The 144,179-nt window shown below is 39.4% G+C and overlaps 6 protein-coding genes and 2 non-coding genes across 9 annotated transcripts; 7 read left to right on the top strand and 1 right to left on the bottom strand.

The window, feature by feature from the left end:
• Nucleotides 1-16,476: 16,476 nt before the first annotated feature.
• LOC129106278 (protein TMEPAI-like) lies at nucleotides 16,477-20,069 on the top strand. Its single transcript, XM_054617661.1, is given in 5 exon segments — nucleotides 16,477-16,596; nucleotides 18,876-18,929; nucleotides 19,030-19,227; nucleotides 19,230-19,414; nucleotides 19,775-20,069. Coding segments are annotated over 5 exon segments (846 nt in total). The 5' UTR covers nucleotides 16,477-16,482.
• A 26,877-nt stretch (nucleotides 20,070-46,946) lies between these two features.
• pck1 (phosphoenolpyruvate carboxykinase 1 (soluble)) lies at nucleotides 46,947-52,860 on the bottom strand. Its single transcript, XM_054616922.1, has 10 exons — nucleotides 52,768-52,860; nucleotides 52,014-52,313; nucleotides 51,321-51,505; nucleotides 50,090-50,293; nucleotides 49,505-49,692; nucleotides 49,259-49,421; nucleotides 48,929-49,153; nucleotides 48,516-48,647; nucleotides 48,285-48,380; nucleotides 46,947-48,073 (listed from the first exon to the last, which is right to left on the bottom strand). Exons 2-10 carry the CDS (start codon nucleotides 52,235-52,237, stop codon nucleotides 47,619-47,621), a joined length of 1,872 nt encoding a protein of 623 aa, XP_054472897.1. The 5' UTR covers nucleotides 52,238-52,313; nucleotides 52,768-52,860; the 3' UTR covers nucleotides 46,947-47,618.
• An 8,715-nt stretch (nucleotides 52,861-61,575) lies between these two features.
• Nucleotides 61,576-66,665, top strand: LOC129105569 (boLa class II histocompatibility antigen, DQB*0101 beta chain-like). Of its 2 annotated transcripts, none has more exons than XM_054616660.1 (4): nucleotides 61,576-61,641; nucleotides 64,561-64,851; nucleotides 66,038-66,313; nucleotides 66,454-66,665. In XM_054616660.1, exons 1-4 carry the CDS (start codon nucleotides 61,587-61,589, stop codon nucleotides 66,576-66,578), a joined length of 747 nt encoding a protein of 248 aa, XP_054472635.1. In that variant the 5' UTR covers nucleotides 61,576-61,586; the 3' UTR covers nucleotides 66,579-66,665. The 2 variants fall into 2 exon arrangements, with proteins under 2 accessions (XP_054472635.1, XP_054472636.1); XM_054616661.1 differs by having other exon boundaries at nucleotides 66,038-66,258.
• A 550-nt stretch (nucleotides 66,666-67,215) lies between these two features.
• Nucleotides 67,216-69,947, top strand: LOC129105570 (uncharacterized protein C20orf85 homolog). Its single transcript, XM_054616662.1, has 4 exons — nucleotides 67,216-67,646; nucleotides 68,561-68,642; nucleotides 68,959-69,060; nucleotides 69,258-69,947. The coding sequence occupies exons 1-4, from the start codon at nucleotides 67,588-67,590 to the stop codon at nucleotides 69,411-69,413; spliced, it is 399 nt and encodes a 132-aa protein (XP_054472637.1). The 5' UTR covers nucleotides 67,216-67,587; the 3' UTR covers nucleotides 69,414-69,947.
• A 2,298-nt stretch (nucleotides 69,948-72,245) lies between these two features.
• On the top strand, nucleotides 72,246-82,730 carry chmp4ba (charged multivesicular body protein 4Ba). The gene is made up of 5 exons (XM_054616860.1): nucleotides 72,246-72,579; nucleotides 78,748-78,925; nucleotides 79,128-79,242; nucleotides 80,298-80,424; nucleotides 80,571-82,730. Exons 1-5 carry the CDS (start codon nucleotides 72,396-72,398, stop codon nucleotides 80,627-80,629), a joined length of 663 nt encoding a protein of 220 aa, XP_054472835.1. The 5' UTR covers nucleotides 72,246-72,395; the 3' UTR covers nucleotides 80,630-82,730.
• A 4,134-nt stretch (nucleotides 82,731-86,864) lies between these two features.
• Nucleotides 86,865-100,625, top strand: ahcy (adenosylhomocysteinase). The gene is made up of 11 exons (XM_054617242.1): nucleotides 86,865-86,984; nucleotides 89,837-90,027; nucleotides 91,856-91,931; nucleotides 92,408-92,560; nucleotides 93,884-93,996; nucleotides 94,300-94,507; nucleotides 95,526-95,613; nucleotides 95,728-95,845; nucleotides 96,020-96,142; nucleotides 96,888-96,959; nucleotides 99,322-100,625. The coding sequence occupies exons 1-11, from the start codon at nucleotides 86,957-86,959 to the stop codon at nucleotides 99,451-99,453; spliced, it is 1,302 nt and encodes a 433-aa protein (XP_054473217.1). The 5' UTR covers nucleotides 86,865-86,956; the 3' UTR covers nucleotides 99,454-100,625.
• Nucleotides 92,194-92,329, top strand: LOC129106509 (small nucleolar RNA SNORA17). Its single transcript, XR_008531844.1, has one exon. It is a non-coding gene; the product is annotated as a small nucleolar RNA SNORA17 (small nucleolar RNA).
• On the top strand, nucleotides 93,231-93,366 carry LOC129106510 (small nucleolar RNA SNORA17). The gene has a single exon (XR_008531845.1). It is a non-coding gene; the product is annotated as a small nucleolar RNA SNORA17 (small nucleolar RNA).
• Nucleotides 100,626-144,179: the final 43,554 nt, after the last annotated feature.

Below are 144,179 nucleotides of genomic sequence, written 5' to 3' on the forward strand. Positions count from 1 at the left end.
TTAAATCTTGGAGGAGGACGAAACAGAACTAAAAGGAGAACGAAAAATTGGACTTTGAGCACCTGTGAAGTCCTACAAATGTATTTACTTCATCTCAACATATCAATTATGATCCATTAAAGTCATTGTGAAGACATTCAACGTACAGTCAAGTAGGTGTCAGAACTAATGCCAAAAAAAGAGAAAATGTAAAAGAACAAAAACATAATTCATTCAGGTCTCGGCTCAAGGTTTGTACTTTGAATATTGTTTCTGTTGCACCATTGTCGCGTCAGACTCCGCCGAGTCTTGATCCAGTTCAACCACAAGGCCTTAAAAAAACCAGAAAGGCTTTTCATTGCAGAAAATATGAAGAAGAGGAAGATACGGAGGACATAATTCACTTTGAAAAGTTTAAGGAGCTTCTTAAAAAGTCGTTTTTTTTTCATGCCTCCTACGAACGGGACACGTATGGATGGAGTCTTGTTGCAGGAAGTGATCTCTAAGCCGACAAGTTAAAAAGAAAAAATATATGAAAAAAAACGCTCCCATCACACCTGAGCTGACAGATTCCTGGCATCATCCGAAACCCAATCGTTGCCCGCATTGTGTCCAACAGCCTCGCACTCCCATTCCAGTGAAGAGACGGTGGGCCTTGCCAGCTGGCACACACACACACACACACACACACACATATATATACATGAGGCCCATATCGTTTTGTGCTCCAGCATGGCACGAAGCCAGTTTCCCAGCTTGTTTGCCGTCCATGCATTAAGGCCTTCATTACTCAACCTACGGATCCACTCATGGTAAACATTTCTGACACCGATGCTGGAAAGAAATGTCCACGACTCTAAGTCACCGTCGGCCGGGATGTTGAGTTCATGGGAATGTCATCCGCGGCAGAGACTGAACGAGAAACAGACTTTCCAGGTGCGCGTTGTTTTTTAGGTGTTTTTTTTTTTCGCCCAGACGTCACATGTGATAAACGTTGACTTGAGAATGCCTTTTTTTTTTTCTGGACCAGCAGGAATTCTGTTTTTGCTTTGTAAACCGCAAAAAATTCCAACATGAAATACCCAGACGGTTAAATATTCTTTGCTTCACCGCACCTCCCTTTTTGCTCAGTCTTTTCTTTTTTTTTTTTTTTTGTGTGTGTGAAACTCTCCTCGCTGCGCTTCGTTTGAACGGCTTTGTCACAGTGATCTGGTTTTGTGTGTTTGCAGAGATTTGTTTTGTCTAAAGCGGTGGTTATCTTCCTCACACACACAAGAGAGGGCGAGTTGATTCACGCGGCGGATCTGAGCTGATTTGAGCCGAGTCTTTTTAGCAGAAAGAAAAGATCTATTCAAAGCCAGGTGTTTCTCCTGTCTGCCGCTCTGCTGAGGCTTGTGAGGCCTCAGTGTGTTGCTCAACTGTAATTGAACGGTGAAAACAGGAAGTATTAAAGGATTCACCTGTTTGTGTCGTTGGAAAGAGATTCGACTGAACAAAAGAAATCCTAAAATGAATGCAATATTGATAATATTGTGTGCCGAAGAAATCTTAAATGTAGATGTGACTGTTATCTATTGAAATGGCTCGCAAACTATTTGGCTTGTGTCCTTTTAAAACAAAGCAATATGCACTTGTGACACGCATAGACTGTATAAGACGTGGACGTAGTCTCCGTGACATCACCCATATGTGTCTAAAGATCCACTATGAAGCACATAATAATAGCCAAACAGGGGAATTACAATTTCCAGGTACATCACATGATGCCATGAGGCCCCAAAACACGTTTTCCCACAGACTTACATACGGAAATAGACCTCTGTGACTCAGCAGATATTATCTTTTTAAGTCATTTTTTCTAATTTTCATACTTTTTATACCACTTTATTTGCTTCATGTGCAACTGAACAACTTTCATAGGAATGAACAGAGCCCCGCCTCCAACACTGTACAGTTCTCTTTATACATTCACGCTGTAACGCAGCCAAAACAGGTAGCTAGCAGCTAGCCACCTGAGACTCAAAGCGGCCACGCCCTCAAATAAGCCTTAACATAATCGATAATGTAACTCATTGATAGTTCTGTTGGATTTTAGACCCTGTCAGGAGTTAGATTGACTCGCATTGTCAGCCAATATTTGAATCAATATTTTGAAGTGATAAAGATAAACAAGACTCAACTTACGTCTAACCAAAATCAACCTAACATTTTGAGCATTACGAGTCATTTAGAGATGCTGAAAGTCATTATGAGCAAACAGTTGCATATTTACACATCCATCTGACACAGATCAACAATATAATCCCATTGTTGCCATACTTGTGTCCACCTGATGCATTTAAATCCCATAGTCCCTCTTGTTTTTGCTCTTGTTTGGTCTCCACCAAGTCTTAACCAGCTAGTCTCAAACCTTTGGTGCTGGTCTGGTGGTGTACAGTGAGTTAATCAGAGCTGGTTTTCTGAAAACGTCTGACTGCTGCAGCTCGATACGAGGTGGTCAATGAGAGCACCGAGACCACAGCCTGTTGAGTCACACACACACACACACACACACACACACACACACACACACACACACACACACACACACACACACACACACACACACACACGCAGATTGAACTCTAGATGTCCGTGTAATACATTAGCATTATTCATAATATTGACCCGTTTTTCCACACGCATTCACATAAACTGTAGCCACAGCGAGGCGTGCTTTCAATTCATTACCATTGTTTATTAATGTAGAATTGATTTTCCCAGACACACACACACACACACACAAACACACACAGGGTCAGACATTCAAAGCATTCAGACATTGTTGTGTCTAGCCAGGTGTGTGTGTGTGTGTGTGTGTGTGTGTGTGTGTGTGTTTGTGTGTGTAAGGACCGGCTGAGCTGGTTTTATAGAAAAGCTCTGTTTGGACTGGGTCATCATGTCTGGCACACACACACACACACACACACACACACACACACACACACACACACACACACACACACACACACACACACACACACACACACACACACACACACACACACACACCAATATCCTCTTCCTCTGCAGGTTTCGATCTCACACTTCATCTAACACACAGATTTGTCCTTGAATGTGTTTTAGACTGGATTCTTGTCGTCTCAGTGATCGTAACCACTGAAGCACCTTTAACGCTCCCCTGAAGAAGATAAAAAAACCCAACAAAGTAATCCAACTTTTAGAAAAATGACTGCTTGCGTGTGATTAATGTCTGGTTTGTTGCGAAAGTCATGAGTCATCTTAAAAAAACCTTCAACTATCAAGTGAGCTTTGGGTTCGAGTTCTTGAGAAATTCTACGGATGCAACGTGACATTTGATGATGTCACCTTAGAAAAGTGTTCCGATTTCCACGGTAACCTCTTGACTTATAGACCAAATGATTAATTGAGGAAATGATCAGCAGATTAATCAGGAAGAGAAAAAGAAGAAATCCTTTGTTGCAGCACTAAATGAAGTGTCATACAGTTTTTTTTATCATGATGAATCAAAAAATCTTGATGTATCTTTTATATAGATTATTGTTATACTGATTTTAGATGTAAACACTTTGGCTCAAGGGCACTTTGGCAGTGTCTGACTACTGATTGCAGGGATTTAACCAATTACTTCTGTGGTGCCCTGTGTGTGTGCATGTGTGCTCATATACACCCACCACTGCAGTCTGTTAATGATTATTGTTATGTCTGGTATCACATTGGATCAGAGCCATCACACACACACACACACACACACACACACACACACACACACACACACACACACACACACACACACACACACACACACACAGCCCTCCGCATGTGACCTGCCCTGCGCGACTCCGTCTGACTTTCCTCTTTCTTTCACATTCAAATGAACAGTGTGCGTTTGTGTGCGGAGGACTGTGTGTGTGTGTGTGTGTGTGTGTGTGTGTGTGTGTGTGTGTGTGTGTGTGTGTGTGTGTGTGTGTGTGGGGTGCGAGACGACAGGGGTAGTCTAGCTCCTTCTGGCTAGAATTCTAATGAGCATCGCACACACACACACACACACACACACACACACACACACACACACACACACACACACACACACACACACACACACACACACACACACACACACACACACACACAGAGAGCCAGACAAGCACCTGATAATGAGGTTTGATTTTCATATGTTTCAGACAGAATGATCTGCAGGTCAGCTAGTACACAGAGGATCCGTGAGTGTGTGTGTGTGTGTGTGTGTGTGTGTGTGTGTGTGTGTGTGTGTGTGTGTGTGTGTGTGTGTGTGTGTGTGTGTGTGTGTGTGTGTGACTCTGAGTGATTTCTGTTGGACTTTACACACTCTCACTTTTTCCATTGTTAACATTAATGACCGTGCGTGTCCATTACAGCTCTAGATGTGTCGCTTGCCCTCGTCTGTGTTTGGTCTCCATGATACCAGTGTTTGGGATGTCAGCACCACCAGACCTCTATTTCACTTTTATTTGTTTTATTCCAACAGCCAGACTGCTGTTTGTGGTTACAATTAAAACACAGGAATAACACAAGCATTTAAACACTCTCTTTGTGTATATCCATGTGCCATTCCATGCAGTCGTCTGCTTTATGCATTTTTTTATCTTGTTTTGTTATTTTAATTTATTATTTTATACATCATTTTAGGAGAAGTATATTTGAAGATGTTAAATCACCACCGCGAGGAAATGAAATCAAAATAATGTAAGCCAAAATAAGAGATTAGAAAGATACAGCATATATAAGAAGAGTGACAGAATTTTCGCTAACAATTTGCACCAACCAATCAGGCAGACGTTGAGTCATTCATCTTAAGTCTAAATTCTTTCTATGTCCCTGTAGTTAAGATGGAAAAGTTTACGTCAGGTTGTTATCGTCTAGATGCTGCAGAAGAGCAGCCGACATAAACAGTGTGGAGACATTCTGTATTTATTTTCAGCTTCAAACAAACCGCAGTCCACCTCAATAAATCAAGAAGGAGCCCTGGAACACTACAAATAATATGCGTCTTTTTCATAACGTTGCATCTTTCTGATGAGTTAGCAGAGCAAGGTAGACGGTGCTGATGCAACAGTGCTCTTTTAATTCACTTAGAAACAACAATAAAACATCTTGCTAGTGATGCATGCAGCTGTTCGTCAAGCTTTAAATTATTCCTAATCAGCTGTTCATCCGTGTTGCTCTTTCCAGCCCAATATGGTGTACTGACAAAACTCAAAATGGAGAAACCTCCACAGTAACATCATGTAACGTCTCAGTACGATAGTACTCTACCCAGTAGTGACCCTCTATGACGGGGGTATCCAATTACAGGTCATAGAGGTCCAGTTACTAAAATGTTCTCCCCTCAACCCTCTTAACGTCTTAACTTGCGTTTCATAGCCTAACCCTACATCTATCAAATAAAATCCCACACCATTTCAACAATATTGTCAATTTTCATAGTGTGATACTTTAAACATAGACATATTTAACTTGTATGGCTCATATGGAAAACAAAGCTAACATTACCATAAATAGAATTAGTCCTAGCACAATGAACTTAAGGCCCATCGTCATATATTCTCTTTAATTTACACACACATTTGGCAAATCATGCTCTATGAAGTTTAAGCCACTTTAATTCATCATTATCTATTTTTGTCATTGTCTATGATCTACCATCATGCATTGCGCTGAAGGAAAAATGGCAGACAGGCGAGAGAAGAGAAAGCATGAGATCTCGTGTGAAAATGATACATTTAATGTGAGCAGAGCTTGTTCGGCTTTTTTTTAACCTTTCACAATAAAAGCCCTAGGCATACAGCTTACCAGGGGAACATAAATTCCCTCAGAGCGTTTAACATGGGAGTTCCCTGGATTAGCACGCTATATTTAGACTAATGCTCCACTCTCTTCCCTTCAACACCAATCTACTCATCCAGTACTCTGTTACTGCACCTCTTATACTTCTATCTAATACTTCTACTATATTTTATAGTGTTTTTAGAATATATCCTTGTTGTATCTTTGACATACAGAAGGGCCTTGTAATCCAAAGTGAAATGGGTCATGATATTTGTCTTTAAATGATGTCATTAGCGATTTCTAACTGGGCTGTAATGGGTGAAACAATGTCCCAGTCTGCTGTGTATAGGCTCGGTTGATGGGACTAAATACACCATGAGATTATTGTCGTATGTGAGAAAATCAACAAATTTATGGCGATACAGTTTCTTTTTCCATGAATTTTAAATCTGTGAGAGAGAACGTTAAGTTGTCACATGTAGACAGAAGATAGAGTTCTGAAAAAGGAGACGGATAGAAACATGAGGAAGGGATGATAATTGACCCCCTCAACTACACACAAGCACGCACACACACACACACACACACACACACACACACACACACACACACACACACACACACACACACACACACACACACACACACACACACACATGCCTCCGTCTCCGTTTTCCCACTGCTGAAACCAATAGTGGGAGTTTTGTGGACTAAAGTTCCCACACTTGTTGGCTGCACCATGACCGTGGCTTCCAAAGTCAATGGAGTGTGTGTGTGTGTGTGTGTGTGTGTGTGTGTGTGTGTGTGTGTGTGTGTGTGTGTTGTGTGTCTGCCCCCCCCCTCCCTTTCCACCCCCTATAGCCTTTCTCATGGAAATTGGCAAGCAAGCAAATTGTGTGCACCTATGACCTATAACTCTCTCACACACACACACACACACACACACACACACACACACACACACACACACACACACACACACACACACACACACACACACACACACACACACACAGCTGTCTGTGCTATTTCTGACTACCCAGACTGTCGAGTCATCCCAGGACTGAGAAAGCAGAAGGAGGGGGGATTAGCAAGCCTCTCTCTCCCTTCCTGCCCTTTTCTCCTTCCTTTCCTCCCTTTCTTCTCTTTCCGTCATTCATTTTTCAGTTCCTTCTCTTTCCTCGCCTCCTCTTCTCCTTTAATTCTCTCCTTTCTGTCTACTTCTTTCCTTCTATCCTTTTCGAGAGCTATTTCTTTTCTTTCTCCTTTAGTTTGTCTTCCTCCCTTCCTTCCATTGATGCAGGAAGGAGGGAGTGCTGAGAGGGCTGCAGCACTCCCTAAAATCAGACATAATAAAAAGCACATTTAATTAATTTAAACTTATATTTTTCCACCCTGTTTTGCTGAGATATACACCAGCATTTACTCTTTTCTATCCATTAATTATCAACATGCAGGCTGTTTTCACACACTGTTCATAGCTACGAAAAGTAATGCACTGTACTTCGTATGCATCCCACAAAAATCTACGTAATGGTGAAACAGGAAGTGTGAAGAGCAACAAACGCTGCGGAGGGAGGAGGTTGGGAACCAGAAGTCAACTTTTGATTTATTTTTTACAAAACTTCCATACTTAATAACTAAAGATGTGGAGTTTATTGTCAAACCACAATCTTTTACTAAACCTTATTTTTGTAGTTTTGTTGCCTAAACCTTCATGTGAAGACAGAAGTTTATTTTGAAAAGTCTGTGTTCATGTGACGAGCGGTAGATTGACACGCATTCCTAGACATTCGTAGGAGAATGCACAAAAAAAATGAGGAATAACTTTGGGGTAAAATATCATATGCACCGTTGCACAAGGACACGTTGCAACAGTATATTTATAATACTTCCTACAAAGTGGTGCAAGTCGGAGCTTTTCTATGGACCGCAGACACATTATAGTGAATTAAAATAACCAAAGACAGACAGACTTGTGGAGAGAGTTCCGTCCATGTCTGCTTTACAGACTCTGTGATTTAACTGTAATTACCGCCGCCGTGCAGCGACACAGTACGACACACAGTTCATTATACGTGGAAATAGATCTGCTAAGTCTGTGAACGCTCACTGGTATCTGCGTATACACTTGTTTCCTGGCTGTATCCTCATTATTATAAACTATACTCTATGATGATCTGCTTATGGGCCACATCTTTCCCGTCTCAATTTTGGATTCCAAAATAAATGCCAAAAACCGTGAACGTTTTGCAGCATTTAGCATAATTATACACCCAGACTCTCTCTCAGCCGCCGTAATTCTGATTGACTTCCAGCATCCCTCCTTCCTGCTTCCTTCTCCTGCCTCCTACATGCATCCTCCCTTACTTCTTTCCATCCTTTTCCTCCACTCCCTCCTCTCTTCTCTTCTCCCCCCATCATATTTTCTTCCCCCGTTCTCCTGACCCCCTGCAACCCCCCTCTCTCTTTCTGTCTGTCTGCTCTCCCCCAGCCATCTGACTCGGCAATGACCGCCTGTGACCTTTAGCTGAATGCAGGAGGAGGAGGAGGAGGAGGAGAAGGAGGAGGAGGCAGATAGACGGAGAGCAGGCAGCGGATGACAAATGAGCTAATTGCTTTAGATTAACCGTGGAGTGTCTGCCTGCTTTGCCAGGCTCACTGCCTCGTCCTGTCTAGACACCACCGCAGAGGGAGGGAGCAGATCAGCGCTCTCTCTCATGCAACATGGCCGACAAGTGAAAATGTTTTAATGTTTTTTTATTTTTAAGTCGCACCAGGCAAGTAAAAATAACTGTAAATCCTGTCAGATGAGGTCAGTAATCTACCCATAGCAGGATCATGTGTATTAAAGGGGTACTCCTGACATTTAATATTATACTTCCATTAAGTTAAGGGACTCACAAGAGACAGATTAAAAAAAAAAAGGTCAAATTTGATGCAGCGGAGGCCGAGATATTCTTTAGTTCCTATCAGGCTCCAGAACTCCTGCATTTCCCATAATGCAACATTTCGGTGTTTTCTTAAAGTCCAGACCTCCCATTAGTTACTCTCTTATAAAGAACATTTCCCAGATGTAAACATAAATATTCCAAGTGTCCTAATTGATTTCCTGTTGCAGTGCATGTGAATGATGTCAGCTAACAGGAAGTGAATAATACCCCAAGTTGTTGCCTAGCAATACAAATTCTCTTTTAACTGTCTATAATTGTAGTCTCCAAGCCCAGGCTGAGCTGAACTCCTTCAATAAATACTCAGTTACCCTGAGACACACGAGACCGTCCTCTCCATTAATACGACATGTCGTGTTGCTTTGCGGAAATTTAAAACAAAGCAGAAAAAATGTCCCTGGCTTTATACACACCACTAAAAACACCACATGACACGCATCAGAAGCAGAATATCAAAGTTAGTTAGTTAGTTTGAAAAACATGGATGCTTCATGGCCACAGAGGTCATGTCTCCCTCTGCTTTTCTTTTTCGGAGAATATCCGCACAGGAATAAATGTTAGAATAATAAAAAAAAAATATATATATATATATATATATATTTTTTTTTTTTTAAAGACAGACAGCTTTTTCTTACACTTCTTAAAGTTTTAAGCCAAAAACATGAATACATAAAGGGGAGAAAATCCTTTGAAAAAACTTTTAGACCTTCACGTAGAGAAACTCTGGAACATGCAGCTCTTTTTAAATGAATACAATGTTTTCAGAAAAAGATTTCCAAAAATTGAAGTAATCTGTTCAAATAAAGACCTTGTCACCTCAGTATGAACTCATAAAGAAGCATTTTTAAAAAATGGAGCAGGTGCAAAATTTGAATTTTGATAGGAGCTTCATGCATTCAGTATTTGACTTTTATTTGGCGCAGAATAATCTGACAGATGAAACCCTGAGTGCAGTTTGGCTCGGTGCTAAAGAAACAGTGTTATTGTGTTCCTCCACTGAGGCATGTTTTGGCCTAAAGGATGTTTTTCACCGCTGCATCTGCACAACACATTTGCTTTAAAAAAAAATGTTCATGCCAAAAAAACGTCCAGAATTGAAAGGACGAGAAGAGAGTCAAGAGTATGAGAAAGAGAGAAATAAAAGATTCCTTTTAATGTTTATTCTGAGTTGAAAACGTTTCTTGATATTGAACAATAACACTTTTTTTAGAAATGTATTTTCTGCTTTGCTTAAGTTGAAAAAAGGTCCTGTACCGATAATATTATTATGTAATCTCGTTGCACATTCTTTTGGAATTTCACTTCCAATGTGCAGAACATCTGGACGGAAACATAACATAAAAAGATGACGCCTGTTAGTGTGCAGAATGGAAGGAGTGAGGTAAGGGAGGAAGGGGGAGACGGCAGGAAATGAAAGAAGGAAGAAGCATTAGAGAGAAAAAGGGAGAGCATGAAAAATAGGACAGGACAGGAAAAAAGGAGGGAGGAGGTCTGCTGACTGACCCGCTGACCTCTCCATTTGGGAGCTGACGAGTTTTACTGCAGGCTGGAACACACACAAACACACACACACACACACACACACACACACACACACACACACACACACACACACACACACACACACAGTATTTTTCTATGAATTATGACTCATCAAATGAGAGGGGCTGAATGTAAGTAGCAACAGTTTCTTATTCAATTTCCTCAATATGACGACAAACCTGTCAAACTCTTAATTAATGATCCAATAACTAATGAAATAATAATTAAATAGAAGAATAAACTGGAAGGAAAATGGAATATAAAAGGGGTTAATGTTGTAACTTATTATGAAATAACATCTTCATGCAAATGGGATGGAATTACACTAAAGTGGAATAGACGTTTCTGAAGACATTAACGGTTGTAATGATTGTTGGAACAGAGCCGCCCTAAAGCATCCCCTGCTTTATGGTCTGTTTGACTCTAAATGGAGCATCATTTACTAAATGAACATCATGCTGTATTGAAGAAGACTTGAAACTAGAGATTGAGACCATAAACTCATGTTTACAATGTTTACTGAGGGAATAAATCAAGAGAGAAGTAGAGTCATTTTCTCATAGACTTCTATACAACCAGAGGAGTCGCCCCCTGATGGACAGAAGAGAGAATGCAAGTTTTAAGAAACGGAGGATGCCGCCTGACTCTGAAAAAAAAAAAACTAATGGGGAAACAAAACAACCAAAATATGAAATAAATAGGTAAATGGTTGCATTGTTGATGACAACGAGGTTCTGTTGGGTTTGAGTCTTAAAAGGAAAGACAGACGAGACAGAGAGGAGGGAAGGAAAGGAGAGGAGAGTTGTGGGAGTGTTTTGGCTGAAAGACCAAGTTCAGCACCAGCTGACGGAACAGAGAGACAGACAAGCTGTCAGCAGGCAGTGTGCCCACACACACACACACACACACACACACACACACACACACACACACACACACACATAGAGGAGGTCTGGGTGGCTTTCACACAGATGGCGTGGCTGGCATCACAGTGTGTTTAAGTGTCTGTTCCCTTTTGCCTTTTACAATAACACTTTTCCATACGAGCAGAGGAATGTGATCTGTTTACGTTTGATTATTTCACTCTGTTTATGTTTCCTAATGTGTGTGTGTGTGTGTGTGTGTGTGTGTGTGTGTGTGTGTGTGTGTGTGTGTGTGTGTGTTTGTGTTATTTTCCTCCCATCTCTCCCGTCGCTCGGCGTCTCTCCTTGCTTCCTTCACTTCAACCTTTCCCTCTGTTTCCATTTTCTTTGATTACTCGATGCAATATTCAAAAAGTGGAAGTGAAAAAGTGGAAGTGGAACCTTGTGACTGTATGATGTCAGTTATGAGCTCAGTAACCAGTTACTGAGTACTCAGTAAAATGTATGTGTTTCTGTGTGTGTGTGTGTGTGTGTGTGTGTGTGTGTGTGTGTGTGTGTGTGTGTGTGTGTGTGTGTGTGCTGTAGCTGGTGTCATGCTAACTTAGCAGCAGTTCACAAATTACCCGTCACGCATTACAGCTCCACAGACGGACTCGTCCTTCTGAAAATGAATCCTCTATTTCCGTCCAATCCCTCATGATTGATCTGACCGAATATTTGGGTTCATTTGCTTCACAGCCTTCTTCATATTTAGACACTGTATGCATTTCTACACCATATTAAAAACATATATACTGCCTTGAGGCCTAAGACAGAACAGTTTTTTATTTTAAATGAATACTTCTTTCACACAGAACACTAAATATTACTTTTTTATCAGGACAAAGTTGATTTTTCTGAGCCTTCACACAGCGAATACATGCGTCAACCAATCCCGTTGTGCAGAACGAGTTGAGTTATTATATTTTTATTTATAAGGAACAGAGACTCCGCTCATAGAAAAGCTCTGCTGCAGATCAAATCAAGCGCTTCCTGAACTGACAGCCGGCCATCAGAGGGTGATGGAGATGTGTTTGGCTTCACTTTTAGGGAGCTGTCGGAATGCAAAGAAATCTGGTGAAGAAGAACTTCATCTCAAGTCTTATTTTGATGCAAAAACGTGTTAATCAGCAGGAATGTAAACACAACTTGAAAGTGAAAGCAAGTTCTCTTTTTAATTCATTTTGAGTCAAAAGTTTTGCTTCCATTTTATTTATATTTTGCCTCGGTGCGCTTTGATTAAGCACCAGTCTTATTCTGGTGCAAAGATTTTGGGAATTGGCAGAAATGTAGCACAATATGAAAGTAAATGCGTATTTAAGCGTGAGAGTGTAATACAATATTATGCAAAAATAGATATTATATTTTCCTCCTTAAATCAATGAATAATCGTCATCTTAATATTGATCAAAATAATCGTGATTATCATTTTTACCAAATATTCCAGTTTCCTCCCAATATGTATTCTGATTATACATCTAAAGCGAGGTTTGTTAATTTATTATTCATTTCCTAATTTGTAGAACATTTTATTAACATTTTATCGTTGTTGACAGTATTTTCTGATTCTAAATGTGAACCCACATTTACACTTTGGAAAAATATGCATCTTATAAACCAGAAGTTAAAGTTTGAAGCAACCAGTTGCAAAATTAACAAACATAAAGTATATAAATCTGTTTTATGCAATATGCTTTTCTTATGTTTTTGCATTTACATGTTCAATTAAGTATTGATTTACTTTTTTCACACCCATTTCTGGTCGGATATGGACGAGCAGTGTGGATAAATAAACATCTGGATACATTATCAGTTTTACAAAAGTTTATTTCCTAAATTCCTTGATATTTCATTTGCTCCAACATGTAGAGAGGTTCCAGCGTCAGACTCTGACCCCCTCTCTTTACTCCCCCGTCTCCCTTTCTCTCCCTCATCATTATTCCGTCAGTCCCTTTGACCCATCTGTGTCTCCCAGACGCTCCCACCACTCCCCCTCTTCTTCTCTCCCCTCTTTCTCTCTCTGCCTCCCCCTCCTCCCTCACATTGACCCCTTTTGTTCACAGCTATAGGGAGGAGGTGGTGGTGTTTTAATTGGGGGGTGGGGGGGTTCGGTCAGCTGTTTCCTCAATATGTGTGTGTGTGTGTCTGGACAGTGTGGGAATGTGTGTGAGAAAAAGTAGCAGACAAAGCTGTGTCGGACCTCAGAGTGTGTGTGTCACCCGGTGAGGACACACGGCGTGTCGGAGCGTCAGAGGGACATGTAGCTTGGAGTTTGGTTTTTTTTTTTTTAGTTTATTTTTATTTTTTGGGTTGCTTGTTTGGGGAGAAAAAATAAAAAAAACCATCTTCAGGTTGTTATCATCAGAGGATTACAAACATCTAAACGGGAGAAGGTGTGAGCAGAGGGACTATGCAGCCGTCATCAGGCAGTCACAACCATGACAACTGTGTTCAGACGCAGCTTTGTGGTGAGTTCCTCATCTGAACAGAAACTAGATCTGTGATCAGCTGTGGTTTCATATTCTAAGGACTGATATTGGTGCTGATATATATATGATGCTCCTCGTGTTTTCCTTTTAAATGCATGTTGTTGTAGGAGAGTAGGGTTGTCTGGAACAATTCAATGATTCGTTTATTGACAGAAAACAAGCTGTAAGTTGTTAATCAAGCAAAGAAAAAGCCAAATATTCATCTTCTCACGTGATGATTTGCTGCTTCTGCACGTTTCTTTATGTCTATGAATTGAATATATGTGAGGTTTGGACATTTGTTCAGACAAAAAAAACAGTTTGAAGACTTTGTCGTAGGCTTTGAGGAAGTTGAGATGAGTAAAAAGAACATGTTTTGGGTTGCCAGGTAGTGATAATCCATTTTACTTCATAATAACGGAGTCATAAATGTTGGTAATCCATTGATAAACGCTCCTGTAAATGTTTAGGAAGTTGTCAATGAATGGATTCTGAAGTTCTCTGCAACTTTTCCAAAATTGAACTGGAAAAAAAAATCAATTAGAGCGAGATGCAAGTGTCCTGTTGAAGGAGGATGAAGATGTTTCATTACCTCCCTACTAACCTAGATGTTATATTGAATAGCTTATAACTGATAGACAGTACCAGTCAAAGGTTTGGACACACCTTCTCATTCAATGGTTTTTCTTTATTTTTATTTTTTTCTACATTGTAGATTAATATTGAAGACATCCAAACTATGAAGGAACACATATGGAATTATGTGGTAAACAAACAAATGCTCAACAAACCAGAATATGTTTTAGATTTTTAGATTAGAAATAGTTGAATGAGAAGGTTTGTCCAAACTTTGGACTGGTACTGTAAGTAAAGGACTTATTAACTGTTTATTATGAAATTAACTTTATAAACTTATAAATTTGAGACTGCCTCATTAGAAAAGTGCCATTGTTCCCGACTTTCCAGTAAATTTACTACAGTTTATTTCCAAGTCAAGGATCGAGCTGATATGTGGAGTTATGCTATCTGCTCTGGTTTCAACCTATTTGTGTCATACAGACTCATAAATGATCATGTGCTGGAAGCTCAAGTTTGAGAATCACTTATGAATAGTTGGATTCATAAAAAGGTTATGAAAGAGTAACACGGGGTCACCTGACTGTCTGCATGTCCCTTCATGTTGTGTAATGGTTAGCTGGTCAGGAGAACATAACGAGACTGTGAGAACTGGTGTGAACCGTCTGAAAACCAGTCTGCAGTGTGTGTGTGTGTGTGTGTGTGTGTGTGTGTGTGTGTGTGTGTGTGTGTGTGTGTGTGTGTGTGTGTGTGTGTGTGTGTGTGTGTGTGTGTGTGTGGTGTCTGCAGGCTACTTTATGTTCTTCTGTCTGACATGGCCCTGACCTCCGCCTGCTCCATGTGAAAAAAAGTGTGAGAAAGTGCTCTGTTTCTGTGTGTGTGTGTGTGTGTGTGTGTGTGTGTGTGTGTGTGTGTGTGTGGGTGTGTGGGTGTGGGTGTGTGTGTGTGGGGGTGGTGGATGCAGGAGGAGGGGGTTTGAGCAGACTGCCTCTAAACAAAGCTAGCCCTGTGTGTCTGTCTGGTCTGGTCTGTGTGTGTGTGTGTGTGTGTGTGTGTGTGTGTGTGTGTGTGTGTGTGTGTGTGTGTGTGTGTGTGTGTGTGTGTGTGTGTGTGTGTGTGTGTGTGACCTCTACATAAGGACTACATCTCTGTCTGGACTGTGTCTGAAAACCTTTTTTTTCCTCCCTCACAACATAGAAACCTTGTTGTTGTCACCTCACAGTCACAGCATTGAGAATCAGACACTGACAGAAGTCACAGCAGGGCTTGTGTGTGTGTTTTATATTTATTCATTATATATTTTATATAAATTTTCTATCCAATGAAGAAACCCAAACTTGCAATAAAAGTATAAAATACTGAATACGATTAAATAGATAAATAATTAACGAAATTGTCAATCATTGTCTTATTCTATAAAAAAGAGGGTTCACAGCTGTGGATGGTTGTGTATGATTTCTAATTTAATATCTTTGAAATTAGTACATAGCACATATAAGTACATGTGTTTTTATTTGTCTTAAATTATCTGAAATTGCTTATTTCTATCCCTTTTATTTTTTATTAATTATCAATCTAAAACAGTTATATTGTTCATGTTTGTTATGTTAACTTTTAATAGAATATTTTGGATATTTGTATTGAATATTTTCTTTTCTGTAATTAAGTTATTTTGCAGTACTTTGCGTATATTTTTATTTCCTCTTTATTTGTTTACACCAAGGCACATTCCTCTAAAAATCTTATTAAACCCTATTCTGATTATGAAGAAGCATTTTGTTAAACACATATAATGAGATTATTGTTTATGGGTAAGAAAGACAAGTTACATTCAAGTATGTTACTGACATTTATATTTTAAGCATTGCGCTATTAAATAAAGTGTTTTTCTTTGCGTTGTTTAAGATATCCTGTTTTAAAGTCCATAGCATGAGTCAAGATCCCAAAACACTTCATCCTACACTTCCCATAATGCAACTGGATAGAGTCTTTTCATTAGACTGCAAACTCATTGTTCCAGCTTGTAAAACAGGCCTCTGTTGACTAATACGCAGTTTCATGGCCCAAGGGACTTTAACACTGATGACATCACTGTGACATCATCAGGGCCCTTTTCTTTTCAGACTTGACAAAACTCCACATCAGAGTAGGACTAACCTAACCCAACCTAACCTGTGTCTCTGTGTCGCTGCAGCCCAGCTGGAGTTCGTCCAGATCCTGGTGATCGTGGTGGTGATGATGGTGATGGTGGTGGTCATCACCTGTCTGCTGAACCACTACCGCCTATCAGCACGCTCCCTCCTCTCCAGACACGCCCCCGCACGCAGCAGACACCTGCCATTGGCCAACGTAAGTCCAACGTTTACATTCAGTGTGTCCTGACGCTTGTGGATGTAGATTGTATCCAGATGTTTATTTATCCACACTGCTCGTCCATATCCGACCAGAAATGGGTGTGAAAAAAGTAAATCAATACTTAATTGAACATGTAAATGCAAAAACATAAGAAAAGCATATTGCATAAAACAGATTTATATACTTTATGTTTGTTAATTTTGCAACTGGTTGCTTCAAACTTTAACTTCTGGTTTATAAGATGCATATTTTTCCAAAGTGTAAATGTGGGTTCACATTTAGAATCAGAAAATACTGTCAACAACGATAAAATGTTAATAAAATGTTCTACAAATTAGGAAATGAATAATAAATTAACAAACCTCGCTTTAGATGTATAATCAGAATACATATTGGGAGGAAACTGGAATATTTGGTAAATATAAGACAAGATTTGAGTCTGAGAAAAAATTCTCATTTAGAGAAAAAGCCCTTTAAAGATATGTTTTGTAAAATGACATATATTTTGAAGACACTACAGGTGAATAGGGTGAAATAATTACCTGATAGCTATCACCATGAAACTTCATCAGTTCATTACTGACATTGAGGGAAAATTATGTTAATACATGCAAATTAGGCTTTATCTAATGGTGAATTTGGTGATTTTAGGAGAAATCTATGGACACAAATAGACAAAATATTAGAATAAATCCCCAATTGTGTATTTTGGGTGTTCTTTCCACTAATTGGACCAAAGACAAAAGCAGCAAAATCTCTAAATTGACCAGTGCATGAAAAAACACAACAGTGTCTCCGTTTGATGAAAAAACAGAATCAGAAGAAACATCAGAGTTTGAGGAGCGCCGAGTGACACCATGTGACCACAGTGATGAAACGCTGCCGCAGGCCAACGCTAACACACTGACTCATTTCTTCATTAAGGGGCTGCAGCGGCTCGCAACGAATATTTATAAAAAGAAACCAAAAAAAACACACTTACACTTTAGGCTTCTACAAACATACGACTTCACTTGTGCTGCTGCTGAATCACTGATGTGTGTGTGGCTCCAGTCTTCAAGTAAGACATGAGTAAAGGATGAGGCATAGACACACACACTCTCTCACACACACACACACACACACACACACACACACACACACACACACACACACACACACACACACACACACACACACACTCAGCTCCTGATAGGCTCAGGGGAGTCATTGTCCTAGTTAATGTGGATTAGCAGACGGACACACTGACACACAAGCAGACAGGCAGGAAAAACTCGCCATAGAACAAAGTGGGAAAAGTTCCTTCCAGACATTGTTAAAGAAGCAAAGAAGAACATTATTTCCACAACAGTGTGTTTTCATTTCTGAGACTTCATTCATCTAAGAGGGGAAATGGGGTCATTACATCAGCCCAAAGAAAGTCAGAAGATCTGCGGCGATGCAGAGACAATAACGTGCGCATGACTCAACACTGTGATGAATTAAACAGAAACGATTCGGCAGTTAGAGCTTCACGGTTCACTGAGACAACACTGTGAAAATATGAGAATGTTTTAAAAAGTGTTTGTTGTGCTCCACTGGAGCCCTCTAGTGGTCATAATGGTAATCAAACAATAAAAAAAGACATTTCGTTTTTCCCTCTGAATAAATGACTCAAAGAAGTTTGCTTAAAAATGCCAACATTAAACTAAAGTTTAATCAATAATCTGTATGCATCAGGGATCATTCTTCTAAGTGAAAGACAACATCAGGCCTTACTTAAACTTGCTTTACTAATTTTGAAAAATAAAATGTAAAAAAAAATCGTATTAAAGTCACGGCTTGTCTAAATATCTTGGGACATACTTTCTGTCATCATAAAAAAATATATAAAAACAAAAAGATGCAATAAATATATTTAAAATATTAACTGCAATACTAAAATAAGTATCATCAGAAGACTAATTAGCATAAAAGATGCTGTATAATATGATGTTGGAATATTTTGGACTGAGTCCTTAAATATTGTACATATACTCATCATGTATTCTCTGTTTCTCTTTATCAGTTTTAAATAAATCAGCTTTAGTTTTTGACATGAAATAAAATACAATATTTGCATGACAGGTGTAAACAGCACTAAATGCACATTTGATTATTTTTGTAAATGGGTTTAATTCAAAGTGAAATGACTGAATAGATCAACTCAAAGATGCTCTCTCTCTCTCTCTCTCTCTCTCTCTCTCTCTCTCTCTCTCTCTCTCTCTCTCTCTCTCTCTCTCTCTCTCTCTCAGGAGGGGAGTCTGTGGTCTTCTGAGGCTCCGGGGACAAACAGCGGTCTAAACGAGGTGAGCGGAAAAAACATTTAGATCATTTAAACAGAAATCAGATCAATCAGTGTATTAGAACCCAGTTTATTATTTATTCTGATGTTTCTCCTCACAACAGCACCAGGTGTACAACCCTCGCCCTCCAGACAGAGTCTACCTGCAGAGGGAGCCTCAGCACACCCACTCTCAGACCCAGTCCCAGTCCCAGACCCAGTCCCAGTCCCTGCCTCCGCTGCAGTCCCAGCGCTTCCAGCACACCTACGCTCCGAGTCGCTTCCAGCCGACGTACCCCTACCTGCCCCAGAGCCTCATCGACCTCTCCCCCCCACCATCTGCCTCTCGGACGGGGAGGAGCCTCCGCCCTACCAGGGACCCTGCACCCTGCAGCTCCGAGACCCAGAGCAACAGATGGAGCTGAACCGCGAGTCGGTCCGAGCGCCGCCCAACAGAACAGTGTTCGACTCCCATCCCATCACCCCGTCCAGCTCCTGTCTGCAGGCCAGGTAACAAGAGCAGCAGCGAAACTTAAACCTTGGTTCCTTTGGTCTAAACGCAAATAAAGCCCCTGTTAGTGAGCAGGAACTTCCTCTGGGGACTAGGAACCTTTTGAGGAACTCAACCACAGGGACCAGGGTCTTTAATTAGGTTCCAGGGCCTTTTAACCCACCTAAAAGGCCCTGGTCAAGTGGGTGGTACTTTCTAAAAATACAAGAACGGGGTCTATTGTTGTTGGTAAAGAGTTCCTCCATCTTTGACCCTACTTTTCTTTATGTAGTCTCATTTTTCTACTCCTACATTTGTTTTGGTCCTTGTTGCTCCGCTCCCATCTGTCTCATTTATGTCCCTTGTCGTTTTGCTTCCAGTCTGCAGGCTCCTCCTCCGAGCGTCCATTCGGGGGTCAGTGTTCTAGAAGCCCAGGAGGCCTCGTCCCGGCATCAGAAGCAGGGCTCTCGAGTGGAGGGAGCTCCTCCGACCTACAGCGAGGTGATCGGACACTACTACCACCCGACCTCCCACAACCACCGGACTGTGTCGTCCCCGCCCCCGTCCTCGCTCATACACGGCCTGCTCCGACCGCCGCCACAGCAGCGGGGAAACGTGGACAACAGGAACGCGAGGAATACGAAGGAGAAATCCCAGAAGCCCCAGCAGGTGTGACAGTACCGCCTCCTTCTCCCTCGCCTGCAGGGGGAAAACCAGGATTTTGGGATGTGGTCCGTTAGCCGATGAGGAACTACCTGAATGGTTTAATGGTTTTAAGGGCTGGTTGGCGTTAGTTGTAGTCGTAGCTGACGTGGGGTCAGTTTCACAGTTTCTTAAAGAACTCCTGGAAAACCACATCACTCCCGCAGAGCACAGACGCAGGAGACAATCTGGCACTTCCTGTTCCACGGCTTCTTATTTCCTGTGTGAGGAGGCGCTTCAGATGATGTCAGAGAGGAAGGGCCGAGGGTGCAACTCCACCTCATCCCTCCTCCGTCAGACTGATCTAACTTCATTCATTATAAATATTTACTCGTTCTGTTTGTTTCTATAGAACTGTTTTGTTTGTTTGTTCGTTTTTGTTTTTTTTGGCGCTTACGAGAAAAATCTTTCTATCCAGGCAAACGGCGAAACGTTGCAATCTTCTTGGTTCTTCCAGGTTTTTTTTTCATTTCTAGTGATATAACCCCCCCCTCCCTCCACCTCGCTGCTTTGACTCCATCTAGTAACCAACGCTGGCAGTGACTCCTGCACCGTGCTTCAGCTGCATCACGGTGAAAGAGTTTCGATTTAGTTAGCGCCATCTCGAACTAGCTTAGCAGTCGTAGCACAGAGCTAATAGCCCTCGAGCTAAAAGTTCTGCCTTACAACGACCAACTGATTCAGGAGTTTTCGCTTACATCCTTTTCACTTTTTTTATTATTTTATGTTTCCTAAAGAAGGTTTGCACAAAGTTCAAGACCGCAATATGATTGACATGAGAGAAAACAGAGAAAGTAAGGGGTATTTTTCTAAACTAGATAGATTTGAAGAGTAAAGATGTTTTTGTTTTTTGTTCTTCTTCTGTTTATATATGTTGTCTAGTTTTAGAGAAAGAAAACATAATTAATCTGTTGGGGTGCCAACTTTCACGTTGAACATTTCGCTGCATACGCGTTGGTATGTGTTACATTTTGAGCATACACACACACACACACACACACACACACGTATGTGAACTGAGAGCGAAACTCAAAAGCACGAATTCACGAGTTATTTATATAATTGCTGAAAAGAATTGCACTATTTTTTTAGTATGCGCAGATGGAACGTGTGTGAGAGAGACTTTTATTGTGAAGGAGCTCTGTCCATTGAGGCGTAAAGAGAGCGGGAGGCATGAAACCACAGGGGGCGGGGCTTACCGGAGGGTCGGTCCGGCGCCGTGCACAGCCGGTCAGTGTCACCATCACATATCATGGGGAGAGTCTGACTTGGGTTTCGACGGACTCGGATCCACCGTTTACTGAACCATTGATACGAAAATGAATAAATCCCTCGTTTATGCAAAAGTCCGAGTCCTGCGAGCCAACCGCAAGTCAGCATCCAACCTGTGGGGCCCAATCAGAAGCTCTGCTTGTAGCTCTCTCTTTCTCTCTTTCTCTCATCCCATTGGCCGAGTCGTTAGCCAATCCCAAAGCTGGCTGTCGCTACCTCAAGCCAAGCACATACGAGTCCATCAGACTTTGCCCCATCGAACGAAAGTCTGAGCTAATCACGACAAAGTGTAATGTAAACAGTAGAAAGTTAGCTTTTAATTCTGCTGTGTGTTATTTTATTTAAATGTCAGATTATTTTTGTTCATTGGGTGAGAAGAGAGAGAGAGAAACGATGCAGATCCAGTGAGGCCTACTGTAACGAAGCACGGTCGCCCCACAGGCCCTCAATGAGTGATACGCTGACTGTGCACCGCCGTGGCCGCACACACACACACACACACACACACACACACACACACACACACACACACACACACACACACACACACACACACACACACACACACACACACTTCGCCCCTGTCGCAGGCATCTCTGAGCACTTTACTGCACCAGGAACGAGACAACAATCGTCCGTCAGCCAGCAGCAGACGATAAAACTTGCGGTAGAACCCTTTAATATTTTAGCTCAGAGTAGTTCAAACCTTTAGAGCCACACTTTAAAAAAAAGATGCAAAGAGTTATGCTCCAGAATTCTAAACATCCTTAAACGGGAAAACAAAATATAATCCCACCACCTGGAATCACCGGATGGATGTCGCTTTAAAGTTTCAGCACCAACATTTGCTCAACTTACTTTGAGAAATGTGTTTATTTTTACAAAACTATTTTCATTTCTTAAGTGTTATATTTTCTTTATACAAGCAGAACTTTGGCTCAATAAAAAAACAGTCCAAAAATATGTATTTACATCAGGAACTATCTTATCAAAGAATAAGAAATAAGTTCTCGATTGTGACCAAACAGTTTTGGATATTCAGTTTTTTTGTTTTTTCTTCCCGTGGTGGATATTTCACTTTTGGAGCAGAACTCTTTGTGCGTTGAACGCAGCATGAGGCGAGTTGTCTCAAATAAAGACACACCGAAGTGTTGAAAAGTGACACGAGTGTTGACGGCAACTCGTCCTCTGTCGTCTCTTTTGAGAGTTCGGGGCTAAAGGTCAAAGTTTAGCTCGCTAACGTAGAAGATTAGATCGTTTATAGGTTGTTTTTTGTCTTTTTTTTTTCTTGTGTGAAAAGTTGTTGGAACCTCTTTTGAAACCGGCTGGTTTGAGGTTCGACAGTTGAATTTATGTTGATGTTTCCTTTCGTGTCCGGCCTTTATGCAACAGCGCCCTCCACAGGGAGCGAACCAAACCACCGCCAAAACCTCCCGAACTTTGTAGCCTGAGGAGAAGAGAGCCCCCCAAAAAAAGACATTTTATAATCAGATACTATGAATCCTTAAATCCTTAAATCCTTAAATCATTTTCTTTCTCATGTTTCAGTGTTACATCAGAGTCACAGAGCCGGTAGTCTTCAGTCAGACAGATAAATTCCTGGTGATCTTTGAAAAGACAAGACGTCCTTTAACAGGGATTTCCACCGGTTAGAAGTCATATCCAGAATCCTAAAAGATTCTAGATTAAGGAATCTTTGAGGATTCTGGAAATACATAAATATCTTTAAAACACAGGAAGGACATTCTGGTAATCAGTAATTACGCTTTCAGAATAACAGATTGACTCAACAGACTATAACTCTTTCTAAACAGCATCAAAGCCTCTTGAATTGGATTTTTGTCCCTGTTTAAAAAAACATGGGATTAAATTTAGACAAACAGGCTCTTCCTCAGATTATCAGTGGATGTGCAATCATACAAATCCTGCCTTAAACTTCTGTTACAGAACAAAAAGACAAATGATCAGAAGTCATTTCTTTGTCATTCTGTCTTGTTTACCGTCTCTCCTCCTCCCTTTGTTTCCCGGTGCTGATCTGCCGTGTCAGCACATTGTATTTAATGACGATCACTTTAAGAAAAACACACAAAAAAAGAAAATCACGATATAAAGAAATGAATCATTGACCCAAAGCAGCTAAAGGAGAGACGAGTGAATCAATCAAAGTGTGAATCACCTTTGACCTTGAGATGAGATTATCAGCCCCGTGTCCCAGTACAAGTTTAGATCTTTTCTTTTCTTTTCTTTTCCTCCACTAGTGTTATATTTGTGTTTGAACTGGGCCGTTTCCTTTTTTTAAAGTGGTTTGGTTCCCTGGAGGGTTCGCAGCGGGTATCAGAAGGCTGGACAGGCTCCGATCGGGGCGTTGCCGTAGAAACAAAAGATAGTTTCTAATAATTTAAAAAGTGTTATGAGAAGTGAAACAGCGGAGGATTAATCTCTCGCTTCAGGGAATCCTGCGCTGGCTGACGATACAAAAAAAACAAAAATTAAAAAAAAGACAGGAGGAGGAAGAGAGAGGAGGAGGGGGAACTCCCTCAGAGGCTCAGTGGAAGCACAAATTACACACTACACACACACACACACACACACACACACACACACACACACACACACACACACACACACACACACACACACACACACACACACACAGTGGTTTGTTTACATGCAGAAAGGAGAGAACAGCTCAGTTTTCTGTTCTTTTATGAAGCAGTAAAGCACAATAACTGAGAGAAGTTCACCTTAAAGGGACAGTTCACCCCGAAATCGAAAAATACATATTTTGTTTTTGTTACGCTATTTATCAGTTTATAAAGTTTTGGTGCGAGTTGCAGAGTTTCGGAGATATCAGCCGTAGAAATGGGCTTGTGGTGATCAAAGTGCAAACAAAAAAATACAGGAACTTTTGTAGGAACTATTTTCTTTCTACCGTAGTTTTCTTTTTTGATATATTTTTTGGGCGCTTTGAGCTCCACAAGCCAAGTGTCATAGTCCCATTACTTACTGATAAAGACTTCTACAAGTCAGAGACAAAATATGTTGTTTTTTTGTGGAGTGAACTGTCCCTTTAAATGTAATCCACATGAACTAGTGTTCACATATGAAACCAATCAGGTTTCAGACTCCTGAAATGTGTCCAAGCCAAAAACAATCTGTTTGAACTGGTCACACATTTCTCTTTGCTATAATCCAGAGTGAGTGTTTTTGTTAAATCAGCGGACTATGTCTTTTCCCAGAGCAAAGAGTGTGTATGTGTGTGTGTGTGTGTGTGTGTGTGTGTGTGTGTGTGTGTGTGTGTGTGTGTGTGTGTGTGTGTGTGTGTTAATGTACACTGACTTGCCCTGGGAAACACTCCAGCCGTCTAGACAAAAACTAAACACACACACACACAGAGCAGACTAAACAAACTAACCTAAGAACCAGAGCTTACACACACACACACACACACACACACACACACACACACACACACACACACACACACACACACACACACACACACACACACACACACACACACGGGTACACTTTCATACATCCACATGCATTTTTGTTCTTATTGTGGACCACACAAGATAGCGAAAACATTTATCCAACACACACACACACACACACACACACACACACACACACACACACACACACCTGGATCACTTCCACATTGCCTCCCCCCCCCACATCCACCTCCTCTTCCTGTCTGAACGAGCTCTTCCTGTTCCCTAGAGATGCCTGCCGTCCAATGACAGAGCTCCTCTCGGACCGGCCCCTTCGCTGCCATTGGCTGGCTGTCAGTCCGTTCGGTCTCCGTGGAAACGTTCGGCGTTATTGTTATTGTTGCTATGTCGTACAAGTGTGCCTGCCTGCGCTGAGACGGGCAAAACGTGAGTGGCTAGTTTGGGCTGTCAATCATCCCGAGCCACGCCTCCTTACTGTCTCAGACGATGATGATGATTGGATGATGATGATGAAGATTGAGGATGATGAAGATTGATGTTTTTTGATAGTGATGCCGCAGAGAGCGTTGCAATACACCTACTATTTGCCTTTTTGATAATATTAGTCCTCTTTTAACGTAGTGTGCTTAATGTACGTTTTTTTATTGTTGTTGTTGTTTATTATTGTTGTTTATTCACTTGAAAACAAAATGTTATTATACTTCAATCCATCGATCACACTATTTTTGTCTTTTCTTTTGTTGTAAACCAACTTTGAGAGTGTAAAACTACCTAACACACACAACAGCTGCAGATCACTGGGAGGATGTGTAAATACCAGAAAATGTTCTTCTGCGTTTTAAGTGCCGATTCTGGTTTTAAAGGGCAAACGGTGTGTCAGAGGATGAAAGCGATTAATCTCAAATTTGTGCAAACCGATGCTTGTGCACATCATTAGTCCTCCATGCAGTTACAAGTTCAAGTACACGTCGTTGTGCATGTAAACGTTCGATTCCCTAATCATCGCCGCTCCGCGTCCCGGCCCAGCGTCTACATGTGTGCCTTCTGGTGTCCGGGATCAACGGCGACTTCGTCCATCCCATAAATAATTTTGCCTTTTGACACTTCAGACATCAGAACAGCTCCAACATATTCAGAAAATACTTCTCATTATGTGGCCATGAGGTATGGAAGTCCATTAACGCCAAGAAAAAAATAAAAAGATTAAAGGTGTATAATCAATAACCTGTACGCCTTCCTGTATGGAAGTGACTGGGATCATTATTTTTTGAGTAAGACAACGTCAGGCCTGACTTTGCTTTAACTTTGTAAAACAAAATACAACAAATATATACATTATATAAATTTACTGAATTTGTATTAATTAAGATAGTTAATTTGTTCACCACCAACTTGTTAAAAAAAATAAAAAAAATGTTTTAAAGCAGCAACAAATTTGTCAAATTCCAGAATATAATGTATATAGTATATACATTATAGAATTAAATTATATAGATCACCCCCATTGTCACCAATACCTGATCCAGCTATTCATTATCGGCCTGATTTGGGTTTATTTATAAGATTTATTGGTCTATTTTCAACCCATAATATTGATTTTCAGAGTCACTTTTTTGGCTTAGTGGCTAATGCTTTTAAGTATTTTTTAATTCAAATTTTTTATCTTTTCCTGGCAAATATGGGCTTCCATAATAATAAAATAAAAAAAAGATGCCGAATTTTGAAAGTTCAGCTGACGTGTTACTTAATGCTGCGTTCCAGAGATGTCGGAAAATCAAAACATTTTGTTCACAACGTGAGCTTAAATACATCGTATTATCAGAGCGCTCACGGATAACAAAGCTCAGTCAGTTAAGTTCGGTTGCTCACTTCCTTACGGTGTTTGAAGTTAAAGAAAGTCTTCCTGGCGGCCGTGTTTCTTTTACCTGTTCATGTTAAGGTCAAACGTTGTGAAGGAACTCCGACCTGCCAGGTGGAATTGTTGTTTTACTTCCGACATTTAATGGAACGCAACATAAGAAACGACATTCAAGATGGCCACCACGAAAATAAATAAAACAAAGTTCCTAGCCTCCAATAAAAACACACACACACTACAGTGCTTTTTTCTGTCCACGATTATCATTAAAGACATTTCCAAAGAAGAAATCGACCTAAACGAGACTCTTATCTGAGAAAAAAAAACTTGACTTGAACTTTTATTATTTTCTTTTGGGGCAAAACCTTTTTCTTTAACAACGCCTTTTTACTCCACTTCCTGTAACTCTGCTGACCTGTCGGCAAGTATTAAACCAAAATCACATATTGGTTCTTGTTACAAACAAAGTATAGCGTCAACACTCGTAGCAGACCGGAGAAAGTCGGAATGTTAAAGAATCAGTTTTTGCCCTTTTGTGTTTTTGCTCATTCTGCGTCGTTGTGTTCCTTTCCCGCTCGCTCTGCTTTTTGAAATCAGCGTTTCACGGCGCCTTTTCCTCTGACAATGTTAAAGAAAAAAAGATGTACCATAAAATACACTCTCTTTTGGTTGCAGTACGTATGTGTGCATATTTAAACAAGCCTCGCTATCTCATCACCGCAGTGACTATTGTAGAAGTCTTCCACCTGTTGTTGAGTTTTATCCCGCACACGCATCTGATAAATGTGTGACTTGTACAATAGATCTGTTCGTTCTGGTCAGGATTCCTACACATGGCATGTCAGATTAAAATGTGAAGGAACTCTGATCTGTTTTATGTAGAAAAACGTCGGGTTTTCTCCCTGAATTCATCTTCAGCAGCAGCTTCATGGTTCTTCCGTTGATGTGGAAGGAAGATTAAGACGAAGCTGTTCTCTTTGTTCACAGCATGGCTCACATACTTATATAGAGGCCTACTTATCCTCAATGATAATGATAATAATTGCTTATTTGTGTATTAAAAGAAAACGTTAATTTTAATTTATAATGGATGGTCTATGTGTTGAAAGGTTTGTTGGTATTTTTCTTCCGTTTGTTACGAAACCGAAGACAACGGTTTATCGTTGTTGTCACAGAACACGGTATGAATCGGACACATTTCAGTTAGCCTACGAATTTAAAAAATGAATAAAAAAGTTTTATAAATATGTCTGCGTCTCCTCTGGTTATTTTAATTAATTATTATATCATTTTTGCACATTGACTTCCTTTCCTTTAATCACAAAATGATAAACGTTTTCAAAGTTTTCATGTTGCATTTTTGGATTTATGAACTCATACAACAAGTTGAGAGAAATTGAAAACCTCTGGAACGACTGCAGTTATTCTTCCAGATGTAATTCAGATTATCATTTTTTTTTGTTACGGCATGAAAGGGCTTTTATAGGTAAAGAAAAGTAATAATTGTGGAGCCGGGAAGGTGGTAATATCCTAAGTAAAATTCACGACTGTCTTCTAGTAAACTTTCTACTTTAATATCATCGAACAACTGTATTTTTTAAAGTATATTTATGACTTAAAATCTGCAAATTTGTGAGGTTTTTCTCGTATATTTGCCACATTAATCTCAAACTTTAACATCTGAGTGTCGTCTTGTAAAATAACCTCTCGTCCGACTCCATAATTATTATTTTTTTACCCAAAATGGTTCAAATATGCTGCCGTACGTTTCCATATCAGACTTGAACTATAAATTCTATAAAAATCAGTCGATTTGATCCTTCTTGTAAATAAACGAGTAAGACAACCTTGAACCTTGATCAATACTTTTAAAGTATGTTAACTTTATATCTTTTGTTAACTTTATACATTGTATTTACTTCATTTAAAGTGCTAAATTGAACTTGTTCTTTTCAAGTGTACACATACACTTTCATCTCAAATCCGTACAGCCTATAGCCACTCTTGTAGCAGTTTGCTAGAAAGCATCAAAGCTTCACTGCGGGAAACCTAGTTGAACGCTGTTCTTTGATAATGTTCACTAGATTCAGAACGCTCAAAATCACCATCAATCAGAAAAGTTTCGACAGCAAAGAAGAGTCAAAAGACCAGAGTTTTCTGGATGAATCTGCAAAAACAAATCTGCATTCAGACGAGGAAGGATCAGAAAGCCCTGCATGTGCAGTTCCTCACGTCTCTTAAGCCCTAAAGAGAAGAGGCATCGTCACATTCTGACCGGCCAAAAGGGGAAACGCACCGGGCTGCTTTTAGCTGTTAATTAGGAGAAACAGGTGATCTGAATGATCCTCCAATCAATTCAGAGGAACTGTGACATTCAGATCAAATGAACTGGGAACAGGGAAATAAATGAAGGACTGTTTTTCCTTTTTAATAATGTTAATATTTTAGTAATTATTTTAGGTTTGGATTGTTTGTTGGACGAAAACTCACAAATTTCACTATTTTTACAAACAAAACAATCAATTAATTAGCAGATTAATCCACAATGAATATGATTATTAGTTTATAGTTCAAAATGAGCTCCTCCTCGATCAAATGCAACAGTAAAATCTTACTTTTGTATTAATTTATTAGTAATATAATATAATAATAATATAGTGTAGTGGGACATTTTTCTGCATTGAGTACTTTTACTTTTAGTTCTTAAAGTACATGTCCTAAATATGTTGTGTGGTATTAGTACTTTTACTAGAGGACTACTTCCTCCACCACGGCTGATGAACAACCTGTACTTGGCGATAATCCAGCAGGTGGCGCACTTCACTTATATTTATGTTTAAGCTGAATAAAATCCATCCATCACTCCTTTTATTATTTACAATTGTGTTTTTCCTGCTGTGGCTTCCTGTTCGATGACTCTTTTCTACCCATAATGCATTGTGTTTAGAGGCTCTTTCCTGCTTTCAATAAACAAACTTCATTTGATTATTTTTACATTATATTATCATGACAATGACAAGTCAGGTTTTATATTTATTAACTGCACCAAAGAACATTTAATCAACTACAAGTAAGTACAATTTAAAGTTTTCTTGAGTATTTCCTTTTTTTGCTACTTCAAACTGAGATGTTGTACTTTTTACTCATAATTTAAAAACTGGTGACTTTACAAATTCCCTATTTTTTGAAATAATACAAACAATCAGATTTTCTATAAATTAAAAAATATTAAAAATAAAAGTGTTTAGAAAGTTGTAAAAATTTAGTGAACCAGATTTAGCATTAATAATAATAATAATAATAATAAAATAATATTATATAACACTGACAGTAGCCATGCTGTTTGCATAATAAGTACTTCTAAAGTGTACTGAAGTAACATTTTGAATTTTGACTCTGCTTTCAGCTGTTTTCTGCACATTATGACATTATTACTTTATTTAATGAGTTTATTTTAGTTAATCAGAACACAAACAGTGCATGTGTGCTTAAAGGATGATGATTTTCAAATTGTTGACATGAACTGAACAAACCTGTCTGACTTGAAGATCATAAGCTGTAATAGAGAGAGACACGATCACGAGTGCATTCCTCTTAGGCATTGGTGTTCCTGCTATTGTTCCTGCAGACATTTAAACTGAAGTGAGTCATTGTTGTTGTTGTTATTATTATTATTATTTACACCTGTGTTCATCCTGATACGGCAAGAAAAGTTTATGCTCCTCGAACAGACGTCATGATGTGACTCTAACTCACATAAAATACATCAATGATTCAAACCTCCACAAATGATGTACAATACATACAAACAAAAAGGTGACATTTCTATTTATTATTAACACATTCTGTCTTATTTAAAGATAATCATTCTTATGTCTAAAACAATCTTTAAACAAGTTGAAATAATCCAACAAATGAAAGATTGTTTTCACTTATTTCAAGGAAAGAAAATCGTCTCCAGCGACATTAAAATGCTGAAAACATGTTCCAGAATTAAATAAATTATAGTTATAAAACACTCTGAAGAGGGAAATTAACTGATGCTACTTGAATGTCATTTTGCTGATAACGCATTGTGTAATTCTACTTAAAGTTACAACAGGAAACTTTCATTTTGTGTTGATTTTGGTGGTTTACTAATGTAGCTTATAGAGGCATCAGTTTGAAATGGAGACTGTTTCATAAATAGTTCCTCACAGTAACTTTAACTAAAACCTCAAATGCAGGACTTTTATTTTGGTAGCAAAGTTTTTCCACACTGTGGTTTTGATACTTTTTCCTAAGTAGAGGATCTGAATATGTCCTGTTTACAAAAATCTCCTTGCTAAAAGAAATTGAGAGAGACAACGATGAAGAAAAAGAGCTGTTAATAATAATTAAACAGCTTTGAGAGGGAAAAGACGTATAAGGAAAAAGGGAGGAAAGGAAATGAGAAGAGATTTTGAATAAAAGGTTGACTGGAAGGAATCAAGGGAGGAAGGAAGAGAGACAGATTACAAGGATGTAAAAAAGTAAAAAGAGAGATAAAGCCTCACCTGTCCTCTCACTGAGGACTGAATGAACACATGTGTACATGTCAGTAGGTATCAGCAGATAAAGATGCTGTGGTTTAAATATAGTTTCACTTTGATCAAGAACCTTCATCTAACTCGATCACACAGACAATCAGTGTAAGTCACTTTAAAGAACAATTCTGATCCATGTGTGTCATTCAATGTTTCTCGCTTCTTCAGAGCCAAACATGTAGAAATATCAAATACATTAAAAGATATAAAGATTTAAAGATTATATTAAAACACAGAGGTGGGAAAATAAGACTTGATTTAACAATAAATAAAAGACAACACAGCACTAAAGAGAGAGGAACATTTCCAGATGCTGTGTCATGGTCTGTATTCAAAAGCCTGACAAACTTGAAATTTGACTTGATCTGAAAGACTTTATCTGGAATTACTTTAGACCTGGAATGACTTGTACTTATAATGATTTGAGACATGACTTGGACTTGTCTTGAAAGACTTGATCTTGTTCTAAAATAAACAGAGTTTTGTGATTCAGAAGACTTGATTTGGATTATCTCGAACTTCCCCTCAATGACTTGAGACTTGACCTATAATACTTTCCTTGCACTTGAATAGCTTGAGACCTGACTTAGACTTTGAATAATGACTTGATCAGAAAAATGATGACTGTGACTTGTGTATAAAGACTTGAGGTTGAATGAGAACTAGTCTGGATTGGACTTGCACTCACCTGGAACGACTTCAGACATGATTAAAGACTTCATCTGATGGACTTAACTGTTTCTAAAAAAGAAAGAAAGACTTGAATTGGACATAGAAAACACTTGAAAACAGACTTGTACTTGTCAGGAATGACTCGAGACTTAATTTTAGATTTTATAAGACAGACTTGAGACCTGACACTTGACCTGGACTCATCCAAAATGACTTGGTCTCGCCTGGATCGACTCGTACTCAAACTCAGCTCTGCTCTCAGCAGGTGAGGTTCAGGTGTGACCAGCAGGTCAGAGTACAGCCGTCAGCTGCCTGATCACTGGATGATTGATCCACAGCCAACTGTTGATCAGATTCCGATGACTCAACCTCTTTAAATTGAATCACTCTGTTCTGTTCCTGCCTAGCTACTACGTCAGCTGTCACCTCATTCAGAGATAAGCCTCTCTGCTGCCTGTCTGTCTGTCTACTATCTACCTGTCTGTCTGTCTGTCTGTCTGTCTGTCTCTCTCTACTATCTACCTGTCTTTGTCTCCAATATCTATCTGTCTCTCTGCTATCTATGTTTTTCTCTCTTTCTATCTGTTCTTTCGTAGTAACTTGCCTCTCTATCTGCTTTCTTGTTTAAGAAAGGAGATGCACTTATGACTTCTGGTCTAGTCTCTTGAATACTATATACCTGTCTTTGTCTCTAATATCTACCTGTTTTTCTCTCTACTATCTATCTGTCTCTCTCTGCTATCTATGTCTCTCTTTCTCTCTCTTCACTCTCTATCTGTCTCTCTACTATCTACCTGTCTTTCTCTGTACTAACAATCTGTCTCACTACTATCTACCTGTCTCTCTCTCTCTCTCTCTTTTTGCAATCTACCTGTCTTTCTCTACTATCTATCTGTCTCTCTCTTTCTGCTATCGACTTCTCTCTCTCTCTCTCTCTCTCTCTCTCTCTCTCTCTCTCTCTCTCTCTCTCTCTTTCTGCAATCTATGTCTCCCCTCTACCCTCTACCTGTTGTGGTGGAAGTTTTTCCAATACAATTTACTATACTAATACCCAATTTGTACTAGTACTATCTATGTCCCGAGATGAGTCCCAATGAGCGTTGAAATAATGATCAAATGACAAATGAAATGTCCTTGCGGTATTTTATTTCTTTGCATGAAAGAGCCAGAAGTTTACAGAGTCACCGGGAGCCTGCAAAGTACTGAACTCCCGAGTCAGGCTGCTCACCCCTGTATATATGGGTGAGCATCTCCTGACAATGAATGTGTGATGGAGGGGGTATGAAGAACAAAAGGGGTGCATGAATATCAAAGAAGAAACAAAGGAGAGGAAGAAGACCAAAAGGTGGGTATGAGTCTCAGGTAGGGAGGAAGGACCAAGGTGTGAGAGGGCCAGGGGGTGGGGGCACGAATGACAAAGGTGAAGGGACATAAGGAGCGTCTCCACACAGTGTAACTTAACATACAGAGAGACGGGTTCTCGACTGAAGGGTGGGGGGAGGATTTTAGAGTAATTTCAAATCATGCTAGCTCTCTCAAATCGTACAGTATAGCTTTAACATCATAGTACATCATTACATTTCATTCAGTAAAACATCATAGTACATTTCATTCACTATATACTTCCAACATACACTGATATAATTTTCCATTACACTGTCTCTCTCTTTGCTATATACCTTTATCTCTCTTCACTCTCTATCTGTCTCTCTTCTATCTAACTGTCTCTTTGCGATCTATGTCTTTCTTTCTCTCTTTCTACTGTCTACCTCTCAATCTATCTACTATGTACCTGTCTCTCTCTAACTTGCCCCACAGTTGGCAGGCTGTCTGCTGGCTTCAGGTGGTTTTAATGGGTCACTTGGCAAAGGACGGAGGTTTCATGAGTTCGGCTACTGATGTGTCGTAAAACGGAGATCTGAAGATGAATGAGGTGATGAAATAATGTTGGCTGATAACTGAAAATGATTCCAAAGATCATTCGAGTGATTATAGAAACCCGTTATCTCATTTCATTCCTTATTTCCTTCATCCCAAAGAAAATCCCTTTTGTTAAATTCTAATTATTAGACCTTGTTGAGATCTGAAATCAGTCACAGTTTCTGTCTCAAAACTCTCTTTGGTGGTGCTTTCAAAGACACAAGGCATGTTTTGTACAACTTGTGTTGTAAAAGACAAACATTGGGGGTGCACACAAGGACAAACTTTCAGGATTGTAGAGAGTCTAGATATTAAAAAAAGGGTTTGTCAATGTGGACGGATTTTATCGCTGGAAAAACTTTTTCTTTCACTCGCTCACTTTCCCCGATTAGGAAACACTCAATAGTTTGCTCCACATAGTGAGATATAAACCGAGACAATTATCATCATCAACTAGTGTCTTTGCCTTTTTTTTGTCTATTGATGAAATTTTCAAGGGCACTAATAAATGTCAAAACTCAAAAATAGTGTAATTGGCACAACATATTAAATAAGGATTGATTTCAGACACAGATGATGATTCAGTGATGTGTGGAGGCTTCTGCAGGATATTCCTCTACACCACACGGACTCCCGACCAATCAATGCCCAGCTCCGGTCAGCATCACTGCTGACGTGAAGCGGCGGGTGAGTGACCCTCTGTGATGTCACTGTGTCACCTCTAGCAGCCGTGAAGCCCACCACACAAGAACACACAAGAACACACACACAACACACACACACACACACACACACACACACACACACACACACACACACACACACACACACACACACACACACACACAGGTGATAAGCCCTCAACTTTGATTCTACTGCCCGTCCACCTTTCGTTGCACAACTTCCCTTCATGCAGCTAATCTCTTTGGATCGATTCACGCTGCAGCTGATGTGTTTTCCTTTTTCCAAGTGACGCATTTCTGACATTTTCTTATCAGTGCAAACAGAACAAAAACTGCATGTTTTCACATTTTTTAACTAATGTAATTTCTAAACTCCACTAAGAAATATTTCCAGTATGAAAGTTCAAGACTGTTCACAAATATCATGAAAAAGACCAAAACCAAAAAAGTAAAAGAGTTTAGTAATTTTCTATAACAGCTGGTCACTGTAGTTTTTATCAAACGATACTCAAACAGGAGGAAATAATGCCTTTGTTGGGGAAGGTTTTCAGCAGCGCATAAATCCACATTTGGTGCTCTAGTGAGTCTTTGAGGCAGCAGGACAGTGTTTGTGGGAATGAGTCAAAATAATGTAATAAATAAACCTCAATTAAAATGAATAACAGTGTGTATGTTAGTGGCTATAAAAGACCTGACCTTAAAGTCAAATCCTGAGTCCTCTTTGTTTGAGACCAAGACAAGACCGATATAACATGCGGTCGATTCAGAGACAACACCTAGACCTTCAAAAAGTGTTCTTGAGACAAAGACTGTTCTCGAGTACTACAAACACTGCCTTATTTGACGGGGTGTTTAACATGACCTTTACTGCAAGAGTTACTATGCAAAGTACAGAAAGGGAAAATAACAAAAGGCCTGAAAATACATCACAACTGAACAATGTACCCAGGGACTCGAGGTTAGGTCTGGGTGAATTATTTTGTGTCACTCAGCATGAAAACAATTCCAATGGAAAGTCAATAAGGTTTTTTTTTTGTAGTGGCACACAAATGAAATGCATCCACAGGACATTTAATTTGTGCAACGGTGAGAGCTAGTGTCTTAGTATTACATATCAAGAAAGACCTCTCATGGATGGGTCCAACAAACCAACCAAACACAGGAAACAAGACCGATATTCAACACAGCATGTCCGTGATGGACGGATGACTTCCCGTCACCACCAAGAAGCTAAAGACGGACTAATTGGCATGATGAGGTTTTGTAGCTTCATTTGTTAGCCATCGGCGCATTTTGAAAGAAAAAAACTTTTCTTTTCATACTAAAATGTCAAAGTGTCCTGTGAGATAAGGTTTGGAGGACACAGGTCAGGAAACAGTATTGTTAATCCAAATCTTTTGAGAAAGATGCAAAAGCAAAAATAAAATTTCAACGATCCGAAACTAACATCTCAGATATTTGCAGCAGTTTAAAGTGAGAGTGAAGTGTTCTGCAGTGTGAAAGAATTATGATCTCTCCATTGTCGGTCGGTCTCTGTCTGGCCGTCAGCCTGCTGGACAAACATCAGTCTGGGTGTTTTATGATTCAGTTGGCAGACGAGACGAAAAGATTTTAAATTCTAATAAAGTTCAAATCTGACGTTTGAATGAGGCGATTAAAGAATGAAGGCGGATCACCTGAACAATGAGATGACTCCAAAGGTCAGTAAAGGTTATTAGAGATTAAAGAAGCAATGGCAGGAGGGAAGGGAGCGAGGAGGTAAGGAAGGAAGAAAGAAAGGAAGGGTCAGAGATAAGAGGGAAAGATTAGAGAAAAAGAAGAGACAAAGAAGATGTAAAAAACTAACTGCAGTGCTTTTTCTGAGACTTTGACCCTTCTTTGTTATCAGTTATGTATTTTAATGTTTAGTTGACAGCCATTTAAACAGAACAGCACACTAACACCTAAACACTGATAACAGCGGTATTTTATCAATACAGCTGATAAATAGTTGGCATAGTTACAGAAGTCAGTGCTTGTTTTTCCTTCTGAAGATGAAGTCGAACATGTTGTTCCTGTTCAGGGTGACAAACACGTGAGATAATGTTGTTGTTGTTGTTTTACCTCTGTTCATTGTGCTAAGCTGAGCGTTTTCATATCACAAAGTCATGGAGGTTGAAGAGCAGGCTGAACAGGAAAAAGTTCAGGAACAAGGTATATGAATTACGGAAAGAGAACTGGATACGGCGTTTAAAGATGGCCACCCTGTTTATTCCAGTTAAAGTTGCATCACTGGCATCAGAGAGTAGGGAGGCTTATGTTGCACACTCGGACAAAAAGGGACTTCCAGGCGTGCATAAGTTTTTAAATAATAGTTTTACTGAAAGTACAGAAACACATTCACTTCAGCGCTGACTGCACCCTGCAGGTGGCTTTGGTCATCTTACGCAAGCGTCACGTTGCTCTCTTTTCACCCGAAGGACCCCCAATGAGCTCCACTCACTGCAACCCAACATTAACCCATTAATCACTAGTTGCCATGCAGGTGAACACATGCCAGGTGATGACCAACAAATCAATCAGCAAACAAAAGCAAAAATAATAAATACATCAGAATATGGGGGTGTCATGTCCAACATTACTGTGGGCCCCACACTCTCCCCTCCAAAATGAATGTCAACCCGACATTACAGATTTCCCAGAGTACTTGTCTCTTCAACTGGTGAGTTATGGCAGTAAGCTCTATGGGAGTCAGTCTTTCAAGGTACTTCTGCATAATAACAGTCTTTGACGTGACGTCCATCTCCCTCTTTACGTCACGTGTTAGCAGCAGACACCACTGGCCAGGTGATATCTGATGTGCTATACCGCTACTCATGCGGCTATGTATCCTGGACTGAAAGGTTTTGACCTTATTTCTACCCCACAACCAACCACACAGACCCAGATTCAATACTGTATGTGTCACATATGTCCAAGTATTATTCTTTGTGTAAGTGATCTGAGTTCTGGTACTCTCTTTGTTGAAACTTATGGACTAAGGTACTCTGATGCATTAACCTCCCCATTTTCAAACTCTAGGTGAAACACTCTGAACTCTTGGCTCCCGTTAAACTATCACAGCCAATAAACTAAACATGTAACTACGAACTGGTGTCTTTTTACTTTTAGCAGTAACTTTACTTGTGTCTGTTTGTGACTGATGGTTGACCTAATCTGTCGTATGTGAGTGTTTTTGGTGGATTTCTTTGTCGAAAAGGATATTTTCTGGTTGAAGCTGATGGCGACTCCGGATCCCTCTCGTCTTCTTCATCAGATGACGACACCTGTCCAGAGTTGACCTCATCTGTTCCATCCGATAACTCCTCTTGCTCAGCTCCCTCTGTTTCTCTGTGCTCCACCTCTGGTTCCATCCTGCCTTCATCCTCTTCTGAACACTCATCTGTCTTGCCGTCTTGCTCCAGTTCTCTGACAGCTGACTGTGGTTGGAATTCCTCTGCCTCTGTTCTTAGCTGGCTCCTAACCTGTTCAAGTGGTTCCGCCGGCTGTGTGGTGATGAATCTCCAGGTACCTTCATCCTCTGAACTACTGTCATGGTCTCTGTCCTTAGGCCTCTGCTGCCTTTTCATACCCGTTTTTGACTTCCTCTTTTCCATTTTCTTTCCTTCCTGTTTATCCTCTTCCACCGGCAGAAAGTCACAGGGCAGTAACAAGTTTCTGTGCAGTACTCGGGTCTTTCCTGGGCCTCTTTCAGGCTGTACAACATAGACAGGACTGTCCTTGTGTTTCCTCTCAGTGATCACATGGATTCTCTCCTCCCAATATGATCTGAGCTTCCCGGGTCCCCCTCTGTCCCTGAAGTTCCGCACCAGCACTCTACTCCCTGGCTGGAGCTCCACTCCATAAGCCTTTTGGTCATAATGCTTCTTAGCTCTATTTTGCTCTCTCTGGACTGTCTGTGATGCTAGCCTGTATGCCTCCTGCATTCGCCTTCTCCACTTACTTGCATATTCACTGTGAGAAGTGCTCTGGTCAGTTGGTTTAAGGCCGAACATCATGTCCACAGGAAGTCGTGGGTTCCTACCATAGAGAAGGTAGTATGGAGCATATCCCGTTGCTTCACTGCGCGTACAGTTATACGCATGCACAACTTTAGCTAAGGAGTTCTTCCAATCTGACTTCGCTTCTTCTGTCAGGTTTCTGAGCATGGAAAGCAGTGTTCGATTAAACCGCTCAACTTGACCGTTTCCAGCTGGATGGTAAGGTGTCGTACGTGAACCTTGGATGCCACAGTATTCTTCGAGCTTGGAAAACAGTTTATTCTCAAATTCCCTGCCCTGGTCATGATGCAACTTGGCAGGAAATCCAAACTTGAGCACAAAGTCACCAAATATCTTTTCCGCTGCAGTTTTTGCTGACTTGTTGGTGCATGCGTATGCCTGCGCGAAGCGCGTGAAGTGATCCATAACAACTAGGATATACTCATATCCCCCTTTACAGCTTTCCAGATGCAGGTAGTCTATTGAGACCATTTCAAAAGGATATGTGGTCACTACATTCACCAGCGGTGCTCTGGTTGGCTTGTTCGGACGCTTCCGTTTGAGGCAGCTACACACATTGCTAACATAGTGCTCCACGTGCCTTTGCATATGAGGCCAATAGAAGCGATCTCGGATCAGGCTGAGTGTCCGCTCCACTCCGAGATGCCCCATTTCATCATGTAGCTCTCTATAAATCAGCTGATGGAATGCTGCAGGTAACAATAGTTGAGCTCGAGTCACTGACTTCCTGTACAGGATACCATCTTCGTTGACGTACAGCTTGTTTTTCTCCCTCACTAGAACAGAGATGTCATTACACCTATCTCTTCCTCCCAGATGAGGCCACTGTCCTGAAATGACATACTCTCTCACCTTGCCAATGACTGGATCATCCTCTTGTGCTTTCTTCAGCTTCTCAATGGAGATCTCTGCCACTGGAGATGTTACTCGCTCCCTTTCTACGTCCTTGCATGCTGCAGTGATGGTGACTGGACACATCCAGGGCTCATGCTCGTGGGATTCCAATTGCAGTGCTTGTGTGACAGTTGCTATCACCTCAGGCTCCATTTCCTGTGTGCATGTGTGGATGTAGTGCTCCATGTCAAGCGGCATCCGCGACAAGCCGTCAGCGTCTCCATTTGCTTTTCCAGGCCGATATTTGATTGAGAACCTAAAGTCCGCTAGTTCTGCAATCCACCTGTGTGTTGTGGCGTTCAGCTTTGCTGATGTCAAGACGTAGGTTAATGGATTATTGTCAGTGTAGACAACGAATGAAGGTGCATAGTACAAGTACTCCCTAAACCTTTCACAGATTGCCCACTTCATGGCCAAAAACTCTAACTTTCCAGAGTGGAGGTGGTAGTTAGTTTCTGGAGCAGTTAGTGTTCTTGACCCATAACCAATGACAACCAGCTTGCCTTGCTGCCTCTGGTACAATACAGCACCAAGCCCCTCCTGAGATGCATCACAGTGCAACACAAAAGGCTTCTCAAAGTCTGGGTAACCTAAGAGTGGTGGACGAAGCAGGTGCTCTAGAAGCTGGCAGAGCACTTCCTGATGTTGTTCTGTCCAAGTGATAGGCTGGCTTGAGGGTAGCTGGTCTGACTTCTTATGTTTCCCCTTGCTCCTATTTGCATTTGGTCTTTGAACTCCGCCACCTGGCGTCTTTTCAGTGGACAGCAGACTGTACAGCGGCTTGGCTATGCGTGAAAAGTTTGGGATGTATGGGCGGTAATAGGACAGAAATCCTACCATTTTCCTCAAGTCACCTACGGTCTCAGGTGTTCGGTCTTTAAGTGCCTGTACTGGTGCTATTTCTGCTGGATCCATACAATAGCCATCTTTTGACACAATCTTCCCTAAGAATCTCACTTTGTCTTTAAATACTTCACATTTCTTAGCTGTCAGTTTTACTCCATGTGCTTGATAACGACGCAGCACCTCTCTCAAATCTCGAAGATGGTCCTCGAAGGATTTGCTGTGGATCAGATTGTCATCCAAGTATGGCTGAGATGTTTCATCCCTGAGACCAGCAAGGCATTCCTCCATACTGCGCTGAAATTCTGCTGGAGCCGAGGACAGGCCGAAGGGGATCCTTACCCACTCATATAAGCCCCAAGGTGTAATAAAGGCTGTGAGCGGTCGGCTACTCTCCTCCAGGAAACCCTGATGGTAAGCCTTGCCCTGGTCCAGCACAGAGAACCATGCACTCCCACTCAGGCTGTTTAGCATGTCTTGCACTCGGGGGATGGGGCGGTCAGGAATGGATTTTTGGTTCAGCTCCCTGTAATCCACACACAGACGCAAACTCCCATCCTTCTTACGCACACAGACTATTGGTGAAGAGTATGGGGACCGGGATTTTTGAATCCATCCTCTATTCAGCAGGTCCTCTAAGTACTCCTTTACCTCCTTGTGAAGCGGTTTGGGTACAGAGATGTAGGTGCGCCTTACAGGAGTTGTATCACTCAGTCTGATTTTCAACTGCAATGATGGGATACATCCTACATCATTCCCGTCCTTTGAAAATGCAGCACATTCTTCCCGTAACAATTGTCTCACTTTTTCCTGCTGGTCTTCAGTCAGGTGATCTACTGACACTGGAGGGTCCCATAAATCCTGTTTGACTGTGTCCTCCTGTCTGTGATGTTCTTGGTGATTTTCAGGATTGTTGGCTGTTTTGGCTGTGTAATCACTAGCATGAGCGGTGTTTTCACTAGCGCTAGCTGGTCTTACATCCACTGGATATATAGCTTTGACTTGTTGCAGCTGTCCCAGCACTGTGCGAGGGGTGAGAGTAATGTCATGGTTGCTTTCATTAGTGACAGGGATAGCCACTCTAGACCAATTTCCCTTCTGCAGGCAGATGGCAGTGTCAGTAACATTCAACCCCTCTGGCCACTTTGGGATCTCCTCAGGTTCAAAAAGGACTTCCTGTTTTGTGGAGAGGGGACCTGTCCTAACACAACATTTCACCTCTCTGGTCTGGCCTGCTGGAATCACTGTCTTTAGCCTCCCGACTTTCACCACTCCTTCCCTGTCATTCCGGTCACGGCTCTGCACTAGATGGATCAACACGTCTGCTTTTTTACAGTCTATGGAGAAAGCTTCTTTTACTACATCAGGTGTAATTTCTGGATGCTGCTCCATTCCACTCATGACCAGATGCTCAATCACATTGTAGCCAATAATCGGTGGGTCTGCTACTCCTGGCTCGTTAGAAACAAGCACTGGCACAAGTAGCTCTGGCTGTGGACCTTTACTTGATGCCAACTTGAACTTCAGCTCCACCCAGCCAGCAAAAGGTATAGGTGTTTGATTTGCTGCCTTGCCCACGAGGGTCTGGTCGTCATCCAGGAGTTCACTCATGCTCCGTAGCCGGATATGTGGGAGACAGCACTTTCTCCAATTTTCGTTGATAATTGTGACCTGTGAACCTGTGTCCCACAATGCATGTGTTGCTACTCCCTCAAAGAAACAGTCCACCATGCACTTTTTCCCAATAAGGGCCTTTAGCTTGGCTTGGCGATGTAATGAAAGATGGCTTGCATAAGTAGCACCAACCGTCCGTTCAGTCTTCCCACTTTCCTCCAGCTCCGCCTCCAGCTGCCTGATTCGGTCACACAGAAGCTCGTGCACTTTCTCATCTGGGTCAGTTTGACCTGGAGCTAAGCATTCTGGAGGTGCAACTGTTTGGATGGTCACATTCAAGCCGTCAGATTTCCTTTGTGCTCTACAGCCTCTTGAAAGGTGCCCTGTCTGACCACACTTAAAGCAGTGTTCACACTGATCACCCTTCCCCTGCTCCTGACACACTCTACATCCTCTCTTAGTACTCACTCTTACTTGGCGTCCAGGCCCTTGGATGTTAGTTATGCTTTTCTTGATTTCTGCCATTTCTTCTCTCAGCAACCTGACTGTTTCATAAAGCTCTGAGTCTCTTGAACCGGTGACAGCCGGTGCTCTGTGACTCTTGGGTTTTACAACTTCTGCTGAATGCTCCTGAACCCCAATTTTGGCTTTGGCTGCATCCTGTTGCTGCTGACTGATCTGCATTTCTGTCTGTAGTTCATTCACTTTTGTTACTTTGTTGCTAATGTTCCTCCTTTGTTTAGACTGTCTCTCTGATTCTACACTAGCTGCTTCGTTCATCCTGTCGATGAGTATTTCATCTGTTACACCCTGTTCATCAAGATATGGCTTAAGCTGGAACTTAATGTGGTCGCTTAACAACCCAGTGCTTACTGACCTCAAGAATTTCTTCTGGATTAGCTCAGGACTGTATTGTTCATCTGACTCTCCCTCTCTTGAAGCAAGCAAAAGCCTTTCTTTCAACTCAATGGCTCTAAAGAGGAAGTTTTGAGGTGACTCACGGCTCTCTTGTGTGATGTTTAATAACCTGTGATATAGGTCTGTAGAGCTGTCCTCTTTAAAGTGCCCCTTTAAAATAGCTTTCAACTGTGGCAAGGTGAGATCACTTTTAATCTCAAGCATATCTCGAATACTCAAACCTGGGCTGATTGACTTGATCACAGCTTCCATGACTTCAGCCTCACTGTGTCCTTTATTCAGGCCTCTCTCAATCTGGTGCATCAGGTTTGTGAATGAGAGTCTGTCCTTCTGTCCCTTTTCCCCAATCTGGCCACAGATCTTGAATTCTCTCCTGATTGTCACTTCCGGGGGTCTGTTCACAGGTGTAAATAGCACATTTGGCGAAGCTGGAGCTTGCCTTGAAGATGCAATGCTCACTCTTTCACTCAGTCTCTTCACCTCATCCTGCAGAACTTGACTATTTAGCTGGAGCTGTGAGTATTTTTCAGCTAAACTAACTTCTTCAGTTGTTTTCTGGCTGTCTTGTGCTGTACTTTCTGTATTTCCTTCATTTTCAGTGTTTCCAGTATTGTCTGCTATTTGCTCAACTGTTTCCAACATTGTCCTTAGGAAATGCATTGCAATTTCCTCATCTTCATCATTAATGACATTGTCCATAGATTCTGTTATTAGTTTGATTAACGCTCGTCTTGTTATGACATTTCCACTTGGGATTTTAGCTCCATGGCATACCTCTTTGAGCTGGTTCAGTTGCAACCACCACAGTCTCTGAGACACGGTCTCTGCCAGCTCCTTCAACATTGAGCCTTAATCAAGAAACATAAGGCACGATTACAGTAAAGTTATCAAGTTTCAAGTTATAATTTCCCTGCAGATATCCATAAAGATTCATTGTGTTTAATGCACGTTACATTTTTATAATAAATATGCCTCACATGTAACAAAACAAAGTTCTAAAATCAAAATCTGAAAAACATACAAAGGAAGATAAGGGATAAGGTGCAACACTGTAATGTCTTTATGGAGCAACAAATAACCTGTTAAACAAGTTAGATAAGAAATGTGCAGTTTGAGACACGCAGTAAAAGTGTGGCTGTGCATGGTCGCGGGGTAATTATTTCCTCAGAAGAGGCCCCTGAAAAACAAGCCACTGGCAGAACACGGAGAGTAAATCATTGTCCAAAGAAGAAGAATTTCTATCAACACAGTCGGACAAACAATCCTGAGCTGTGGAGCTTTTTTCTCGGTACTGTTGAAGATACATGAGAGGTTAACAGAGTTGCAGCGTTCGTACAGACGCATGTTACACAAGGTCAAACGCAGCACAACATGTAGGGGACAGGTTGTTCTCTGCACAACATGTAGGGGACAGGTTGTTCTCTGCATAACATGTAGGGGACAGGTTGTTCTCTGCATAACATGTAGGGGACAGGTTGTTCTCTGCATAACATGTAGGGGACAGGTTGTTCTCTGCATAACATGTAGGGGACAGGTTGTTCTCTGCATAACATGTAGGGGACAGGTTGTTCTCTGCATAACATGTAGGGGACAGGTTGTTCTCTGCATAACATGTAGGGGACATGTTGTTCTCTGCATAACATTCTGTTTATTGTATATTTACATAGTTTTAATTCTAAGGAGTTCACCTCCCATGATTCATGCATCATCACTATAGGAGACAGATTCTTATTATAGTGTTGCAGGCGAATTAAGTTATATATAAAAACATACTTAAACGTAGAATATTATCAGGAATATTACACACACATTTTTATAAAATATGAAATAAATTCTTGGAGTTTTCTAAAAGTAATTTTGCGGTTATAAAACCTTTCCCAGATGACATGTTTTTATTATTATGGTGCAGCGGCCTTTATTGTTCTTTCCATGTTTTAAAGATATAGATTCCCATTTCTAGACAACAGGTTGCAATATTCTTTCTACAATAGCACTTTTTTTTATTTGAAAGACTTGTAAAAGATTACATTTCAGGCAAAAATCAACTTAATAGGATGGAGATATTTTCGACGTATAAGGTCTTTTCTCAATCTGCGTTCTCGTGGGACACAATTGTGCAGTTTAATTAAGTTGCATCTTCAATAAATGCATCAATGCAATTTGTCTGCATGCTGAATAAAAGTTTCTTTCCACAATCTGACATATCTACTGTGATGATTTTTTTTTATTTATTGATGGGTAAAAATTGGTAAGCAAAGACTTTATAACGAGTTAAAATTGAGATCAGCTCCCTGTGTCGTTTGTGTTTTGTTGTTTCTGCCGTGTTCTCAGAAGCCTTCAATAAAAAAACTTTACAACTGCAACATGGTACATGATATACTACGAACGCACAGGATGCAGTTCACAGATTGTGTCAAAAACAATTAAGTGATGATTAACTTCATTCATCGTCATTATCTCCACGTCTGACATAACAGCTGCAGTGAACTACTGGAGTCGTTTTTCTTTTTACGTAACATATGTGAAAGTCTTGTTAGGGCAGTTGTTATTAATCCACAGTAGTTATGTTTTGTTGTCATGTTATTACCTTGTTACTTGCTTTCAAATTTGTGGGACAAACATCCTCTAACGTCAACCAACCAATCTTCTGTTTCGAGGGTGTGGTGGAAGTTTTCCAATACAATTTACTATACTAATACCCAATTTGTACTAGTACTATCTATGTCCCGAGATGAGTCCCAATGAGCGTTGAAATAATGATCCAATGACAAATGAAATGTCCTTGCGGTATTTTATTTCTTTGCATGAAAGAGCCAGAAGTTTACAGAGTCACCGGGAGCCTGCAAAGTACTGAACTCCCGAGTCAGGCTGCTCACCCCTGTATATATGGGAGCCGGGGTGGCCAGGCTCAGTTCTGAGTTAGCATCTCCTGACAATGAATGGGTGAAGGAGGGGGGGTATGAAGAACAAAAGGGGTGCATGAATATCAAAGAAGAAACAAAGGAGAGGAAGAAGACCAAAAGGTGGGTATGAGTCTCAGGTAGGGAGGAAGGACCAAGGTGTGAGAGGGCCAGGGGGTGGGGGCATGAATGACAAAGAGGTGAAGGGACATAAGGAGCGTCTCCACACAGTGTAACTTAACATACAGAGAGACGAGGTTCTCGACCTTTAGAATACACATCATAGTACATTTCATTCAAAACCTTTACACTATATACTTCCAACATACACCAATATAATTTTCCATTACAAGGGTAATTGAAATGCTTGCTTGTGCTTCAGCTCATAAACTTTGCCTTTAGCCGCCACCATTTTTTGCGATGCCCGATTGGTAGTGAACATGTGCAACTCCCAAAATGAGAAAAAAGCCAAGATGGTTCACTCCTTAGCTACTCTCATCATTAGCTCTGAAAAAACGGTGTTTAAATCTTTTTGAGTTGAGAGATTTACTAGCCCGACGTGGCATTCCACTTGTTTTGGGCAAGCCGGCAATCCTTATTGTTGAATCCTGGTTTGCAGAAAAGTACACTGGCAACATTTTGTTCTGGCAACTGGGTTGGTTCCCCACAAAGACTGTATATAAGAAGTGTGGTCATTGTGCCATTGTGAAGTTACCCATTGGTTTTGAACTGCTGTTTTGAAACCTGGAGTTCGTCATTTTGATAGTCACTATCTTAAATTTTGGCCGTCGCCATCTTAGTTTTTTGCAATATTGAACGGAAGTGACAATATTTGGTCTGCGGAGGAGTGCCCATGTGGTAGAGACGCCATATATATGGTCTTTTTAACTCTAAATGGACCATAATTTGCTAAATGAACATCATGCTGTATTGAAGAAGACTTGAAACTAGAGATTGAGACCATAAACTCATGTTTACAATGTTTACTGAGGGAATAAACCAAGAGAGAAGTAGGAACATTTTCTCATAGACTTCTATACGATAATTTGAAACCAGAAGAGTCGCCCCCTGATGGCCAGTAGAAAGAATGCAAGTGTAAGACGCTTCAGCGTTAGCTTCACTTTTCAGAACCAGAGGTTGCAGCTTGGTTCCACACTAATAAAACAACAACAAGACTGGATCCATGGAAATACTTTTATTGTTCTCTCCCATCAAAACAGAACCAAGAGGTACGGGCAGTGTATAAAAATAAATTAAGACAAAAAATAAAGACAGGAACAGAAACATTTCCCCCATGTTCAGGGGGCTCAAACAACACAGGAACTAACATGGACTCATTTACTCAGTGATGTGCGCTCATAATAAGTTACTATTAAATAGTAGAATTCAGACATTCAGTAAGACAATACATTGGAACAACGGTTTAAAACATAACGCTGATACAACATCATGTGAATGGATGGAAAGGAAACATTTCCCATTCAGATCAGCAGTCTTGATTTGGTACCACGTGGCTCATATTCATATTAACGACGAGCACAGCGAGGAATGTTTGTTAAGTCTACAATTTCTACATGTTCACAAATATCATCTCAACATCTCCAGCCCAATTTTAACAGAATCGTTTTCAGATTAATAATCTGACAAAAATAGGAGGATTTCTAGCCAGTGAGAAAAAACGTAGAGTTAAAGAATGTGTAGCAGTTGAAAGAATTATCAGAGGAGAATTTGTCCTTATTCATTTCAGTTTTAAGGCTCAACCTCAAAGGAAGGAATTATCTGCATAACGATGACAATATTCTAGAATTACTCAAATTCTGATATGTCGTTCTAGAATCAAAGCTCCTTCAGATTTGCCAACATGCTTTGTTTTTTCCAGCTCTCTTTACATCTGCTTCACTCTCTGCTGCAGGAGCTCCAGCTCCTGGGCCACCTCGATGGGCAGATCGTCGTTCACCTGCGTGGTGAAGTACTTCCTCACCTCCTCCACCTCCCTCTGCCAGAACTCCTGATCCAAGGAGAACAGCTCGTTCAGGTCCACATCCTGGAGGCCCTGGAGGTTCAGTGAGTCCTTGCCGGGCAGGTAACCCACGGCAGACGGCATGGCGCAGTCCTCGCCGTTCACCCGCCGGAACATCCAGTCCAGAACGCGGATGTTGTCGCCGAAGCCGGGCCAGAGGAATCCGGCGGTGGGGCTCTTGCGGAACCAGTTGACGTGAAAGATCTTGGGGAGCTTGGCGCCGGGGCGGTCGGCCATGCTCAGCCAGTGAGAGAGGTACTGGCCGAAGTTGTAGCCGAAGAAGGGGCGCATGGCGAAGGGGTCGTTCATGATCATCTTGCCTGCAGAAAATAAGGGAGACAAAGAGGGTAGAATGGTTAAGTACCTCTTTTTTTTTTTTATCTTCTGGGACATAAATCCATAAACACTTTATAGATAGACTAAAAAACGTCCAAGAAAGTAGTCCTTCAAATCCTCAGGGTGAAGAAACCCCTTAAAATCCATTGAATGGTGATCACATCAAAGACGTCATTGGAAAGATTAGACACTGACCTTTGTGTTCAGCTGCAGCGGTGGCCTCTGACCTCATGGCTGCTCCAACAAACACGCCGTGCTGCCAGTTGAAAGCCTCGTACACCAGAGGGACGCCTGAATGGAAGCAGAGTCAGGAGTTTAATTAGTATCATCCCGTCATTTTCTCACATGCCATTGCATCTTTTTCCCTTCTCTAGTTTTACTTATTTGATCCAATCTCTATCCTCCCCTCTCCAGTTTCTTGCTCACCTTCTGGCCTGCGCCCTCCAAAGATGATGGCCTCAATGGGGACTCCCTCCGGGGATTCCCACAGTGGATCGATGATGGGACATTGCCCAGCCGGAGTGCAGAAACGAGAGTTGGGGTGAGCGCAAGGTTCACCTGAAGAGAGACAGACAGACAGTTTTTAACTTTAATGAAGTTGACAAATGAATCAGTTATAATTCAGTAAAAGTGCTCCATTCCTGTATACATTGACAAAAAGAGAGATCAGTTCTCTCGAGGGATGATAATTAAGTTTTTGGTTGAGGTTTTGGAAACTTAAACGTCTACAATTTGAAAAACGCTGACTGAAAACCTTCATCTATAATTGGCACTAACTTCAGAACATAATCTATGTAATCCTATTAATCAGATGTTTAAACAAATTCACAAACTCTTACCATCCTCTGAGCTCCAGGGCTTGTTCTTCCAGGAAGTGATGGTGACTCCCTCGGGCAGACACTGGTCCATGCCCTCCCAGTACACACCGCCGTCGCTGGTCTCTGCAACATTGGTGAAGACGGTGTTCTTGATGATGGTCTCCATGGCGTTGGGGTTGGTCTTGGCGGAGGTGCCAGGCGCGACTCCGAAAAAGCCATTCTCAGGGTTGATTGCACGCAGATTGCCTAGCGAGGAACAATATACATAATGAATATTGGAAGAGTTTTTATTGTTACTATTATCTTTGTCATTTTAACGTCAGTGATCCCAAAGTCTTTGGGATTTCTCACCTTGGTCGTCAAACTTCATCCAGGCGATGTCGTCTCCCACACACTCGACCTTCCAGCCGGGCAGCGTTGGGCAGAGCATGGCCAGGTTTGTCTTTCCGCAAGCGCTGGGGAAGGCCGCCGCCATGTACTTCTTCTCTCCAGCAGGGTTGGTGACGCCCAAGATCTGAGCAGGAGAGACATTCGGTTTAGTCACATTCTCGTGGGAAAGGTTACTATATGTTAAATGTTTTCATTGTCATTCCTTACCAGCATGTGCTCAGCCAGCCAGCCTTCCTCCTTGGCGATACGCGAGGCGATGCGCAGAGCAAAGCACTTTTTCCCCAGCAGGGAGTTTCCTCCGTAACCGCTACCGAACGAGACGATCTGCCTGCGATTGGGGATGTGGGCGATTAACGTCTGCTCGGGGTTACACGGCCAGTTGTTCACCAAGGGCTCTGGAAGACAAATCGGTTTATCAGAATCAGTGGAAAGTTCGAAGGACGGACACAGGTTTTACTACATATAACTGGTAATCATTGGTAGTAGTTGTATAGGTTGTAATACCTAAAGTAGCAACAGTTGTAGCATTGGTTGTGGCAATGTTCGTTATAGCAGCTAGGTAACATTCGTGGTAGCAGTAATGACAGCACTGTAATCAGTACTTGTTGTTGAAGTACTTCAGGTAGAAGTAGTAATATAAGTTACTACTACGTTTTTAAGCAAATATAACAAAAGTTGTATCAGTGGCAGTAGTATTAAGGGTATGAAACAACTAAATGATGTATCAGCAGTAACAGTGGTTGTAAGTGCCACAGAAGTCATTTTCAGTTATAGCTGATGTTGTTGACGTACTTTTAATGGGCAGAGGACAGCCGACGGAGTGCAGACAGCGGACGAACTCGCCCGTCCCCAGAGCGGACAGCACGGCCTTCCCCATACGGGTCATCACCCTCATACTGGCCACAACGTAGGGGGAGTCCGTCAGCTCCACTCCGATCTTAGAGAGCGGAGAACCAACCGGACCCATGCTGAAGGGAATCACGTACATGGTGCGACCTGAGGAGAGAGAAAGATCATCAATATTTAATGTTTTTACCTAAGGAAGGCTTAACCAGTGGGCAACCTCCAGTTCTGAACTATGCAACCAATGCCGAAGTGCCTTTAACTTGCATTCTTACAAATGGCCAGCAGGGGGCGACTACTATTGTTGCAAAAGGAAGTCTGATTATATAGAAGTCTATGAGAAATGACCCTATTTCTCACTTGATTTATTCCCTCAGTAAACATTGTAAACATGAGTTTATGGTCTCAATCTCTAGTTTCAAGTCTTCTTCAATACAGCATGATGTTCATTGAGTAAATGATGCTCCATTTAGACTAAAACAGACCATAAAGCAGAGTATGCTTTGTAGAACTGACATTAAACTGTTTTCCGTGGTCATCTGACTAGTACAGAAGAAAATGGTGATTGTTTGTTGTTATTAGGGAAAAGGAGCATAATAGTTGCCGATGGTAGATACATATGTAGTTATAACTGCATGAAAAGATGAGATCTATTTCTTTAGTTATACTAGAGATCAAATTTTGCTAATCAGAGTCAAACACACCTCTACCAGCAAAGAAGAGCGCTTACAGGATTGAACTCTACTCCAACAATAGCACAATTATTGCGAAATCCAGTAAAATTTGAGTCATTTACTAATGCTCTCCACTGCGTCACGGTTGGTCATCGTTCTGCTAAATGTCTCAGAAGAACATCATTTCTTGGCAGGAGAATTTGTCATCGATGAACCATTGCATATTTATGTTTGTTTCTGTGTGTAATGAAACCATGCCAGGTATATGTAGTAACTGTGTTAGAAAAGCAATACGCCACTTGAGCTCGAGCTTCTGGAAAATCACTGGAAATCACGGCCTCTTATGGTTCATTGCTTACATAAGATCTAGAGAATAATGCTGTATAATAACTCATAATTGCCGAGACAATAACTCCAACTTCTTATCCAGAAAAGTAGATTTTTTTCCATTTGTTCTGGATTAAAGTTGAGGGTTAAATTGGGTCCTATGTTGTTCTCCTTGGTACCTTTCATGCAGCCGGGGAACCGCTGAGCCATCGCTTTGTCGAACTCTTCCGGGGACATCCAGCGGCCCAGTTGGCTGACTCCGCCCTCCAGCGGCGTGGGCACCGTGTCCCTCTGGTCCGGGGTCACGATCACAGTCTTACTCTCCACACGAGCCACATCTCTCGGGTCGGTCCGGGCCAACCAGCTGCAGGAGGAGGAAGGTTGCGGGGAGGGATATTTGATTACATTTTAGCATTTCTTTCATTTGCAAATCAGAGGGACAAGTTTCACATGTTTTCTTGCAGGATGAATATTCAAGAATGGAGCAAAAACACCTGGAGCAATAGTGTGCCTGTTGCTAATCCAGTGATGTGACTAAACAAACTGGATGTACTGGTTTGTCAGAATGTTGACCTTAGGCACTTATGTTGTTCATTTCAACAGCTGCTGACGACTTAGTGATGCACTGATGGGGAAATTGGCCAACTGGGTTACCACTGTCATGTTCTTCTTTTCTTTTTAAACACACAGCTGATAGTCAAAAATCCATTTAGGACGTGTTGTTGTTTCACAGAGCAGATGGGGAATGTCGTCAGTAAACCTTTCTTTCACCTCACCATGGTCAAACTCGTTTCCAACCCTCTGATAAATTACCACATTTCAGACTGTTTCCACTGAAGAAACCACCTTAAATCAAACCCCGGCCCACCTACCAGTTCTCATATTTGTTGAGCTTCTTGATCATCCCCTGCTCCTGCAGCTGGGTCAGGATGGCGTTGTTCTCCTCTTCGGAGCCGTCGCAGATGTGGAGGAAGTCCGGCTGGCACAGGCTCACGTTGGCGTCCACAAACTCCTTGAGGGCCGGGCTGAGGGTGCTGGGGTCGCCCTGCAGGATCCTGGGGCCGTTCTGGTTCTGGGATGGAAGCTGAGGAGGCATGGTGGCAGGAGGAGTCTGGAGAGCGAGGTGGTAGACGGAGGAAGGAAAGACTGGAGGAAGTCTAGGAGTGGATGAGCTTGAGAGAGGGTAAAAGGTTTAGGTGAGGGTGGGAAAGAAAGGAGAGAGGAAGATGGGTAAAAATGAGGAGCGGATAGGTAAACAAAAAGAGAGTGAGAAGAAGAACAGCATAATAAGGGTGAGGAGAAAAGGTTGCAAGAGTGTGACAAGGGAAATAAAAGAGATGAGGGATGAAGGAGGGGTAAAAGAGAAAACAAGTAGAAGAAAGTTTAGCACATACGTTTAAAAATAAAAAAAAATCCATTTTCCATCTTTCTTCACTCATCTTGTCCTTTTTGAGCTGTTGGATTTATAATATTCTGCATATAAAACACAACATCAAATTTCTAAGAAGTCCTGCAGCCTCCAGGTGGGACAAACTCGGAGTGATGCAACAGATCCCCCTTCACTCAGCACATCCCTCCTCACCTTACACACAAAAGTAGCGCTGAAAAGAAAGAGCATCAAGTTACCTTTGGTAGTTCGTTTGGAGCAGGGAGCCTTTAGCTTGGCCTCATCAGCTGAGGAGTCTCTGACGGCTGGTTATTCAGGAGAGATGAGGACGGTTTCTTGGTCGGTTGTATCTGCTGTGGAGAGGGTTTGTTCTCTTTATACCCTGGGATGTCCCACAAGAGGGGGGAGGAGGAGGAGGGGGGAGGAGGAGTAACCGGTTTCCTCTGCCTCCCAGTTCAGCACTGATAGCTGGGCTCAGATCCCAACGACAGACTGACAGACTGCTGTCACTATCTGTGTCTATGAAAGGGAAAGTCTGGATGTTTGTATAGTTTGTTGGTTTTTCCCCTCTCAAAGCATGCAAGTTTAAATTGTACATGCAACCCAGATAAAGTCAGAACTGTAATAAAAAAAATCCCAAAAATATATTTAAAAACAATAAGAGACACTGAAGTAAACACGTGTGTTCATAACTATCCCTGTATTATATGTTTTATAATAAATTGTTTTGTCTGTAAAAAGCACTTTGTAAATTCTGTTTTTAGAAATGCTTTATAAATAAAGTTATTATTAATAATAATATTAGAAGTAGTAGAAGTAGTATTACTATTAGTATAATTATTTTCTCAGGAGTAAAAAAAAGTGTTTGAAAATAGCATGTTTTTTTTCTGCTGAGTCAGCAAATTCTTGACACCAAATTGATTGTCTCTCATCGATTCCTTCACTTTTAAAAATGTATTTAATTGTTTTGTTCTTTCATGTCCGATAACAGGATTAAATCTAACAAACCATTGTGTAATATTAAGTATTTCCATCTCTCTCTCTCTGCCTGTCGTCTCGGTGTGGAAACTCTCTTCCTCTTTGCAGCAGCTGCTGTTGAACTTTGACCCACATCACGAAAATGATGTAAGTTCAGGGTTCCACATTGTCAGGCCGGGGTGTGACGGTGGCAGTGCCTTGACTCGGCTTGTTTCTATTGGCTGACAGGCGGAGGCTCGACCTGTGTGGTCAAAGGTTGGAATGAGTCTAAGGAATGAGTGTGTGTGTGTGTGTGTGTGTGTGCGTGTGTGTGTGTGTGTGTGTGTGTGTGTGTGTGTGTGTGCGTGTGTGTGTGTGTGTGTGTGTGTGTGTGTGTGTGTGTGTGTGTGTGTGCGTGCATGTAGCAGTCAAAAGACACATTTAGCCTTTAAAGGTAAAATCACTGATAGTTGATCCGGAGTAAGGTTAGAAGTATTAATAGATTTATTTTAAAGTAGCAGTATTAGTTACAGTAGTTATTGTAGTATTATTAGTTCTAATGATCCGACTAAATTAACACAGTTCTCGATGAGCTTCTAATTTAGTCTGAAGAATAATGGTAAGAAAATGTCTAATATATTTGCATATTAAACTAAATTATGGCTCTGAGTCATGATGCATCTCACTTATACAGAAGCCAAACATTCAGGAGGAGAACGGATTGTTTGAACTGTACGACTGTATTTCTTAGAGGAAAGGAAAGCGAGTCCCATTTTCTTTTGTAGTGCACAGACTCTGATGATTAAAGAAACTAAGCTGATGTATTACATATTTCTTTCTGATTTAACTATATTATAATTTTGCAGTTCATGTTCAGTTAGTAAATTAAAAATCCTGTAGTAGACATGAAGGTCTGAAAATCTGATTATTAATATTATTATTATTATTATCATCATTATAACTAACTTTACATTATTGATTATTATTGGTTTATCTTTTTATTTATTATTAATCTTCATAGTGGTTTGAAATTAGTTTATAAACTGGCGACTGGTGAAAGAATCCGTCAGTACATGTCAACGAGCAGCACACGGAACTCATTATTAGAAGCTCATATAGCAACAGACTCAGTATTACGAGCAGGAATGTCCACCTTCAGCAGCAGGGTCAAACAAACACAGGACTCATCATGTCTCATCAAATTAGAGATTTGAATACATCTCAGCCTCTTTGTGTTCTTACAATCTGTTGATGACATTATGCATCCAGATTAGAGGATCTGAATACAGTGGAAACAGTGTCAGCGTACCTGAGTGTGTTTTTGTACTCAGAATGTAGTACTTTTATTTCACCTGATTGTACTTGAGTCAATCAGGAAGAGACAAACTTTTCTTTAGGAATGCATTTTTTCATTTATTAGGTACAACTAGCTAAAACTAATTTAGCCCTATTTATATACCAGCCCTTCAATAATTAAAAGAAAATAGAGCAACAGAAAACGTACCCCTCCACTCATTAGATGTAAATTAGCAATAGAGACCTTGATGACTTCAACAGAGTTTAGTTTAAAGCCATTTATAAGCATCTAGCAGCCACCAGTGCTACTCACATCATGCATTGTTCATGAAGAATGGATAGATATGGTATTGTTATATTTATAATATTAATTTATTATAAAAGTTTACATTTTTCATAATCAGAAAATAATAACCCTAACAATATTAATAACAACAAAATTAAAATGTAAGTAAAAACAAAAGTAAAAATTAAAATTAAAATTAAAATTAAAATTTAAGTAAAAATAAAAAAAAAAGTAAAATAAAATAAAAACAAAAATTAAAATTAAAATTAAAACTTAAGTAAAAATAAAAATAAAAATAAAAATAAAATAAAAATAAAAATAAAAAAAAAATAAATAAAGATAAGATAAAAATAAAAAAAAAGTAAAAGTAAAAAAAAAGAGGATGAACGGTAACATGAAGTAGGATTTTTTTTAACATTTTCCTAACTCGAAACTTGATTTCCATTTAAATTTAGTGTGGTTGCGAGAAAAAGTCAAATAGAAAATCTTGTGTGATATTATGACATAATTTTCCTATTTTCCAATTGACTACTAGCCTATATGTCAGAGCTCCCAAAAACAGAAAACATTCCCACCTGAAAAGGGAAGAAGTTAAGTTCAGGGTCATATTAACGCTAACATGGAGGTTTATAGACGAGAGTGTTTTGAACGCTGCTCTTACTTATGTTGTGAAAACTCTGTGAACATCCACCCGAGTCACGTAACGAGGTAGACCATGCAGGTTGGATGACATTCTGAGTTAAGTGGACAAAACTCAGAATAATAATAATGATGTAACTTTACACTAACCATAAAATGTACATGATTTTATAGATAAGTTATAGCCAGAGCGTACACATCTTTTACATTTAAAGAAAATTCCAGCAAAGAGTGGGAACCCTGTTATCTAATATAACACCTTCCATAGAAAAAGATCATAAAGTCTTTCACAAGAATAGAAAAAATATTCAAAATAAGATCATAAAAACAGAAAAAGTGTGTGTGTGTGTGTGTGTGTGTGTGTGTGTGTGTGTGTGTGTGTGTGTGTGTGTGTGTGTGTGTGTGTGTGTGTGTGTGTGTGTGTGTGTCTCAGCCTGCTTACGACCTTTCTGGCTCAAAAACACCTGTAGAGAAATGCTGACTGAGCAAATTACACCAACTGATAATGTTATTTTGTGAGCCGTGTTTGTGTGTAAGTGAGTGTGTGTGTGTGTGTGTGTGTGTGTGTGTGTGTGTGTGTGTTGCTGTCTGAACAGTGCAACCACAACATATTAAATAAAGGGGTCACACACCTAATTTTCAAGTTCTAGCTTCATATTTCATACTATCGTCTATTCGATCACTGCAACAAACTGAAAAGTCAAAATTCCATGAAAACCGCTGCAGTGCATTTTCTCGTAACATAATCAGAAACATAAGAATAATTCTGTCTCAATCAACGTGACCCGATGAGAGCCGACATCGTGGGACAAAATGTCTCCAAACGATTACGACACACTTGCTGATATGTCCGCACGGTTTAGGCGTAACGTGAGCTTATTTATTGGAACGTTGAACAGCATGACGGAGTCAAACATAAGCCAAGGATTTTATGTTAAACTGGCTCAGAGAGACCTGATGTTTCAGGACTTTGGCTGTTTTGTCAGTATGCAGCTGGTGAAGCAACATCTGTATCCTAGAAAAAGAAAAAAAGACCAATATTTGTATCATGTGAATCAACTTAATGCTCAGTGTTCTACCGTGAGATTGTGAGTCAACATTTCAACCGTCAAAACTACAAGATGTCAGTCATGTTTTCTATCAACAAAACACATGTCGTTTATGAAGATAAGATAAGATAAGATAAGATAATCCTTTATTAGTCCCGCAACATGAAAGAGCTCCTCTTGGTGAAACCTGAACTTGTTTATCAGCAGGGCCTCTGCAGTCAGAGATGACGGACGGCTGTCAAGGTTCTGAGTTTTGGTTTGTATAGTCTAATGTGAGCTGTGCAGCGTATTTACAGAAAATCCTCTCAAACTTTGCTTCACTGAAACTCTGATCAGGTAGATTTGTTTCAGAATGTTACGCTGAAAACTTCACCTTCTGGCGTCTGATCTGTTAGACAGTTAACCAACTAGCATCCACATTTAAAAAAGCAGTCAGTGTAGCGTCAGTAAAGCCATTTACTTTATTTAGTTATACTTTAGGTAAAAAGTCACGAGTGGCTAGTGACTTACATTTTTCAGTGGCAGTCTCATCTATACTATTGGTTTGACTGTCGTGACATTTGGCATGAAAAACATTTATGGTGCCTTGAAGATGTATCCCGATGACTTTGAAGATTCTTTTCCTGTAGCATTGACTTTTCTGGTTTTGAGTGAAAGAGCTCAAAACACCCGTTGGATCGATTGCCATAACATTTGATGCAGACATTCATGAACTACTCAGGATGAATAATAACACTTTGGTGCTATCTTTAAATTTTCATCTAGCAGGTGAAAATTTGAACACAATATGTATGTAGGTAACAAGAGTCATCAAACATTTTTACAAGCAATGTCACAGTCACGATATTGATTTAAAAACTAGAAGTCAAATGTTAAATCTGTCCCGCATGGCCCATGACTGCCGGAGCAACTCGTTCTCTCGTTTAACTAAGTACTTTTGTTGCTTCAGTATAAATAAAATCTAAGTAGACCTTTGTTGGAAGTTTATTTTGAAAAGACACCTTGCTATGTAACAGGCTGGAAGTGACACGCCGAAAGTGACACGCCGTTCCTGCCACGTCCAAAATTGACACTAGAGGAGAAACTAGAGTGTCATAGTTTGAAGCTTAGGGCATCTGAGAGAGCGTTGTTATTACAGAGTTGAGAGGGAGGATGTGTTGGCAAGGACGATTCATTTAAATGCCAAGGACCAAAATAAACTCCCAATAGTATAGAGCACATTAAAATGCTTTATATTATTTGTGCAATTTGAGATGTTACAAATACACCTCGTTTAAAATGTGTAAAAAATAAAAGGCTCAGAGTTTCAAAATTAGTTTACCATTACAAACCAAATATCATATTTGAGAATTTATTGATTTTCAGCTGATATGACAGTATTTAAAGTTAAGACAACTTCTGATTGACATTGAGGATTTCATAATACTTAGAAAAACTGGATAGACTCATAGTGTTGTTTGTTCTAATAAGGTGGGTAAAAGTGGGTGTATATACAATGTTTATCATATCCAGAGATAATCTTCTATCTCTGTTTTTTTGACCAGTTGTATCTGTAAAGAGAGATAACACTGTGAGGGTATAAAAAAGTACAGACAGGCAATTAACTGAAAACACAGATTGCCGCATGTTGATAAAACTCCTTGAAGTAATGTTTGCAGTTTCTGCAGCAGGACAAGAACAGGAAAAAGAATAAACTCTACTTTTAACCAATGATAGATAGCAAATATCGTCATATTTCAATCCTTGTACTAATCTTTATAGTTTTACAAAAAGAGGAACGTCAGGTGTGTGATTTGTTCACAAGAATGGACCGGACTTAAAACAAAAAAACATAATCAAACATAGATCATTTCAATTGAAAAGAGCAAATTGCATTCAGCTGCAAGATGCTATTTGCTTGTTTGCGATGTTATATCATCAGTGCAATATCTTTTTGTGAACAGTGCAAACCATTCTTTGTGAATTTTGCCCCAAATCTGTGCTTTCTGACAGCAGCTGAGGAGAAATGCGTCAGTGCATAGCAGGACATCAAATCAAACAGTTTAAAATCCTGGTCTGGTTCAGTCTGGTTTATGAACTCTGATGCTCTTCATCAGCGTGTTCTCTGGAGTGACGACAGCAGCAGATAGAAAAGAAAGTATAACGTGTAAACCAGCGTCAGTCAGAATGTTGCAACGTGTGATTCAAACAGCAGCTGCAGTGGAAGAGGTCAAAGTGCACCGACGCAGAACAACAAGGGAAGCTGAAAAACAATGAAGCGTCTTTTTCATAATGCTTTACACAACGCAATCTGTGGTAACTCTGGACAATGCTGACGTCTGTAAAGATATCAAAAGTGGGAAAAACACAGTTTAAGCCATCAGTAGAGATCATGGAAGATTTATGAAAATGTAATAATTCATCCCTCTGGGCCTTGAAATTAAAAAAAACACTGTAAAAAGATCTCTAAACATTTGGAAAAATAATATTAGCTTAATTTTGAAAGCCCAAGAGTAATTTGAGCAAATGTGACTTTGATCAGGCCACACTGATTAAAGAAGAAGACGTTTCTATAATAATCATAGTATATTATTAATATCTCTTTTCCTTGACTTTAAGATCTTTTGAGTGAGGTGTTTTTTTTAACAAATGGATGTATATTATTTTACTTTTTTCAGGAGCGCATACATGACCTTTTAGCATAAAGGTACAGCAATAATGATAATAAAAAATACGAATCAAGTTATGGAAAACGTTTTGGATGGATGGAAATTGTGAAAAGGGAAAAAACAAATACAACTTTTCTCTATCATGTCATTTGTGTTATACACTATATTGTATTCAGGGAATTTGTGCCAAAATAATAATACCTGAATGAACAACATAAGAGTGATTTCATTCTGTGAGGTTAGTTTGCTAAGAAGAGCTGAACAGAATAAGACGTAGTGATGTGTGTGAGGGAGAATAATTATTTGATTTAACTGCACAACTACGTGTATTCAACTGTATTCAACCACTAGCCGGTGGTAAAACTGAGAAGTCACAATTATGTTTTATAGAAACACTGAAAAACCTTCATTGTGACAGAGCAGAGCAAGTAAAAACCCCTGATGTAGAACAACAAGAACAGATGTCTTTGATTAGAGCGCCACCTTGTGTGTCTTTAATAAAATGCACATAAAACAAAGTGGATGGAAGCATATTGGAAAGAGTTTCATTTGTGATCAGCTGTGATTTGTCAACTTTCTTTTTCTGGAGACTCACTTTTAAAAATCGTGAACCAATTCACAACAGGCCTTATATATAAATTGTGAGCAGAAACAATTTGTGCATAAATCTATGTTTCTTACCATTTTTAGTACTGTCTCGAATAGTTAAACCAGCCAAAGAGATATACGTTTGATAAATCACAACTTCATTTTATGCATGTGTTATGGAAAACAAATTCATGTTAAATACTTAATAAATGAGACCAAATCAATTCTCTTCAACAGATATAAAAGGCTCTTTTATTCAGTTTCAATTATCAGAACAACACCAACATTCAGGCGCCCTCGTGTGGCATGCACAAATACAAAAGAAAGTTAAGATTATTTATTTAATTGGCTACTTTTTCATTTATTTAGAATTATAGTTTAATTCTAATAAACATACACTTTCGTAATCCCTACTCACTATTTGTTTAATATATTTTTTAAACATTGACAGGTGTACTTTTTTATGTTATTGTAAACAAAATAGCAGGTGCTAACTAAGTGAGACTTTATGAAACTGAGAAGGTTCCTCTCTTAAATAAGGCACAGACTCTAACACACTACTCCTCCACTGTGTGGTTTTTGGTGGTTCTTCAGTAACACACTTTAATAAAATAGATCTACTAAAGATTGGATCTCAGTAGAATTTTGCAGAACTTCTTCCATTTACTTTTATTCAACATTTATATTTGCAGTACAACTTTTAGCCAATCATGATTACTCTGTGTTTAAATATGCAAATGAGACATTATCTAATGGTAACGTTTGGGGGACTTAGAAATCTACAGACGGAAAAAGAAGTAAAAAAACACCTGAATGTGTATTTTGGATGTTTTCTTTCCACTTATCTGAAAAAATGACATGTTATGGAAGCAAAACAGAACAAAATGTCAAAACTGAGCACTGCATGAAAAACACATTTTTTTTTGCTGTTGTGTCTCCCCTCAAAATTTACTGATTTCTTTATTTATGAGTTGACATTGACCTCCATTTAAGAATGAAATTCTACTCTGTGCAACTAAAAAAAAGGAAGAAGCTATAGAAACACCGTTGGAGTGGAACTGTGAGGGCTTTGATAAAGTAACAGAGGAGTGAGTTTTTACTTTCGTTCCCTCCTTGGTGTTTAGTTTCAGCTTCCTGTGTGAAAGCTGACATTATTTTTAGGATCCAAACTTTTTGAACTTCTTCTTGAAAGTTATTATTCATGATAAAATGACCAAAGTTTGACACTCTGAACTCAACAACAGAATCCATAAATATCCACCTTCCATGCTTTACATAATAAAAATGCTTTAGTGGCTACGAGCGGTTGGCAAACAAATGAAACACATTGACAGTTTTTTTTCAAATGCATTCATGAAAATGTTTCGTAATGATGTTTTTGTTTTTGTTGGTAATGCTCTTCCAAAATGCACTAACTGTTGAAAATTGTTTGTAAATGTAATATTTGGTTGGAAAAGGTTGGATTAAACAGATACATTTTTTTAAGCATCAGGGTCAAAGGTTTCAGTGACTGAAGTCAAAAGGAAAGAATCATTCATGAACTGCACAGCAGCGGCTGAGAAGACACAACACTCTGGTCTAACTTCCTCTTCAACATGAAGAGCTCCACATACCTGCTGGTCCTGGGTCTTTCCTCCTGGTCTGCGGTGGGTGAGTAGTTCTACTTTGGTCCGTTTGTTTTGTATCTCTTATTTGTTATTTGTAGTTATCAGGGTAACACAACAAGTTGGGAGATTGACATCTCAGGAAGTGAAATGTTAAGAAGCTGCATATCCAGTTACCTCATGTCCTTTTTATGCACAATGTGATTTACAGGAGTAAATGGAATACTACTTTAAATGCAATGAAGGTCAGACTTTAAAGGTGGAAGGTCAGACTTTAAAGGTGCAAGGTCAGACTTTTGGGATCTCTCATTAGCAACACTGTCTCATGGCAGTTTGTGAAATTTTCACGAAATGCTATTCTTTGTTTTCATGTCCAGGGACACGAATTGTCATTTTTTTCATTGGGACATTGGGCAACATAACGACTTAGTTAGGGTTAAGGAAAAAACATCATGGGTTGGCTTAAAATAACTACATACAGTGAGGTTTAGGCAAAAAACGTACCTTAGTTATGAACGTTAGTTTTAGGCAACAGAACCATGACGCAGTATTGAACACCGGTCTCATGGTTGTAAGTCTTGTGTTTGTTGCTTTGTTAGAACCATAAACCTCCCCTCCATTCACCGACTCCCTTAACAGGCGGGTAACCTCCGGTTCTGCTGCGTGAAGCCGACGCAGAAGTGTCTTAAAACCTGCATTCTCTCTACTGTCCATCAGGGGGCGACTCCTCTGGTTGTATAGAAGTCTATGAGAAAATGACTCTACTTCTCTCTTGATTTATTCCCTCAGTAAACATTGTAAACATGAGTTTATGGTCTCAATCTCTAGTTTCAAGTCTTCTTCAATACAGCATGATGTTCATTTAGTAAATGATGCTCCATTTAGAGTCAAACAGACCATAAAGCAGGGTATGATTTAGGGCGGGGCTACTGTGATTGACAGGTCACTGCCACTACTCAGCAGTCCAAATATGGTAACTTCTTTTTATTGGTTGCCAGCAGTGCAGCGCTGTGGCAGTGAGCTAACCAGTGTGGCACGCTGTCATGTTAAAATCAATGCTCGGCCCGGATATGTGAGAAACTCAAAGAAAGAGGAACTGAAACCAACAGAGAAAAGACAGGAGTATAAATACACAAGAAAGTAATCAGATAACAAGACACAGCAGAATGAAAGGTGATAGGTGGAAGAAGTAACTAAGGAAACAAATAAAGTTATGAGTTTCCTTAGTGATTGGTATGATGCATTAATATACATTTAACTACCAAGAGTCTATAATGCATTTTAAAGCATTTAAATGCTCTATATTCTTAAAAAAATACCTTTCTGATTTCAATTAAGCACTTTTACATTCGATACTTTTATATAGTATATTTTGCTGCTAATACCTTTTGTTTTTAACACAGTATTTTTAAAGTGTTTTTTTTTTTACTCTTGCCACCATTTATTTCCCCATTTATGCAGCATAAGCGTTAAACAACCTCACACGTTGTATGTACCGGGCAGAACATCTGTAGATCTGCAGATTCAGGGCATCTTTTTCTCCTTTTTTTGGTTTTTGTAAACACTCCAGTGATTTTAAATGAGGAAGTTGAACTCCGCTCTGTGCTGACAGTAGAAGTGTGCTTGTAACAGAGTCACAGCATTGAAACTTGACCTTACATGATATATGAGTAAATATATTTTGGTTATCCTAATAATTAACTCTGAGTAAACACATTTACAAGTTTTCAAGTCTGTCTTAAAACAAAAGTCAGTGGTCCATACAAACTTTGAAAAGGGTGATGCTCACATTAATTCATCTTCTGTGCAACTTTTCCTCACATCCTATACAACATTAGTTGAGCTATTTCAGTCTAAATAAGAATTGTTGTATCTCGCTAATATCTCTCTAGAATCATTTACTTTGATTTAAAAGAATGAAGGAATTTTTTTTGTACTACTTAAAGGAACAGTTTGAGTTGATTGGCGCCATCTAGTGGTGCGGTTGCAAATTGCAACTAACTAAATCCCCTTCCGCTAACTCCTCCCTTTTCAAGACTAAGGGTAATGTGAGCCGCCGAATGCAAAACAATGATAACGCAGTTCGCCTCACTCAGAAGCCATCCTGACCATAAAAATAGTACTATAATAGGAAGTCAGACAGCGGCTGGTGGTAACCACGGTTTTGCACTCACGTTATCGCAGTTTCACAAGCGTGTAAGAGAACTAAAAACGAACAATCTTTCTATAGTCAGTGTTTGGTTTGTTCGTTGCTTCTCTATAAACATGCCGGTGCAACATGGCAGACTCTGTGGAGAGGACCTGCTCCCTTTGTAGATATGAAAGGCTCATTAGCTAACAAAAATGCGACGTTTCTTAATTTCAACATTAACATTGTTTTACTCACCTAGAGAACAATGACAAGGCCATTCTGACATTGTGCGCTCAGAGCAAGTGAGCAGTGAACCCAGTATAAGACTGCTTAATGTGGGACACAGGACTTTCAACAAGGACACCAGTGTTCATGTCCCAAAGCGTTTTATTTTTATTATATTGAGGTGACATGGTTTCTGTACTTCTGCTACGTTGTTATACTTATTTCAGGTACTTATTTTCAGCCAAACCAGGATTTTTTTTCCTGAACATAAGTATTTTTTTTGCCTGAACTTTATGAGGCCGATTCACGGTAACGACTTGGTGGGAAATGAAACCACGAGAACCTTGAAAAGCGTTAACGTGACTCGCGGAATGTGCTTTAAATGTTGTGTTATTATTATATGCCTTCCGATGAGATCATCTTGTATTAGAAACGACTAAAAACATAGTCATGAAGATTATATTCCATTTCCGCTAATAGGTTCCTTAGAATTCTACACACTGTACCTTTTAAGCAATATTTGTGAATAAACACAACACATATTAAATACTGACAAAACTACTGTCTCTCAAAAAAGTAAAATGTGTTTCTTCTCCTTTTACCGTTCAGTTTTTGCCGCTGATGGAAATGGATACTTCATGTACGCCGACTTCTGGTGCGCCGTGCGATCCAGAGAGCGGGAGCAGGTGGAGTATCTGGTCGACTGGTATTTTAACAAAGAGTACATGATGCAGTACAACAGCACAGTGGGGAACTGGACGGGCTTCACTCCGGCTGGATTCATCTCTGCGTCCATCTTTAATGAGGACAAGCGCGACCTTCTGCAGAGGAAAGTGGAGAGGCAGCTGATCTGTGTGGACAACGTCAGATTGGTACTGAACATTACTGAGGAGAGCATGGGTGAGTATTCAAACACTGGAAACGTGATCTATATTCAATCTCATGTCTGTGTTTTAAGTACAGAGCTGTAGGCAGGATGTGGTTAGCGTAGCTTAGCATCAAGACTAAAGGCTAACCTGACTCTGTCCAAAGTTACACAAAAACAAAAACTGTAATTAACACATTGTATCTTATACATTTAAAGCATTCGCAAACAAGAATACAAAAACAACATTTTCGGGTAAAAGAGAAGTATGGTAGTCAACGTTGAGAGACAAATAATTGTCTGGTCAGGTTTGAATTTTGACGTTTGTCATTTTAAGACCTTTTGTCACGTCAAGAAAGTCACAGTTTGTTGTGGTACAATCTAGTAGGGGTGTCATGACTCTCCACATCAAAGATTCGATTTGACTTCCGATCTTAAGGTCACGATTCAATTCTCAATTTGATTTTCGAAATACAATTTTTTTTCCCCAACACTACGAGATCAACAGATTATTGGTTTTATCCCCTGACACCTGTCATTTATGGTTTAAAAATCTTCTTTAAAAAGAGATGCTCCATGGTATCAAGTGTGATATATCTTTTTTTTTTATGTACCACACTATAAGGTCAAATCGGACCAAATCAAAGATCGTTCAAAATGAGATTTCGATTTGGTTGGATTTAGAAACGAAATTGTGGCACCCCTTCTGTTTAGTTTTGGCACGATCTACGTCACCACATGTAACATTATCTTACATGACGTGTTTTATCCAGCGACTCTTTTTCTAAGCCAGGAAGCAAAAGAAAGTGCGAGACCCGTTATTGGTGAGAGAGCATCCTGGTACTAACCCACAGTCACCGTAGCTTAAGAGAGAGAGACGTCACTTACGCAACTTTAGGGTGTGTCTTATTTTCAATTACGTATTTTCACCGTCACACACTGACTGTGACTGTCTTGACGTGTAAAATGATCTAACAAACATCATATGTGTAATTCACGGCACAATACAAACGGGATCTTGCGGTTGACTTCTGCAAGTAAGGTCCCATTGTCGTCCACCAAAAGGGGCGGGACATCACCGTTTTATTTTAATTCTGATTTCAGAAATGTCTGGCAATTACAGAATATTGAGTTAACACTCTCCAAACAGTAGACACAGGCCCTGTTGCCTCACATATAGTGGATATCCTTCAGTTAAGACTCTTCCCCTTCTCATTCCAGTTGAACCCAGCGTCACTCTTGCGGAGACCGTCGGCTCCGGTGACAAAACAATGCTGGTGTGCAGCGCGTACGACTTCTACCCAGAACACATCAGGGTGACGTGGCTCCACGACGGACAGGAAGTGACCTCGGGCGTGACCTTAACCGACGTGATGACAAACGGAGACTGGACGTATCAGGTCCACACTTACCTGGAGGTGACTCCTGACCGGCGGGACAAGGTCAGCTGTAGGGTGGAGCACGCCAGCCTCAGAGCGCCCAAGGTTTGCGACTGGGGTGAGGACGAGGCTACGGTTTGGTTCTTCTGGAACCATACAATGTCATTTCTTATCTGAAGTGCTGCATTATTTTTGTCTTTTAAAGGAATTGCGTATAATGCATATATAATAGATGTTTTTCTTCTTATTTTGTTGCAGACTCTTCCATTGATCGGTCCGAGAGAGGCCTCCTGGTTGGTGGCGTTTGTGCTCTGCTGTTGGGAGCAGTGTTTCTGTCCTCGGGACTGATAAAGTACAGGAGGAAAAACTCAAACCTCATATAAGCCAAATAAACTGTCATGAGGATGTAGTCAACCTGGACTACATTTTACTCCTATTTGAAAAAAGAAATGAAGAAGACTTTGTCTATATAGCACGTTTCTACGGAAGCCCTGAGATGAAAGTGAGAAAAACAAGTTTGCTGTTGCATTTTCTAAGCTTGATTTAAATTGTTTTCACTCCTGATTGTATGACTTCATAATAGTGATAGGTGTTGAGAACTGATGCTGGTTATTACCAAAATATTGATAAGCTCCTGTACAAACTGTGCTGCTATCGGTATTAACAATTATTAATTTCTCATACCATTTCCATTTCTTCTCATCTTGAAGAAGCTTTTTCAACCTGGCTAACGTCTGGCGTGTGTAATGTCTGTATCTTTACTGCACTGGATTTTTAGAAACTTAGAAATTCTTTGCTGGCAAAACTTTTTTTTTAACCTGTAAGTTGCAAACACAGGAGAGAAAAGTATTCAGTTCCATTATTTCTTTTTTGTCCCTTGCCTCTCAGTGCTTCCGCACATTCTCAAAATAAGAATGCAATAATATTTGACATGGGAGTGATTTGAAAATGATCGGAAACTCATTAAAAAATCAATTCTGTAGCTTACGGGCAGCCAGTATGGGGGTGAAATGTGCACTCGGTTTGGTTTCTGTGAGCTGTTGAGGTATTTCAGCCTGAACCAAAGCAGCGTGACAGACGAACACAAACATGTCTGATCTCCCAAGCGACCCTCCAGTGGTTCCATCCCACCGTCGCCACGGTTACACACTCAGGACAGAGAGAAGTGATGTATATCTGTCAGGGAGGGAACTCCGTCCCCATGGAGACGATAAACAGGTCTGTCAGTGTGACTTACACACAGGTGAAACATTAGCCGGGCAGAGATAAAGACACCACACACACACACACACACACACACACACACACACACACACACACACACACACACACACACACACACACACACACACACACACACACACAAACACACACACATACTGGTCAGGACAGATGGCGGATTCACAGAAAACATCCGAACCCGTCAACTTTGTGCATCAGGACGAAATCTGGTAAATCTGCTAACTATTTTAACATTTTTCATTTCACTCTTTATTAGAAGGTCAAAGGTTATCACAGAGATGTTCTGACTTAGCATTGATGGGGGGGATTCTTTTCATGAATGAATGTTTGTTTTTAAAAATATAACAAGTTATTTTCTGCTTGTTGTGAATTGAACTGTTGTCATTATTACTTGTATGGTTATTATTTTATTGTGTTTTTCACCTGGTTATGAAATGTGGTGTTGTGGTCTAGGATCAAACGCTTGAAACCCAATGAAATATATTTTTTTAAATCAGCCAGTCTTAAGCATATAAAAAAAATGTTTTGGTAGGAAAGCTTCATGGACTCAAATAGAGTTTGTTTGAGTTTTTCTTTGTATAGCGACACTTGTAGAAACAAAGAATTAGAGGCAAGTCATTCCACAAAGATGTACTTACTTGGTATTGGTGGGGGGGTTTCTTATGTTGACTGGATTTTTTAAAACCTTTGTCTTGTTTTAAAAAATATAAGCTTTGTCTTCCAGCATGCTTTTTGTAAATGAATAATTATAATTATTACCAATATTGTTATTACTGTTAGTAATTATTATCATCATTATTATTTTTTCTCACTCACTTTTTGTTCCTTTTCTTGTTGTCATTATCTTTATTGTGTCGGATATTAAATGTGCTATAATAAATTTGGTTTGCCATAATAACTTTTTTTTGAGTAACAAGACATTTTAAAGATCCAATCATTCACTATTTGTTATGCAGCAGTAACATGAAAATGTTCTTACAACATAAAACAAATTATATTTTGAAAACGGTCTTTTTTATTTGGGAAAATTAACTTGTTGTGATAATAAACTGTATTTTTGTGTGTGTGTGTGTGTGTGTGTGTGTGTGTGTGTGTGTGTGTGTGTGTGTGTGTGTGTGTGTAGGAAAGCACATGTAAAAATTGAGAAGGATTCAGCCAATATCTGGCCCAACAAGTGGGGCTTCCTCAAGGAGGCCTACAAGGAGGTACACACACACACACACACACACACACACACACACACACACACACACACACACACACACACACACACACACACACACACACACACACACACACACACACACACACACACACACACACACACACACACACACATCCACAGAGGTAAACTAGTCACACACTGCCCTCTACAGTTGAAAAAGTACCACAGCAAGTGCATAACACACCAAAATACTCATAGAAACCTGCAGCCAAGAAACTGTCCTTTCAAAATAAAAGCAAACAAAGATATTATTTCAACACAAAAGCCCACAACTCTTTCTGTCAAATGTCTTTCAGTACGAGAGGGAGAGTGTAAGGCTGAAGGAGGCGATCAGACTGAAGCATCCCCATCATCACCAGGGAACACGACCTCCGACCCCTGCAGAAGAAAACACACATGTACGCTACCAATCTATCTATCTATCTATCTATCTATCTATCTATCTATCTATCTATCTATCTATCTATCTATCTATCTATCTATCTATCTATCTATCTATCCATCTATCTATCATCCATCCATCCATCCATCCATCCATCCATCCATCCATCCTTCCGTCTAGATGTCACCACCTATGTTTCTGTGTTTTCTTCAGGTTGGACCCTCTCCTCCAGTTCCTCAGACTTCTCAGGCCCTGATTGGTTGGCGTTTGGGGCACTCGCATCTTCAGCTAGAAAAGTATGCCACGGTGCATCATGGGAGGCGTAGTTTTCTACAGGAGATGGGCTGGCCATTAGGCTCTTGCGACTGAGTGGAAGCAACCATTCTGTGTCTTCTTGGCTTATTATTGACTCAGTGAGCGACAAGGACGTTGCATTAAATAAAGACATGAAATAAATCAATCATGGGGTTATAAATGGTTTTTTTTTGAAAGCATTCCATGGTTATGCTATTTTATGTCTTTCCACAACTGTTCTTTGTTACACAGGAGGCAACCTTAGGGTTCTGAAACTGAAGCCAGTGTCTTAAAACTTGCATTCTATCTACTGAACAGCAGCGGGCGACTCCACTGACTGGTCAAGTATGCAACTGACACAAGTGTGACATAAAATGTGGAAGTCTTTGAACACTTTCTTTAAGCACATGTAGCCATTGCACCATACAAAATCAAGAAGCTATACATTGTAATTCTTGCAGAGACAAAGCTGATATGAAACAGGCAGTGGTGGAAGAAGTAGTAGAAATATCTCTCAGGCTGTGAAACTCCTAAATTCATCCAGCACCCTCCACACATTATATTGTTTTGTTTTTGTTTGTTTTTTGTGGGGTTTATCTTATGTACCAAAATAAAAAAAATTAAAAAATGCATTTTGTTGCAAAACCTTGTTGTACAATGACAATAAAAGAATGTTGTTTACTTGAAATATTCTATTAGAAGTAAAACTCAAAATATACTTAAAGTACATAAAGTAAAAATTTCACAATATGCAACATTTCTGAATAATGTATATTATAATACTTGATTTTGATGCATTAATATGTACATTGCTGTAATATTTATTTTTATTCTCCACGATATAAAAATACTACCAGTTGTGGTCGTATTTCACAAAGGAATCAATCACGTTACTTTTATCCATAATAGTATGTGATCATTTATTTTATAAATCAGAATCTGCAAAGTAACTAGTAAGTACGTATGTATCAAATAAGTGTAGTGGAAGTAGGACTACAAAGTAGTATTAAATGGAAATACTCAAGAAAAGTACCTCAAAATTGTAATTAAGTGTAGTATGAACTTAGTTACTGTAAGAGCCATATTAGACTTCATAAGATGTGTTCAGTTATATAGTAACGAAAAATGTTGAAATGCTCCTTTAGTTACTCTACTGACGACGTCATAGCCAATAGGCCTCAGTTGAGGTTAATCAGTCTGCGGAGCAAGGCAGTTTTTTGACCGTAGTGCCAAGTTGAGCTCAGAATGAATCTTGTAACTTTGAGTTACTGCCTCTGAAGAATCATTTCGTGTCAAGCTCATTGCAAATACGCAGACTGTTACAGTAGTGGTAATGTGGATCACCAGACAGAGAGAAGAATGCCGCTACAGTTACTTTTTATTATTGGAAACAGTTACTTTTTATTATTGGAAACAGGTTCTATTAATAATACTAATATTAATAAAAAGGTACATTTTATGTAGATAGATAGATAGATAGATAGATAGATAGATAGATAGATAGATAGATAGATAGATAGATAGATTATTTATGTCCTCCATTAGAGGAAATTTGTTTCCACAGCCTGAGCATGAGAAGAATTAAGGAACATGTATCACAAAACCATTGCTACAAGGAATCAGCATACAGTCACGAGAACAGAGTGAGTGTTGCATTGCTACAGTCATGTGCTTTCATGTGGTGAGTGCTTTGCTTGTGTTGGCAGTGGAAATGATGACTGGGAGGTTGGGACAAGGAAGACTTCTGGCATATAATATATATATATATATATATATATATATATATATATATATATATACATATAATATATAACATATAATATATATATACAGTACCAGTCAAAAGTTTGGACACACCTTCTCATTCAACTACTTTGAAGAATCTAAAATATAAAACATATTCTGGTTTGTTGAGCATTTGTTTGTTTACCACATAATTCCATATGTGTTCCTTCATAGTTTGGATGTCTTCAATATTAATCTACAATGTAGTAAAAAAAAAAAAAAATAAAGAAAAACCATTGAATGAGAAGGTGTGTCCAAACTTTTGACTGGTACTATATATATATATATATATATATATTACATTACAGTCATATATATATTATATGTTATTGTATACATATATATAAGATAAAATAAGATAATCCTTTATTAGTCCCACAGCGGGGAAATTTGCAGGATTACAGCAGCATAGGGTAAAGTGTACACAAAGAAAGTATATATTATATGTTATTGTTATTGTATATATATATATGTATATATTATATGTTATATATATATATATATATATATATATACAATAACATATTTTATATATATATATAATAACATATAATATATATATATACAATAACATATATATATATATATATATATACATATATATATATACATATATTATATATCACACATGATATATACCATCAAGGTGCCACATATAATATAATAATATATCATGCAACATCCAGTCCACGCCACAGCCGTGTGGAGAGCTATGTTATATATATATATATATATATATATAACATATATATATATATATTATATATATATATATATATACAATATATATAATACATATAATATATATATATACAATAACATATAATATATATATATATATATATATATATATATATATATATATATATATATATACAATAACATATAATAATAGCATATGTTATTAATTTTGATGTAAATATATTTATAAATATTATTATTCAGGAATATCTCTCAATACTGTGTGCAAAAGAGCGATGATAATAATAATCTAAATTTAAGAAAAATAAACACTGTGAAATTCCCCCATGACGCTATGACGCCGTATGAGTCACGCATGAGTCATGTGACCACCCACGCTGACGTAATGACGTCACCGGGCCTTCTCTCCAGGAAGAAGAGGCATAAAAAAACAAAACAACAAACAGCAGCAGAGGAAGCGGCGGTCCTGAGGACGAAGAGAGGTTTTTAACAAACCCCCACCTGTTCGATTCCACACAGTGTCGACCCCTTCGTGTACGTTGTTGTTTTTTTTTACATTTTGATAATAAAATGTCGCTGTTCGGTAAGATCTTCGGCGGCGGGGGTAAGGGTGGGAAAGCGCCGACACCCCAGGATGCGATCCAGAAACTCAGGGAGACCGAGGAGATGTTGGCCAAAAAACAGGATTTCTTAGAAAAGAAAATCGACATGGAGCTCATGACGGCGAAGAAGAACGGCACGAAAAACAAACGAGGTGAGTAGAATGAAATATATGTTGTAAAGTTTGTGCTTTAACGACAGACACTGAACCCGGAAGTTGGCTGTTACCTGGACTCGGGTTGACTCACACGGTCGCGTGACTCCATTTTTAACCCAAATTTGATTATGAAACAAGCTACAAAGTCATAGCACAAAGGAGGGAGGATACAACTACCATGTATAAAAAAATCAAACATTAATGCAGCTTTAAAAAAGAGTTGTTAACCTACAAACTTTGCTTTTTTGTTAAATTCACTTCAACATTTTTCACAAGTTTAAACTGTGGCCTGCCAAATGCTTTAAGTAATTTAACATTACAGGTAAAAAAAGAGTTGTTAACCTACAAACTTTGCTTTTTTGTTAAAATCACTTGTAATGTTAAGTCTAATTAACTCCAACATGTTTCAAGTTAACTGACTTAATTACAACCAGCCAGTATAACACATAAGTTTAAACTGTGGCCTGCAAAATTCTTCTACTAATTTAACATTACAGGTAAAATAATCAAGATATACTTCATGTTTGAATACTATAACATTTGCTTCTATTTCTTCAAATTGTATTTATACTACTGCTACTTCGGTCTACAACATATTTATTACACTAGCCATAGATTGTGCCTTTTATGTACAGTACCAGTCAAAAGTTTGGACACACCTTCTCATTCAACTACTTTGAAGAATCTAAAATCTAAAACATATTCTGGTTTGTTGAGCATTTGTTTGTTTACCACATAATTCCATATGTGTTTCTTCATAGTTTGGATGTCTTCAATATTAATCTACGATGTAGAAAATAATAAAAATAAAGAAAAACCATTGCATGAGAAGGTGTGTCCAAACCTTTGACTGGTACTGTATTTATGACCATTATATTCTAGTAACAGAGTTGAGCAATAGTTTTTAAATCCCTGTTGAAAGTTATTCCAGAATCCCCATTTTCCCCAGTAGTGACTCGACAAACAAAGATGATAGGTATCAAGGTAGTTATTTATGTGCCCTATAAAATGTCTAAATGACATCATCCCAGGAAAGATCGCTTATCTTCCAACTAGGAAAACAAACGGTCAGAGGGAGAGGCAAGGACTGCCTACAGGTTTGTGACTTATTGCCTCGACAAGTTTTTATTGTGTTTGTGAAGGCTGTGACGAGGCCTGTTGTTGACGTGCTCACCCGCGGCACTTTTTAGAAGAGGAAATACAAACTCTTCCTTTCACAAAATGTATAACTCTTCTGAGGAATGATTTACCAACACTTGAAAGTTATATTTACATAAATTATTTACTCTTGAGAGGAAAAAAACATAGAATTAGCACAAAGCTATATGGTTCATTCTACCGGCTGTAATACTCAGATTTTGTGCTTGAGCAATGAAACTGTTACATTAAGCAACACAGAGGCAAACTCTTGCCACAGCACAAATGTACAATGATTTTTGTGGTTAAAGAAACGGAAACCACAATCAAACAGTCAAGAGATAGTTTGTGACTCCAAAAGAAAGTAAAATACGGTATCCTCTGTCTTGCACATCCACGGGTTAAATATGTATTGTTTTCACTTGATTTGGCATCTTCGCATGAGCTGATTCTTCTGCATAATGACCAACTTAATCCAGTCTTTATTAGATTGGAACCGGTTCTAATTGAATTCATTCTCAGTACAATCACTTGTTAACCCTGTGGTGCACTGGGGAGCAGTACATAACGTACACTGCCTCTCAGCAAATGCATGCTGGGATAAAACGGATGGATGTTGATCACGTGAAAACAAAATATAAGAACCAAAATGCAGATTTTGACTCTTTTGCTTTATATGTACGTTAACATAGTGTCTCTGTTAAATAAGCTAGCAGGCTAGTTACTTAGCCAGCAGTTTTATTGACTAGTGATTGAAAATGTTACTCAATACATTTTCAGCATTCAATTGTCATTATTAGTTAATGCATAGAGATGTGCCCGTTTACCAGTTTTTTAATTGCATACTATGGTACCAATTCCTATATATTCTGATTACCGTACTTTTTAAAGGGGTTGTGAACACAGCACAGCGCTCCTGTCTTCATTATCAGTTTTCTTTTGATAAGTGACATGGGAGTGCCGCCGTACTGATCAAACAGAAGCACAGCACCCACAGAAGGAACCTGCAAACTGTTCAATTTTAGCTCTTGTGCAGTGGCTTGCCATACCGGTCTTGTCAGCCTCCTCGGGTATGAACAGCAGATATTTTGCAACAAAGAGAAAACTGGATGCCACAAGATCACACACACACACACACACACACACACACACACACACACACACACACACACACACACACACACACTATGTTCTTCCCGCTTCAGTTCTTATCATGGTCATGGTTTTATTTCAGCTTTTTGGGGACATTTGTTTCCTTTGCTTAGTGCAGACGGGCGGCTGGTGTGGCTTGCATTTGTCCTACCTTACTGCCTTTTGAAAAAAATACTTTATCCATTTGGAAAATTATGTAAACATGTACAAAAACACACCGACACAACTTTTAGCAACCAGCCAGATCCTGCTTGTGGTGTTTAAAGTATATTTCATGTTAGTGCTGTAGCAGAGTCCCACAAAATTGCATCATAAAGTTGAGTAATTGTTAGGTTGGATAAAAACCAAGGCAAATGTGGTGTGAAGTAATTTTACCATTTAGAAGCTCTAATTACAGTATTTCAGGAGAGAAAACTTTTGTCATAATACCATTTACCTGGATGTTTTTGGCAACAAAATATCATGTGACACACCCTTGTTTGCATACAGCCAGATTGCCAGCCGTGGTTGCTGGGAGAACTGTGATGCAACCATAATATCCTCTCTAGGAAGAATACGCAAACACAAACACTCGAACATTTCTGAGCTCATTAACAACTGGTTGTAAAAGTCCCGTTCCTCATTACATAATGCTCCAGCCTCCAACTCTGAAACCTGACATTCAACATTTCCCATCAAGTAGCTTCTCTAGTCGGCGGGATGAAGGACAATACACACAATTCATAAATTCCTCAGAGCAAACGTACCAGACCTGCCATGATAACAGCATTCTCATGATGGCTCTCTCGGGTTTAACTACCTGGTGTTTTAAACATTTTCCTACTATACTTCTTGTTCTTCGGCATGTTTGACATCGGGTATTTTAATAAGTCCCTTTGGCTTTAACATTTTCCACTTGAGTTGTCTACAAGCTATGGAGAGTTAAATCAATCACAAAAGAGCTGAAGAATGACGTCATGGTGAGAAAATGGCTATGTAACGGCGTCTAATACAGTACCTATGTTTTTACAAACAATAAATCATCAAAAAAACTAATTTCTCTGGTTAAAGATTGAGAAGAAGATTAGCAAATTAATGGATTCATTTCTCCAAAGTGCCCGTAACAATGGTGAGGAAGCCTCCAGCTCTGATACTGACTAAAATACTCACGTATCTAACATTTCAGTTGAGTAGAAATGTAACTTTACGCATAGAGACAGTCACTACTGTAAAAGAGCAGGACAACAAAGGGTCACAGAATCAAGGTGGCCGGTCTAAATTCAGGTCCTGCAACCGAGATAACCTAATAAAGATTTGGGTAATGTTGCGTAAAGATGTTATCAATCCAGGAATAGGGCCGGGTGCTGATATAATCTGATTAAAATGGAACTGTCAGCTGCTGTCTGGCTCCTGGTGGACCGGACCAACCACAAATGGGAGATTGATACAGGTGTGTGTGTGTGTGTGTGTGTGTGTGTGTGTGTGTGTGTGTGTGTGTGTGTGTGTGTGTGTGTGTGTGTGTGTGTGTGTGTGTGTGTGTGTGTGTGTGTGTGTGTGTGTGTGTGTGTGTGTGTGTGTGTGGGGGGGGATTTGTGTGAAATAAAGCTCAGTCATGTATTCAAACCAACCGTGAACAGATTTCTGGTCAGATTCATAATCGTTTTTGTAGTTTCAGATCATTAAAAGCTCAGTTGTGCGTAACTATTTTCCTTTTTTAAATTAGAAAAGAAAGTCAAAGCGTCACCAACGTTAATACAATTCCTTCTGTAGGAGATCTGAATGTTTGTACCAAATTTCATGGCAATCTATCGAACAGTCGTTGAGGTATTTCACTAAAGACAACAAATGTCAAACTCAGTGAAGTCATGAATATATGCACAACATTTTATGGTAATTCATCCATTATTTGCAGATATATTTCAGACTAAAATAACAGATAACTTGCAGAAACCACATTTCACAAACAGCCAGGTAAATAGGACACCTGGTGGCCTTTTTTCAGTGTAACAGATTAAGAATGACCCAGTTATAAAGAGACTTTTGCCAGAAAACCTGAGCCTAAACACTCCTACCTGTGTTCCTAAAACACTGCATTTGCATGACCCCTTTCCTGAACAGGGAAAGCAGGGCTGTGGCTGCAACAAAGCTCATAGCTGTGCATATTTGTATATCAGTAAATCAATATAAAAACATGAAACAGGCTTCCTCCAACTGAATTATTTCAGTTACCTGTTGGTGCTCAAGAAGGCGACAGCAAGTGCAGAGTATTTAAATGCCAAATCCTAATATTTGATCATTATAAAATCCTTATGTAACCACTATCTCATCTTCTAATCGCGATTATAAAACAAAGCTGGAATCCATCTGTCACAACCGACTCCTCCTGCTCCTTCATCACCCTCCTCCCACAATGACTCAGCTGTTTTAGGTCACCGTTGATTTTCCATGTCAGCACCAACGGGGATTTTTTTTGTTTAAACCCACGCGGAGTAAAGCAAGAGCCAAAACAAACTGTGGCAAAGTTCACAGAGAGGAACTGAAATGTTAAATATACAATATACAGGAAATGTAGAACAAAAAGAGAGCTGTAACAATATGTTAATTAATCAATAAGTGAATGACAGAATGTTAGCTGGCAAAAGTGAGTTAACATATGCAGCAAATCTGCAGAAAATGCCAGTCGACTGTTTTAATTTATTCATTGTCAGAATATTTGAAAAGAGCCCAAATTCACAGTAAAACCAGAATATATTCAATTTACTGTCATTAAACCCCCACAAAAATCATTGCATTTGAGGAGCTTGGACCCATGAATGTTTTTATTTTGTAAATGTTTCTGTTAAAAATGAATTTATTGTCCGAATAGTTATTTTTCCTGACAATCTAATTAACTTTTTGTCACGGCACTAATGCTACCAATGTTTTTTCGAATCAACCAAAACCAGTCGGAGGTTTTCTTCTCAGTGATGGAAATCCCAGTCAGTCCAACAATTGTCTCAGTTTTTCCTAATATCATCTTCCCTTGTTATATTATTACATTTTTATCTAGGTGCCTGACGAGATGCAGTGAGGGTACAAACCCTAAAAAAGCCTCACTGAAGCATATTGCGTCTGCATGCAGAGATTTGGCTCAGACGGGATTTGATCAGATTAACAGTCATGCTCCATTAGGACAAACACTCTGCTTCTACATCTCACAGCTCACCCTGCTTCTAATTTGTCCTCAAACACTCACACAAGGTAAACTTCTGCTGCTCAAGAAGTACTACCCTGAGCCTTCCTCGTAGCACTTATTGCATTCGTATTAGTTGTTGCACTCACTGTATTCGTATCAGTTCGCTGCACTTATTGAATTCGTATTCGTTTACTGCACTTATCCTATTCGTAGTAGTTTGTAGCACTTACTATATTCGTATTAGTCTGTTGCAATTATTGTTTTCGTAGTAATCTGCCTCTGCACTATACTTTTGCTCTGGTTTATGCTTTAAGATGCTTGTTTAAGAAAGGAGATGCACTTATGACTTCTGGTGACTAGTAGTTCTCTTGAATACCTATGTTGAATACACTTCCTGTAAGTCGCTTTGGATAAAAGCGTCTGCTAAATGACTGTAATGTAATGTAATGTAATGCTGCTGCAGAATCCTCACGTTGTACCAAATGTCCACTGGTCGCGGCTTCATGTTGCAGTTCTTAAGCTTTGCATGATACTGAATCATCTGTTTGTCTCTGTCTTTTTGATGAAAGAAACGAGGCCCCTCAAAAAAGTAACGCCCACTGATTCGTTTTGAAGTCTTAACATCAGCAGGGATTTAAAAAAACAAGAACCAGAGTCCACAGCCTCTTTAATAACGATTGAACTAAGCTAACGTCTCACCCGTTCCTCTTTTCTTTATCCAGCGGCTCTGCAGGCCTTGAAAAGGAAAAAGCGCTACGAGAAGCAGCTGGCTCAGATCGACGGGACGTTGTCCACCATCGAGTTCCAGAGGGAGGCGCTAGAGAACGCCAACACCAACACAGAGGTGCTCAAGAACATGGGCTACGCCGCCAAGGCGATGAAGGCTGCACACGAAAACATGTAAGAGAGACATTTAGAAAATTTGCTTTAGATTTGATTTGTTTTTTCCTAATACTCTTCATACTTTTGGCTGTTTTTGTCATTCATTGTTTACCTTTTGTAGGTGACCCACGTATCCAAATGTCACATGATCTGTCATTGGTTTATATTGCACACATTTTCACGTCGTCTCTTTCTCACCTCGTGTCCTCCGGTTTCACAGGGACATAGACAAAGTAGACGATCTGATGGCGGACATCACAGAACAACAGGAAGTGGCCCAAGAAATCTCAGACGTCATTTCAAGACCGATCGGTTTCGGAGACGAGTTCGACGAGGTGAGAACCTGGAAATCAGGAAAACCTTTAACTGTGTTCTAAACGTCAGAACCAGAGTCTGAATTCATCTTTCGTGGTTCTGCCCTGCTCTGATGACCTTTGAACTATCAGAGGGAAGTTGTAGTGATAAATGATGAACCTCACAGCTGCAACAACTCACTGTACGTCTTCGCTCACTCTCCAAACCAGCACATGTCCACTGTAGTGTCAACATTAGGACCTCTGCATGCCCCATTTATCTCCATTCATTAGTCTTCGTTTGGTAACTCCAGAGGTAGCTGCTTGTAGAAGACACTTTCTACCGTACATGCTGTGTGTTTATCTGTTCAGAGCTGTAGACTTGAGGATGTGCGAGCTGACTCGCTTGAAGACTTGACTTGAGACACAAAGGCAAAAAGCTGAGACTGAATAATTAATGCGCCGGATGTGCAACAGGATGCACCGTGGATGTAGAAAGAGAACTGAATACACCGTTTGAGGCGGGGCCCACGTTCATTCCTATAGAAGTTACTTAGTGCAGAACTGAGCCACAAATGTTCACCTTCCTTGGTTTCATATTACCCATATTTCCGCATCCACGAGTGCACTTGAGGTTAACCTGCTGCTCGGTGTCGGCTTGCTCACGTGAACCGCAGTACATTATGTCTTGGGGAAATAACTTCAAAACGTTTACAACTTTTACTGCCTATTGATTTGAATCAGTGCTATTCAAGCGTTCGTATTGGGAAGTTGAGTTACAGACGTCTCTTTCCCAATGTAAGTCTTTTAGGGCCCGATGGTATCACGTGACAGACGCTGAAGATGTAATTTCACGTGTGGCCACTGTGACAGTTGGCTTTAAAGCGGGACGCTCTTCCTGGGGGCTTGAAATGCAATCAGTGTCTCCACAACTTTATCAGATGCTGGAATTAGAATAAAATGGAGAAAATTCTAAATTTAGATGACAGAAATCAGCCTTTCAATATAAAATGAATGAGTTCATTTCTGTGGCGTGCTTACACAAACCACTTTGGTCGCTTAGTTACTCATTTGTGTGTGTTTGTGTTTGTGTTCAGGATGAGCTCATGGCTGAGCTGGAGGAGCTTGAACAGGAAGAGCTGGACAAAAATCTTCTGGAAATCCAGGGAACAGACGACGTTCCTCTCCCCAGCGTACCATCTACGTCACTACCATCCAGACCAGGTATGACATGTAGCTTCAATAAAACAAAAATCTATTTAATTCACACACAAACACCACCCTGCAGCACACGATCCACATCAGAAAACACAATAACATGAATACATTTCATGTTTTAATTGTGTTTTTCCCTCTTTCTTTTTTTTTAGCCAAGAAGGAAGAAGAGGAGGACGACATGGCGGACCTGGAGGCCTGGGCGGCTACATAAGCTAGCTTGCCCCTGCTAGCTAGCTGGTGCCCCCTCTCCTGTCTGTCTCTGTGCTACCAGGCTGCTCCCAGATCATCTGGAACCCGAGACAGGGACTCTGGGCTGCTGAGCTGGCTGCTAGCATGCGGCTCCGTCTATAAGCCTACAATATCTACCCATACCCCCACCCTAAAGTATGCACTTGTGCACATATTCACTGACTTTAAAACGAAACGAACCCAGGCTTTTCTCCTCTGATTAATGTCACGGTACAAATCTCTTCTGCTCTCCAGCTGTGCACGCCTCTAAAGGGCATAGAGTATGGAAAGCTAATGTCGCGCCCTTACAGCCTGTGGGTTGAGTACATTGAAATTCTCTTTTTGGAGGAATACGGAGGGTGCAAGTGCATACTTCTAGGGGAAGGTGTGTGGAGGAACAGGACGATGCTTTTTTTTTTTTTCTGGGAGGAATGTGAAGAATAAACAGATGTATGGAGGAGGGGGGGGGTTTAGTACATACCACGATATATGATAGTATACTATACCTTTTAAATGTGTATCTTTGCTATATTACAGTTTATTGGTGAAAAGCAAAAACAGAAAGACAACATGAGATTCAGCCATTTTTTTTCGGCTTCCTGCGTTGTCATCTCGCTGCTCTTCTAAAAAAATGATGATGACGACCCATCTACGCTTAACCATCTCTGCTGAATCTCAGCAGCAGCAAAATAAAAATGAAAATGTTGCACTTTCTCATTGAAATATCGCTGTCAAACTAAAACAGACTTATTAGGAACATTTTGTAAAGGGAGGATCCAGGTCTGATCCCTCCGTCAGCCATATCTCTGTCTTGTTCGCACATTAAGTCTCTCTGGATCTTATCAGTTAAATTTAAATTAGATCAAATGTTATCTAATATTTAAGGGCTTTTCCAGTGGCACCAGCCTTCCTAAATGCACAGTGAGTAGGATGTTTGGGTTGTTGTCTGTAAACACAACATTCAAAATATATATTTTCTCTTATCTTTTCTTTGTCAGATTAATCTTATTTCTCTGAGCTGGGTACAAACTCTGCAAAACAATGCATAATTCTTTGTAAAAGCGAAATTGAAAATATCTTTTGCCACAAATAACAAAATAAACGAAATAGAATTTAAAAAAATAATCCCAAAACAAATAAATAATACATCTTATCTTCTCTGTTATTTAATTTTATCAATTAGGGAAGCCTTTCCTACTTGACACCTTAACTTGGAGATTCACAACCTTCTTTGCTTTTGTGACCCTTTTTAAAAAGAAGTTGTGAATTTTCCAAAATGGCTGCCAGAGGGCTCATTACGACGCCTTGTTCCTCAGTTTAATATTGCACGTGCCTGACACCTCCATCGCCTTCTCCGTCTGAGGTTTAACAGCGATGTTCTCTGAGAAAATCCCACATTGGTTGACTAATAATTGGTTGATTGGTTGATAATGTGTGTGTGTGTGTGCGGTGTGTGTTTTTTTTTTTTTCCCCCAGCCTTTTGACACAGTGACCTCTTGTGAATATTCAGACAAATTGAAGCTTGTGAGCTGGATATTTTATTTTGTTTCCCCAATTTGCTCTCGACTCACCTGTGGTGCGAAAACTGATTTGGAACATGAGACGTGTCGGCTCCATGTTTAGTCTTCATGATCGCACTTCTGCTCATCACTTACAGCTGCAGCCGCACTTCCTGTCCTCCCGTCAGCAGACACGGTTTACGCGTGGACGGATTGGGGTCGGTCCAGAATCAAAACGGAGACTGAGACTGTAAATCTTTAAATAAAAGAATTAAATCAAGTAGTGATTTGAAAACTTGAGCTCATTTTTTTGTAACTCCAAAGTCAGCGTTGTTGCGATGCGGGTCGACCCCAGTCCTGATATATTTCACTACAGACTATTGAAAAGATACTTGCATATGCCAATAGTTTGTTTTTCTTCCTTTTCTGTTTACCTCAAATAGCTCCCATGTTCTATCGGGCTGCTACAGAAACACAGTGCGACCTGTAGACCGCTCTGCTCAGAGCTGTACGAAGACGCCGTGTTGCTCTGTGACTGAGGTTGTATACAGTTCATCTTAATAAAGTTGGCGTTTGGTGCAAGTATCAGCACTGTTGTGTCTGTTCATTCAGAAATGAGTTTCACTTTTCATGCTTTTCAAATCCAAATCTTGATGACTTGATGAATCACATGTTTTCTGATCTATGCAGCCCACAAAAAATACAACCGGGTTGTCTAATTTCACAGTTTATTGGTTAGCAGCTACTTCAGATACCCAAATATATATGCACAAGCTCTGAAAAGGTGAGTTTTTCATGATATGTCCCCTTTATGGTCATTGATTACTCTTATTAAAGCTATTTTAGTGCTCTGATTGGCTCTGAAACCCAGATTGATATGTATCATATATATATAGTGAAGATTTTTCATCCAGTTGTTTCCATACAACATTTTACAAGTATTTTTTTCATGTATCATGAATAATATCTGTCATCAACAACACTTAAATGTTTCAGAGGAAAGGGACCGTTAGCTGTTGCCATGTTGAGAGGCAACAATAATACTCCTAATCTCATATTATGCATCTTTAACAGAATGTTCAAACAAGACCTCCATGTTTGCATAGTTACATCTATATTATATCTATCTCTCTCTTAGTTTTGTTTCCAAATGACCTGATTGTTTCTTTGTTCTGAAGATTTGACATCGGTGCTTGACAACATATTTTCGTTTTGTGTGTAATTCACGAACGAAAGTCTTTATTATATTGTGCAAATTGTCATATGTTACATTGTATGTATTCATTTAAATGCTCTGCTCTTCTACTTGCAAGAACATTTATAACTTATTACCCTTTACTTCACAGAGCTGTGATGCAGTTTTAATGGCATAACAATAGCATTCTGTATTTATAATCTATAAATATTACTTAATAATAATAAAGTTATAAAGGGAAAACTAAGAATAATCCTACTGTTTAAATAATCATATTTACAAAGGAAAAAAATGATTCCCTGTGAGTTTTAAAAATCTTTAAAAAAAACTTAATGTAGAGGCTCGAAGAAAGTGAACTCGTGTCTGGAACATTCCACTGTCACCAGAGTGTTTTACTACAATTTAAACTCAAACTTGCGACACTTGAGACCGACAGGGTGACAGTCCGCTGGGGTCCCGAGTCAGGCCGCCTCAAACGGGCTCTTAAATTAGCTCTAGTGTATATAGAGTTTCTACCACTCTGCTGAGCTCAGCACCTTCAACTTGAGGCTTCCACTCCCAGTATTTCCTCACGTTCACTCCGTTTTCAGTCCTTATAGAATCATTTTCAGGACAAGTTAGGCTTCTCAGAAAAGCCATAATTTAGCAATTGAATAGTATTTTATTTATTCTAGAATATTAACTTTGAAAAAGATATTTGATCTGCCTCAGGTTGTTTTGAATTAGCCCTATCTCATATCAGTGACATCCTCCTGCAAACAACCAGTAAAACCGGAGAACCCAAGTAACCAGAAAACCTAACGAGGAAATGGAAATGTGTCTTCATATTATATAAGTCAGTCCTCTGTATTACTCATTTTAAGCAACAGTACACCGGTCAAATTATTCATTTAGGCTGAAATGTATCAATGATTTTTCTTGTACTGCTCGTCTTGTACTACTAGTTCTTTAAAAATAGGCAACTAATTAAATCTCAACTCCTTTATTAAAATGTTAACTTTTTTAATTAACTTGTTTGCGATCATTTAAATCATTTAACGTCTATACAAAATAATAATGATAGTTTGAACTCTAAACACTGCATCATATTCTATTTTTCTGCAGTTTCTTTGTGCATTGTACAGTAAATACAGTATAGCAGAGTCAAAACAACACCATTACCTTCTGAAAAAAACATGTCACACAAAATGTAAAGCTTCTGAATATTGATGAAAACAACATCAGTGTGTGAGGACCTTCACCCTCCGTGACAAGGTCCGGCATGGAGGAGATTCTGGAGCAGAGGCCGAGGTCAGAGTTGAGATTAGGCAACGACTATTTTTAGTACATACCCCGATATATGATAGTATACTATACCTTTTAAATGTGTATCTTTACTATATTACAGTTTATTGGTGAATTGCATGTATGAACGGTGCAACAAAAAAAAGGCTCTTCTTAATATTATTACAATATTATTGAATATACTTAAATTGTATCTTTGCAGTGTAAAGTGAAGTGCTGAATCTTCTGTTTAAATTGTTCTTCGCTACCTTCCACATTCAAAACCTCCAGTATAATTTGTGCTTTATCAGCTAAAAGGGGAACTTTTTTTTAATTTTTTTATCCTTTTAGTTTCTAGTTATATCACAATTTAAAGTTCAAAGTAGAGCATAGGGTAGTTTACAGTGTTGCAAAGCTTGCAAAGCCCGTCATCCTGAATGGAATCTCCCATAGGGCACTGGGCGTGATTGTACATGTTTTACTTCATTTAACCATTATCAATCTGTTAAAGGGCTAAATTCCTTTGCTGTTTGGCCCCAATGTGCATTTACATTTTACCGTTTCACAATCAGAGAGCAGATTTTTGGCTTCGTAACCAGACCTTGTGTCTTCTGCTTTGGCTGAACTGCATCGACTGGCTCCACTGGTTGTCTTCTGGATGCCTGGCCTGCTCAGTTTTCCAGCTGCCTCTCCTGCTTAAACAGCACCAGCTAGTCCTACAAATAGCCACTAATTATCTTGTCGTGCGAAAACCAATTTCCACACCATTCTCGGACTAAACTTACCTTTAAACTGCAAAGCAAAGGGCTGATACTCAACTGGTTTGTATCTGCATTGTGTTTGCTCAGATTGCACTACTTCGGCTGTGTCCATTTCCCCTGAACGCCTCAGCTGTCTGACCCCAGGCTCTCTGTGTTTGAGTATGAACCATGTGAGAACAGTGTAAATGAACATCATCAAAGTAGATTTAGGCCCCTGATAAGGTTATAATACAGGGCCTGCTTTGTATTGCACTTTGGGGATGCTTAAATAAAAAATATAAGCAATTACCATGAACATTCAGTAAACTTGGGTCATTGTGACCAAAGGTTATTGTCCTTTTTGTAGGTAATTCTTATGTAGGAATATAACTTGTACAGTGAAAACAATGTAAAATTGTTCCTTTTTGGTGTTGAGAAAATTCTCCTGCTTATAACGCTTAATAAACTATTTAGAAAGCCTCAGCTGTGTCTGATCGGCTGTAAAATACATCGTCATAAAGCTGAAAACAGGGCTGTTTTTCTGAGATCATGAAATGTTGACATTTCGGACAAACACAATTTTCACAGGACGGCGACACTACAAGCTCATGAAGATCTACATCAGTAAAATGCAACATACACATTAATACAGCAGTAGTATTAATGCAAAATATAATAGTACAACACTTTTTGTGGAACATTTTTAAGGAGTAGTTAATACATTATTTTACTCAATGGTGGTTTTGATTGCAATACTTTTACTGTTTAGTATTAGTATTTTATAGGATCTGAATACTTCTGCCACCACTGCTTATTACAAATATATTACATTATGTTATATTGACCAATTCTTTAATTCCGATGCACATTCACTTGCAAAATGTTTACCAAAATAGTTAGATAAGATAAGATAAGATAAGATAAGATAAGATAAGATAAGATAAGATAAGATAAGATAATCCTTTATTAGTCCCACAGCGGGGAAATTTGCAGGCTTACAGCAGCATAGAGTAAAGTGCACACAAGAGACATAGTAGAAGAAAGACAAGATAAAAATAAAAAATGAAAAAAAAAAAAACAAGTATTATAAATAAGCAATAAAAAACAACAATAACTGAAATATTATATTTACAGACAGAAAAAAAACTATTTTAACTATTATTGCACAGTTTAATGTATAGTTCAAATCAAACCTAGAGCTATACAGTATGTGTTTGTGTGACCTACAATACTTTATCACTCAACCCCAGTACTACTGAATAGAATATGATAACATTATGAAGTTATAATTTAACTTATCTACCAAAAATGGGAAAAAAAACCAGACAAAACTTGTTATAAAAAACCCCACGCCCCTGAATGCTCCTGAACCTATCATTGGCCGTCAGCGCCCCACATCATCCAATCAGATCACTCATACGCGGGGCGGGAGCTACAGCAGCCAATAGGAATCCAGTATGGACCCGCCCCCTTCACCGTATGCTCGTTTGAATGTGGGCCCTAAACGATAAAAAGCGAGCCGTCATGTTTCGGTCCCTCCCTCTCTGCTTCTGTCCGTCGGCTAGACTGCCGCTTCACCCAGCCTGCCCGGAACAAAACACCAGAAAACAACAATGTCTGAGAAACTTAACTACAAAGTCGGTAAGTTACAAGATTTATCATTTTAAAATGCGTTTATACGGGCGAGTAGGATTGGCGCGTAGTTGGCGAGCATGCTGGGTAATTTATGCTAATTTGCGCGTTGATTTACGGCTATTGCTAGCAGCCGGGCTTATAACAGCTAATAATAAATGCTAATTAGATATTTGACATATTTATTATTTATTACAGGTTTCAAGCTGTAATGCTAGCGTGAATCGACATGTAACAGCCGTACAAGCACCAAGCATGGGCTGAAGAAAAAAAAAATGACGTCCACCGCCTCTGGGTATTGTAGTTTTTTAGCGGAGCCGAAGACGTTACGGTCCTATCCCGGAAGTGTGTTTGCGAACTACAATTCCCATGATGTCTTGCGCCCAGTTTTTTTTTACATGAGTGACAGCAGCAGGCAGAGACTGAGCTTCATTGTGTAGTAATGCACTACACGTGGTGCAGCTTTTAGGGCCAAATGCTTTTTGATTAAAAGTTGTTTTTATGTGTTTTTAATAAATATAGTGGAAATATACAAGAAAAATAAATAAATGCATGTTTTGCATTATTATTATTATATTTCTTTATTGAAAGGAATTGAGGAATTTAAAACAATTAGAAATGAAACACATAATAATAAGCATTTAGTTGAAAATGTCAAAGTATGCATGTGAACTAGAAGCTGTTGTCCATTGAAGTGCCTGCAGGTGTTGGTTAACCTTGTAATCTCTATCTACCAAACTGTGAAGCAGCTGGTTAGAAGCAGAATGAGTTGCACAATCATCTAACAGATAGCTGCAGGGCGAAGTCCACACATTCTGCATCAACTACAGGCATCCAGGCATCCAGGAGTCAAGAGTTTCTCAGTGACTGTTTGTCAAGTTCAGACATGTTAATTGATGCACTTTCACTCATTTACTTTAACAAGAGATAGATAGATGGATAGTTTTGACACACCTTCTCATTCAACTACTTTGCAGAATGTAAAATATAAAACATATTCTGGTTTGTTGAGCATTTGTTTGTTTACCACATAATTCCATATGTGTTCCTTCATAGTTTGGATGTCTTCAATATTAATCTACAATGTAGAAAAACATAAAAATAAAGAAAAACCATCGAATGAGAAGGTGTGTCCAAACTTTTGACTGGTACCGTACTTCAATAAGTGCCACATTTTAAAAAAAAATCTTTGTGGCTAAGTAAATTACATTATTGGGGCACATTTTATTGGATAAAAGATGAAGCAAATTAGGGTGTTCCACTGACGCAAATGATTGTTTTATTGAATGTTAGATATTCGAATTATTAAAGTAAATTGCAGAGGGTGTTTACACGTGACGCCTTGGTTTGAACAGAGCAAAAAATATGAAGTCTAACTTTGTTCTCTTTTCAAATGACTGCCCTGGTTTAGGACACGTGCACCTGGTGGATAAATGGACTTCAAATGCTAATACTGCACTGCTGGCTTTGGGTGGGATTTGTACCCCAATGGCCTGTCAGATGCCCTGCTATGCTAGGCATGCAGGGCCACACAATGATCCACATGTGATGTTGGTGGTTAACTCAGCTGAGTGGTGTTTTTTCGGTTTAGCTCCTCCCCTATTGCCCTCGCTGTGAACCTGTTCCTAATCCCGTCTGTGGCTGCTCATTCAGGCCAGTGCCGGTTGGGTGCAGAGGTGTGTTTGCACAAGCTTCACCCTCTTTGGGTCTGTTGGAGGATGGGCTTGCACTTTGGGGCTTCCATCATGTGTCTCGGTTTGCCTGCAGCGTTGTAGAGGCCCAGAACAGAGTGCTTGTCTTCCTGTTACGTCAGGATGCTTTCTGGTTTATCATGATAATATCTGGTTATTATCTTTTAAATGTAGCCTGGTGTTCAGCTTGAAGCTCTTCCTGTAGTCTGTAGGGAGGAGTTTAAGCTTTATAGCAGGACATGATCAGCAAACATGGTTTGAGAAAATCACATTTTGTACAAAGCACTGTAACAACAAAGTGCTGCTAAAGGAACAAGAAGTGAAAACGAGAACAGGTCTGGGTTTTTTTTGCGGTCCATGTCAAATCCTGTTGCTTGACACTTAAGAAGCGAGTGAAAGTCTGGCAGTTTAGAAATGTTCTATATACCCTAACCTTCAATGCATAGCCTCGTGTTCATCGCTATTAACTTGTTCTGACATGTTCAAGATATGGGCGGACAAATGTGTCGCTTATGCTTTCAATATGTATTACTAATGCATAATGTTTCAAAAGCATAGTCACACCTCCTTATTACGTTCATTAAGGAGGAACGTGTTCTTTGCTCCGAAAAGAAAAAATGCACATATAGCACCAGCAGCTGGCTGGAAATGAAAGGAGTGACTGTACAGAGTGCATGCAGCTGTTTTTTTTTCTTTTCCCCCCCCACAGTAAAGTAACAACATAGTTAGCAGAGAGACAGCTATGTTCTCCCATATAAGGAATTGAAACCGTATTATACATGCATCAGGAAAAAAGATATACAAGATATCCTCGCATCTTTTTTTTTTTCAAGACTTCTTTGTTTAAACTACAGCAGTTTTGCAAAGACACGAAAAAGATTTAACAGGTGTGGTGTGAAATAAAAGCAATCTTGAATGCATGCGTTGAACGTTATCATGAGGAGGATGTCGATGCTGATATGTTTGGTCCTGTTTAAACTTTTTTTTTAATTTTAAACAAACGCACATTTAAATCTAGAGGCACAGCATGTTCAAACACGGTCAAAGTTCATTGTGATCAGAAAGCTTTCGTGACTAATCCGCTGACTGAGTGCAGGTTCAACAAGCTTGGCGAGAACATATTTCTGTAATATTCAGGTTTTAACGCCCAGCTTTCTTCCTCTCTCCTAGCCGACATCAGTCTGGCCGAATGGGGGCGCAAGGCCATCGACATCGCGGAGAACGAGATGCCCGGTCTGATGAAGATGAGGGAGCTGTACGGTCAGACCAAGCCGCTGAAGGGCGCCCGTATCGCCGGCTGCCTCCACATGACCCTGCAGACCGCCGTGCTCATCGAGACCCTCACCGCCCTCGGCGCTGAGGTGAGGTTTAGTAGATACTGTCTTTGAGAGAGCATCCACTGATCATTCATGAAAAGCTCTTTTCTGCAGGGGAGGTTACATGCAAGAGTTTTATTTAACTTTTTACATATTCTGATTTAAAGAGAACTTTTCCAACCAGGTAGTGATGATGATCAGTCTGATTTCTTCGGTAGATGGTGGTATTGGGATTTGATGAAATCGCCCTCAACGTGATGCATTGGAGACTTGATTGGTTTTAATTACCTGAAGTTGTGCACACAAGATATGTTAAGGCCTTCAGATGCTGTGATTTTTGCAGTTTATATATTTCAAATACCAGGAGAGAAAAGTTGTACAGGTCCAAAATCTGAACCTTTCTTCATTTGAGAGGCCCATCATACGAACTCGTGGACTTTGTTTTCTTACTCTGGTTGTACATTTAAGTCCAGTTAAACTTTTCTAGGAGTCAAAACACTCACTTCCAGATTAGCCCTGTTAGTCTTTATGTCCCTTTTTTTTGCTTTCTTTATTCATATGAAGCATCTTAAACAGATTGTGTGAATTATAGGCCAATAGATTATTACATATTTAAAATAACACCAACACTTTTTAGTAAATGAACATGAAAGTGTGTCGTTCAAATGAGCTTCACCAGAGAAGAGGGCAGTTTAGTTCAATCCTAAACCGTCCGGTAATAACCTCTGCCTTGCTACAGTGCACTACAGCAGCAGCAGCAGTTACTCAGGGGGGACAAGTTTATTGATCCATTTGTTCGTACAAACTGTTTCAGTCAGTCTGGGGTTTTTCTTTGCCTCAAGGCCGCTGTGTTCTGTTATCATGTTGGTTTTATCTGTCTGACCAGGACTGGTTTCCTCCTGCAGGAACCAGCACAGAATAAATAACAACCTAATGTCCCCCCCCCCCTTAATTGATTCTACTTCTCTCTCTCTTTGTGGCGATACTCTGTAATTCAATGTCACTTGGAAATCTACCTTCCATCCATACCACCTTTTGGTTGGTGGTTCTTGTTTTTTTCTTTACATTCTAAAAAAAGTAAAATTTAAATGATCTGTCTTTTTAATGCTGATTGGCTTGAATTTTACTTTTCAGTAGTACCTCTTTTATTGGGAAGACACTGACTATAAAACCCAGTTTTACATGCACCTGCTCATTATTTAGATTTCTTTCAAGCTGCAGTAGCGAGTTTTGGACACTAGACGGCAGCAGAATGTTCACAACGCACTGGTAGCTCATTCATTTCCTGTCAGTATAGTGACGGTAGTGAGTTTGATCGTTTATAATGACTATGAATATTATTTGTAGCACACTAACTCCTAACTTTGTCCTGAGATGTACTAGATTTACTAATGTTTTAAAGGATGAAATACTTGATGAGTTACAATAAATGTCAAGATATCAATCACAAATATTATTGTTATTGTGCTTGGGGGTTAAAATAATGCGTGGAATGATGTTGCGTAATTTTGGATACAATAAAAAGGTATCTGTACGTGGGACTGGGCGATAATTCAATGATGATTTATCGTTGTTCAATGGACTCGTATTGGGATGAATTTATTTACACAGGAGGCTTTACCATGTGGTTATTTCATATGGACGTGATATTTATAGTTATCGTGATCTGAAATGACCCATAGCGTGATGGAAGGTTTTGGCCATATAGCCCCGCCCTAACTGTTACATTACAGTTGCAGAAAAGACTTGGAGCATGAAAAGAAGCTGCCTCCAAACTATTTAATTCTAGTAGATTTCTAGGATATTGATGAGATGAAAGGACAGTTAAATGGTGAAGTTCTCTCCTTCCTGACTCTCTCCTCTTCCTCCTCAGGTTCAGTGGTCCAGCTGCAACATCTTCTCCACTCAGGATCACGCTGCTAGCGCCATCGCCAAGACTGGAGTTCCAGGTAACGCACACACACTCACCATCTCCACCTGTGTAAGCTGTGTGTGAATTATAAAACGACCTGTATTATGACTTTCTTGCTCAATCGTCCCAAAAAAAACATCATGAATTTCAATTCTTTTGGCCAACATAATGGTGACATGACCGTTTCATATCGTCCTCCCTAGTGAAAAGCTAACTGTTGGTAGTTGAACCTTATTTTTCTGACGGTTTCAGTGTCCAGTGAGGACAAATAAAAGCTCCAGGAAGGTCAAACTAGATTGAATGCCCCTTGAGGCGTTGCAGCCCAACTATTGTGTGTTGCGGCTGTGTCGTAAGGCGGCAGAGAGAGAACGGTGGTAGTCTGCACTGGGACTCGGCTACTCACTGAGGACTCGGAGTGATGCTCTCGCCGACAGTTTAGATTCACCGTCGGTCGTTTCACCCGTTTCTCAGAAACGAGGCAAATGAGTAAACATGTCCCTCTGGTTTGTGTAGTGTACGCATGGAAGGGCGAGACCGACGAGGAGTACGTGTGGTGCATCGAGCAGACGCTGTACTTCAAGGACGGCCAGCCCCTCAACATGATCCTGGACGACGGAGGAGACCTCACCAACATGGTCCACACGAAGTACCCCAAGCTGCTGGCAGGTTGGTTTGTTCACACCGTTTCATTATATGAGGTTGCTGTTTGTTTTCCCTAGTTTAAGTAGGGTTTGGAAAAAGGCCTAAAGTCTCGTTAATGAAAATATATGGCTGGTATTGCGGTCATTACACTGTTTGTTTGTTTGTAAGGGTTCTGTGATCCTGTGACGTCTGTTTTACCGCCTGTCATCGCAGTATGAAATTGGCCAGACATAAATATTGGGACATTTTTTTGGTTATAAAATGGTTTCTGTGGGGAAACTAAATTATGACCAGAAGATGTCCCAGAATTCAGTGGCTGGTGAGGATTTCCCCACTCTGTAACATCCAAGTAAATGTTTAAGCTGTAGAGACGAGTTTTGGACACTAGATGGCGTTAGTGGTTTAGAGGGCAGCTTCGTTCAGATTACATCATTTTGAACTCGCAGCAAATGTATTCATACATTAAGTTGTATTATTTTAAGTTAGCAAAGGTTGATATTAAAGCCGTTTCCTCCTGGTATTCCAAAGGCTCTGGATAACGTGATTGTGAGACTTGTTGTGTCTTTTATTCGTCAATTATCTTGTACAATCGGTCAACGTATGTCAGGACCAAGAAGGAAAACATAATATTTACTTTATTTTATAAGAAAAATAACGGCATATTTCTCACCAGATATTGTTGCAAATTTGACCTGATGCCCCCTGAGGCGTTGCAGCCCAACTATTGTGTGTTGCGGCTGTGTCGTAAGGCGGCAGAGAGAGAGCGGTGGTAGTCTGCACTGAGACTCGGCTGCTCACTGAGGACTCGGAGTGATGCTCTCACCGACATCATGCTGTGTTTATGCATAAAGCCTGTTTTTTAAATGACTGGAGGTCGTTTCTAAAAGTAGAGATGATGACCAACCCCCCCCCCTTGATGTTTGTCACATCAGGGACCAACATCCAAAACTTTAATGCTAAAGGGCCGATGGATCTGTGTTGGGAATCGGCACAAAAGTGCAGAAAACTAATATTTGAAATAAAGAGAACGATTGAAAGAGCAACCAGTGACTTCATTTTAAATTATATCTGAAGAACAATGCTCCACTACTGATATTTTGTAACCAGCAGTTGAGTGTGGAGATGAAAATTTACAAACTTTTATCTTCATAAAGCTTTTATTCTTTTGTCATTGTCACGTTTACGTGCATCGTACCTTAATTACTCAAAATGTAAGGAGTCTAAAAATGGCCGACATAAATCGGTTATGGCGTTCTAAGGCTGAAGCCTGTTTGCCGCCCTGGCAAACCAATTTAATTCTGTGTGTTAAATGGTTTTCCATAACTAGGTGACTTTGTGTTTTTTCAGGTATCCGCGGCGTGTCGGAGGAGACAACCACAGGTGTCCACAACCTGTACAAGATGTTGAAAAAGGGCGAGCTGAAAATGCCCGCCATCAACGTCAACGACTCCGTCACAAAGGTAAGAGGCCTCCAACTTTAAATCCCCTCCAGACGGAGGAGAGTGATGATGAAGGAATAGTGTTTGATTAATAAGTTTGTCCGTAAAGAAATGATCTCTTTGCCTTTTTTGTATTGAATGAAATGAGAACAGTACAATAAATAATTCAGCTCACTTGAATGGCCCTGAACTGGGAGTCATGAGAATTCTCTGACTTATGGAAATATATGGAAAAAAGCTTGACTAATATTAATATGTGATCTGTATTTTTCTCTCTCTCTCTCTCTCTCTCTCTCTCTCTCTCTCTCTCTCCGTACCCTTCAGAGTAAGTTCGACAACCTGTACGGCTGCAGGGAGAGTCTGATCGACGGCATCAAGAGAGCAACCGACGTGATGATTGCCGGTAAAGTTGCCGTGGTTGCGGGCTACGGCGACGTGGGCAAAGGCTGCGTCCAGGCTCTGAGAGGGTTCGGAGCTCGCGTCATCGTCACGGAGATCGACCCCATCAATGCCCTGCAGGCAGCCATGGAGGGTACGTGATGGTGGCCGGTAAAACGGTTCATCTATGACATGAACTTGAAGAGGAATATGCATATTCAGTTAACTTGGGATCCAGGATTCTTAATTCTAAGACTTTCAGAACTGACACAATTGTCGTCATTAATGAGAAAACCGTAAAACTTAAGTTTGTTTCTGAGTTAAGACCGGGTTCTCTCTTCAAAAAGACACCCATTATTTGAGAATTCATCCATCTAGTCTTGTGCCGTCAAACTACAGTGTAGACCATAATTCTCTCTCGATGAGGAACAAATGCGCACGGGGAAAGCAATTGTGGTTGAAGCAGTTTGAGAATGTCGACGTCTCTACCGGCTCTGCGCCACCACAGCGCAGGGTTCCCACACATCCTGGACTAAAGGAAGAAATTGTTGACCAATTTTCTAGTCATGGAAAACACATGGAGAATGAGAGGAGAAGGTCAAATGTCCCGGAAAAAATCTTGTGTTTAATGTTGTTTTTTTTTTCCAACATTCCCCTATGTTCCTATAGCTGAGCATGAACTACAGTCTGTCTATCGGAGCTCTGAAAAGGGGAAACATTGTCATCTGAAAAAGCGACCTTATGTTCAGGATATTAACATTCAACTGGTAGTTGATGAGCGGGAGTGTTTGGAATGGGCTGTCCCGTCACATGGTAGCACATGTTGGAACAAGTGGCCAAAACTCTGAATAATGAAAGTTGCATTATCCTTAAAATCTCAACAACAAGCTCATAACTTTGTCAATTTGGGAAATAAGTTGTAGCCCAGGACTGTACGTCTTCTAAATCAGACCTTCACAGAGAGGATCAGAAAGGCGGAAGAATTAACAGCCATTTCATTACGTCCTATACATGTAATAAATATACTAATGATAACCAGATTATCTGCATGAGAAATGAAGAGGAAAAACCATAAACAATCCAGTTCTAGTTCTCAATTTAACGTGACAGATGTGATCACTAAAAGAACGTCTGGTCCACAGCATGAACCCCTCTCCCCTCTGGCTCTGTAGGTTATGAGGTCACCACCATGGACGAGGCGTCAAAGGAAGGCAACATCTTCGTCACCACCACCGGCTGTGAGGACATCATCCTGGGACAGTAAGTGGGAGCGGCTACTTTTTCATTTGTACGCTTGTATTCAAAGTAGAAACGGTCTCAACTTAAACCCAACAAGAAGCCTCGTTGTGATGGTTTTGTGCTCGTTGCCTTCAGTCACTTTGAGAACATGAAGGACGACGCCATCGTCTGTAACATCGGACACTTTGACTGTGAGATCGACATGGGCTGGCTCACCAAAAACGCTGCAGAGAAGATCAACATCAAACCTCAGGTGGGGAAACTTAGACAGACTTGACTGTGACTTTTTTGTTTTAGGTGCCTATGGTTTATTTTCAGTGTTTGGCAGCTCTTAGATCGATGCGCATCGACTGAGCAAGAACACAAAAGAGAAGTTCTGAACCATAACAGAAGCAGTAATCCTTCTCCTCCTCCTCCTCTTCCTCAGGTCGATCGCTATCGTATGAAGAGCGGCCGTCACATCATCATCCTGGCCGAGGGCCGACTGGTCAACCTGGGCTGTGCCATGGGACACCCGTCCTTCGTCATGAGCAACTCCTTCACCAACCAGGTACTGTGAGATCGCATGACAAGAAAGAAAAGACAAATTAAAGATGGATGTAACGCATGCAGCAAAACGCTTTCTTAAAGGCCTTTACATACTATACGACTCACTTGCAATTTAATACATTTTTTTTGTGCTTTTATTTTTTTATCATAAATACTTTATCACAGAACGCCAATATTGCTTTGCACAGAAGCGATGGAACGAAGTAGATTATTATTATTTATTTTTTTATTATTATTTATTTTTTCTGAGCTTTCACAACGCAAATAAAGGCAATAGCCAATCCCGCTGTGTGTAGTGGACATATTGAAAACACAACGGCTGTGTAGTCTGGTTGTATCCGGTCTGCACTGCCTGGTAATAACGATTGGCGTCTTGGTACGTCCGTTATTACCTTTCAGAATAAAAGCCCCTGTCATATTCACAGCAAACTGCCATCAGCAAACTCAATAAAACATCTTGCAGTAGCTGAGGCGGTACACAACAGTTTACCTCCGACAGACTGCAGATGCTGCTCTGCTTTAATAGGATCCTTGTAGTTGGTCCTCCGTCTGCAACTGTTCCAAATTTGCATCACTGCCTGTATAAATATCGGTGCAAAGTACTAGCAGGTTTGTGTTTCACGGTTTATTCGTCGTGCCCTTTGGTGTGTAAAGGTTTCAATTTAACATAATGAAACTATAGCTGCATCCATTCTGCCTCATTAAACGCAGTATATTCTTTTGTTCTGTCTTTTTTTTCCCTGTAGGTTCTGGCTCAGATCGAGTTGTGGGAGAACACCTCCAAATACCCCATTGGTGTCTACTTCTTGCCCAAGAAGGTCAGTGGCCACACTTTGATAATAGCTTGTATTTCATGCAGCAAATCACTCAGACATAAATATCAACGTCTAGTCTGCGGGATAAAATGACATGCTACCAGATGAGTGATGCCACAACGTTGGAGAAACCAGGCCGGGTCTCTTCTTTCCATTAGTGGAGCCATTGGGTCCAGCCATTTCAGTCTACACTTTCCAGATTTGATCTCTCAAACCCCTGATAATCATCTATAACAAAGGGAGAGGTTTTTTTTTAAATGATGAACTCATTATGTAACTGGTGCTGTTGGAGGTTAGAGTCTTCTTCTTTTTTTATTTAATGAAAGTGTTGAACTCTAGATGTCCGGACGGATACTTTCTTTAAGATACAGATCGAGCTGAGTGACTTTAAAAACAGCGGGATGATCTCATCGCTGTTCTCTTTTACGGTGATCTTGGGCCGAAGTTTAGTTCCCTTAAGCCTGAAAACTGCGGCGATAAAAATGAAAGCAGGAAATCCCCTGATGTGATGTTTTTACAGTGATGGAGAGGAGAGAGAGAGAGAGAGAGAGCCCATCAAAAGGGAGCAGGGTTCGTAAGAAGGGCAGGAATTGAAAGATTAAAACAAAACCAAAAAAAAGCAACAGGAAGCTGCTGTTGAATGCAGCAGATTTATTTGGTGCTCAACATGAAAAAAAAAAAAAAAGCAAGAGATAATGTGGCGCTTCACGGAGCGGGTTATGCCCTCAGAACATCTCCCTCCATCCAACACGGACGTCCTTTCATATTCACCGAAACACTCGTCCTTGTCTTAACAGAAGACATTCTTACACAAAAGGATCACTTTACAAATCCAGCAGAACCAAAGATTAATCGCCTTGTGGGCTCACATGAGGGTCGATGGGGTTTTCGAGCGTGAGACACAACGTCCTGCAGTCACGACGTCCTGCAGTCACGACGTCCTGCAGTCACGACGTCCTGCAGTCACAACGTCCTGCAGTCACAACGTCCTGCAGTCACAACGTCCTGCAGTCACAACGTCCTGCAGTCACAACGTCCTGCAGTCACAACGTCCTGCAGTCACAACGTCCTGCAGTCACAACGTCCTGCAGTCACAACGTCCTGCAGTCACAACGTCCTGCAGTCACAACGTCCTGCAGACACGACGTCCTGCAGTCACGACGTCCTGCAGTCACAACGTCCTGCAGTCACAACGTCCTGCAGTCACAACGTCCTGCAGTCACAACGTCCTGCAGTCACAACGTCCTGCAGTCACAACGTCCTGCAGTCACAACGTCCTGCAGACACAACGTCCTGCAGTCACAACGTCCTGCAGTCACAACGTCCTGCAGTCACAACGTCCTGCAGTCACAACGTCCTGCAGTCACGGGCTTTCACGGGTGCACGGTCACAAGTTTAGGTTTGTGATTGTGTAGCTGTAGAAAAACCTCCACATACATTTAAAATGGAGAGGATTATTGCTTTAGTCAACGTCTTGACAATAAATCAGGAAAGTGAGTGTGGGAACTTTTGAGTGACAACTTAGGACCCCCACATACTAATATTAGAGTACAAGTTATTGTTTATTTTAAAACCTTGATCCTTGTTTGAGCGCATCATCTGCATTCATCAAACCGAAACTCCAAACATGGTTTTGTTGCAGACTGAGATGTGGTGATTTTTTTTGTTTTTTATTTTCTGCTTTTCCTCCGTTTCTTAAACTAGATACATTTTGAGTTTTAGACGGTTGTCTGTCAAAGGGAACTCTTTTCAAACTTATTCTTGGGCTATGGGGATCCACTTTTTATTTATGCTTTTTTTTTTTTTTTTTTTTTTTTTTACTTACAAACTAAAAAAAACAAGAATTCTCCATAATGAGAAGAATCATTCGCTGCAGCCTCACTCGGTATCTTGAGTTTGATACTACTTCATATTGGGGGTTTTTCTGTCCGTCTTAAACCAGAGTTTACCAGTTTTTCGGGGGTTTTTAATGACAAACTATTGCAACCAACTCACAATAGGCCTCATCTCGACCAGCCATTTCAAAAAGAGATGCGTTTGATAATTACATATGTTAGATTATGCACATGTTAAATACTTAATAAATGAAAGCAAAAAAGATATTAGGCAGATATAGCAGGCTCTCATTCTTTCCATTTCCAATCAACAGAATGTATGCTAGCCTTCAATGTTAGAATAAGGCTACACTAATCACAAGAATACAAACATTCAGCCTCCTTCAAATGTTGAATATAAGACACTGGTAAAGACTGTCTGTCTTAAAGTTATTGCGTACCAAAACCTAAAATATGCAAAACAAGAAGGTAGACGAACGAGCAGACATGACTCATCTAACGGGAGCTTTTCTCTCTCTTTGCCTCAACAGCTGGATGAGCAGGTGGCGGCCGCCCATCTGGACAAGCTGGGCGTGAAGCTGACCAAGCTGTCGGACAAACAGTCCAAGTACCTGGGTCTGCCCGCCGAGGGGCCCTTCAAACCGGACCACTATCGCTACTGAGCACCCTGTCCAACCGGGGGGGGGGAGGACGGAGGAGAAAGAGGAGGTGGTGTTTTAGATGAAGCAGGGTTCTGTGTTTGGGAGCAGGTTGCACTTTGGGACTCTCAAATGTCAACATTTCAGGGATGCTGAGGGACCGCTTTTTTTGTGTGTTTTTTTGCTTCCTTCCCCTTTTTCCATATCAAACGCTAGAGAAATGTTTTCCACAAGACATGGCTGAAGTGTGGAACCGAACACCTTGTTCTGCTTTACTGAGATGAGCTCAAACCTAATCTACCAAACGGCTGTATTTGAGTTAATCTGTCTGCATCGAGCCAAAGCTTCAGTCAGTAGCTTTATGTAGGAGTTTATCAGGAGACTGCAGAAGTCTGTTTCTTCAGACACACGAGTCAAAACGACACCAAACTAGTATTTCTACTGACAACGTATTAGCTTGTCTCCTCACCATCTTCTTTTACTCCTTAAACATCGATATGTTCAGTCCTCCACCGCCTCCTCTTTCCTCCTCAGTAGTCTTCTGAAGCACCAACTGCTACTGTGGAGACAATTCATCTTTGGTTGTTTGTCATTCCCTCTCCATTAATGGAATAAAAATAAAACCCTCACGCTTTTCTTTTTTTTTTCTACCTGAGCTCTTCTCTCTGGCTCACAAGAAGTTATTTTTTTTTTTTCTTCTTCTGCATCTTTTGAATGAATGGAGGCAAACGGTTCAGTGTGCGGCGGCCTTGTTCCAGTATAGTTCCACCAACGCTGAGTTAGCACTTAATGAAGGCTGTACCTGAACTCTGCTCGGTGTTTTCAGTGTGTTTGCTCATTATCAGGTTTACATCGGTAAAGAGGAGCACCGCTGCCAAAGAGACACCAAAGCACCTCATGTTTTTTGCCTCATTTGAAAAAAAAAAAAAAGTCTTATTCTTTCTGTTGCTAGATTTTTGTTTTTTTCTTTTCTCTTCCTTTTTTTTTATTGTGATTTTTATTTAATTTGACTTAAAGGGCCAAACGCCTCCCCCTTTCTTTCTGTTTCTCACTGAAGCCGATCAGGACGACGTTAAAGTGGCGGTCACAGTTCTCAACGGTTAAAAGCCTGAAACGCAGCGTTCAGCTGTTTTGTAAACGATGGATTCAAACTGTCAAGTGTGACAATGAAAAATAAAAAAAACACATACATGTGACTGGACTGTTTCTGCTTGTATGGTTGTGTGCTGAAACACATTTTATGACTAGTGGAAGTCATAAAATATGTTTTTGAGTTTGACCTCTGCTGTTTTCCACTTTAAAAAATGACAAACTATTTATGAAATCCACACGAAGCTTTATTTATAAATCTTCAGTGCATAAATGAATGTTCCTGACCAATATTGCCGCCATTTGGGCTTTACTGTAATTCATGTGGAATTGGCAGACTGCTCATTTTCAAGAAGATGTTCCTTTTGATAATTCACAGCTTTGTAAAATACATTTTAGCAGCGTTAACGGAATCTTTTTCCTCGTCTGTAAAACCAACAAGCCTTCCATATTAGATTTAATGTTCTAAGTAGGCTCCAATTACCTAAACAATCCAAAAAATCACACTCCCTCATGTGGCTGAAAGTTGAACTGCAGAAAAAAAACTGACAAAAAGACTATGGAAGGAATTCTGCTAATTTATTAGGTGACTAGCTTCATTAGTACAATTTCATCATAACGTGTGTAAATGATGGCCAACACTATGAAAAGACAGTCAGTTCTGACAAAAACTCTATTTTAAGACTTCCTTTAAAGAGGATAAAGTTATGCTTTGATGGGTAGTTGGTTCAAATATGACTCTCTGGGAAAAGTATGATTTTTAAATACATAAATAAAGGAGCTGCTGATTAAAGCCATACATTCTGTAATTGCAACATTCCTGGTTTGAACCAGCTGTGGGCCTCGTGGTGTTCCGATCTGTTCTTCCCTCTCCCATAGCTTCCAGTAGCCTGCCGACCGTCCTCTGCTGGATGAAGCCATTAAGCATTTAACAAACAGGCCGTAAGCTGCACGGATCCAGGGGTTGGCAATATAAAGTGCAATTTTTATTTATCGTCTTAATGTACAAAATGAACATCCAGACTAACATTAAGTTTAATTATGACCACATCCAAATAATTCTCCAACAAATCTACTCCATCCATAGAGGAAACAGTTTTAGCCAAAAGTCTCCCATAATCTGGGCGTTATTATATATATATATATATATTATATATATTTATATATATATATATATATGAGAATATATACAAGAAGACTGCAATCCTTATGAAAACATCCACAGCTGAGTTGAAATTAATATCCTACAAACCTTCCATCAATCTTGTTCATCAGCAATAACAATCACTGATCCTGTGAGGAAGTTCTAGCAATCTAATCCTGGATGAGGACAATAAAAAAATCAAACTACAGTAAATATAGACAGTTTAATTAAGATGGAGGGGAAAACAGTAAGTTGCTTACGAACAGCAGAAAAATGCATAAAAGTTGCTGTGTGGTTGGAAGCACCACCAACAGAACTACATTTTAAATAAATAAGCTGAGGATGCAGGCAATAAGACGCGAGGCATCAGTGTGTTTTCAAATGTGAAAACTCAATATCTCTAACGTTACACATGCTGCAAACATTTCAACCAAATGTTTTAGTTTGAATGTCTGTCTGTAAATGAAGCTAAAGCATTGTCAGTATGACACTGGAATTTATAGTGAAATGTGGATTCATCAGAAATCTGTGCAGTATTATGTTTGCAAATGCCTCAGCTTACCACAGTATTTTTTTTTTATTCACAAGATGAAGTTAGAAATAAGTTAATCAATACAATACAAAGTCTATCATCCTCTGATACCACATTAGACATAAAACACAGTACAAAATAAAAAACATAATCTACTTATTTCAAGTAGAATAAATCAAGAAAGCCATAACATGCATAAAACAAAGTAGAAAAAATAAATAAATAAGCATGTATATGGTTATAGGTTCAGATAAATTTCCAGTAATATATAGAAATATTTCACATATTTGGTTTTTAATAATTTCAGGGACTTTATATAATGTTATTATTATAAAACCTGTAATGTGGGGTCTTTAAATATTTTGCCTCATGAATAAAAACTTCCACTAAAGTTAGTAAAACAATAATCATTAAGTCAAAAAACTATTTTTTTTGTCTTTGCATAAAACACCAAAAATAAAAGTATCGTGATCAATAGTTCACATTTCTGTGAATTTGCTACTGAACCATTCCATGAATTGTTTCCAGAACATCACGGGAGAGAGAAACAAAGAGATCCTCTGTTGGTTCAACATATCATCCCCGCAGGAAACACACTCACTGCTCTCAAAGCCAGATCTTAATCTGGGACATTCCCTGGAGCAGGAGATATCGTTATTTTGCAGTGAAAGTCTTTTGTTCTGGGTGAAACAAAGAGCATGTTAAGAACTTCGTTTTCAGTTTAGATGCTGTGGGTCGGTGGAAAATACTCAAAATATAACCACTAAAAAAATGAGCCGGGTATAAATTGTTCCCTTTAGAATTTTTTATAACATCTTTTTTATCAAGAAAATCAAAACGTGTGGGGAGATGAGATGAGGACTGAGAGAACAATATTTGTTTTGCTATTATAAGGAATAAATTGTGTATTGCATTGGTAGGAGTTTTGCAATCAAAGTCATATTTACCACAGAAAAATCCTTGTATTGTAAATACATCTCTTTTTGCATTACACACCGAATATTTCTATCCATTCAGTTCCTAAAATACATATTTTATTTATTTTACTAGTATTTATCTGTTCTTCCACAATGCTGTTGTGTGAAGTTGTAAAAAAAATACAAAAATATTTCCAAAAAGGTAGAACCCGTTAGTGACATTTCAAAGCTTAAGAGGCAATTTGGTGACATTGTATTCACATTTAAAGACGAATCTTAAACCACCAATACTTATAGTATTATTAATATAGTTTGAGGTATGAATGTGCCCCATGCTGCCAGGGCATTCAACACATTACTGTAGCGTGCTAACACATGGTAGCTTAAACCTCTTTAAATAAAATAATCCTTTTGACACGCTGAAATCTAAACGTTTTGTGGTTTACAGCTTTTACGAAACAAGGAATATTTATTTATATAATATTTATAATATTTCTATTTTTTAAAGTATCTAGTTTAAGACATTGACATGAGATTATCCCTAAATAGTTTTGATTACTTTCTACAGTAACACTTTTTGTGACATCCAAGTCTAAAATGCATCATAAACAATGTGTTACAGTCTGTTTATAGCTGTTTATGGTTGTTCATATAAGCACTCATGAATATTTATAAGGCTTTACACAAGTACCATAAAACTTCTAAGTTGTTGTTTTTTTGTCTTTTGCATTTTTATAATGCATTAAAACATTTGTGTAATGTATTATACTCACTGTTTTATACATTAAATTATATTATATAATATTCTTAGTCTTTGCTTGAAGTAAAGTCAAAACAATATATTAAAAAAAAAAAAAATGTCAGTAAGTGACCTAATTGTATATATATGTGTGTGTGTGTGTGTGTGTGTGTGTGTGTGTGTGTGTGTGTGTGTGTGTGTGTGTGTGTGTGTGTGTGTGTGTGTGTTAATATATATATACACAGTTGTGGGTGATCGCAGGAACTCCCAGGATTTGTGGAGAAAAAACAGGAATATTCAGTTTCATTTACATCCCGCCTAAATATAACAAGCAGGAACGAAGAGTCCCGGGTTGTTAAATATTTAAAAAGTAAGGAAATGCCTTTGGTGGCACTAAAAGTGTGGTCTCGTGTTTTTGGTAATCTGGTCTCTGAAGTGATATTTTGGAAGGGAAGCTGCTGTTTTTGCAATCCAAACAGTATGAACACTTCGATAAGATCTCTGCTGCACAAGTCCTCGGGGGGGGGTTCAGTCGAAGCTTCTATTTCATTATAAATGCCGTCGAAACACAAACCAGATGTCGGAGCAGCAGATCTGATACAGATAGAAGCGCTTTAAATTATTTTCAGGACCACGCTGAAAGTCCGCTGATTGCGTTAAACCTCAGAGGTGGGATGCAAAAAAACACGATTCAGCCGAGGTGACTGTTAAAAAACAACGCTTCAGGCAAACCAGAGGAGGAAGCGCTGCCCATGTAACCCAACAAAACCCGAGCTTTTAACTTAATTACACACAAATGGAGCTGTTTCAGGAGCTCAGGAGCTTCTGAGGGGGAGGGTAACTGCTTTTAGGCGTGGACTTTTACATGTACACAAATATATAGAACACACTAAAGGAGAGGGGAAAAGTGGAAAAGCATAATAGGGCCACTTTAAAACTTGCATTCTCTCTCCTGACCAGCAGGGGTGACTCCTCTGGTTGTAAATACATCTCTTTTTGCATCTACTACGTCCATTACACACCGAATATTTCTATCCATTCAGTTCCTAAAATACATATTTTATTTATTTTACTAGTATTTATCTGTTCTTCCACAATGCTGTTGTGTGAAGTTGTAAAAAATACAAAAATATTTCCAAAAAGGTAGAACCCGTTAGTGACATTTCAAAGCTTAAGAGGCAATTTGGTGACATTGTATTCACATTTAAAGACGAATCTTAAACCACCAATACTTATAGTATTATTAATATAGTTTGAGGTATGAATGTGCCTTCAGCCGAGGTGACTGTTAAAAAACAACGCTTCAGGCAAACCAGAGGAGGAAGCGCTGCCCATGTAACCCAACAAAACCCGAGCTTTTAACTTAATTACACACGAATGGAGCTGTTTCAGGAGCTCAGGAGCTGCTGAGGGGGAGGGTAACTGCTTTTAGGCGTGGACTTTTACATGTACACAAATATATAGAACACACTAAAGGAGAGGGAAAAGTGGAAAAGCATAATAGGGCCACTTTAAAACTTGCATTCTCTCTCCTGGCCAGCAGGGGGTGACTCCTCTGGTTGTAAAAAAAAAAAAAAAAAGTATTGCAGCTCTCTGAGGCTCTGAATTACAGTTTATGATCTTAAATGTATGCAATATTGATTCCGGCACCCAAAAGACAGCAAGTAGACATATTCAATGTGTTTACTTTAGTCCACTACTGTGCAGTTATTCATGTTTACCTCCAGTCTTTACAGTCTAGCATTGTTTGTTTTGTTTTACATCCATCGTATAGGAGGAGTCAATTTGACCTTGTGTGCTCTGATTAGTTTGGCATGCAGTTAACACACCGGTCCAGATGTAGTTTTATTGAAAACTCAACTCTTTTGACTCTCGGAAATACCTCAAATAAGAATAGTTGTGTTTTCATTTCCTTAAAATGAGCCGCTAGCGTCTAAACACGGAGCCAGCCGCCATGTTTCTACTGCAGACTGTATGGACATGGACTTCATTCAGGTTTTCTGAAGAGCAGAACGCACAACCTAAACAACCTAAACGCTGGCTCTAGGGTCCTTCGTGTTGGCATCAGTCTTACACACTTGGCACATGAGAGATTTGTTGCAATCTGCAACCTCACCGCTAGATGCCGCCAAATCCTACACACGGCACCTTTAAATAATTGGTGTGCAGTGGATCTATTTTATGATAATGTGCAGAGTGGTTCATGTAGATTTGGAAAAAAGTAACTGATAAATATTTTAAGAAACTTCGAGTCTTGTATATTCAAGTGTTGAATCTGTGAACGGAAAATTTGATGTGGCTTTTTGTGACCTTGTTAGTTTGTTTGGTTAAAAACTGATGTAAAAAAGAATTGTGATAATTTTTTGGATCATGTTCTTGTCTGAAAAATAATTATATATAATTATCCATATTGCCCACCCCTAGTGTAAACCTAAATGGTGAAAACAATGTTGGACTAATGCACACTGATAAGCAAATATAAAGTAATAACAGTACAATGTGAATAAAATAAAGAAATTGAAATAAAGAAAAAATCTTAACAAAATGGATAATAAAAAAAAAAAAGAGTCTGGTGATATTCTTACTAACTATTTTAGTAAAAATAAGAACTGTTGCAATAGGCATTTTATTCATTAATCACCAGGAACACACACTATGTAGTTTATTTTAACTCATTCCCACAAACACTGTCCTGCTGCAACAAATCCTCACTAGAGCTACAAATGTGGATTAATCCGCCACTAAAAATAGTCCCCAACAAACCGGTCAATCTCCTGTTAGAGTTATGTTTGTCCCAGTGTCCAGCTGTAGTGTGCACATAAAAAGAGAACTACAAGTTTCTCTCCGGGCGCTCTACAACAGCAGACTGCTCCTAAAATCCTTAGGATGGGTTCATTGCAGAGGTCAAAATTTCATGTTTGTATGTGACCATTAAAGTAAAGTTTAAGTTGCACGATTTACGTCTTCAGTAGGAACTAATGGGCTCGGAGCGGAAGAGAAGGGAAGCCAGACGGTTCTGAGAGACGACAGTTGGTTTTGATCTTTACATGAGATTTAACAAATAAAAAAAATCACCAGTTTTATTATTTGCATGTAAAAACACTTCAAAGCAGGGTAACAACCAGAAACAAAAAAAACATAAAAGACTTTAGAAAAGTGTAAAATGATAAAGATAAAGAAATAAATAGAAAAAAAGCTAGATTCATATTATAAAACTCTCAGGAAACACCTGTCCTGCAGAGTGTAAATGTATCTTGAACACTCTGCAGTCATCAGCGTTGTATCACTGCATTCTCTCTCCAGCAGATGGCAGTTTGTGTTCCCTGATCTCTCAACACTGGGATTATGTTTCATTGTGGACAGAGTGTTGTAAACCACAATGCCAAAAAATGAAACATCTTAATTTAGATGTCAGCAGCCTCAATCACTTTATTGATTTTGTTATAACTACTTCCTGAAAGCTTTGTTATTATATGACCCTGCTCTGCTGGATTATGATTACATGCTTATTGATTGATTAATGATGTTGATCAGTGTGTAGGTATTACATCCTGCAGCTGCTTCCGGTGAAGATTATTGAATATGACTTTGTTCATACAATGTTATGTGTATATGTTATGTGTATGTGTATATATATAAATGTCTCTCTATATATCTATACATACATACATATATATATATATATATATATATATATGTAGATAAGTAGAGATATAGATATAATTAGACATTTAGATATATAATTCTTAGATCTTAGATATAGATATAGATGTATAGATATATATAGATATAGATATATCTTAGATATAGATATAGATATATCTATATATATCTTTGTATATAAATATATATATATCTATATATATATAGATATATATATATCTATATATGTAGATATTTAGAGATATAGATATATTTAGACACTTAGCTATATAATTGTTAGATATATAGATCTTATATTTATATATATATATATATATATATATATATATATATATCTATATCTTATATATAGATATATCTATATATATACAAACATACATAGTGTGATCAATGTAAGAGGTTTCCACTGTATTATTGTTACGACGATAATCTGCTGTAGGTTAAAGGAAATTTAAACAGAATAAACATTAAAATTGAATAAGAATAATAAAGACCATATAAATGTTTATGACCTCACCCTGATTATCTCTTTAATGATCTAGATTTAGTGTGTAGATGTTGGATGTTTATGACTTTATTACAGAAGAGCAACTAACGTTTAGTGATCCCCACATTACTTCTAGTCAGATTCCTTATTGACATAAACATTATTTATGCACACAGTTAGAGCTTCTATTGAATATATATGGCATATAATCAAGTTAAGCTTTCCAACTTTTTCATTTAGCCAGTTGTTTCCAATGTCCAAAGGAAAGTGAATAGTAGGATTCCTGAGAAAACTCCCCTTTTCAGTGCTTGTGCACACACACACACACACACACATACATTTGGATATCTGCATTACCTATCAGCTAGATCAGAAAACATGTGATACAGGTGTGAATCCTCACTGTCTTCATGATACAATTATGATTCTCGCTGCATCTCAATGTATTGCATCCTCTTTATTTTCTGAACATCTGCACTTCGCTACTTTTTCTAGAATGAATACAAGCAGTCTGATAAATCTGAACTCCCTTTTTATTAAGAAATTACTTAAAAAAATCAGACCACAACAGTCAATATTGTAAAAAAAACTGCATATTTTCAATACTAGTGAGCCATCCCAGTACACGAACAAGACAAAAAAAGACAAATCCATCTTCAGTATAGCAGCTTTAAGACAGGGCACTTCCTAGCAGACTTTTATTTACTCATAGCTCTTCTACTCTCACTTAGTTTAAGTCACTGCATCTCCCAATAGAACATCAATACAGGTAAATTACAACCTGCATGCTTTTGTTTCAGCCGATTGTAAAAACCAGAGCAGCTAACATTGGTCACAAGAGCAACAAGTTAAGCTCTGTCACCGCATCGATGAGGAGTCGTTCACGTCTGCATCGCAATGCATCTTAGAATCGAGAAACTAACATTTGTTTTTATAATTTACACTTGAAATGATAAAGGAACTTGCAAATGACAAGGTAGAACATAACGTAAACCATACTTTGGTGTGTCATTTTCACCACTTAAGATTTATTTAACTTAACTTTAACAAACACTGTAAATATCTTGGGCTAGATAATAATGATAATACATATCAATCAACATTTAAATCATACAAAAACAAAACTAAAAAGAAATCTAGTTTGAAATGGAATCAAACACTATTACTGAGCTTGTTTATCAGATATTTACGCATAAAGTGCGAAGGCTTAAAGAGACAGCTGCTAAAACGGAGCGTTTCAGACACACGGTGAATACAGGTGTGTTCAGACAGACAGTGTGAGAAAAATAATGTGTTTTATCAACATTAAAGGATGCAAACATGTTCTAGCAGACACCCAAAACACATGTATGAACTTTAAAAAGGGCATGATTTGTCCCCTTTAATAATCAACAGGGTTTTGACTTCACAAATGCTAAAGAAAAGAAGTATAAAAGTACACTTAAGTCAGTAAACTGACTCAATATCACCATAAGCTTGTGGTCATTCCAGTCCGAATAAGACTGTAGCAGCAAAACTACTGGGTGCATTACATTAAGCTCGAGGTTGTTTTGAATTTTTCAGAATTCAACATTTTAATTTGTAAATTAGTTTCACATGTGTGTGATTTGCTACAAGGAATAAAAAATCCCGCTCCCTCAACTTCACCCAGCTTAATACTTATATAAAAATGCCGTCCTGTGAGTGAATTTATTTTACAATCTGTGTTTCACTTATACACGATACGCAATAAATTCAACTTCTCTGGTTTGCCGGAGATGGGCTCACAACCTTCAGGGCCGTTTATCATGTTGACTTTACTGTTGAAGCAGCCTTAGTTCTCCATTTACAGAGGAACTCAGAGTGTAAATAAAAGTTAACAAATCGCTTTAACGAGATGATGTGGTAATAACGTGGCAAGCAGGCATGATAGAAATCGCAGTGTAGGAACACTGCTTTAAGCCATTAACAAATTAAAAAAAGGCTACTAAAAGGTAAATATGCGGGACCTACAAAGTCTACCATGTGGCTTAAGAGTCTGTTTCTCAGCTTGTAAATTTCCCGTCCTGTAACTTCTCTGCACAATCAATCTTGACCTTTTCGGACTTTTTTATGTTTCTTAATCTGCGTTTGGAAAGATATTTGTACGCCGAAAGCAGAACAAAGTAACTCAGATCGTGAAGCAGGACAATAACAGCATAACTTAGTTTGAGAGTCAGGTTTCCTTTTGCCAGAATCAAAAATGAACCTGGTGATCTGTTTGGCATTTCACTGGCTTTAATAAAACCAGCAGCTTTTCCTCCCAAGGGATAAAAACACGCCACTATATCAAAGGAAAGACAGACGAATAAAAAGTCCAGAAGACCCATTCCTTTTGAAGACATTTCAGGTCACCAGTGTGTCTGAAAAACAAATGGACAACGACTGTGTGTGATGTGTAAAAGGTGACTCATAGTATCACAATTAGGGAGAATTATCATGTATTTGCAGCTCTTTTTTTTAAGCCTATTTTAGCTCATAATTTACTGTTCCAGCTGTTTTCTGCAAACCAGCTCTGATAAAGCCACTTTTAACAACCTTTCGAGCACCAAATAGACAAAATGAGATACAAGCTTGTAAAAAAAGTGGAACATCTAGCAGCTAAAGAGCAAAAAATTTATCACAGGAGTTGGTGGAGACCAAACCAGAGCTTTATCTGCGTCAAGAGCTTTATCTGCATTTTACTTGCAGAACCCTTGTTCCATTTTTGGTTCCTGAGACTGTTAATTCCAACTCTGCTTATTGATTGTAAGCCAGTAAATGTTTAAAACCAAAAACCGCCTCCATCGCAGTCACATCAGATTAAAAAATGTATATAAAGAAACACATAAACACTCACAATGCACAAATTTAGTGTTCTTTCTTTTTAGTTTCACTTTTCATGTGTTGATTCTGCTAATTGTGATGATAAGTCAAGACTAAAATGCTGCATTCAGGCAACATGAAAACACAGTGCATTTCCAGATAAGTTCCAGTTAAACTTTTTTTTGCCAAACAACCCTCAGTCTGAGTGACGTAGACCTCAGGGTCAAGTCAGTGGAACTGGCAGGAATCACCAGTCCGCCCGCTGATTCAGTTTGTCTCCTTTGAATGTCAGATGAGTTTCCTTTACAGGACTGCTGGGTTGTTGTGGGTCCTGCTGATCCTGGGAAGAACCGCGAGAGCTTCATTACATTTAGCTTGTCATCAATCATCCTGTATGCATTACCTGCCTCCAGGCCTTCAAGGTCTCTACCTACTGTTGTTTCTTCTGCAACTGGACTCCATTTTGGTTGACTTTGCTCTTACCAAGCCTTTCGTCTTTTTCAACGCTTAATTATCAGCTTTATTCCGACAGCATTGCCTGTATCTATTTTTTTCAAAACTTGGACAACTTCAGCAGCCATCTCTGATAACTGGACGTGTGTCTCCTCAGTTGACGTCATTGTCTTGATTCCAGCTTCGACACTGTTTGCATTACGTGTAATCTGAGAAACTCTCAAACTCCGACAGTCACACTGCTGTGCCAGAGATGCACAGAGACTGTATTTTTTTCAGGCTTATGTTACTGTTAGGAGGTAGGATGTCAGGCAAGGTTAAGCTCCTTAAAGCTGAGCTAATAGAGTATCAAGTACGCCTTCTCAGTTTTTCTTGAGATTGTTTCAGAGAGGTGTTGATTCAACTATATATTTAAGTCTGTAATTTGTTCAGCTGCGCTCTATTGCATTAAACAGAGACTACTCTCAACAGGGGGACGAAATATTAGAAGTGTTGATAGTGTGAATGTTTATTCCCATCAAGATGGTTTTGATTTATTCATCCATTTCTTTCTTTTTCCATCTGATCTGTTCATCATCTGATAGAAAACTCAAGTAATCATTCCAGTGTGTGTTGCATTCGAGTACAAGTCCATAAGTACATTTGCACCACAAATGCTGCACATGCCGTCAAAGTCGTGACCCCCTGCAGGTTTCTGAACCGAAACCATCAGATAGGTTAAAGTTGTCGGCCGCAGTGCGAACGCAGCACGCGACTCCAGCGTCTGGTTTGACTTCACTTCAAGGTTGAAGGAAGACAAAACATTTGATACTTTGTTTGACAGGCTGAGGTTCAGATTTTTCTCACGCTGTCCAGAAACAACACTCGCTTGGTTCCATGGAGAGAAACAAAACAGGACTTAATATACAGCGTGGTGAGCCGGCGCTGGCAGCAACATCAACTGGATCCTCTCAACGGACCAACGGAAGCAGCCACCTCACACTGTTCTCATTTAACGCCTGGTTTAAAGACGGACGTCCGAGTGTGTTTGTATGAGAAAAGTGGAGAGTAGGCCCATCGGTTTCTTGATGGTGTGATACTCTCCGGAGGCCTCATTACCTTCCGGACTTCTGCTTGTGCAACCGGCAGGCGCCTTGAACTTTGATTAAAATCCAACGCAGACGGGCCCTCGCCACGGGAGCCAAACCACCAGTCAGCTTTCTCATCAGCGTCCCGGTGCGTCCCCCACTGAGAGAAGGCTGTCCAAAGTTAAATGGGGAAATCTTCAAACAGGAAGTGATGAGTCAAAAAAGTGAAATATGGTGGGAAAAGTGAGCGATCAAAATGTTTAGGTTTCGTCAGTGACACTTAACCCTCTGAAACCACAGCTTCCAAAACAACTTATCTTATTTTTCCGAAACTCATCACCCGCATCCGGAGCTACAGCTACCGGTGAAGACGCATTAGTCATGTCCTCAGTATCGTTTTGTGGCGTTTTGAGGATTGTTTATATTCTACAAGTTATGCACGAATGACATGTGGTGGGTTCTGAATACTCTTAACCTTTGAACTATTTAACTTTGACCTTTTTTAGACAAGAATTACAATTTTTTGGGGGGATTTAGTATCTCTGTCTCTCTCTACTTTTTATATTTAAAGTGTAGTGAAGGCTTTCAAACTCCCTTTAAATCGTTGTGTTGAAAGAAGGGATTTAGTGAAAATACAGCTGATCAGTTGTGTGATCGAATAAATAAATGTTAAAACAAATAACATTTTTGCATATAAATATAAATAAATAAATGGACATTATCTAAGAATCAAGTGCAGATTTCTAACTGTTATTGAAGGTCTTTAAACCAAGTAGAATCAGGGCTGGTACCTCTGTAATATCTTTATTGCCTCTGTATAGCTTTTATTTGTGAAACACGTTTTTTTGTTATTTTTTATATCTTGATTAAAAAAAAGATTCAGTATATTCAGCGAGCATGGCAAAAAAATTAAACAGTGTGAAAAAGCTGCATCTGCATTTGCAGAAAACATTTCCTTATGATGGCGAACAAAAAATCAAAGCCAATCACCAAACATCCCTCACCCCATAAACTACACAGACACCCCTCATTAAAACCAGCATACATTAAATTTCTAAAGCTAAATGCCTCGAACCTTAAATGATAATCCACCATCATTAATGTAAAGCAAGTTAAGGGGCCAAAAAAGCAATAATTAGCTTTATACAGGATAAAGGGGCTATAAAACTAAAGGGTTCTGTTTCTTAAAATTGTGCGAAGTTGCCCTAAAACTCCACAGGGCTGAGATTTTTCTTTTTTTTATTACATAAGCTTAAGCTTCAACATTTACAACTCATGGTCATGGAATTAACTTTTTTATGAGAATCAGGTGTAACTTTACTTTAAACTATGTTTGAGTTTTTGGTTAAGCTTGGAACCAGTCATATTAAATACAACATATTCCCATGCAACGGTTCCCATTATATCTTATGTGTGTTTTCCTACGAATGTCGAGCAACTCTACCAAATTTCTGCTTGTTAAATGCACGCAGTCTTTTCGAATAAACTTTTGTCTTTGCAGGAAACAGCTTGGTTAGGTTTAGACGACAGAAGTACTTGTTCAGGTTTGACTCTCATTTCGGGTTAAAATTATAAATCGACGCTGTGACTTCTTGTATTGCTGACACGTTTCATATTTTTTGTTCTTTTACGCAGCAGTGGGGGGGATTAAAAAAAAAAAAGAAAAATGTCAGTAACCACATGGACTCGAGAGACGGCAAAATGGAGTCAACACAACCACTGACAGCTAGGAATTGTGTTGATGTTATCTTTGATTTGCCAATTACAACCCTTACAAAAACACACACACACACACACACACACACACACACACACACACACACACACACACACACACACACACACACACACACACACACACACACAGACAAGACTAAAAGCAAAGCGAGTTGTTTCAGGATGTTGAGGATTCAGTAAATCTTTATTCATTTATGCAACTTAATGTAACTAAAACAACAAGTCACCCCAAAAAAGTTGCCATTGCACAATTCTGCAACAAAACAGATGTGATGAATGTCAGAAATGAAAGAAGATCATGGAGTGTGTTAGCATAGCAACATACAACGATTCACACCACGTAACTTTCAAAATAAGAGTCATTTAATATACTTCATCACCTGCATTGCGCGCTGTTGGTTCAAATACATCACCTGCAAATGCAAAACCGTCATCATCATCAGTGGTTTGCAGAAATGTACAATGCCAACATTTGTTTTTTCCTGCGTAACTAAAATGTGTTTTTTATTTTAACCAGTGCATCAAAACTTTTGTCCTTTAATTCGCTAAATTTTCATAAAACCAATCCCATGTTTTCAGCAGGGTTTTTTTGGACACATACTGGTATTAAATTACAGAAGAATCAGATGTGCCTGCCTTTATTTAATGTACATGTAACAAGCAATGAATCAAAACTGTCAGCAGCTCCTGCTGTGAACAGATCCCAGCAGCCTCCTCGGATGACTAGAGAGGAGTTCATCTCTGATTAGACCGTCTGAATCCAAAGTCATACACACAATAACTACACATGAGGGGAAGAAATAAAACAATACAAATGCAACACATGAAGGCACATTTTTTAACCATTACTTATTCAAAGGAGTTTCACTGACAGTCGTAACTTCTTTCTGAGGAATAGGCACGTTAAGACGGGCGACCTGGTCACAAGCCAGCTGGTCTAACCTTTAGGTCACCACTGCCCATAAAACATTTACACATTAAATGCTTCACTGTCACTACATGATTCATTCAGTCACAACAAGCGCACCAAAAATTCAAAGACGGCCGTTAAAGCCGAAGTGTGTTACTTTTACTCTGCTTGTCACTCTCTGCATTGTAACTCTCAAACCAGACCAGCTCATTCCAGCAGCCTGTTGGAAACCTCACTCCTGCTTAGATGCCTAAAGCTGATTTTGCATCAATTTCCCACAAGTTAAACCCACATCAAGCCCTCTGACGGTCCAGACAAACCGGTAACGACGGCTCTGGGCAGCGCTGAAATAACAGGGAAACCTCAAAAGACTAATTCCCCTGGAATTGAAATTAAACGCACGGCTCTGCACCACACGTGTAGTGGTCTGGCGGATGTTCGGATAGCTTCACTTATTCTGAGAAGTACACTAAATGAGGCCTTAAAGAGCCCTGGCGCCTGGTGCTATTTTCTGGCGAAATCAAAATCACAAGGATTTCGGTTGTGTAGCTGAGAGCCAGCCGGTGTGACTGTGCTGTATTAGGTTTTATTGTTTTTGTGCATTTTCCCAGAAAGTCCCGCAAGGATACAAAGTGGTGTCCCGGTGCTGAGTGCGTCATAAATGGCCCCGCAGAGATATGTCCAAATTCAAGGGTCTACTTTAGATGAGGCCAAGAATGTGACAAAACCACCGCAGCCTTCAGCATCCTGTCATGTCTTGTTATATTTAATTCAGCATGACACTCATGAAGGAGGCAGAAAATGTTGCTTAGGCACGTCATACCTCCGAGGTGTTCAGGTGTCCAATAAAACGACGCCACTGCAGGACATAGACAATGAAAGCAAGACTCTGCTGTTTCGTTGCCGTTCCAGTTTTGGTATTTTGTTTGTTGAAACTTGACCAGTCTTTTAATTAATGTTTAGGGTTGAACTGCGACGTTGTTTGTTAGATGTGCATCCCGTGTTGAAGTGAAATTACACAGCCGGATTAATGAGATACAAATGCCACAAAAAGGCCCCATTAGTGTCGGCCTCTTATTTCGGGACATGGAGCGTGGTCAGTCTGACAGGATGGACACGGCTTCACGGGGTCAAGTCCTTCAGAGGATCCAGCTCCTGTATTGTTACAGAGCGAGAGGGTGAAAAAAGGTCGGTAATGAGTCATGCCATTGTGAACTTCGCCCTCAGATGGAGCTTTAATGAGCCCCTCAGATCTGGACAGTGTTCTTAAACAGCTCATTATTCTCCACATCTGCAGCCAAACTGGCGCTTCTCCTCAATCCTTGGCTGTCCTAACCCCATCTTTGACCCAAGTACACCTGTCAGTGAGCAAAGCCTGTGTCTCGTATCTGGTTACAAAAAAAATCCATCTCTCTAAATGGAAACTGAAGGCAGAGCTTGGAATACGCGCAGTGTGCATGGGTGCAATTATGCTCAGGGTAGAAATCCAGTGAGCCATGCTTGAAATGTGAGAAACCCCATTTTGGATTATTTTGTTGTGTCTCATATGATAAGCTGTGTGACGCACTTTGCAACAAATTACCCCACTTTTATTTTTTCAGTTTGGTTTGACAAATTCTCAAACTGAAACTACAGAATGTGTCAGTGACTTCCAAAAGGACACATGCTGTAGCAGCTTTCTGTGATTGGCCCTCACTGTAGTTTACACATTGTTGTATTCAGACAACCAACAACACTTGGTATTAATCAGTAAAAACTAAACACAATGAGCCTTATCTGTGTGACATTCCCCCAAAATGTATTTTGTGGAGGCACACTAGCTAAATATGATAATAATTTTGAAGTTATAGTTGTCACATGTTGGCTTCAATATCAATGAAACAGCTTTATTCACTGTACTGTGGTGTGACTCTGGCCTTTCACGGTCAACTTCCTTTCAATCAGATTCATATGCAGTTATTTTTTGTGTTTTTATGAGTTATTGAATGTATCTGTGTGTCCTGTTTCAGGGCTGAAATAATAAGTAATCACAAAACGATGATGATTTGCTGCTTTCCCTGTTTTATATCATTGTACATTTGATATTGTGGAGTTTTTGACTGTTGGTCGGACAAAACAAGTCATTTAAAAGACGCCACCTTGGGCCTTTTATTTTGATAAAAAAATCATCAAAAGTTATTTACACATGAATGAACAATAGCAAAATAGTCCTGATCACTACACTATTGTTGTGTCGGATTTTACAAAGAAAATGGGTGCAGCCGGTGTTTTGACGCAATCATACACTGTCTGCGACAAAGCCTTGAGAGGCAGATCACTTATGTCCCATAAAGAATGATGTAAAACAAAACTAAATGGAGCTCAGTGTGGACAAACTGTCCAGCAATATTTCAAGTCACAAGCAAACCAAAAACAAAGGGTCCACCTCCATTCACATTACAAACATCGTTTTGAAACAGGATGTGCCTGATTTTTGAATCTTACATTGGTAAAAAGTTTGTTGAGTGTGGGAGTTAATGACATATCCTCAACTATAAGTAACTAACAAGTACAATAACTTCAGTTTTGTTTGATTTCAACGTCAAGAAGTTGCAGGTTTTTATGTCCTTAAGATAAGTTAAGCTAACTGGTTGGATTCGCCTGGCTAGATCAATCGATATAATTGGGTATCATCTGCATAACAATGAAAGTTTATGGAGTGTTTTCTGATAATATTGCCTAAAGGAAGCATATATAGGGTGAATAAAATTGGTCCGAGCACAGAACTTTGTGGAACTCCATGACTAACTTTGGTGTGTTGGAGGATTCAATGTCAATGCACAAACTAGGATGAAACTGATTAACGGAACTTAAACCACCTTAGTGTGGTTTCTTTAATGACAATCAAATGTTCCAGTCTCTGTATAAGGATGTGATGGTCAATGTTGTTGAATGCAGCACTAAAATCTAACAAGACAAGTACAGAGACAAGCCCTTTGTCTGATGCAATAAGGTCATTACTAATTTTCACCAGTGCTTTCTCTATTTTGTTGTTGATTGCTTTTGACGTATCACAAATAAGTTTAAAATAAACTTCGACTGTAACCCGTGACAAAATACATTTCCTCTAAAATGTAATTGAGAGTGCAGTTTAGTTGTAGGGGAATGTCATTTTGTAAGGCACAGAGTTGGCAGAGCATTCTTTTGACCATTCATTTTTTTAAAATCTTTTTTTGTTTTTTACAAAATGTGTTTATTATGTGTATTATTTTTGAGACCATAAAAGAGTACAAACAAACAATAAAAAATGTGTTTGCCATTTCTTTCAACCACAAATAATATGTGAATATTGACATGTTTGACAATCAAAAGATTGTTTTTTTTTTACATCTTGGCAAGAGATATGGAGCTGGTTTGTCAAGGGTATAAATTAGCATTTCAGGTTCCCAAAAGCCTCAGAGAAACAATGAAAGATGCTTTTCCTATATGTTTGCTGCGTGACCAGAAAGAATTACTGATAATAGACTTGTGATCACGAAGTCACTTCTTTTTTGGTATAGCATATTTAAAAAACCCACTGTTGACCAAAGTGCCGAACAAGCACTAAATTGAAATGAACACAATGCAAACCACAATGAGAACAGAAGAAAACATCAAACATACTGTGCATATAATGGTTGTAAAAGAATTAAAGCACAACAGAAGATGAAGTCTAGGTGTCAAGCTCAATTTAATCAAATGGCAACGAGAAGACATGGGTCCTCAGCAGCGACCTTAACGTTCCTGTGGTCCGAGCTGTTTTTTATACGAATATGTAAACTGTTCCAGGATCTATGGGCGGCCATCACAAAGGCTTGGTTGCCACTGTTTTTGTGTCAGTTATAGAAATTCCTAAAGTGGCCACAACCTCGTAACATTGCATGAAGTGGTGGTGACATCACGAAATGTGTTAAAATTGTGTTTCAGAACCACAAAAACGTTGTTTTGGAACCTTTTTTTTGTCTTTTTTTGTTTGAGTAAGTGACGGGATTTAAACAGTGTAGTATTAAACTATGAAAGAGTCACACATGGCATGAGAGGAGGTGGATGGGTGAAAGAAATACAGGACTTTAAACAACAAAACAGCTACAGTACCAGTCAAAAGTTTGGACACACCTTCTCATTCAACTACTTTGAAGAATGTAAAATATAAAACATATTCTGGTTTGTTGAGCATTTGTTTGTTTACCACATAATTCCATATGTGTTCCTTCATAGTTTGGATGTCTTCAATATTAATCTACAATGTAGAAAAAATAAAATAAATAAAGAAAGAAAAAACATTGAATGAGAAGGTGTGTCCAAACTTTTGACTGGTACTGTATTTGAAAATGGCGTTTGTGTCCCAAAGTTAGGTTTGGGACGTTTTCCAAAACCCTCCCAATGTGGTTCTGTGGCCTAAACCTTAGATGTGGATATTTTCACGAGTATTGCAGTATTCTTCTTAAGTGCTCACATAAATGTATATGTATACAGTACCAGTCAAAAGTTTGGACACACCTTCTCATTCAATGTTTTTCTTTATTTTTTTTTCTACATTGTAGATTAATATTGAAGACATCCAAACTATGAAGGAACACATATGGAATTATGTGGTAAACAAACAAATGCTCAACAAACCAGAATATGTTTTATATTTTACATTCTTCAAAGTAGTTGAATGAGAAGGTGTGTCCAAACTTTTGACTGGGATGTATATTTCTTAAATGTGCTATGCATGTTACCCATATGAATGGAATAAAATTACAGATATGTTGGAGAATTAAACCTTGATGTGGTGTCATAAACTTTGTCATGAAACTTAAAAAAATGGCATTTCATATCATAAAGATTGCCTCTAGAGACATGATTTAACTAGTCACGATTTCAAAGTAAGGCATATGTGTCTTGACATAAATATGAAAATTCACTTGATGTAGGCATATCGTAAACAGCCCGGAACTGTGCTAATGAGGGAGTCTTCCCAATAAAATCAAGGCCAACTATATGACATAAATAAAATAAAAACATTCAGGACTTTTTCACAAATGATCGTGTTTACCAAGCCAACTACAAAGCGTGGGTTTATAAAAGACGCCGTGGGCTCCAGACTGGCCAAGAGCAGAACACCATGACTCTCACACACCTCATCTGATTTGCTACACAGACCTGGTTGTCTTTATATACATCTGAACTTAAAGTCCTTGGAAGTGGTGGGGAGCAGCCAAAACGCCCTCACGATACAGAAATGCCCAAACTATAAAGGCTTAAAAACTAAAATTGTTCCCCCACAAGTATTCAGGGATCAGTTATCGTCATTCTGCAACAACAAAAGGCATATAATGTGTCCGGCATCTTAACATCAAAAATTCCGCATCAATAAAACATATTCTATCAAGCTTGACCATTTTTGAGGACGAAGCATAACTGATGTAAAAACAGAGTTCACCTCCTCTGTCCTGCGCTCCATCTTGATGTCCGCCTGTCAAACCCCCGTCACCTAACCGTAACCATGACAACTACATGCCTAACCTAAAGCTAAAACTAACCGTAACCTTCAAACCAAGTCTTAAAGACTTATGCTAACGTACTGAAAACTACATACTAAATCAGGATGTTCAGCATATTGCCTTCTTACGATTAAGTACGATTTTAACAGCAGACTGGTCACACTGAAGTACGCTCAAGCGACAGCCGGGCGCCAGCAGCGCCGTCATATCTCTCAAAATGATCACAGAAAGTTTCCATTCAGGCTTTGTTTGGATAGACTGACCACAGATTGGGATCCAAACAGTTTCTTTATCGCCTGAAAACATAATAAAACCTGATAAAGTGACATATTAACAGCTTTTAGACAGGCTCAAAGTCTCACAAGACTGACAGCTGCACTCAAGGCACCCAGGCTCAATGCATTGTGGGGCAGTTGAGGATATGCAGACATTTTAACAAATGTATTACACACCCAGGCATTTCCTGCGTACAAAAATCCACATACTATGCAGTGTGAACGCACCACATACTCAAATACGTCATATTAAGTATTAAGAGTGTTACTTGTATGTTAGTAAGCTTTTTCGAACCCAGCCTTACATCCATTTCTTGGAGACTTACACCCCCAAAAAGTTTAATTTCAGTTGTTTAGTTGATGCAGCCATGTTACAAAATTGCAAAAAATCATGCAAGTACATCAACTTCATCAAATATGCTGAACTGCTCCACGTGCATTTAGAATCAATAAGAGATAGAGGAAGAGTTACCATTTCGTTTTATGGGCCGAGGTGCGTCTGACAGATGAGTTTTCAGTCTGGAATGGAAGTTGTGATTTCGTTGAGCGTTAGGTGAGCCCCCTTTGTAGTGAGGGAGCGGTATTTACGTGTGGAAAAGGCAGAACAGACTTAAGATATCTTTGTCACACACACAAAAACAGCTGCTGGCAGGAAGTTTGTGAGTGTGTGTGTGCGTGTGAACGCTGGCTGCACAGCAGGCACATGTCTGTCAGGGCTGTAAGTGAAGAGGCACATGTGCAATTTCATTTTCACGTCGTTTTTTCTTCTACTCTTGCAGGATACGGGACAGTATACTCCGTCCTGAGGGCCGGAAATTGACTCTTTCCTTAGTCCCACACATAAAATGCTGACTGTTGATCTGGCAAACCTCATGTAACGGTTTCGTGTTATAGTGATAAACGTCACCTGGAGAGGTTGAAAGGAGATATACTTTCCTAAAACTTTACGTTTCTACCGTAAAACCTGTGGAGCTTATATTAGCAGAGCATGTTAGCAAATCATTAACTTTGCATTGTGTTTCGAGACACAAATTATCCAAATTTGTTTATACACGATTAAAAAACGCACGTTGAAAAGTGCTTTATAATTTGCTTCTTTTTTTTTCAAGATAAGGAAAACATAAATTTAGACAGAAAAAAAGACATGGGCTTCTTAATTTTCTCAAATCAATCCATCAATCCTTCATTGATGATCACACGTTTGAGCTAAGTAATCACAAAGACATCAACATCACATTAGACACTATTCACATAACCACAAGATGAAATTCATGAAATTTGAGGCTTTCAAGGGAGCCGAGCTCCTAGAAGCACCCCGTAGTTTGAACCCCCCGCTTTCAGCTACCAATAAAGTTCTTCTGAGTAGAACTGCAGATATGTTGTATATTTGCAGGACTATAATTCAACTCCCAGGCAGTGTCTCCCAGCACTGCTGAGAGCTCATATTAACTTGGGCTAAGCTTTCAAATGTATTTTTGCACTTTTACGGATTGTTTCCCTCATCACTTACAGTGGAAGAATGTTTTCTGATCCAGTAAGCCCCCCCCAAAAAATCGATTGTCTTCTTTGACAGTTTGTGGGTTGGTAAGAGAAATGCCTTAATGGAAGCTCTGAAAAGGGACTTCTCATGACATTGTGCCCTTTAAGACTTGAAAAATTGTTCAATAACCCAAAATGGTTAACCGCCTTCAGTTTAAAAGCACCTGAAACATAACGGGACAATTTTTTTTTCAGTTTGCACGTCATTTATCATTTAAAAAGACCACACTGGACCATACTTAGACAAAAATAAACGCATTTATAATGTTGCACGTATAAATGGATGGATGAAAAGTTCCAAGTTTCTGCAGAATCATTTTGATACTGTGGTCAAAAGGAATCGAGCCGCCGGCCGCCTGCAGAGAAGGAAATGAAAATGTAAAAATGCTTTTTGTGAAAAATGGCGAGGAGGACTGTTAGGTGTTTATGGTTTTGTCGTAGATTGGCTAAAAAGTGGATAAATATCGTTCAGTTGTTGGGCAACCATTTGTTCCATTCAACCCGAGTTGTGAGCTCGTTAACAGATCCTCGTGTCAGCGGTCTTGTGTCCTCTTTCCACTGCTCCAGTGTAGTGCAGATGTGTCCTGCTTCAGACCAGACGATATTGCAACGTGCAGCTTTAATCTCTGAGGCTCTCAAGAAGGCTCTAACATGTGAAGTCAGCAATTACAAAAATGTATCTGGAGAATGTCTAACTCTGAATGTTTCTGTGAAGACGGCGAGACATTATTTTGGCGAATGTTACTTATCGTGACAGAAATGTTCTCTTGCATAATTATTTCATCATTGTGTACCCAAGTTCAGTTCCCTTAGTCCACACTAAATCCATCATCTTGCTAGCAATATGTTTCACTGCCTGGATCCAATGCCAACCACCGCCCTCGTTTCCACTGAACTGTTGCTTCTGATATCATGACGGACAGGTTTTGGTCTCGAAGAGTAAACTTCCCACTAGCGCTGGCGGGACAATAAGACTTTTTGCACCATGATTTACAAGTATTATTGTGTTAGTATCAAAGAACGTTGGCTCTAATGGGTGGCCCCATGGTGTCTGAAATGGCGGACACATTTATCTAATCATAATCAACCACTGAATGTTGTAATTCAAATTCAAAGTGATCCGACATCCATCCCGCCACAGGCTTGTTTTATAATGAACTGGAATGAACAGGTGGGGGTCAGCGCAGTCTGCTCTGGGTGGATTCAACTCAGCAGGTCAGTAACGGTCACTGGCCAGAGTGAGAGGTTCTCCTCTAGGTCGGCTTGGAAACGCCTGGAGGGGAAGGTGATTTGCAGCTCCGGCTGTGAGTTTTTACAGCATCCCTCGTCCGGAAGGCTTGCCTGTGGCTCGGAGGGAAGAAAGGGTCGTCCCTCAATCAGAAGATTGGCGGTTCACTCCTCTAGTCCTTGTCGATTGGTCCTTGGCAAGACACTTAACCACAAATTGCTCCCGAAAGCTGTGCCATCGATGTACGAATGGGTGTGAATGGGTGAATGAAATGTAGTGTTAAAGTGCTTTGTGAGTGTTCGGAAGACTTTAAAGGGCCCGTACAAGTATAAGTCCGCTTACCATTTAGAGACTGAGGTTCGACCTTTACTGACATCAGTCAGCTGCTTGTGTGTTTCCTTATTGTCCCAGCGTAAGAGTTAGGCTGTGACAATGAAGAAAACGCTTATGCTTTTTTTACACAACTTTTTGATTTTGTTCACCAAAAAGGTCTGTTGACTTCAGCACAGATATTTCCATTAGTGATTTATCCGTGAATCACTTTTACGGTGTGTTTTCATCCCTCCGCTCGACCTCGTCTCTATTACATCATCGTCTTGTTCTACTTTCTCTTCTCTTTATAAAAGGATATAAAACAGGTTTAGTTGTGTGTCCAGTCTGCAGAAGTAAGACATTACCCAGTTGTTGTTTTCTTCTCCATATGGTAACGAGTCAGTTACCCAGTGACTGACGTTAGTGGAGCAGAGAACTCCAGCAGTAACAAACAAGACCTGCTGACCAGCACAAACTGCAGGTAAAGAACATAACACTAAACGCTAATTACAGACTGTTTGTTGGATTTTCAATGTGTTTATGATTATATTGTTTACAAAAGCACAACGTTCCTCACTAATCCCTTGATCGTGGCTCTTAAATGTGAGGATTTGATGCTTTTCATTGTTTTATTTCATTGTTCATTAAATATCTTGGGATTTTGTACTCGATGCAAAACTATGTCATTTTACCCCCCCCAACATTTTTTCTCTTTTCGGCCTGTAACACGATATCTGCCACGATATCTTCTTCCCTTGCAGTTTTTCTTCCTTAACCACTGCGGTCGTTCTCTTTGCCGGGCAGCTGTGGTGAAACGGCCCTGACGTCTTTATGAAGTGGCTTAGTGACATTTCCCTGATGCCTGTCTCACACGTCGAACGCACCACCCAGACAGAGGAAGCTTTCTGGTTGCGATGGCCGAGATGTGTTGATCCAGAGACTGAAAAGTGAACAAATTGCTGCTTTCCTGGAGAGTAAACGGGTCTGCATGCCACTGGTGTGTAAGTGCGTAAGCAGTAATGGTGCTAACTACCCGCACTAAGAGGTGGATTACATCAGTGCCACCAGGGTCACCTGTGAAAAGTCTCCCTGCAGGAAACCATCAGACCATTTTCTTTTTAGCAGCAGAAAAAAAAAAGATAGACTCTCAGAACGTCAGAACTTTTTCCTGTCTCACCTCATTAGTTTCCTATAGTGTAAAACATCACAGAGCAAATTAGGTAGTTCTAAGCACAAGTCCAGATTACATTTCAAAGACTTTGCAACCATTATGTGCTGCCAATTAGTGAGGCTGTCTGGTTTTGCGTGCAAGGTCTGGAGAAGTAAATGATGCATTTAGTGTAAGTATCTTAACTATTTCTAACAGGACCACTGCTTTAAAATCTGTGGGTACAAAGAAAGTGAACGGCAAACGTTTAACATGCTTTTGTGCAACTCCTCACATTTTAAGAGTTTCTTCGCTTTCAGAAGGCCGCGGTTTTCTGGGTAGCAGTGGTGTGAATATAAGGCAGGGTGGGGCTGACAAGCAGCTTTCTTTTTGAGTAAAAAAGTGCTATAGGCCAAGCGCGTTGTACTGTAATGTCCATATGTCAGCAAGTACAGCATTAAAGTGTCTGTGCCTTAGTTGACAAATATTATGTCCATGAAAATCTCCATCTCCTGCTTACAGTTCTAAGACATGAATATTATACGCCACTCTGTAAAACAATGGATATGTAATAACTTTATTCACGTAAGGGAAAAATATTTTATCACTGATTACGGTTGCACTCTTAAACATGTTGAAACATGTGTTAACGTTGGAAAAACAAAACAAAACAATGAAAGAATATAAAATCGCTTCATTGGGTTTAGGCAACAAAACTCGTTGGTTATGATTACTAAAAAACATCATGGTTTGGCTTAAAATGATTACGAAAGTGTTTCACGCAGGACTAGAACAGCAGTTTGCTGGGTTAAAGTCCTGTTATTTTTTTTACCTATCCACCAACCCGACCTCCTCAAGTATTCAGATCTTTTACTTAAGTCAAAGTAGCAATACCTCAGTGTAGAAATAGTACAATTTAAAGCTGTGCATACTGAACGTACATAAAAGTACAAATGCATCAAAATGTACTTAAAAGTACAAAAAGTAAAAGTAGTCATTATGCAGAATGGATTCTACTATTGCTTCAATCAACTTCAATTTTGCACACAGAACTGCACATCCCACTTAATGCCATCTCGAACCCGACATCACTGTGTGGAAAGTAAACAAAATGGCAAGTGTACAAACAGACTAGCAGTCAATACAGACTGCTAAACACTGATTTTGCTCGCCTTAGTGACTGAATCTAATTGAAAAGGATTTTCCTTATAACTAAGAGCTGTGAAAAGTACAAATTTACAGAAATCAAACTGATGTATTAAAGACGACATGCCGTTATTTAATTTCCACATGAAACTTCAACAAACAAAATGAACTTAAAATTGCTTAATGTGGTAAAAAAAAAATCAAATGATTGTTAAGTTTGTTACACAAGGATTGAACTTTCATCAACTCCACATTCTTAGAAGCATGTGACCTACAGGACCTAAAGGCTGGTAGCAGGATCCACAACAATCACATGGCTGCACAGAACAAACCAAAAGCCCCCAAAAACAATCTTCAGAAGATTTAGATCTCCTCTGATGCAGAACTGGTGCTGAAGACAGGGATCTGGTTTCCATCAATAGGAAACTGACCTGTTTTTAATTCTTTTTTATTTCTGTTTCAGATTTCACACATCATCATGCAGACTGAAACCTCCCAGAGGGAGAAAAAACACCCTCAGTGACACTTTCCAACCTTCAAAAAGACACAGGAGAAAAATGGATGAAAGATGTTTTCAGCGCTCGTTTCAAACTAAAAGCATGTGATGATGAAGCATCTTTGTTATTTCTGAAAGCACGCCACACAGCCCACATGCAGCTTTATCCTAGTTCCAGCCCTCTGTATATCCACTATTGCTTATTTGTCTCGAGGTCATTATATGCACCCTATTTCGATTGGTAACTGTTATAAATATCGACTGCGACAACTAATGGGGATCCACAATAAACAATAAACAATAAACAATAAACAATAAACATAAACAATAAACAGTAAGGTGGAGAGACTTAATATCTTTTCTCGTAGATGATAACAGATTCCTCGTTATTTTCTTTGCTGACTGATCTTAAAAACTTACCAAGAGCTCCAGTACTCCTTTTTTTTCCTTTCGCCTGAGCTCCAGATTGTCACAAATTTGAATCATTTTCAACGCACAAACATCTTCGCACCAATTTTGCATTGCACAAATGGACTCTGAAGTTCAGTCTGCAAAGAACTCAAACGATTTTACACAGTCTCACCCGCATGAATCCACAATTTTGAAGAGGAAAGGAGATATTATTAAACTATTAAAAAGCCTTTCAGGGGGAATATGTCTTCAGTAGTGATTTAAAAGACGATAATGATGATTATAAGTTTTTATCAAGTATGTTGTTTGGACTCAAACCTTGAGATGTGATTCAGAAACTAAAAGAAAATGCTAATCCTCTTTTTTAACTTAAACCAGGGTTAAAGCCATTAAAGGATAATTTAGGTATTTTTTAAATCCTTTTAAACCTCATTGCCGAAGAGACTAATGAGGACAGAAATGTTTTAAATTGGTCCAGTATTGAACTAAAAGTTCTTATACTTAAATAATTCCAGAGGAAGTGTGCAACCAATGTTCCTAAAAATCATTAAGTTTAATCCCTTTTCTAGTAACAGTTGAGGGTGAAGATGGTTGCGTACTGTGGAAGGAATCTGTGTACGAAAACCTGAAGCTCTTTGAAAGCAACCAAAAAAAAACAAGATTATTCTGTCTGAAACCATTTTTACAACGTTGTATTTCTCAGGAAGCAACAATTTGTTTTTCAAATTAACAAGTCCCTCGTTAACAGAAAAGGCCTCAAATTAGCAAGTCCCTCGTTAACAGAAAAGGCCTCAAATTAGCAAGTCCCTCGTTAACAGAAAAGGCCTCAAATTAGCAAGTCCCTCGTTAACAGGATAAGTCCCTCTGAAACCAGGGTTTACAATGTAGTACTTCTCCCAGAGAAAACAGAGGAATCCATTAATCCTTCCTTCAAAAAGATTTGAGCAAACAGGAAAAAAATAAATTGAATGTCCACCCTTTTTTCCATTTCATACATCCTCATACCTCTAACCTGGTCCCACTGGGACGTACTGGTGGCAATGACAGGAAACAGCAAACCTTTTCACAAACTGCCCTTGGTTTCCACTGGTCTGAGAGAAGAAGTGCGTAAGTATTGGATCCGGAATCCAGATGTGGGTGTCACCATGTAATAATGAGTGATCAAAGTTACAACAGCTTGTAAACAAAAGACATGCAAGCTAAGTTTAAATGTGCTAAACACATGAAAACATAGCAACAGCACCAATTTTTTTATCCAGAGCTGCATTTGATAAATGCTGTGATAAAAAGACAAATATAGATCATCCCGGTTTAGGCTCAAAATCAACTCGGTTGGGTTCAGGGAACAAGGTCGACTTCACAAAGAAACTCTGATAGATTGTGACTAAGCAGCCGTCTCTGGTGTTACGAGTCCAAAGCGTAGTTGACTCATCAACGCACATGTCCTCCCTCTGCAGCCTTCGAGGCTCTTCTTTGGCACTTGAACCTGAACATATGCTGTCGTTTTTTTTTTTTTGGGAGGACAGTCTCAACCCTCTACGTACTGCCAAATTATTTTCCAATAAAAAAAGGGCATTGTGAACAATCGATGTGCACAAATTGAGAGCCATCATGCATTGCACTGTAAACGAGGCACTTTTAGAAAAGCTGCCAGATGAACAAAATGACTGGAATTTGTTTGTATTTTGGCATCAGATGCACTAGTCCTCTATAGTGTGTGTTGAATAATTAACACCCTGAGTCACATTTTTAACTTCAACAGCCAAGTTTAATTTTGTTGCCTGGCCAACTTGTGAAATAAGGAAGCTTTGGAAACGGGCCAACATGGTCTGTCAGTATATAATTCCTCATAGTGAGATCATAAAAGTCAATCGCTCTGTGTAACATTAATTATATAGATAATTACATAACAACACAGGTTCTGATGACTCTAGGGATGTGCTTTATAGAATCTTAAGGAATTGTTTCCAATTTTCAGGCTGGTTTTAGTGGATTTGGAGCTAATCATGGTAACACCCGGAGAGGTTGGAAGGAAATATCGATTTCTAAGTAAAAACCTGGAGCGCTAATAACATAAGCAGAGGACGTTAGCACAGCATTAACTAGCATTAGCACTTCTATGCTACACTAGCTACAGAAGGAGAGCTGAATGGACTCGTAACAGAGAATAAAGACCTACCCGGTTTTCGATCGTCAGGTGATAGTTGAGGTTCTTTTAACGCTGTGATCTGTAGGCCTTAGCTTCCATCTTTGTCTTTTTAACCTGTTTTCACTGCTGAGTCAGAAAGTTGTCAAGTGCTTTATTATTATCTATCTCTCCTTATTATGTATATCAGGAATCTTAATATATAGCAGCAATTATACTGAAAGAAACTAGCAAAAATGTACAATATTTGAGAGCTCCCACTATTTTCTTAGCTTCGCCGTATTTCCATCCCTGGTTGATGTGAGGGCGCTCACCAGGAAGAAAAGGAAAACTGATGTAATGATGCAATCCTCACATGACCCGCAGTGTGTCTGCACAAAATAATAATATGAATAAGAAGTGATAAACAAGAACTTCACTTTTGTAGACTGGGAAGACCGGCACCAGGTGTTAAAAGGAGGCGCTAATGAACATCCTACCCTACAATAACACGCCATGCAATAGAATACAAACACACATTGGTGAATAGTAACAGTGGGGATTGTTACACTGGACACAAACAGCTGTAGACAATTCACCGTTATTTATATAACTCTACCAGTTTTTCTGCACTACAACTCTAATAAAGACTTAACAGCTGAAATACTGGCCAATTCTAATTAATAGACCGGAGGATCATAACATTTATTTAAGTATTTTCTCACTTTGTAATCAGCGTGTGGTAAACCAAAATTGTTTACATGTGTCTAAGCCTTATCTGTACCAGTCATATGGAGAGGAAAACAACAACAACTGGGTAATGTCTTACTTCTGCAGACTGGACACACAACTAAACCTGTTTTATATCCTTTTATTAAGAGAAGAGAAGGTAGAACGAGACGATGATGTAATAGAGACGAGGTCGAGCGGAGGGATGAAAACACACCGCAAAAGTGATTCACGGATAAATCACTAATGGAAATATCTGTGCTGAAGTCAACAGACCTTTTTGGTGAACAAAATCAAAAAGTTGTGTAAAAAAAGCATAAGCGTTTTCTTCATTGTCACAGCCTAACTCTTACGCTGGGACAATAAGGAAACACACAAGCAGCAATTCATAAAAGGCACATGCATTTACAAAGAATGATACAAATAAGAATCATAGGATAAAGCAGTTGGGATGCATTTTGATACCCAATAAATACTTGGAGCATTGAAATCTTCAAAATATGAAGTTACAAGGCACATTTGCTTTCCAGATATTCCTCCATTTGCAAAATTTGGTTTAAAACCTCATCTTTCTTCTTAAGACGTGAACTCAATATTGAGGCACACACATCTATATAACATGACATTTCTTTTTCCATCTAGTCTTTAGCCTGGGCCTTTACTTAAAGCACGATAGCTGTATGTTTACAACTCATGGTAGTTTGTGTCTGCTTACATTTGAGTGGAGGTTCCCATAAACATGCATGTAACCTTACATAAGTCAATAATTAGATTTTAAAAAAATCCCAAAGCTGAAGAGCAGGTCTTCTTTGTGAACAATAATGTTTGCCGTTGATTTAATAATAATTTAACAATATTTCCACAAAATTCTCCTAAATGAAATGTGTCTGGATTGTCATTACCAATATGGCTGAAAATCTACACTTTTGAAAATATATATATTATAAATATACATTATATTACGTATATAAGCCCTGAGATTGTCTGGCTACCTGTCCACGGTGTTCCCTGCCTTCGCCCAATGTCAGCTGGGAATCGGCTCCAGGCCCACCGCAACCCTGAATAAGACAAGCAATTATATATATATATATAATTATATATATATATAATTATATATATATATATATATAATATTGCCCACCTGTGAATACAGTAGGTTAACAGCTAACTGAGTTAATACGGCTAACAGTGTCCATTCAAAGGAAGCGTCACGGAGGCTATTGGAGAACGATTGCCGATTGTTGGGTTGACATGTTACATTTTTCAGTTGGAAAAATGTAACATGTCCCCAAACCCCACATGGGCAGCAGAGTCCTGCAATTGTTCATTTGCTAACATTTGCTGCCGATTTTCAAAGCCCGAAACCGAGAGCCTTAATGTAACAAGGTTCATTTACTGTTATTGTACAGCAGGGTTGAGCAATGAAGTCAAGTTTGTAGTCACTTTTCGCTACAAACAGAAAAACTGAAGAAATCAAAAACAATGAATTTAAAAGTTTCACAGCCTGAGGAAAGAAGCTGCTCTGAAGTCTGGTGGTAGGTCAGGTGCTAAGCTACATCTTAATCCCTTGTCAAACAGCAGCAGGGTGAACAGGCTGTGGCTGCGGTTGGAATTGTCTTTTAGCGTCTTTTGGGCTCTTTGCAGGCACCTCTTCTCACATATATCGCTTATGTGGGGTAGATGCGTACAAATGTAGTTGTAATTGGTTTTAATCACCAGCTGTAGAGCCCTCCTGTCGTCTGTGCACATTCCATACCAGTTTGCAATGTTTCCATTCAGGATGCTTTCTATGGCTCCTCTGTAAAAACAGAACCATTTGGGAGAAACTCTTGATTACAGGGACATTTTAATGTTTTACAGATATTTGTCAGGACACCCAGCTTGAAACCACCACAATAATGGATAAATGGCTAAACACACAGCAGGACTGACAGTTGTTAGTCAGAGGAAGCACTAAACAGTCAACATGAAGCGTTACACAGAGTACTGCGGTTTAGCTGCATGGAGCCTGTGCAGACAGCTGCAAAGATAATAATGAGAACGGGTCTGTTGCCTGAGACCCGTGAGTGAAAAACAACAATTGTGGTTTGTATTCATTCAATCCAAAATTACATCAGTGGCCGTTGCGGACACACCTGGCCACCCTGATAGTTATGTCTGTGGTGGTCAAGGTTTCACAAAATGTCCATGTGGTTGTAGTTTTTAACCACATCATCCAACACAAGGCGTTCTTCCACATGCCAATGTGCTTTTAATTTGCTGGAGAGTCAGGTGGTGGAATGTGTCCACTATTAGACCTGTGAAATTGGCGCTTTTTAAGTTTTCCCAAGAAACTTTAATCAATAAAAGCACTATAAAAACCTTTTTGTAACTTTGAAACATATTTTACTGTGTCTCCTCTTCTTAATATGAAATCGAATTCAAGTCAAATAATACAAAAATCATGTTTAGGCAAAAGAGGGTGAGACATATGACCTGTCCCTCCCTTTGATCTTTTCTTTTCAGTGAGTAGGTCTTTAATTAGCTATAATGTAGGCAAAGTGTTCATAATGTTGCAATCAGGAAGGTCTTGTCTCCTGGGGATTCATCTGTCCATGGCTAGGTAGAGAAAAGCATTTATAATAAATGCAGTAATTATGGAATTATGGAAATTACCTTCCTAAACCATAGGTGGGTGATTCTCAGCAAAACATTTAGATTATCGGCCATAGTGGTATTTTGGTTTAGGACACATTTCAGTGAGGTGAATTCAGTGGAAAATAGTTTAAAGTAATTATCAAATGAATGTTAAAATGATAGAAATCCCTGCTGACACCGACTGCTACCACCATTATTATTACTAGTCACATTACTATTACTATTACCTGTACCATTACGCATTTTAGCTTCACTTCCACCCTGAAGCCCTTTTTGCTTTCTCGTTCTGCAGGTTTCCATGAATCGTTGTGGTACCTGGACCGTAGTCGTGCCTCCTGCTGTGAGCCGACTGACACCCACTGCTACTTCCATTATTATTATTAGTCACATTACTATCCCTATTTTCATAACTATAATTCTACTGTAATAATTGCTGCTGTTATTATAAGTAGTCTTATTATATGAATCATTTATGTCATATACATTGAATGTGTTGTAACTCTGTTATGCTGTTCATTCTGTACACATGACATCTATTGCATTCTGTCCATCCTGGGAGAAGGATCCCTCCTCTGTCGTTCTCCCAGAGGTTTCTTCCTTTTTTCTCCCTGTTAAAGGGGTTTTTTAGGGGAGTTTTTCCTGTGCCGATGTGAGGGAAGGACAGAGGATGTCGCATGTGTACAGATTGTAAAGCCCTCTGAGGCAGAATTGTAATTTGTGATTCTGGGCTATACAAAATAAACTGAATTGAATTGAATTGAATACTACTGGCGGAGATAATGAACACATTTGGAACATGACGGGCAGTGTTGATAACTTGAACTTGAAGTCATTATATTGTACTAAAAACAGAGGTTGATGTGACACATTGGAAATGGAAATATACGATTGGAGACTAAATCTAACATGCAACTTTATTCTGTGTATGATATTTTGAGGTTTACATACCAAGAAATTTAAATTATACCAATTATAGGCCCATTAAACACTATTTCACTGGCTCTGGCTGTGTGGTCCAGTCATTCATCCTTTTGGGTTATTCCACTTTTGTAGTTTTCTATTGTTTGAGTTGGAATTTTTTAAATCTTTAAGACACACATCTGGCCTTTGGTTTGTGGTTCTATCTGGAAGAAATCTTTTCAGTCCAGCTTTATGTAAATGCATCTCATTTATGTTTCAGACATACGTTTGGTCACCCGGCTCTCCAGCTAATCTTTCTGACTCTTGTGAACGTGCAAATAATGACTCTTGTTCCTCAGAAGCTAAAACAGAAGTGGTGTGATGTTTTTAAAGCACCATAAAAGCTGTAAAAATTGTATATTTATTATTTGTCATTTCCTTTAGTTACATGGAATTTGTTTCTTGAACTTGTGTGTGTGTGTATGTGTGTGTGTGTTTGTGTGTGTCTGTGTTTTTGTGTTTTTTGAGCCCATAAGACTGCTTACATTTTAAGAATATAAGTACAGGACAGAAATTATGTATAGAGACAGAACATTACTCTCAGAATTACAAACACAAATTATTATATTTGGAAATTTTCTCTCCATCATCAAAATTATAATGGGTCGCTAAAAATACATTTTCTATTGGTTAATCTTTTAAACTTATCAGTCAGTTAATCAAACCAATAGTTTTTTCTCCCAAAAATCTAATTGTCCATTTCATTTAAGGTCATGTTATTTAAAAAGGCTATTTCATTGTATAATGCAACACAAAATTAAACCAAATATGCTCCCCCTGAAATCTTAAACATAAATATTCTAATAGAGTATCAAAATTTGCTTCCCATTTCTTTCTTTGATTTACCAGAAAGAGTGATCCTCTCAATTTAAGCTGCTCCATGATGAGTCGTACTCCATCAATTTGCTGGTTGGATTGTTCTCTTTGATGCTCATACTGTAAGCATCCTTTTTTTAACCTCTAGATCAACTGGAGGAATTTGTTCCAGTCATAGTCATTTCATAGGAACCTCCGGTCAGTCAGTTTCCTCCCTCTCCAGATACTCGGGACCCTTCAGCCATCTGGATGACTTCAAAAAGAATTCCACTTGCAGTCCACGTGATGCGTCATCAGGTTGTCGGGTTGTCCTTGAAGCTCTCATGCCTCCAATGCTTCTCTTGAGATAGGTCATGGATCAATGAAACTTGTCCATGAAAGTATGGAATCTTGTCTGATTGTGCATATATCCCAGCACACATGAGCAATCAGTCCAGAAAGTGGAATTGTTGGACTTTGCTCATATTGTACAGCTTAGTGCTGTACTCTTTCTCACTTGCTCCACAGTCCTGATGGGGCAAAATTCTCAGGTTTCATGCACCTGTCCCCTTGAAGGTCCAGATTCCACAGCTGCACAAAAATAGAGTGGACCATTTAACTGCCCAAACAATGTCTTTACTGCTTATGGTTCCATTCCTAGGCTGCTAATTATGTCCCAAGGTTCCATAGTCTTAGGAACATCAATTCCCATCAGGAGTTCAATGGACATACACATTTTATTCAGTGGTATCCTTGTTAGATAAGGCCAACCTTCCAGATCCTTTTGGGTAGTTTGTGTTTTCTTTTGAGACAAGAATCTCACCTTGTGTATACACCTGTCGTAGGTCAAGGTAGATACTGACCTCCAAGTTTCCTATCTCTCAAGCTTCGATTCTGATGAAGCAGCATGATGATCGGGGCAGCCATGTCTCTCTGTCTTTGTATAACAGTGTTGAGGTTCCCATGAGTATCATGGCTTTGGGCTTAGTATTCCATACTGTGCATTCTGGATGGATTAGGCTGCTTTGTTTTCTGCCGAGTGCTGAGCAGATTCATAACAGCTTTCTGAAGCGGTGTTTTGGACACCGCACCCACTTGCATAAACTCCACGAGTGAAACCTCAGGATCGAAATACTGAGTGAGGAGACTGAGGAAGAGGCATTTGATCCCTTTTAAATTTTGTCAAATGTTAGAAATATTTTCCTGCAGATGAATTCTTGATTGTGCAATTTGTTCTTCCACAAATGATTTGAAATGAATCCTACTTGGCTCATACCAGTCAACACAATCCTCCTCTCTTTCCTCCTCTGAGAAATGTAAACAGACTGAAGAACATCATTGATATCATTGACATTATGATTAAATGTTCCCAAACGTTCATTGACATGATTTACATTTCCACCATCCAACCAGAGCATGATAACATATTTAACTAAGACTCAAAACAAGAGCTGATTAGATTTTCTTATAATGGAAGCAACAAACTCTTGCCAGATGTTGCTACTAACAATCTGGAATGCCCTAGCTAAGTATTTTTTGTAATGCTTCAGGCCTGTAAATTTAGCAAAAGGGTAGCAAAAGAAAATAAATAATTATGGAAATACAGTACCTATCAAAAGTTTGGACACACCTTCTCATTCAATGGTTTTTCTTTATTATTATTTTTATTTTTTCTACATCGTAGATTAATATTGAAGACATCCAAACTATGAAGGAACACATATGGAATTATGTGGTAAACAAACAAATGCTCAACAAACCAGAATATGTTTTATATTTTACATTCTTCAAAGTAGTTGAATGAGAAGGTGAAAACTTTTGACTGGTACTGTATAACCCAATCTACTTTTATCCATCCACAAGACGGTCACAACACTTCCAAATGAGGTTAGTGGATAAGGAGAATTTTTAATAAAATTAAGGAAGTTTATACCATTTCATTGCATTGGTGGGGCTTGTGATGTGGCATCTTTGATATCGAGGATATTACGTCCAGTCTCACAGAACTGTCAGCATGGCTAAGCATATTGTTCTCCTAAATATAGTAAAACTGACCGTTATCACACGGACTGTGAGGTTTTTAATGCCTTGTTCTGATATAATTCTGTAAAATTAGCACAATTATTTTTACTGCAATGATGGTGGTAATGATCTACACTCATCTTGTTTGTATGGGCTGCAACTCTTCAAAATTAAGTCATAAACAGTAATTAAAGTGTCAGCTCTGATCCAAAGCTCTTGGGAAAGAGAGTTTGGCAGCTTCCTGCTGCAACCCTCAGTCAGCATCGACTGCTGCCAGTTCACTCATAAGCGTTTTGAAGAAGTTTCAGTTTATGGAAATAAGTGAACCAACATCAAGCCAAGCATCTGTGATGGTTGTAAATAAGTTTGAAATGAAATATATGTCCTGTTTGGGGTTCCAAGCAAGCATAAACCACTTCTCTTTTGGAGAATGTCTGTGTCTGCAAATATGATGCTGATAGTTGTTACATGTCTAAATGAGAAATGCACACGCACATTGTGCAAGTAATTCAACACACATCTGTATTAAAGGAGAAAAAAAAATTGGCTTACAACAACTGATCCACATGTGCTCTGCTGCTGAAGAAAAGAGGCCTCATGCAGAGAAAACTGCTACAAGAATCTGTTGTTGTACAGTGGATTTGAATTGTGGGCTGAGCCAACATACACTTTACATGCTGATTTAAAACAAATCATAAAAGGAAATAAATCACAATATAATATCAGTTTATCACTGAAAGGGAGTCTGACAGGTGCTAATGGAAAGTGGACACGTTGAAGCTCAAATACAAGTTTAGTATCAACCACTGAACGGTGGTTTTAAAGCTTTATGGTTTCTTCCTTTCAACACAACTGTGTTTCAATTACAATATACTTCAATGGTGACATCATCATGAAGCATAATGCACTTCTCCACTGTCCATCTTTGTGCTACTCAGGATGTTTGCCATGATACGGGTGAACACATTGCTTCTGTTTGCTTGTCATTCAGATGAGAGTCTATTTCCCAACTACTTTTTTGTTTGTTTGGCCTTTCAGGGGCTCTAAGTTGGGATCAAGCTTAACCACGGTTTGGTTCGGCTCTAGTGTGATAACATCTATTTGGATTGCTCTGACTTTGGGACCAATTACAGGAAGCTCTGGCAGGCCATTGCTGGACTGAATGAAAATAAACATGCTGGATAAGCAGTTGAGGAAAAGCAAGACCTTGGCTTTCACCCAATAAAGTAGCTGAATTGAAATTATAATTTGTATATTTTTTTAAATGAGCAGACTTTGTCTGACTAACTAAAAACAACAATGATATGAAGCCTGTCCCCCCTGACTAACTTATAACTTGTGGGAAATGCCAGATGGCCAGATGCAGAGTATAAATAACGGATCTACGCACAATAAACACACGTATGCCTTTTCCCACATATGATTTGGTATTTATAAAGGAAGAATGTGTGCACCACACACATACTTCAGAGCAGGCTTACCCACAGATTCAGCTGCGATAGCGGCGGGTGTTATGATAAAGGGATTGAATATGAGTTGAGAAACGGGTAACATTGTATGTTGTTTTACCAATTTCACTGATAGTGGTATTATTTCTGGCAGTCTGCGTAGCTTTCTGTAAAATGTCCATCAAAGAAGCAATTATTTGAGCTATCATCTAGTCTTCAAATAATGAAGTACTTTGTAAAGTCAGTTTTCAACATGAGCGCGATTAATAATGATTTTAACAGGATGATTTGCAGAAATTTGATGTAATAGTGATACTGACGTTTTAATTACAGCTGCTCTGGCACCTTCTTTGCAACACGGTCAGTGGAATTGCACTTTCTTTGTCATTTGTCATTGATTAATGATTTTAATGATTTGGTGGACCGAGCACAAATATCGATAAAAAAACAGATAGTTAAGAGTGTTTGGTATGACTAACTGTGGGAGTGGAAAGTGCTCCTGTACAGCAGGCGATTTGAAGGGGGATGTCATCACCCTTACTAGCAAAATGACCAAAATGCATGCCCCTTGGTAACCTGCTATGCTCCATCTCCAACCTCTAATGCCAGAGAGAAAACAGGGCCAAGGGGGCCTGTTTAGTTGAATATTGATCCATTATCTGACAGAGGTCTGTGCCAGTTAGGATCTATGGTCCCGACCACGGCTCTGAAATATCAGTAGCCTAAGTGTTCTCTATTGAAAAAATACTTGGCTCTGTCCATGGTTCTGAAGTAGCAGACGGATTTGTAATAGCGACCTTTTCTCTGACCACCAGAGTCTTTCATGGGGCGGATTGCTGTTTGTCGTAGGTAAAAGAAATAAACTTAGTTCGGTCCTCCCTTTAGAAAATGTACAAATGGCCTGTCGCAAGTGAGCTCTGCTTCATAACGAGTGAGATTTATAAAACAGATCTTTGCATATTACTGTCTTTTTGCCAGATTTTTCCTTATTTTATGCATTTGGCATCTGGCCTTGGATTGGTTAACACTGTGCACCAACAATGGAGGCAAATGGCAACACTCAAGACACTCATTAAAGCTTTAACGCTGGATTTCTTTTGTCCACTTGGTGCAATCACAGGCCTGCTAAGACACATATGGTTCATTCCCAATGAATACCAGTCAATAACTCTTTTTATGCTCTCTTGATTATGTGAGTTAGGGTTATAATATAAAACATTCAGTGGGTCCTGTTTACCTCTTGTCGTTTCTGCAGCAACCTCATCCTTCTCTGTTTACTGCTCAGAGATGAGGTATCATTCTCAGACGTAGCTGTTTCTTGACCTTCCTCCGTCAGACAGAGAGCAGACAGATGTGGATGCTGATTCAACTATAAACCAACCCGAGGCATATTTCCCAAGATAATGGGTGCCATGCCATTGTTCTGACGGCTCATTATTCCAAAGCCCACCAGTAGGAAAAATGCCCCCTTTGACCTTAAGCCGACTTCCGGTTATCCCGAAAACAAATGGCCATTGTTCCAAAAATACACTTTCCTTACAAGAAATAGTAGCATAAAGCTAATTCTTTGGCAGAATGATGTCATCAGACTTAACCAGTTTCCATTTATATATTTGTATACGATAGCAAAGGCGTGACCTGCCCTACTCTGCCTCGGATTGACTAACCTTGATATTTTTTTTACCCTTCTCTAGATAATCTCACTCCTCATGCCTCAACCAACCCAATCCAACCAACCAAGGCAGCAAGTAATAGCCAATCAGAGCAGAGTAGAGTCAGGCTGCACAACCAGCTCTGCTCCCAGTAGACCACATGACTAAAAACCTTAGAAATACAAATACACTGTGCAATAATAGTTATAATAGTTATTCTGTCTGTATATATAATATTTTAGTTATTGTGGATTCTTTACTGTTTTTTACTGCTTATTTGCTTATTTATAATACAAAAAAATCCTGTAATAAAGGACTAATAAAGGATTATCTTATCTTATCTTATCTTATCTTATCTTAGTACAATTTTTTCCTTGAACCTCCGTCAGTGACAGGATGCATGGCCTTACCTCCAGCATAAATAACCATATTTGATCAAATTCAAGCCAAAGATATCTTCCTACCACATAAAACTAACAGCATTTGATTAGCCTACCCACACATACATCCAAACGCACACACAGCCAACATTAGCAACATAAATATTCATGTCCACTTCTAAAATAAACTGTAACACACACACACAACAGTGACAACAGCAGACAGAATCAAATCAGTTGGCACAGAGGCTGTTAAAATAAAATTGGAATATGTTACGTTTTAAATATGATTATATTATTTTAAAGAACATAATAGGCCCTGTTAACGTGAACGCAATTTGGAGGGACTGTGAATAATAGGAGTCTGGACAGGACTCAAACCCATGTGGGTATTGTGACTTCCCACCGTGAACACATCAGTTTCCGCTGGCAACATTGCTTTTTTCAAGGTATTGTTACACAGGCTGTAAAGTTAAAGTTGAATGCCTCCCTCCTCTTCAGACGAAATAAAAACAATAAACAGTGCATTAAAAAATTATTGACGCGCTCATCTCGTTGTTTATCCCAGCAGGGTTGCATATTTCAGTTAATGTGGCACATGGGAGGAAATTGTATACTGCTGTTTCTCCACATAGGAGTCGATGTTGTTGCTTCTGCAGGTGTGGGACTTTATGTGCTCGTTTGGCTGCTTCGCCAGAATGTTATACTGCTGCGTCCAATGGGCTAGTTAATTATTCTTTTTTACGACCTGTATGTCGTTACTTATGTATCTGTATGAATTGCTCTACACTAATTCTGCTGTGGGTTTTCTGCCAGCTGTCTGCCGTTGAGGAGTTAAACGAGAACCTGCTAATGCAATTTTAATTCAGTTCAGGTTGGGGCCTGTAATGTTACATAATTAACAAGGAAAGTTATGATAATTGGAATTGTATTTTTGCAAAAATACCATATCTTACTGTTTGGGATTTGGCCCACTTGGCTTTCTCTCAACCGCTGTATGATTTCTGGCGACTCTACAGAAAACACCACCTCATACAGCTGCTCTGACAAACATGAAAGCAAACAGCACATCCAGCAGACCTGGAGCAACTCGAAAGTCATTTTGGATTCATGGTTGCATCCCCTGATTATTGTCAGGTCTGATATTTACTCTCATTTAAGCCCTGGTTTGGTCCTCAGCAGCTAGTCGCTGCCGTTGTCACTGACACTGGATTTATCACAGCTTTGTTGCTAGGAACAGCTTCCTGCTGCTTCTGGAGATGGGATCGATGAGAGTGGAGTTAGCGGACTGTAAAACCAAAACATTGAGGTAAAACACTCCGTAAAGCTGAAGTGGAAACTGTAAAAATTGGGTAATAATTCTCTGTGGATTGCCACTACCACCAACAAACATCACACCAAGTAATCTGATCCATAGTTGATATAAAAATTATTGATAAGTGCAGCTTTAAAAAGATAATGCCCACTGTGCCAGCATCAACAAAGTTATATAATATCATTGTAATAGTAAAAATGTTATGGCCGGTGTTCTCAGATGTCAGCTACTCTATACTGATCTTCACACTCAAAGAACTTCCCAACTACTGAGCAAAGGTCACCTTCCAGATCTCCTATTTTACGATCCAAGAAGTCACTGGTCAGAGGTCAAACCCGGATAACACTCCTGTGTCTCGACCTTTCTCTCTTGTTGAGACAGACCTGAGAACATCAGGCAGAGGAAATTGGGAAGATTTCACCGTCAGGTATCTCTCTCAGTCAATGAGGAAGATTTAAAAGACGGGAGGCAGATAATTTCTCTTGGTGGGGGGGCGAGCTGAGGAGGATAAATCAACCCGACAGTAGTTTTTACGTCTGTGTCACGTCTATCATCTGACATCTGGGGCTGCTTCACACTGCACGCCTTTTATCTGTTTATGGTTCCACAGGAGGACATATTGTTCCACAAGTGGACATAAATTATTCTAATCGGCAAAGTATTTCGAAGGAGGACTTTCATTCCATAATAAATAAAAAAAATGATAGAAATCTCTTACAACCTGGAATGTTGCTGTGTTATAAGGAGCACGCTGGGACAATCTCCTGCCAATAGTAACAAAGTGAGTTTTGCTCTCACGCAAGCAGGACTATTAAAGTATCCGTCCAACTTTCTAAATTGTTTGAATTTCATTTTGAGATTTAAATCAAACCCAATATTGTGGTTGTGAGTTTTGGGGGAAAACAACCGAAGGGGCCACGTGAAGAGATTAATTTCAAATGGGATAATTCACTAGAGAGGAAATGAAAGCCCACAAAAGATGTTAAAGCACACTGCTTCATTATGGTACAAAAACACATATATATAAAGTGTGTAGTCACATAGTTAAATTAACGAGACCAACGTGAATGCACATGATCATGTGACATCAGCAGACATCCGAGTTGATTTGGGTTTGAGCTGGATTTTTTCGATAAAACAGAGTTAAATACAATTCATTTTCATATCTTCCACATGTGTAATCGGTGTTGACAGTCCTGTTTTTACGGTACCGTCCTCCCCGAGGGGGAAATCATTACAAACATCTTGATTTTCAGACACACTCAAAGACGTTTAATCATTTCAGCTCTGAGATGCTTCGGGGAGACAGTAAATAATTTGGTCAGTAAGTTCACTAATAAGCCTTTGTGTACCCCGAGGGACCTGGAAAACTAACAGCAACCAGGTTTTCTGAGGCTGATTCTGATTAGTGATCCAGTCTTGCTGTAATTGACCTTTGAACCTTTCATTTGTTCATCAGCCAGACCTGATGTTAACAGTGTGTGTGTGTGTGTGTGTGTGTGTGTGTGTGTGTGTGTGTGTGTGTGTGTGTGTGTGTGTGTGTGTGTGTGTGTGTGTGTGTGTGTGTTCCTAATTTAGGCTCCCTTCAGGGACACATTTCAGACTACAGATCAGTTAATTGTGGACGGCTTGTGCTAATGGTGTGTGTGCTGTTTTAGATATAAGGCAAGATAGACAACAATACATTAACCAATTTTTCACATTAGTCATTGCATTTTCAAGAGTTCTTCTATGTGACTATGTATGGGGCTCACTCCTTTTGATATTTTATTTAAAAAGTACATTTTATGGTTTTACGATTGGGTACTTCATTCATTTATTTATGTACATTCACGGACTGACTGGAGGATCTGAAAAAGTTTGGAGGCTGTCTTACGAACTAAAGAATTAACTGATCAACAAATTGAAAATGGTCTTATGTCAGCAGGTATAAGACCATTTCTATGATGTCTGGAATAAATGAAACGCATCTTTTTGACGCCTCAACACTACCTCCCTGTCTCGCTGTAATCTCGAGTGATGAACGTTCTTTTGTTCAGAAATAACGGTTTTATTTCAATACACGTTGCATAAGAACAAGTGGGAGCGTGAACTGAAAGGTCCACAAAATAACACTAAATCAAAATGAACACAGAAACTTGAAAGATAGCATCTCCAAACATACTGCTTTAATCCTTTTTGAGCCATGTTGGCTGTCTTTCGGAAACCAAAATCCACTATCAGCTGGAGTGACGTAAAATATTTATTTTTAAGACATTTCTGGTCCCTGTTTTTTCCTCCGGTGCCACCAGCAGGTTGAAGTTTTTGTGAAAATAGTGAAATGCCCTGAAGTCTTGGACTATTAGAAAAAAATGACATATGGTATACCTCCCCTCCCCCCGTGATAATGACCTCAAACTTTTCATTTAGCGCCATCTTTAGGTCAAAATTCTAATTTGTCCACACCCCATCAGCTGTACTTTGTGTTGACTGCTAATGAGCTCATTTATGCACGCTAACATACTAAGCTAAGACGATGCTAATGGTAAACATCAGCATTGGAGCATTGTTAATGATAGTGTTTTGCTGTTCTTGCATTTAGCTCAAACCTCCCTGTTTTAAAGCGGCGACAGCCTCACAGAGCGGCTGGAGCTGCTGTTTCTCTGTGCTGTTCCAGAACACCATTTCTTGTCATTTTTCCAGTGTGGTCGCATCGAGGTCGCATGCAACACCTGCTTACAGTTATGACTTGTGTTGTCTGGAATTGGGACACAGCCTTACATCGTATGTCCAGAACAGCATTATGGGAATTGTAGGAAATCCCAAACAGAACTAGAAGTAACCGAAGCTGGCTGAGGGGAAAGTGGGGTATACAGAAAAGGACAGTATACAGTTACAAAATAACTGAACATCACGGACGGATCTGACAGGTGAAAGGGAGGATTTTCCATAAAAGGCTGACGTCGGCCTCCGATATGGGACTTCAGAGACAACAACTACCAGAAACAAGCCTTCATAGGAGGGTCTGGTTCATATTTATCTGTCCATCTTCTGCATAATTTTGACCTTTTCCATTCCCCCCTACC

The sequence above is a fragment of the Anoplopoma fimbria genome, chromosome 17 (genome assembly GCF_027596085.1).
Source record: "Anoplopoma fimbria isolate UVic2021 breed Golden Eagle Sablefish chromosome 17, Afim_UVic_2022, whole genome shotgun sequence".
NCBI classification, from domain to species: Eukaryota; Metazoa; Chordata; class Actinopteri; order Perciformes; family Anoplopomatidae; genus Anoplopoma; species Anoplopoma fimbria.

Excerpts from the sequence above, each read along its gene's own strand:
- pck1 (XM_054616922.1), bottom strand. The coding sequence starts at position 52,237 with ATGCCTCCTCAGCTTCCATCCCAGAACCAGAACGGCCCCAGGATCCTG. Across the intron at positions 48,648-48,928 it reads GCCCTGGAGCTCAGAGGATG|GTGAACCTTGCGCTCACCCC; the intron begins GTAAGAGTTTGT and ends GTCTCTCTTCAG. Across the intron at positions 48,074-48,284 it reads CGCTGCAGCTGAACACAAAG|GCAAGATGATCATGAACGAC; the intron begins GTCAGTGTCTAA and ends TATTTTCTGCAG.
- LOC129105569 (XM_054616660.1), top strand. The coding sequence starts at position 61,587 with ATGAAGAGCTCCACATACCTGCTGGTCCTGGGTCTTTCCTCCTGGTCT. Across the intron at positions 64,852-66,037 it reads CATTACTGAGGAGAGCATGG|TTGAACCCAGCGTCACTCTT; the intron begins GTGAGTATTCAA and ends TTCTCATTCCAG. Across the intron at positions 66,314-66,453 it reads GCCCAAGGTTTGCGACTGGG|ACTCTTCCATTGATCGGTCC; the intron begins GTGAGGACGAGG and ends ATTTTGTTGCAG.
- LOC129105570 (XM_054616662.1), top strand. The coding sequence starts at position 67,588 with ATGGCGGATTCACAGAAAACATCCGAACCCGTCAACTTTGTGCATCAG. Across the intron at positions 67,647-68,560 it reads GTGCATCAGGACGAAATCTG|GAAAGCACATGTAAAAATTG; the intron begins GTAAATCTGCTA and ends GTGTGTGTGTAG. Across the intron at positions 69,061-69,257 it reads CTGCAGAAGAAAACACACAT|GTTGGACCCTCTCCTCCAGT; the intron begins GTACGCTACCAA and ends TGTTTTCTTCAG.
- chmp4ba (XM_054616860.1), top strand. The coding sequence starts at position 72,396 with ATGTCGCTGTTCGGTAAGATCTTCGGCGGCGGGGGTAAGGGTGGGAAA. Across the intron at positions 72,580-78,747 it reads CGGCACGAAAAACAAACGAG|CGGCTCTGCAGGCCTTGAAA; the intron begins GTGAGTAGAATG and ends TTCTTTATCCAG. Across the intron at positions 79,243-80,297 it reads TCGGAGACGAGTTCGACGAG|GATGAGCTCATGGCTGAGCT; the intron begins GTGAGAACCTGG and ends GTTTGTGTTCAG.
- ahcy (XM_054617242.1), top strand. The coding sequence starts at position 86,957 with ATGTCTGAGAAACTTAACTACAAAGTCG. Across the intron at positions 86,985-89,836 it reads GAAACTTAACTACAAAGTCG|CCGACATCAGTCTGGCCGAA; the intron begins GTAAGTTACAAG and ends CCTCTCTCCTAG. Across the intron at positions 91,932-92,407 it reads CGCCAAGACTGGAGTTCCAG|TGTACGCATGGAAGGGCGAG; the intron begins GTAACGCACACA and ends TGGTTTGTGTAG.